Raw genomic sequence first — 144,179 nt, 5'->3', positions numbered from 1 at the left:
TGGCTGACTAAGATGTGTAATAGGTGCACAGCCAGGCATAGCATGAAACTGATTGACTTGCAGAAAACCAAGACTTGAGTTTTGATGCTCTGGGACAGCTGGCATCTCTTGGTCATTATAGCCCTGTAACCTGCTCACTTTCTAAGCTTAATCACTTTGTGTAAGGCCTCAGGACTGCTTCTTATTAGGCTTTGCCTGATTTTGTCTTAGCCTGCCTGGAGCTTTAGGTTTGTTTGCTTAGCTGCAACAAGATTTTTTTTTTCTTAATGACAAGGCGATTATTGCCTAATTTGTTTTGCACTTGCTATATTTTGCATAAGCATGTGGAATTACCATAATATTATATAGGCAATTGTAGCTAGTTATTAGAATGAAACTTTTATGGCTGTACTGTAGTGTAACATGGGGTAAAGCAGGCATTGCATGACAGTAGAGGCCATGAAAGAAGTCACAGGATATGTTGCAGAGGAGTAGAAGCACTAGGTGATAATGAAAGGAACAAAGGATAATATTGAAAGCCTTAGGCTATCAACAACTCAGCCATGCTCAGTTCAGGAACTGTAGATCTGAAAAAAAAAAAACAGTTTCAGTGATAACAAAGAGAAAAGGAACAGGTATTCGACTTAAAGAGAGAGAGGCTTTCTCACTCGTAGCAAATCTAGACATAATATCAAGTTTCACATCAGTGAAGAAAGTTTTAAGTATAAAATTGTGCTAGAAAACATGTAACAGTACTCAAATGTGGGGGCTGGAGGGAGAAGGAAGAAAGCAGTGACAACGTACCTCTCAGCAAAGGAGAGGAAGAAAGCTTTCCAGCAAAGCATTGGGGATGCTAAAAACCTGCAGTAACCCTGGTCCCACATCCTTGCCCCAGAGCTGAATCTTGAGGCTGACATTGTCACACTTGAGAGCCAGAGAGGCAGGGTAAGGGGGAACATAACACCAGAGTATGGTTTTGTATGGCAACATTTGACTGTCTTACTGAGCTCTGCATTGTATTGTTTAGCTAATTTGGACTCCAAAGCTTAGTATCATTGTATCTGCACTGTAATAAGAGTTTATTGTATTTTAGTTAGGCTGTTAAGATTTTAATTAATCTAACATAAAATACTTGGCTTCCCAAGTGTAACATTTCCCTTTTTGCCCATAACAAGGCGTTTAATGTAATAACTTGTCATGTAGGTACTACAAGGATTGAAGGATGACAAGCGTGTTTGCAGAGAACAAAGGACTGTGCTTGTGCACCAAGAGGAATCAGAGAGAAGCAAACAAAGCCAGAATGATCTTCATCCCAATGACTAATGATAGAATATTTGCACTATATTACTTGTATTATTTTAGCAATCTCCTGAGAAACCCAGTGGGAGGTGTTCCTGGTGATGTATGAAAGAAGCCAAAAAAATAACATCTGTCTAAAAGAATTTTCCTGACTTAGGCAAAGCAGGGATATGATGAGAGGAAAATAAATGTTTGGTTGAGATAGTTTGCATAATTCATGCCAATTTCTGCTCTTAGATTAGTTCACAGTTGATTTGCTTCATAGCATTTGCAGGGAGGGGAAGCACTAAAGGTCTGACTCTTTAGTGTTCCCAGTATATTCTTGGTAAGTTTTTTTCCAGCTGGGTAATTTCAGCAACGTGATGGAATTGGGAAATTGAAATGAAGTTGGCATCAACTAGAGCCAGCTACAAATTTAATCAAAGCCAACTGATAGATTAAGTGCAACACTGTAATAAGACAGTAAAATGTGAAGGGCACTCAATCCAGCACAGTCCATGTTGTTTCTGATATCCTTGAGAAATATTCCAGCTCCAGACTATGCATCTTCCTCATCAAAGTGCTATCGTAAACAGCTTCCAGTTGCATCATTTTTTAAGGCAATTTAGGTCACATGCATCTGTCTTTACCTGGTGCTGGCACCTGAAATTATTGAGTAAACAATTATATCAAACCATTTATAGCTATGTACTGTGACGATTCCTAAGGAGCAATCAAAGCCTGTTCTGTTGCATTTAATATAATGCTTCTCAGAGAATCTACTTTTAGGTTTTAAAGGTTTATTGGCTTTCGCTGACACATGTAATAGAAACAAAAGATTGTTACATAATGAGTGAAAGTTTGCTTGTTTACCTTGCAAATATTTGGAAACTAATTTTTCCTTATATTTCCCATATCTGATCTTGAATTTGAGGTCTGTTTTGTCCATAGGGTGAAAACTCAAAACTGAAACAACACCCCCCAAAAAACAAGCAAGAAAAATCCTCAAGCAGGGCAAAGTGAACAACTGAAGACTAATGAGAATGTATTTGCTAGAAAGTGAAAAATGTAAATTTGGGACTTCTACTTGAGTAAACTCTTGGACACTTTCTTGCTGCTTGTAGCTAAATGAAATACATCTTTCTAAAAATCTTAGCATTTAAAAAAAATGTTGTTATAATTAAGATTTTATTTTTTTTTTTCTTCATGGTAACATGAAGGAAGAAAACGTGGTTTGGGGGGGTTTTTTGTTTGCTTTTGGTTGGTTGGTTTTTGTGAGGTTTTTTGTGCATGTAAAAATTTCGGCTTCTTTTGTACAAATTTTAGGGGGGAAAAAAATGTTAAATTATTTCATTTGCTCAGATCTCTATTTTTTTTGTTCACCTCCAGGAAAACACTGTCCGTGTTACTAGTGATAGGAACCACACAGCAGTGAAGCAATGTTCACAGCTTCAGTCTTTCAGTAAAGGTTAGCAATTAAGAGGTGTAACAGCAAGCCATGACCTAGCAGCCAAGGAGGAAGAGAAATGAGGTTGGCAACAGCACTGAAAACTTCTGTGGCTCTTTTACAGCATGCCAGTGTGGAGGGAAGGAATTTGTATCATGTCCTTCGTGAGGATTGCTTCAGACCTTCCTTTGGTGCTGGCCAGGGAGGCTCGTGCTCGGATGCCAGCAGTGCATTCAGCAGGGTATAAAGTGCCCAACTTCTGCTCTTGGACAAGCAACGTGTGCAGCTGGGAGCAACCTGGAGGACATATGGGAGGCTGAGGCAGGAGATGCTGCAGGCAGTGTCCCCGAACCTTTTCTCTGGTATTGTCTTTGGCCAGGAGCCCTTAGCACAGGGGAAGGATGAGATGTGGGAGGAGAGATTGTTGCAGCAGCTCCAGGCACTGTACTGGGCCTGTCTTTTTGGGGAGCCAGTGGGAGCAAGGCTGACAGAGCCTCTTGGCTGCAGTGGCAGCCCCTGAGCTTGGGGCAGGGCAGGGAGACCCCAAGAGCGTCACTTCCATCAAGACAGGTGATGTCAATGTCCCCTGAGGAGGAGGGGGGTTGGCATCCCAGTGGATACTGAGCCTGCAAAAGGGAGCAACTCAGCATCAAATACAAGGTTTGCATTTCTGGGGCATACAAGAATAATGGTGATTAGGACAAAAACCTGGTAAAGACCCTTGTCCTGTGGTAGAGCTCTGCATCATGCAGAGCCCAGCATGCCAGGGTGACCTGAGCTCTACAGACAAAATAGAGACAACTCTTCACGCTCTGTTCTTGGAGCAGGGAGGCTTCTAAGATATAAATTTGCCTCTTTGCCTACAAAACAGGCATTACCTGAACCACAAAGGTATTGATGTGATCTAGCAGCAGGAGCTTGTACTTTCTTGTGCTGCACAGCAAAAATCTTTCTTTAGCATGTGTAGAACAGGATCAGGCAGACCTGTTTCACTGACTGGTAATGACACAGAAAATAGATTTCCTTTTACCTTCTGCTGAGCTCCATGACATGTGGGTTGAAATTTTTTTGTTTTGTTTTCTTTAATTGTTTCTTCCCTAATGAAGAGATGGATTCTCAGGTTGAAGTGGTGAGGTAAGAGTGTGCTGCTCTTCTCCTCAGAAATGAAGTGCTGATCTCAAAGTCAGATGAGATGAATGATTAAAACAAACATAAAATCCAAGAAACAAAAAAACCATGCCTCTGCTCCAAAGTGAGGTCAGTGCATATTCTCATACTGATTTTGAGGTTTATATCTTGAAGCTTTGGGTCATGATAGTCAGACTTGTTAATTTGAATAAGGGGAAGGGGTCTAGCATTATGGAGAAGACTTATGAAAAATATGAAGGAAAATTTAACAGGAATAAATAAAACTGGTATTACTTGGAGGCTGGCCTGACACATATATATTCCTCTTGCAGGCAGTTTCTTGGAGGGAGTCTGTTTTGGAGGGAGGGGATTAGACATAAAGTATTAAGTCTTCAGCCTTGGAAGTATCATCAGTGTGTTTGGAAATGATGACTGATCATGTTCTAAGGATGTTTTGGAAGACATGAAATGAAGTGCCCTCCACTGTGTGGGTGACCTTTGGCTTTGAATTTCAGCAGATGGCAGTTACTGGGCAGATGGGTGACTATGCCAGTTTAATCAGTGTGAAGCTGTGTTGTCTGTTTGAGTTCAGCAGCAGACTCTGCAAGAAACCAGAGGAAGCTGTAACTAAGGGGTGGGTGGGAATAGATTAACAGAAATGCCTTCATCTTTCTTTAGAGAAGTGTCTTTGATATTTTTAAAACTCCTGATCTTTTGCTGAGAAGCTGGATCACGTGAGGTGTGATAACTCATGTGAGGTACCCGTTCTGCTTGTTGTCCATTTTTTGTGATTCATTCCTTCTGGTCAGTGCAATGTGAGTAGTTTGGCTATCCACAGTTCAGTTGCTGCCCCTCCTACTAATACTGTTGTGCTGTTGCTTCACTTAAAAGCTCTGTGGTTGCTTCTGTTTCCTGCCTCATTTTCTGAAGATAAAAATGCCAAATAGGTAATAGCCGTGATTCTTGAAGACCTCTGTGGTTATGTTAAATCAGACATCTTCTTGAAGACATGCGTTTCCTTTCAAAATAGTTTCTGAACACAGTATTCAAATACCAGACCTGCATCTTATAACTCAATTCCAATAGTTTGACAACCAGTGGGAACAAAATTTGGGAAGTCTTCCTCCTTGGAAGTCACCTCTCTCCAACACAAAAAGATAGCATTAATGAATCAGCTTGTGGAAATACTGAGAGTCCTTTCAAAGCATGAGGATAAGAGCTTGTAAATCTACCTCTTTATAGTATGAGATCTGATTTCAGGTAACATAGCTCTGTTGTGTCTTTACTTGCACTAATTGCAGCAAAAGTGCACTACTATTATCTGTAAAGATGTTAGATGTTAGCTCATGTCTCTGCTTACTCTGCAACAAGAGTGCTATATCCAGATTTGAAGACACTTTCATAAAGAGAAGAATGAATCAGAAGGAGCCTTGAGGGAGAAAATGGGAGGATTAGGCCTTGAAAACTTTTTAGCACCCAAAAGCACCTTGAAGAATAGACTGAAAGGGAATATAATAGTAGACTTCAAGTAAATAAAAAGTTATTCCCATATGAAGGAATATTATTTCTTTTGTTCATGTCTTTGGTGGATAAGTGGGAGCATATACTGCAACACAGGAGATTCAGAATGGTCTTGAATAAAGCTTGCTAATGATGATGACAGCAAAACCTCAACAAAAGTAGCATGCGGAGGCACAGTTAAGGAGTCCACAGTAATGCAAGTCAAAAAACAACTCAGGGAAGAGTCTGTCTGGAAGAGCTATAATTAATAGGTGCTGTTAATTATTTCTTGATGCCTTCAGTCCCTTCTTAAAAATTTATATACTTCTGTGCCAAATACAGTATGTTTTTCTGTTAGAGCATTGCTAGTGTACTGTGTGTGTTCAGTTACAGTCATTTCTCAGTAAACTGGTCAACCACAAACACGGATGATCACAACGGTGCTGAAACACCTTTCCTGTGAAGCCAAGCTGGAGTCAGCCTGGAGAAGAGAAGGCTCTGGGGAGACTTAAGAGTGGCTTTCCAGTCCCTGATGGTGGCCTACGGGAAAGTTGGGGAGGGACATTTGTAATGGCATGGAGCGATAGGACAAAGGATAATGGCTTTAAACCAGAAGATTTAGGTTAGACATCAGGAAAAAAAATCTTCACTGTGAGGGTGTCAAGACACTGGCACGGGTTTCTCAGGGAAGCTGTGGATACGTCTGTCTGGCAGTGTTCAAGGCCAGGCTGGATGGAGAGGTGTCCCTGCCCGTGAACAGGGATTGGAACTAGATGAACCTTAAGGCCCTTTCCAAACCAAACCGTTCTGTGATTCCATGAAATTACCCTTCCATGCTATGTTAGTATTAGTGTTATGCAGCTCTAATATATGAAAACCATAATGCATACTGGGAGTTTTAGCAGGCTATAAAAGCCTGTAGGAAGTCCTTGTGCTAACAAGACTGCAGTGTGGATAACAAGCAGGTTAAAGTCATGAAAGTATAATAATTTCTGCAGAAGGCTACATTTTCCTTAAAAATGATGTGACCTGAAAGACATCTTTTGAGTCCAGGAATTGATTTGCTGTTTATAGATGGAATGAACTTCTAGTAAGGATGGAGATGGCAGGTTTCATAGGGTTTATTTCTATTTGGTGATAGACTATAGCTTAAATATTTTAGCAAATTTGAGCTGAGGAATAATCTGTTGAGAGAGATGAGAGAAAGGAGGTTTTGCTTGTATCATGAGAGAAAGAGAATAATGCAACTCAGCCATATGGGCTCAGTGCATACATGTGGTCGGGCTCTGTGGGGGACGTTATTCTCCAACCTGTCAAAGCTTAGCATACAGCAAAAGTTCTGATGTAACTGATATTCTTTTCATAAGCAATCAATTTGCCTGGAGCCTGAGTCTTTAAACCTGGTCAACAGGAAAATTCCCTATTGAGAGTTGACTGGCAGACAAACAGCTCTGGAGTTTTAAGTATTTCTGTTGTCTCTGAAGGATTTGGTTTTCCTTCATAATACCTTAATAAAAAGCTGCGCTTTTAGAATTGCTTTTAATTAGATACGCTTGTTTAGTTTCTTCTTGGCATGCAGATTTCCCAACTCCAGCCAACACTGGCTAACTACAGGAGTTCCCTGCAGTCTGAAGAATTATTTAGATAGATTATTTTGCTGTCTGCATAGCTCTTTGTAGACCAATGCACTCATCAGCTGATTGATTTGGATCTATCAAATGGAGGTATCTAATGTAGTTGGATTTTATTATCCTTTAAAATCCAGTTTGAGGTATTTTGTGATTCTATATTGTATATATAAAAGCAAATAACAGGGATGACACTTAAAAGCTGGGATTCCAGCTCCTCCTCTTACGTGCTTCAGCTTGCAGCTCAAGGAGATGGGGATGAAAATTAAGACAACCTTTAAAAAAGAAGTATTTGCCTAATTTGCAAACACTTGCAGTGCTACCTCAGCAGTGTTTCCAGGAGGGTAAAGAAATTCAGCCTGCACTTGAGAAAGCACTGCAGCTAGAATCAAATGCTCATGGTATCTTCCCTTGGCAGAGCTTCCTCTGTGCTGGCACAAATATCTGATGAACAAATGTCTCTAATCCCAGGGGGGATATTTCCATCCCACCTGGTGCAGATCCACAGCCTCAGTTGTGAAACAAGGGATTAAACTTGCCAAGTAGTGACAAACTTGCCATTGGAGCTTTCTTATTAACTCATTCCACTTGTCCTGCTGTACCTTCAGCAAAGACTAATCTCAAAAACACATTTTTATTAAGTCCTCTATGAAGGAAGAAAAAAATGTGGTTTTGGACACGTCATTGGGGCTCAACTATTTGCCAAAAGATGAGGAGTCCTGCCTGCTGATTCTTTTTATCCTACTTCCTCAACAGTTTAGAGGTTGTATACCATTGTGATGAAAACACTGCTCTAATCTTAGCAGGAGAAATATTATCATAGTTTTGTATTCTCATCAGTATACTGCTGATGAAATATGTATTTGCCTTTCATGGTTGGGCATGCCTGCTGAAGTCTTGGCTGGGAGCCTTTTGTTCTTGCTTTAAATATGGGAAAGGGAACAGAAGTCGGGGAAAAATAAAATAGATTTGATTTCAGTAGGGTTGTGTGGTTTTATTGCTTTGATAAATAACCAAAATGGAAATGAAAACTGACTGTTGTTTTCTAATGTGGTCAGTAAATCTGCAAGAGGCTTTTTCAAGATTTTGAGTAATGAATGCACTGAGAAGCCTTGGTGTCAGTCATTTGTGTGTGATCTTTCCTCTCTCCAATTCTGCAATTAAAAAAAAAAATCTATACATATTAAAAAAATCTAGAATTCAGTGGTGCTTCAGAGGCTTTTCCTTTAGCTTTGAATAGGGTACTAATTGCAAGGATTTGACAGCTCTTAGGCATTCATCACTTGTACTTGCTTATACTTTAGATGTTTAATTTAGTTGCAAAAGAATTATTTTTGAATTTGTTGCTAAAATAATTGATGCTTTTAACTCAGCAAGGTAGTTGTCCTTCAGAATAACATGAGGGAAAAAATGATAGCTCTTGGCTGAAGACTTAGAGATCTTGAGAACATCATGGAGTGAGGAGGTAGTGAGGAAGAGAAATAGCAGAAACAAGACATCATGACAAGCCTCTTGGGGTGTTTGAGTTGGTATTTATGCTATAAGTTTAGGTAATTTGTCTGTACTTCTTGACAGAGGAAGAAGACAAGGTGTCAGCTGCAAAAGAAATAATAGGGAGGATGAGGAAGGGGGAGGCAAAAGAGTGTGAAATGGCAGGCAGTTGGGAATATTTTGGAAGCAGAACAAAACCATATGCTGAGAACGATACCAGTTATGGCTGATGTGACAGCTGAGCAAAAAGTATTTTTCTGTAGGTAGTCTGCCCATTTCAGCTAGGTGAATAAGTTATCTCCACTGAAGTGGTGTTCCAGAAAATTAACAGATTTCCTGAAGCAGTAAGTCTAATAATGGTAGCTCTCTCCCTCTCTGCTGATGGTCTGCACATTATGTGGTGACCTGCTGGAAGGCACAGGGAGCACCAGTGACCTTGCTCTGAGAGGGCAGCAGAAGGGCTGCCCCAATGAGATGGGAGGGCACTGAGGTGGGGGTGCAGTGATGGGGTCCTTCAGTGACCCCAGAGTTATGCCCAATGAGTCTGGTCAAGGGCAGCAGGGTCTAGGGCCAGGCACTGTCATCCACACAGCACTGTTCAGGGCACACCTGGGGGCCTGACCAAGGCAAAATTGTGTGTCTGAGTGTGGAAAGAGCAGGGGACTGGGGGGGAGGGAGGACTGGGTTATGGAGGAAAGACAGGGCGCAGAAATGAAGGCTTTTCAGTGCTCCTGTGGCCTGACAGGACTGACCCTATTTTATGATAGGAAGAGTTTAAAAAGGAGTGAGATTTGTAGCACTAAACGTGACCTGCAGCCACCTAACATGCTGACTTCCTTTTTTTTCCTGAGGCTAGCCCTTCCTTTGCTTTTTCCCTTGATGCTGCCTCAATTTCAAATGTTTTCAAGGAGCCAACTCCAGGCTGGGGTTATGAATAACAAAGCAGAAGGAGAGCATGTGTGCCAAAGACAAATGCTACTATGCCAGACAACTGCAGATGCAGGCGCAGCTGTTACACTGCAGCTGGACATGCACATAATCAAGTCTCAATAGAGACTGTGGCTGTAGGTCAGTGAGTCACTGGGCCACTGAGTTCTTAGGAGTTCTTTGGTCATAGTTATATCTCTGCCGATCCACAGCCTTCTCAGGTTGACTGTCATGGCCACTGAATCATCAGGCACCGTTTCTGGCTTGGGACACCTGTAACATCAATATTGTTTTCTTGTCCTTCTCCCTTATCTTGCACAATGGTTACCAAAGCAAAATTAACACAGGGAGTAGGACCATAAGGGTCCATTACATAGCCGTCTTTCACTGGTTTCTTACAAGTGTGTGTGAGGTGGATCGAGAGCACTCTTGTCAGACTGACACTTGCACGTTTAATCCTTACCCAGAGAAACTTCTTCCTCTCCCTGAGCCTCGCAGAGCCGCCAGCACCAGCTCCCCTTCAGCACCTCGGACAGCGCCGGCAGCTCCGAGGTGACCCCGCAGCGGGGAGGTTCATAGACTCATGGAATCGGCTGGGTTGGAAGGGACCTCAGAGATCATCAAGTCCAACCCTTGATCCACTACCGTTGCAGTTACCAGACCATGGCACTGAGTGCCACATCCAGTCTCTTTTTAAATATCTCCAGGGACGGAGAATCCACTACTTCCCTGGGCAGCCCATTCCAATGCCTGATCACTCTCTCCGTAAAGAAATTCTTTCTAATATCCAACCTAAACCTCCCCCAGCACAACTTAAGACCATGCCCTCTTGTCTTGCTGAGAGTTGCCTGGGAGAAGAGACCGACCCTCCCCCCCCCGGCTACCCCCTCCTTTCAGGGAGTTGTAGAGAGTGATGAGGTCTCCTCTGAGCCTCCTCCAGGCTGAACACCCCCAGCTCCCTCAGCCTCTCCTCACAGGGTCTGTGCTCGAGTCCCTTCACCAGCCTAGTTGCCCTCCTTTGGACCTGCTCCAGGACCTCAATCTGCTTCCTGAACTGAGGGGCCCAGAACTGGACACAGTACTCAAGGTGTGACCTCACCAGCGCTGAGTACAGGGGCAGAATCCCTTCCCTGGACCTGCTGGTCACGCTGTTCCTCATACAGGCCAGGATGCCATTGGCCTTCTTGGCCACCTGGGCACACTGCTGGCTCATGTTCAGCTTCCTGTCAATCCAGACTCCCAGGTCCCTTTCTGTCTGGCTGCTCTCAGCCACTCTGTGCCCAGTCTGTAGTGCTGCATGGGGTTGTTGTGGCCAAAGTGCAGGACCCTTAACTTGGTTTGGCCTTCACCCTGGCACCCGGCACCCTGCCCCTGGCCTCTGCACTGCCCGGACCGATCTGGAAAGCCAGGGGTTTGTCTGCACACAGCTGGTGAACTGCTCAGGGTAATTTCTGCCCCTTCGTTAGAGCTGGGAAAAGTGTCTTTGCTCACTCATGGGTGGAGTGGGAAACATCTTGTCAGGAATCACCTTGTTTCTTTCTTCTTCCTGAGAGCAGGATTTAAAGTCTGTTCCTGGCTTTGAAACAAGGGCTTGCATCTCATTCCTATAAATTAAAACTCTCTTTATTCCCTCAGTGAGAAAAAAAAATATTCAGCTCTTCCTATCCAAACCTGTCATGCTATAAAGAGATTGTAAGTAGCATTAGAAAGCATTGGTGTCTGTAATTGCTTCAACCTGGACCACAAGGGAAGATGAAAGTTATCTATTCATGGTGTTCCATTGTTTCATTTGCTGATAAGAAAATCAGCCCTTGGCACTCATTTTGGCTGTGAAGGAGTAGGATTGATTAATAAATGTGTGCTCCTTTGTAGACAGCTGCGGAATGTTGGAGTACTTCTGCAGCAAATTCTTAGTGGAGAATCCCAGAAACCTTTTTTTCTTACTGAAATGAGTGGAATAAAAATATATTTCTACACTCTATTTCAATACCTGGTCTGCTAAAATGTTTGTATATCTTTTTTTTTTCTTTTTCCATTTACAGCATGGTCATTTGAATATGTGACCTCCAAGATCTATATAGCAGCAGTAGTTTAAAAGGAGCTCTAGTGATCCAAAACAATGGTGAGACATGGCTTTGTGCAGAGGGAGTTAATGGAAATGACTCAGCTCACTGGTTTTTCAATCCAAACTGGCCATTAATGCTTTCATTTGGCTGCTGAGTTTGTGAACAATAGAAAGTCAATGGTTTTGATTCAAAAAGGATGCATTACCTTGACAAAATATGGTAATGCATCAGTCCTTGATGTTCTGGAACACATTAAGTGTTTAGTATGATCTTCTTCCACCTGAACAAACACCACCAATACTCCTTCTATGCAATCTCTCTCTTTGCTTCTACCCCACTGTACTACATGTCAAGCATCCCTTTATGAAAAGAGGTACTTACTGAAACAAAAATCTGATCAGGAATGTAATCTCTTAAAGAATAGGGCTTTATGCTATGGAAGAAAGTTTGCAGCAGATCAGAGCAATGGTCTGTGTAATTACCAAGTCAATCAAGTCCTGAAGCAGAAAGCAAAGGCTTTGATTTCTACTGCTCCCATTCACGAGTTGGGCTGTCACACAATGGGCTGTCATTGCTTAAGTCACTTCACCTCCTCTCCTTAAAACCCCAGAGCTGCCCTTCTGCTGGCAATTCATACGTTTAGAAGTAGACTTGAAGTAAGATCATTAATATATATATACTTTGAAATCACACTTATCAAACCATTATTCAGATAAAGAAGCAAGGTTCTAAAGGAGCAGATTTTTCTCTCCTGACAGGAGACACCTTGTGTGTCTTTGTAGTCTTTGATATCTAATCATTAGGAGAGGTACATTTTGTTTTCTTTTCATTATTTTTTCCCCAGTGAGACGGTCAATCTTATCAGTTGATTTCTCTAGGTTATCGGGGATGTGTTTAGATAGAGAGTACTTTCTGAAGGAAATCTCCATATAAATTATGCTGCTACTGGCTGATCTTTGACAGTCAGATAAACACAGTTTACAGGATCTATCTTGACCTTTAGGGTGATCCCTTACTCCATTTATTAGTATTATTTTTCAGTTCTTGTGAAAGGAAAACATAACCAGTTGGTCAGTAACCCTAAACTAGCTCAAGTCAGCAGAAAGACAGTAATTACTGCTTGACTCCTGTGATCCGTTTTATCCTCAGCTAAGTTATTTAGGAGTGATGTGAAAAGTCCTGTATATTGTCATGTTTTATGGTGGTAAATTTGGGCAATCTCGCAGAGTAGACAAAGACTTCTTAGTGACTACAGTGAAGTAAATTGTTGCACTGGTGACTTGACAGCTTATTATCCCAGACCTGGGAAGGGGTAGTGTTACAAATCTGTTTAATTCACTCTCTGAGAAGAAACTGAGCACTCCAGCTGTCAGTCTAGGACCTTATTAAACAATCTGAGAGAAAGAGTTACCTAATTTTCCTGCTTTTTCAAGGGATGAGGAGGGAGCCAGTGCAGTTCAAATGAGCTTTGGAAGGTGTAGATGCCCATTTTTTGTCTGAGAGTCACTGGACTAAGGACATCCAGTGCTGCCACATGGATATGATTTTGTCTTGCACAAAATCACACAGAGAAAAGTTGAGATTGGAAGGGTCCTCTGAAGACCATTTAGTTCTCTGGGTAAGTACTACTTGCTTCTCTGAGCAACATGCCAGAAATGGGTTTTGACCACCTTCACCCTAAGACAATTTTATTTCCCCTGTTCAACTGTAATCTCTGTATTTCAGTTTGCACTCATTGTCCCTTTGTGACAAATCTTGACAAGCTTCTTACATGTTCTGATGCATCTGCTGTGGCTAATTATTTTTTCTTTTCAGTCCTAATTTTTGTTTTAATATTTTTTTCCCCTACTTGAGCTCCTAATCTTTTATTTGGTTGTTGGGTTTGCTGATTCTACTTACTTTTTTAGAATGCAGTCTTGAATCCATACATTTCCTTTGTTTTGCTGTGGATTTCTTACTCTGTGAGGTAAAGGCCATTGGGTAACATAAATTGCAAACCATAATTTTTTCCATGTACAAGCAGCAGAACTGAAAGGCCTGAGGGCTACAAATGGGTTAGTAACACAGGAAATAGCTGTTATGGTTACACTCATGAAAGCTGCTTCTTTATCACTGTGTAACTTCTTTGCCCATGATTTTAATTGTGGTTTTTTTTTTTTAATTCAGTGTTTATTCCCCTGTGTTCCCTATGGCTTGACCTTATGGTTCCCCATGGTATAGCCCTTTGCATATGACCATTCAGGGTTTTTTCCCTCAGACTAAAGAAAATTTTTATACTTACTAGCACTGTGTGATGCATCTTTACATTTTCTATATGTAACTATATGTATTTTGAGAAGACTAACAGTGCATGGATCACCTTTAAAATTGAGCAAACCCAGAACCAACAAACCAATCAAAAAAAAAATGAAACAAAACAAACAAAACAAAACAAAAAACCAAACAACAACAAACCCACAAAAAACCCAAACAAAAACCTAAAACAAAACAAACAAAAAACCCCCCACAATAAAGCAATTTAAAACCTTAGCTGGAAATTCCTACTTTTGCTCTTGGGAGCTTTTGGAAAATAGTTTTTCTTTCTTGAAATGGATTGAAAAAAATTATTATTTAGATATTTGGATTTCATCAGAATGATTCTGATTCTGCAGTGTGCTAAATATTTCCAGAAAATCAGGAACTCTTTCAGCCCTCATCCTAGAAATTACCTCATATTTAATGAATGTAAAAGTATACATTATTTTAAAAAAAAAAAATTAATAAAGGTAATTATCCTTGCAGAAGCCAGAAGGATTGCTGCCTTGGCTTTCCACAATTTAAAATCCTAATTACAAATTTGATCCACTTCTCCATTTGAATTTTAAAAAACACTAACCGATTAGCTGGGAACTGCATTTGTTTCTTCTAGGAATGTGTCTTCTTGGATAAAAAAAAAAAAAAAAAGCACTAACTTTTATTTTTTATGGCTTAACTAGTATTTCCCCATCTGTGCTTTTCTTTCATACTTTCTTTGTGGGAAAACTGAAGTCACTGTCCCAATGCAGAAGCAATGGGCTTGATATTTATATTAGAACTATAACACATGGACATCTGGTCTCTCTACCCTTTAAAAGATATTGGTTCTAAAGACTAATAATTGACTTTTCCAGCTATTACTGTGAGATGAGGTTGGTGGGAGCCTGGGAAAGGACCCCACTGTCACCCATAGGGTGGGCCCTGCCTGGAAAAAGCCCCAGGGCTGAGGCAGTGTTGGGTTGGTCTCCTGGGTAGTACTGGGGTACTCAGAATCATAGAATCATAGAATTGGCTGTGTTGGAAGGGACCTCGGAGATCATCGAGTCCAACCCTTGAACCACCGTTGCGGTTGCTAGACCATGGCACTGAGTGCCACATCCAGTCTCTTTTTAAATATCTCCAGGGACGGAGAATCCACCACTTCCCTGGGCAGCCCATTCCAATGCCTGATCACTCTCTCCGTAAAGAAATTCTTTCTAATATCTAACCTAAACTTCCCCTGGTACAACTTAAGACCATGCCCTCTTGTCTTGTTGAAAGTCGTCTGGCAAAAGAGACCAACCCCCACTCGGTTACAACCTCCTTTCAGGGAGCTGTAGAGAGTGATGAGGTCTCCGCTGAGCCGCCTCTTCTTTAGGCTGAACAGTCCCAGCTCCCTCAGCCTCTCCTCATAGGGTCTGTGCTCGAGTCCCTTCACCAGCCTGGTTGCCCTCCTTTGGACCTGCTCCAGGACCTCGATATCCTTCCTGAACTGAGGGGCCCAAAACTGGACACTGTACTCGAGGTGTGGCCTCACCAGCGCTGAGTACAGGGGAATCTTCTGTTGAGTTTGTTGCTGATTTACTGAGAGGTCTCAAGGTATTCCCTTCCTCTGCCTGTTTCCTTACACATAAAATAAGAATATTGAGACCAAACTAATTTGTTGTAATATTTTGAGCTTTACCAAAGGACATGTGCTGATGGCAGAGCTGTTAATTGGTAAAACCTGCACATATGAAAGAGAGAGGAAGGACCAAAGCAATTTCAGTAGTACAGGACATGAATGACAGGGATGATGCAGTAGTTCACCCTTAGTATGTGTGCCTCATCGAGGTAATTTTTTTCCTCCTGACTTAGGGTGAAATTTTTGTGGCAGTTTTCCATTCAAAAGCAGTTTTTAAGGAATATGTGGGTTTCTATGTCTGCACTTTGCCTTTTCCTTTGAGGACTTAGTGTCTCTTATCACAAAAATATCAGTACCCTTTGTTAAAGGTCTTCATCGGAGTTAAGCTGGGTTCAGCTCCAAAATACACATATTCACAGAGAGTTGAATTGCAGAACTGCAGATGTGGATGTTCCACTATTTCTTATCTTCTTTCCTTTAAAGAAGTTTGAACTGTGATGATAAAAATGCCTCACAGTTGATGTCAGGATGAGATGGAAATATCTCCTGGCTACCACTGAAACTCTGTTGCCTGCCCTTAGAGCAAATAGAGCAGAGATAAGCCTGTTCTCTTGCAAAAGAGGTGTTGGATAGTTTACATACCTACTCCTCTATCATTAAGAGAGTAGGCAGGCTTAATTACCCAGATGCAGAACAAAAGTGGTGAGGGGACCTTGTGCATAGACCATTTGATAAGGCAAAAAAGCCAGGCTGCACCCAGAAAGGATGCTTAGTTTTTGCTCTGCTGCAGGCTGCAGATTGATTTTGGCTTCTGGAAGTTTCTCTGTGGCATTTCTGCTTAAGTAGGGCATTTTTCAAGGGTAGGTTGGAGGGTAAGGGGTAGCACAGGCACGAGGGGAAGACCATTTTACTCTGAGTTCTTCCCAAAATTATTTTATTTTGTTTTCCAAAGCCATCCTAAAAAACATCCAGGATTGGGATGGCAGGATATTTGCCTAGTAGGGGTTAGCTTGTACTGTATTTCTTTCCTCCTACCTTACAGCACTGTACATTTCCACCACCTCTACAGTACTCCCCACGCTGTCAGTCTTGAATGAGCTGTACATTAATGTACTAAAAGCGTGGAGATGAGGGGAGGCAGAATTATTTCTATGCACAGAGAAGTGGGAAAGTTAAGCTGTTCCTGTACTGTAAAGCTTGCCTGCAATGCTCAGGCAACAATACAAACAACAGTAAGAAAGAAAAGCACTACATGAAAAGTGAGGCAAAGCATTTCACAATGCCTATGATTCAATGATAACCTCGACCTGAAGTGTTTGGAAACTGACTCATGGTTCCATGACTCTTAAATCACTGAACAAAGAAACACTAAGAAAAAGAAAGAAAAAAGAAGTTAGAGATTCAGGCTGTTCTGTGAGAGTTGTTGAAAGCCTTGGTGTGCTGCTTTTCACCTTGGAAAAGCTTCCTCTCCTCCCCCATACACACTTTTGCCAGCTGGTAATAATTGTCTGTGCTGGAGATGTGCCCGTAGCCCATCACCTCACAGACCTTCATCCAGTTGGGAGATTACTGATCCCTAACCGAGTGTCCTAGAAATTAGAACAGACAATGGAACAAAGTACTGGGGTAGCAAAAGAGTCCATTCCCTGCTCGGAGCCTTGGGGGAGGAAGAAATGCTGCTGAATCAGGGTGCTGTAATCACTGCAGGGGACTGAATGACAGCTCCAGCTACTGCTCCCATGTCAAGGGGTGTCCTCAATTCATATCCTCTTTCAGAATGCAGCAAAAGGGCTCCCATGTTTCTCACCAAGTCCTCCAAAATTGACTGGAAAGAGGAGAGAGAGCATCAGACATCAGTCTCTTCCGTGTCCTTTCTATGGTGAATAACACTCATGGCATTCAATTGCACTGTATGGGTTAAAATCATCAACATGAAAACGGCACAGTTTTTTCAGCCCAAATGAAACTACCTTTTTGCCTTCAATTATTTGGAAAACAAACAAACAAACAAAAAAGCCACCAACCAACCAAACCAAACAACAACCAAAACAAACCAACCAACCAAAAAAAACCCCAAAAACAACAACAAAAACCACCCACAAACAAGCCCCACACCCCCTTGGAAAGGCAATATATAATTTTTTGGGAGGGGGGGGGTGGGTTTTGGTTTTTTTTTTTCATTTTTTGAGAATTTTTGACCAGCTACCCATCCTGTGGTTTGGTGGTTTGGTTGTACTCGACAGCCCAGCATTTGTCTACATAATTTAGAGTGGCATGACAAGCTTCTCAATGAGATTTAACAAATGATTCATTGAAAGGTGAGAGTTCTGAGGTCACACTGAAATGAAATCCAGTGACCAAAGTTCCCTTCACTTCATGGCTGCACATGAAGCAGCCTTTCACATGTTGTACTTTGGTGTGGTTTTACCTATTGGAGCACTTCATTAAGGTAAGACTAAGGTCTCCCAAGTCCAGGGTTTCAAATGCTTGCTTTCAGGAGCTAATTCCCCATCCTGTAGTGGGGTCAAATGGCTGTGTTTGATCTACTCAGCTTTCTGCCATTGTTGGCCTTGTGCCAAGTCCTACCTTTGCCTCTGACCTCCAGCAATTCAGTCTCAAGGACTCACTAATGATTTTTGTCATCTCTTCCCCAACTCACACAGAAAAATGTTCTTGAAAGTTTACCTATGTTTGCTCTTCAAGTGTGGCTATTGTGTAGGTGTCTCCTGAGGGATGTAGAGGGCAGGTAAGTGTTTTCAAACCGATTTTACTTCTAGGCAACCTTTTGGAACATTTTGATAGTGTTCCTTCCATACTTTCTTGGTTTACAAATGAGGTGTCTGCTTTGTGGGAAGAATTTCTTACGTATGTTGTTTCTGACATCCAAGTTCAGAAGTCCAGTCTCCATCTCCAGAGCCTCTGCAGATGCCTAAGATGAAGAAAAATCTTTACATTTTCTGCAAGCACAAGATTTTGCAGGCAGATGAGAGACAGAAGCAAAGATGCTTTGTTTAAAAAGGTGTGATAATTTTGAGTTTGTTTTTTTTTCAGTGCTCTCTTGTCTCTTGTCTTCCTTTCCAGTGATCAGAAACAAATGTTTCACGTAATAGGCTGATGACAGATGGCTGAAAGGAGATTAGGCAAATCTACTACAGATTTATAGTCACTAGAGCACTTATTTGAAGTTTTGGCTGCACACCTTTCTACTTTCTTTCAGCAACTGGTGCAGTTAGGTTATTTTAGTGAACCACTTGCTAATTTACTACAGTCCTGTTGTGACTTGCTTGATAGAAAATATTGTTTAGAGGGATATGACCTCTCTGAAGTTGGTGACTGCAGCTGAGGACCTGTTGTCTGTTGCTGTGACACATGAAATACATCCTAGTCCATTAAGATCAAACAAATTGGGCATTTGCTTACGGGGGCAGTGTTTGCAGCCAAAAGTGTTTATACTGATTAACAGCTTTTTTAGAATCTTCTGCTTAAATTGTTAAGTTTTAAATAAGTCACCTCTTGGGAGATCACTGATGACACAACCACTTGTCTCAAAATTCAGCTACTTGAACTTTATTGAGCTTGATGAGCAAACATTTAACTGGTAATTGAGACACTAATTAAAAGCTGTGTCTGGGCTCCTCTTTCAGGATTTAAAGGAAAGCCTAAATTATTTAATGACAATGTGAGGAATTACAGGTCCACTTCTTCATCAAACTTGTATGAAAGAGGGGTTTGTTCAGATGTTTGAACATTTTTTGTTACTGCTTTCTCCTGCTCTGAATATGTCACTTGATCCCCTGGCTTTACAAGGCTATCAGTGGTTTCTTAGTGAATGCTGGGGCACTATATTTGTTCTGGTGGAAAATTAAAATGTGAAACCTTGGTTTTGTCAAGTTGCTTTCTTGTCGTTCTCATCATGCAATGCTGAAGCTATTAATCCATGTCAGCATTTGTAAAATTTGCCTACCTTTGAAAAACATGACCCGGCTCCTGGCAACAATCCAGTTGTTTAATTTTATATTTCTGTTTCCTTCATTTCCTTCATTCCTTCAATAATTCATTTTTTTCGAGCGTTTCCCACCCTGCCTTTTATCACTGTTGATGTACATCCCTACTTAGGTCTTCTGTTAAAGTAGTTTGAGTATTAGACCTTATCAAAATGTCTTAAGATCTTCAGTAAGTCACATATAACTCTATTCTCAAATGACAGTGGATGACTACTCCTCCCAGGTTTGTCATGTATCATTGCTACCCTGCCTAGGAACCAGAGAAGTGAGAATCATGCTTGTCACTTCCATGGGGGACTCAGAGACAGGCAAAAATTTCATCATTGCCAGTGATTTGTGCCCGGTACAGAACAGATTTGTTCAACAGGCCCTGCACAATTCTTACGTGCTTGGTACAGAGCCAGTTTTGCTTCCTCCTTTCCCATCCTTTCAGCACAAACAGTGTGCAGCAGATCAATTTCCTTCACTGGGGGGAGTCAGGAACTGCTACAGGAACAGATGCTAAACAAGCAGATGGGGCAAGAGTTGCTTTGGAGCAATGACAAGTTTGTAACCTTTCAGCTTGAGCCTCAGATTATAGCTTTCCCCTGTGTTCCCTAGCAGAAGGCAAGCCCAGGACCAGGCAAAAGCACAGGCTTAGTGCTTCTCCCAAGAAGTGTTTGGTGGCAGCTGGGCTTCTCCATTGTGGTGTGTTGGCCCTGAAATGCAGTTCATGATGTAGTGGGGTTTCTTCTGTCTTATTTTATAAAGCAACCCTTCTTTCAGCAAGTACCTCAGGCTCTTTAAAGAGTTTAACCATCAGGGCTTTTAAGCCATGCAGTTGAACAGCAGCTCCTGATGTGGAACACATCCAAAGGGGCAAAAGCAATCATCAGGGGTTTTGCTCCTGTTATTCCTTTGTCTGGGAGCAGACAGATGTGTAGTGTTTGTACACATTTTGGAGAAAAAAAGAAAAGCTGATAAAAACCCCCACAAACAAACCCCCAACCTCCCCTCCCTGCCACCATCACCACCACCTCTCCAACAAAAACAAAAGTCTGGTTTTCCACTGAGTTTTATCTAGGTAGTTCATAGTATAATAGAGAACTTCTGAAGTCTAACCTGCCTGACAAAATGTTCAGTCTTATGCATTGTCTTTGATGTGTTTTGGAAACTTCCATTGCCACAACTTGCAAATATATACTCAACATGGTATGGAAGAGTCATGAAAGCAGTAGAAGGATATTAATCTTCAGTAGCCAGTTTAATTTACCCTTTCAACTCAGTAAAATCCCATTTAAATATTCTCAATTGAAAATAGGGTGTTAAAACATATAATAAGGCTACAGAGAGTTTCTTCTTTCAAAATATTTATCCTGAATTCCCTGGATACTTTCCTCAGGGTGCAAAGATCAATTGTGGCAAACTAAAGGGTTTAGGCTGAATGAGCACTTTTTGGATTACATATTTATTATTTCTCATGACTGATAAACAAAAAGATTGTGAGGTCCTGTGCCTTTTACTTAGAAAAGTACTGCAGACCTGGCCATGTGATCATAAAACTAATGTAGTTTTTTTCAACCTGAGCTTCACCGTGAAATATGCTTTAGGTAATATAATTTTCTCTTCTGAAGGTCTAAGTCTGTCAACATGGAATATGACTCAAAAGCTGTCGTCCTATGAATGATTTATTTAGCAGGGAGCCAACGGTACCATATTAGCACATGCCTGAAGATTCTTGGTCCCATTGTGATGAGAAGCCTTGAAAACAGTGGTATGGATGTAATGGGGCTAGAAATAAATGAAACATCACTTATGCTTAGTGTACTTGTTCACACAGATCTCAGAGATTTTCTTTATTAAGTGACTTGCACTTGAGAGGCAGCAGAAGAGTAAAAATAGATTACTTTGGACAGCAGATCTTGGTTTGCTATATTACTCTTCAGCACAAGATTTTTTACCTTGTGTCTCAGAGCCATGTGAATGGGATTGAAAGAAAGCTGATGGCTATTTCTCTGGAGTTAGGGGCTTCCTAATGCTTTTTCATATGTGCTTGTCTGTCCCCTCCATCCTTCATTCATTCAAAAAACCCAAAACTTAACAAACACCCAGTCAGGTACTTGGCCTAAATGCTTTCCTATGTAAGTAGTTAAATAAATAAGAGACTTCTTGTAGGGTTCTGTGTGTTTGGGTAACTTGGAATAAAAATGTTTAGATGATGGGTAGTGCTGGTAGTATCTGTAGTCTGTACCAAAATTAACTATTTTCATGCTGCTAAGTGGAAGGTAAATGCAACATGTGCTGTACTTGGGAAGCGTGATTAAGGTAGCTACCATAGGAAGCTGTTCTGTCAGCTGGGTTACAGGATGAGGATGCTGCATTCTTCTGTGCTGGCCAAAGGCCAGGCTCTTCTGAGGGGATATGAACAGATCACTGATGGAACTCCCTAACATCACACTTTTCACTTGTTTCTGAGAGCTAACTCAGAAACAGTCTTCAAGATGGGAGAGCAGTTTGGAAAATTACTACAATATCTGGCACTGTTACACATCATGCACTGTTGATTAGCAGCTTAAAAAAATAATCTTAATCTGTTTCTTGAGAGAAGGCTGATATCAGCTGATAAAGCTGATCTGTGTCATTTTGAGAAGCCCATTCTCATCCAAAAAAAAAATGTGGAGGAGCAAAGATAGGTTAGCAGTTGGCTGTTTGGAGAAAAAAAGTCACAGTCTGTGAATATGTTTTCTTATATCATGAGCAGTAGGAGGCAAAGGTGAAAACCAGCTGATAGGTTAAATTTTGCAGAGGAAATGATTGTTGTTAGGGGGGAGGATGGAAGCAAGACTGGGGTCCTGAATACCTTTGGAGTGCTGCAAACCTCAGCACCTGAAACCACTCAGCCATGCTCAAGCAACAATCTATTAGCAGATAACTAAAATTCAAGTCCCTCTTTTATAAAGCCTCTTGATTTCAGAAACAAGAATCACTGTCTGAGAGTTTGCTGGGTGTGTATTCTTCCATCATTGCTTCGTTCTTTTTCAGAGATGCTTGGTGAGTAGCTGCCAGCATGCTGGCAGGCTGTATGAGCCAGGCTTTTACTCCTACAAGTGCCACCTGCTCTGTTACAACCCTTGCCTCAAGGAAGTCACTGGCACCTTCCAGCTAGACCACCAGGGTTACCTTCCTGGTGTTGAACCTGGCTGGTCTCCTTGCTGATCTCTTTGGCTAAGCAGCACTTGGCAACCTCAGGGAAGTGAATGCATTGAGCTGGGTAGGAGGCAGACACACTGCTGTGTGTGATCATGTGGTGCAACTTCATAGAATCATAGAGTTGGCTGGGTTGGAAGAGAGCTCAGAGATTATCAAGTCCAACCCTTGATCCACTGTTACGGTTGCTAGACTATGGCACTGAGTGCCACATCCAGTCTCTTTTTAAATATCTCCAGGGATGGAGAATCCACTACTTCCCTGGGCAGCCCATTCCAATGCTTGATCACTCTCTCCGTAAAGAAATTCTTTCTAATATCTAACCTAAACTTCCCCTGGCACAACTTGAGACTATGCTCTCTTGTCTTGTTGAAAGTCGTCTGGGAAAAGAGATTGACCCCCCCCCCCGGCTACACCCTCCTTTCAGGGAGCTGGAGAGAGTGACGAGGTCTCCTCTGAGCCTCCTCTTCTTCAGGCTGAACAGCCCCAGCTCCCTCAGCCTCTCCTCATAGGGTCTGTGCTCGAGTCCCTTCACCAGCCTAGTTGCCCTCCTTTGGACCCGCTCCAGGACCTCGATATCCTTCCTAAACTGAGGGGCCCAGAACTGGACACAGTACTCGAGGTGTGGCCTCACCAGCGCTGAGTACAGGGGCATTCATGGACTTCATACCATGCCTCTGCCTGCAGGGCCCTGGAACATCAAGCAGCTGGAGCAATTGCATCAAGCAGCTGGAGCCATCGCCCCAGAAGGTTTAGAGAGGAAACATTTGGAGTTGCAGGCTGAATTGAGATATCGTGGGAGAGGTGGCACTTGCGTTTCAGCTCTTTTTAAAAAGCATTCTGAGACTTGTGTTGTGCTTGTTGCTGAATTTAAGGCCTCGGGCTGCCAGGTGGTGAAGGTCACTTTGTGACTTCCTCTTTAAGGCAAATTGCTGCTGTTTACTTGAACAAGGGAACAGCATTGCTAGCTAACCTGGCATGTTAATCCTCATTGCTCCTGGGGAACAGGTCTCTGTCGGACTCACCTAGGACCTGTATGCAAATTGTAGAGTTGTGTATCATGTAGATGTCAAGCCCAATCAGAGCTCCCTTGTCAGGAATTGTTAGGGCAGCTGTCTGCCATTTGTGTGACAGGGAGCATCTCTGCCAATAAACTACTCTTGCTCTCCGTGTTGCTGTGTCTGCCGTCTGCAGTGCTCCTGGGAGAGCTGCCAGGGAGAGAGCGAGCAACTCCATGCACAAAGGTGGCTGGGTGACACCTCTTGTAATCTGCGTTCTGCACCACATATTGATTTACTCTGTGGATGTATCTCAGGGGGTGAGCATGAACATCATGTACTAGAGCGTGACATTTTAATCGGAGACAGGTTTAACTACTGAGAGTAGCTGGGGTAATGCCTACTTAAAAAAAAAAAAAAAAGAAACAAAAAAAACCCCTAAAAAAAGCACCCATATGTTGTCTATTTTTTAGGAGCTAAATGTAGTTAAATGCAATACAAATTAGTAACCTGTGAGAAGACTGGAAGCACTTTGAAGTAAAGGTCTATTAAGTGCAAAGTGGTGATACAAGTCAGACACTGATCTAACTTTTTTGCAAACACACGTGCACACACCTTGGCTAAGCAGAGCAGCCTGCTCAGTGCAGCACCATTCCCATCTGGAGCAATACTTCTGCCAGCTATAAAATCACTTGACTCACAGAATAGAAACATGCTGCTGGGCATGGGGTTGGCAAGGAACAAGAGACTGAAAAGGAGAAAGTGGCTGGAATTTTCTCTGTATTTGCAGTGATAAGGAGTTGTGAGAAGGATGGAGTTTTTTCTGGGGTTGGTATGCCAGCTTGTCCCATCAACATCTTGAATAAGGGTTGAAAAATGAGCACCCAGAAACACCAGGGAAGTTTTTTCTCCTTCTCAGCCTGTAACATTGTGCAGCAAAAGAGTCTGTAGCCTTCTCTTGTAAAATCTCAGGGTCCCAGAAGAATTCTGTTAACCTTGAAAGTTGGCGTAGGAGGTGACTTTCTACATGCAAAGTAGAAAGCACTGCTTATTTACAGGCATGAATGACACTGAGTCTGGTCCAGAGGTAGACTTGAAAGGTAGGCTTGCTATTTGTGGGAATTTAACTGAGCAGAAGCTTCTGAAATGACAAAACCGAGAGAATTGCAAAATTATTCCCAAAGCACTGCCTGCCTTCTAATTGCCGCCATCTCCTTCCATGAAAAGAAGTAAGAGAAGCAGCTCACACAAGCACAGGTGCTTGCAGACTTTTCATCTGAGGAAGATGGTTGCCTTTCTTCTCTTGCTTTTGGGTGCTTGAAATGAGGAAAGGAACCTCTTCGAGTTCAGGGAGAGGAAAACTAGTCTGTGTTACCTTGGTATCCGATGATCAAGGTTATCTCCCCCTATGCTGTGCCCTGAGAAGGGCAGCAATTGTTTCCTGAGTGAACAGCATCTTGTTCAGAGCTGGAAATGCCACTTAACTCCCTGTGTGGCCACACAGACCAAGGCTGCCTGCCTGCCTTGGGAGAGCAGGGGATTCAGCTTTTCCCTGCAGAAACAGGGCAGCTTAACCAGTTATTCTCTGCCAATAAAAAGAAGCAAGGAGATGAGTCTCAGAGGATGATTATTCCCTGAGTAGTGGCAAAGCTGACATGTATTTTCTTGTAAAGAACCACAGTGGGCTATAGCTATTAAGTGGCTGTAATTTATGAAATTCATGGCCAGCTTTAGAGTTCAGCTTCCTTTAGTCCATTTGAAAGTCTGTGATTTTGCTCTATTATACTTTAAGTGTAGAAAATAATAGAAGCTAAGAGAAAACCTGTTAGTTCCTTCCATTCAGTTACCATTTTACTATGTGAATTTTAACACTCAAAATGTACTGGCTGCTCGCCAGCATTTCCATCGTGTCAGAGTGCCTGTATTCCTCTCATGTTTTTAATGAGGCACAAAGTATAGAGAACATAAATGACTGGAAAAAGGCTACATTTTTTTTAATGACCAAAATCATATATATTTTTAAGTTGTAGCCTAAGGTTATAGCACAACAAAGCAGGTAAAATCTCTTTCATCTGCAGTTTACTTGGAAATTAGGACCAAATTTCTGTCTCCCCAGGTGGCAGGAAACAGCAGAGAGAGTCTCTGGAGTCTCCAAAAGCAAAGACCCTGTCATATACCATGCAGCTCTATAGAGCTGATATGAATTATTTTTCAAGGATCCAGTGATACCTTTCTTTGTTGGAGTAAAGCAGACAAGGACAGGACAGTCAGAGAGGCAATAAGAAAAAAAAGAAAATTAAAATGAAAGAAAAATTAAAATGAGTGAATACTGTGAAGCTATTAGAAGAGGGTGTTGATACCTGATGTGAGAGAACTTAATTGGGACACACACAATAGTATCACTCACGTCAGTAGACAAAGCATTGCACTGACTTTGCCATCAGAAACGAGGAGCAGCATCTGCTCTTCTAAGTTTTTTATATACATCACATCTTCTGTATGAATTTTTGATGGAACTCTAGGGCAATTTTCTGAGATGAGAATTATTTTTCCCACCTATGAATTGCACTTTTGTGAGGGGCTATAGTGAGGAAAAGATGGGCAAGATGTTGGTGTGTCAGCTCACCAAGCCTGTGCAGCTGACAAATGAAATCCCTGGCAAGGAGAGGTGTAGAGAAAAAAAAATAAAAATAAAAAAACAACCCAAAAGAACAAAGTTCAATGCCTGGTGATTTTAACAGTCTGATGAAATTGCAGCTGTCACTGGGAAAATCCTGTTTCTCTGATACAAATGGACAGAGGACACAGACATGAAAATGCCAGTGAGAGTCAGTCTCTGAATTATGTTGTTAGGTGTTAATAGGCTTTTCTCAGGCCTTCATAAAGGGTTGGGAGGATTTTTAGCAAGCTCACTGTTACTGCTGGCATTACAGGAAGCATTTAGATGCATGTTCAGGATGTGTTACACTAGTGCAGTTTCCATAAGCAGTCTAAGGTATTGTGTCTGTATGCACATAGATATATATGCATGGTAAGACCCTATGAGAACCATGAAATCAGTCAGCAGAAATTAATGGAGAGAAAGTGAATCAAAAGAAAATTCTCATTTTCCAATCTGAAGAGTCATGCTGGAGAAAAACTAAACACATAACTAAAGTTCTAGGGAAACTGTGACAAAAGCCAGGGAAGGTTTCTTGTCCCTTGACCTCACATCCTACATATTTTACCAGAAGGTGCTCATTGGAAACCTTCATTGGCAAACGGTCTGTGCAGTTTCCAAGGTTTCTCTTGCACTTTTCCTGTGCACAGCTGAGTTTTTGTATGATGATGGAGCTGGTGCAGCCCAAAAGCTGTTTGTATTGTCTGGACTCAGGGTGTTGGTGCATTAATTTGTTCTTCAGGTTTAACTTCCATTAAGTCACCTCATGCTGGAGTACTAAAAATATAACAAAATTAAATATGGGGAAAGAGAGAACTGAGAAGAGATCTACTGCTATTTTTCTGCAGAAAAGCTGCAAATGTTGCCCATAGGTTGAGTGGACTGAAAGCTCTGATCACGGAGTTGGTGAACTTCTCTGTTTTGTTGCAGCTCTGATTTGATAGTGTGGAGTTACCATTTGTTTCAGTACTTAAGCAATTGTCTGTGAACTAGAAATAAAAAGAACTATCCAAGATGCTTTTGATACCTTTCACAAAGGCCAGTGTAATGAGCATTGCAGGTAAAGATGTATGCTCTGATATTAAGCAGAGACTTTTTGAGATAGTGTGGTGGATTTAGTTTCTATTTAAGTAGTGCCTTAGACTATCATTTCTTAGATAATTTCATGTCTACCTTTGATCTGAAATGTGTTAATCTAATGAGTGGGTAGAGGAAATGAGTTACTATGGCAACAATGTCTTTCTCTGACTTACTGCCCCAGTTGGCTGCTCTGGTAATCAAAGCACGCTGCAAAATGGAGCGAGGCCACCAGAGAAAAACATGGGTTTCAGTCCTAGAGGGAGCTTTTGAGGTCAACTTTGGAGTATAGAGGATAACAGGAGACCTTTGGGAGTTGTATCATATGTTTAAAGCCAAACAAGAGGAGGAGGAGGGAGCTCTGATCCAATCATGATAAGGAAAACCCCTAACAAAGTGAGAGTCTGTCTGGTGAGAAGGAGACAAAGGCTCTGCTGCTGTGTTTCTTGGGGTGTAATTGATAAATTATTAAGGACAGCTGTTAAAACTTCAAGCTTTTAAATCTGTTCTGGTGATCATTAATGAGGTACTTCACCTATTCTAGATGAACCTGCTCTGGAAGAGGGGTTGGCCTAGATGATCTCCAGGGGTTCCTTTCAATTCCTAGCATTATGTGATTCTGTGATCACTAACAGGCCCTTTATGGTCTGTGTGGCTCCCGTTTTCTGCTGTAGACTCACAGAGGAAGCCATCAGTACCAAAAATATGGATGTGTCCCCCTCTGACCCAGAGAGCAGTGGTATCTGCAGTGGTGGCTGCATCCCCCCTCAGGGGATGCACTCTTTGTGGGGAAGCAGCATCCCATATTGGTATCACATTTCCTCTGTTTGCACCTCCCTAAAAACTCCTTCACAATATGGAATGGGAAAAGCTAAATCTTTTTTCTCATGTAATTAAGGGGAGAATTTTCTCTGAGACCAAATATTTTAACCCTCTCTTCCTTAGGCTGACCTCTGGACTATTGCCTCAGCTAAGCAAAGGGACAAAACCATGGCCATCCTACCTCCCTTCAGTTGAGGTAACCTAACTTCAACACCTATAGGTGAGCAGGAAATATTTCCTCTGGGGAATTTGTTTCTCCAATACCTTTATTCCTCACTTTGTAATCCGTGTAATGTATTTTGCCTACTCTCCTGGGGAAAAAAAAGCTGTACCGTTCACATAGTTAAAACAAATCAGGATCAAAGAAATTAAGTTTACATTTTATTAAAATTAAAAGTAATTCAGGATATTTAGTGAAATACATGTACAGGATCAATATCAACAATGCAAACCTTAATGCTCAACATTAATGAAATACTAACATGTGCCTGTGACTTCCTGAATTTCTTACTGGTTTTGACTACTGCTCTGCTACCACTCTTCTACTCTGTCTCTCCAGTCACAGATTTTTGTACCCTTTTTTTGTTTTTTCTTTTCAAGCTGACTCTTGCTCTCGAAGTCTCTTGGTAGTCCCTTGCTTAGATGTCTAATCCAGCTGATGACCAACCCAAGGAATCTTCATCATGGGTAATTTCCTTCCAGCACTATCAGCTTTTGGGTAGGTGCCCTGTCAGACAGCTGCAGCTCTTGCAGAAGACCTGGGTTTAAGAAGACGTGAGCTCAGAAGACCTGAGCTTCATCTCTGGTGTAGTTTCTGAAGTTTAATATTCTGCTTAATACTCCACTCATTTATTTTCTAATTTTGCCTGTATGCCTCTCTCCTGAAAACCTCAAGGACTCAACTCAGCTGCCCATAAGCACCCAGCTGAGGTGGCCTAAGCTGTTTTTTCACTCATATGTATGCATTGGTGGGAGGTTTCTCTCTGACTGTTGTGCCACAGTCCTATCCCAAAGCTAGGTAGGGTCACACTGTGCCTAAATATTTTGACTCCAGGATATGTAAAAAGCCAAGGCTGCCTTTCTTCCATTTTGAGCTCCACTGATGAAAATAATGGCACTACCTAAAGCACCCTACCTAAAGTTGCAACACCTGCTTTCTCACTCTGCACAGGTGTAACAACAGCATCTCCTTACCTGCCTTTGGCAGCTGTGCCTCTCCACATCTAGCATCTCTTCTCTAGAGACCTTAAAATGATGTAAAGGTGTCAATAATACAAATAATTAATGTCAAGTGGCTGTCAATAATGTCTGAGTCTAAAAACACAACACATGTGAACCTATATTAATTAATTACATCCCACTCTGAAGTTTAAACAGTAAGCAAATTAGCAGGGATCACATGGTGATAATGATCAACACTTATTTTTTCCAGGGAAATGTTGAGAAGCAGAGCAACTTTAGAACAGGTAAGTTTCTTTATTTCCCATCTTCTAGAAATTAACTTTTAAAATATTTGACAGCTAGTGGTATAACACTCTACAGAAAGTAGATGTATATATATAAAAAAAATAATGTATTTGTATTAAATATAAAAAGATGAAATATGTAGAAAAGCAGCAAATGAGAAATCATGTTGTTTCTCAACAAACAGGTTTTTCCTGTGACCTGACCCACATTCTTGTTATTTATACTAGTCTTTGCATCTGGTGTGCTTAGTGCAATTCAGTCCTATTCTCAGAAGCATGTCTGCATCTTCTGAGAGATGTGAAGGGGCAGGGACCTCATCCTGACACATGCAGACCTTGAAGGGGGTTATAGTAAACAAGGTGTGCCAGACCAAATCTCCAACACAACCATGCCAAAAAGAGCATGTATGAAAAATCTCTTTTGTATAGCCAAATCCATCTTTGTGGGGTGAGAGCTGTTGGGTTGGTTTGTTTGTTTGTTTTGATATTTGTAATGTGGATATCTGATGGTGTCAAGTTTGGGGTGTTTTTTCCTGTGTTTAAAAAAAATTACTTGCAAAACAGATGATGGAGGAAAGACCTACAAGAATAAATGCTAGAGCTTCAGAAAGGCCTTGATACGTAACATAATCCCACTAGAATGAGCAAGGAATAAACAAATGGGAGAACACACTAATGTATTTTTACCTTTGGAATAACACAGGCCTATTTAGTCTGGTGTAGAAGTTCTTCAGTATAACTTCTTTCTTTCTTCCTCACACACTCAATCTGACCCAAATCAAGATTTTTGCCATTATTGGTCCTTGTCTCTCATTCCTCCAACTTTCCTACTGGTGGGTCTAGGGTCGGATGAGAGGGCAGTGAAAACATCCTCCTCTCTGAGGGCAGTTTTTCAGAGCTGCAGGTGACAGTGAACTCCAGTGTGGTTACAGGGGGGTGAGTCTGATGTGCTGTGAGGAAGCTGGAAGGGACCTGGCTGGTGAAGATGAGGGCAGGGAGAGCTGGGGCTTGTGCCACCCAGTGACAATCTGACACTGAATCCAGGGATTCATGACCTGAGGCTTGTCCCTTGCCTGAGAGCCAGCATTGTCTTCAAAGAGCAGAAACGGGGCTGGGGAAGAGCTCCCTTTTCACCTCTGGGACCTCTCCAGAGCCCAGCGTGTGAATGCCTCCTAGTGATGTTGGTTGTTAATGGAAAAAAGTAAAGTTTTTTTTGGAAAAAAAAAATCACAGAAAAGAGAACAAAGAGACCCACAGAATAAAAACAGAGCTTTCATCCAACTGAAGCAGCAAGAATTAGATAAAAGCATGTCCCAAGTAGCCAGCAGCCCATTCCTTGAGACATAAGCCTGCAAGACAGATGAAAGTGTTGGGAGTACTTCCCACAACTTATCTTGTAGCCTGGAGCACTAAGTAGAAAATACTGACTAATTGCAGTCACCATATGAACATCTCATTAACATATTGATGCACTATTAGCATCCTAACATACCCCCCCCCCCATAGACTAGAAGGACCCCTACCAACAAAGGCCCCCTATTCTTTGAACATACATTTTCAAGCATTGTCCCTTTAAATGGAAGCAAAAACTAGTTAACCAATCATTTATATGAATAATAAAATATGATTAGAGATAAATTAATTTTACATCTTTCTGAATATAAAAGCAGGTCCTGTGTTTCAGGAAGCTGAGCCTGCTTTGTGGAATACCATCCTGCTCCCTTTACTGTGCAGAACTGGATATAAGAGCAAACATCTCAACTCTTGCATGTGGATCAGCTTATTGCAAGCCAGGTGACAGATTCCACTTTTTGGGACAATATCTGGGGTAACCCTCCAGCCAGCAGCTAAGGAGAGAGGAGTGGGATCCTGCCCTGCCATGAGCATGGAGGGAGCCTGTGAAACACCATGTGGGTCCTGTTGGAAGGAATGGGGCTTTGTCAGGAAAGGGAAATCGCCTCCTCTTTTCCCAGGCATCTTCCCCTTGTTCTTCCCTTGAACTTCCTGGCTTCTACAGAGGAGGAGGGACATGGCAGATTTCCAGGAACTACCTTTTCTTGGCTAGCATCACTGTGGGAAGCTGATAGCAAACCTCTTATCTAGGAGAGGAAAACACAAAGGAAGAGGAAACAAACAAAAAAACCCCAGACCTGTAAAGGTATTAGTGAAGGAGCCTCTTGGGTGCCACTGAACTGAAATTAGCACTGTTGCTGTGAAAATAAGAAAATAAGAAAAATAAGAAAATAAGAAAAGTTCTCTGAAACAAGTTTCTCAATTTTGGTCGTGCTGGATATTCTTCCATCCAAGTAGCACAATATGTAGTAGCACAATAATTTCTCATGGGTTACTCTGTGGAGCCCCCTTGGATGCTGAAAAACCGAGTGGTTGTTCTTCAGTCTCTGGTGGAGTAGCCAGTGTTAACAAAACAGGGCAAGCTGCAGCAGTTCCAGCAATTACTCGTGACTGATTTATCACCTGATTGTAGAAATACAGTTTAAATAGAATTTTTTTCCATCATCCTTGCTTCCTAATTGATTTTTTTTTTGAGTGCTGAATCTTTGACTTTCTCACATAAAACAGATTAGTGTTATTATAACTGTGTGGGTTTTAATCATTCTGCTGCATAATTGCTGTTGCTGCTGTTGTCTTCTGGTTTACACTCTCTCTATTAGCAGCTCTTATTGCCAGAAGCTTTAAATGTCTAATAATATGTCAAGGAGGTAATTTGTTGTGGGATTGTTTTGTTTTGTTTTGTTTGGTGGGGGGGTTTGGTTTGGTTTTGGCTTTGTTTTTTGTTTTTTGGTTTTTTTTTTGTACTTAAAGTCCTTTTCAGCCATATCTTCAAGTACCTGTCTTGGTCAGATGCTTTAATATTCACTTCTTTCAGACTGGTTGCTCTCATGTGATTTTAATTACCCTTCTTCTGGATAGCCCCAGTTACCCATCCATCATACAGGAAATGTAAGCAGGTCTCATGCAGCTGTATCAGGCAGTAGGAAAATAGAGCCTGCAGAAACAGTAAAAAGGCCAATGGCCAAACATGACACATAGACAAGTCTTTGCTAGTACTAGGAAAGTTTCAGCCTGTCTCAACATTCACTGAAAATGCAGGCTGTAGTGGTTTCTGAAACAGAGGGATTAAACCACTGTTTCTTATTTTTAATTTTTTAATTAATATTATTTTGTACAGATTTCCATTTAGAGTCCCCGCAGCAATGCAGCCACACGTCTCCCCAAGCGCCTGTAGGCGTTTCCTTAGCCAGCACGCCAGCTCTGCAGCAGCTTGCCTGTCTCAAATGCCAGATCAAGTCAGTGAGCTTATGGACAGTCTTTTTTCCCTGCAAAAGGCTCTTGGATCTCAGTGCTCATTGGCTTGAGTGTAAGCTGCAGGACTGTGTCTCCACCAGCAGCCCTGCAAGGCTGTTCCCCAGTGGTTGGCATGTCCACCAGCCTTTGGCTGTCACTGATGTACAGGAGTGCTGACTGATGGTGTTTTGCAGTATTGACAGACAGCCATCTCCTCTGGGGCCAGAGACATGAGCCAAATCTCCCTGCCCAGCTCAGATTTAGCCATGAGCCAGGACACCCTGTCTCCCACTGGAACAAGATGCTGGAGGTCCTGCCGCAGCAGCTGCTGCTCACCCAAGGTGGGACAACACTGGGCAAAGCAGATTATCCTGCATCCGTGAGGTGATCAGGGACTGGTGAGCATTAGGAAGGGCTAGAAGAAGGGAGTGGTTCATGACAGATGACTAAAACAGATTGCTAAAACAGTAGGTAAAGGACTAGGGTGGGAAGAAGATGCTCAGTTGTCCTCATCTTTAGGGGAGAGGGCTCATGTAATGGCTTTCTCTGGTTTAGAAATAAGGAAAAATCTTCTCAGTGCTCAAAGTCAGTGAAGCCTGGGAAAGGATCTCCTGGGGACCTGGTGGCATTTCAGCTGCTGGCAGCTACCACAGAGCATGTGAGACATAAGTCTGTCAAAAGTGACACAGATATCATGGGGACCTCCCTTCTGGCAAGGCAGCAGGCCAGGCTGCCTCTTAATTCTCTTCCCTCTCCCCCTTTCTGTGCATGGAATTGCAGGCCAAAGAATGCTAGGATTCGCACATGCAAGTCTCCCAAAATCTGAAAATAAAAGACAGAGTGAAAGTTGGGTTGCAATGTTGATGTACACAGTAAAGAATGGAATCCAAAAGAAGGAAGCACTCATTTATGGCTGAAAAGAATGAAGAGTCAAGAATTACTTGTGGAAAAGATGAGACTTCATTAACTTTTAAATAACTTATATATATATTATCTTTAGTTTATAGTTGTGCATTGGGTAATTTTTTTTTATTATTCTTTTTTTTTTAGCATTCCTTTAGGCATTTTGAGGGTAAGCCTTAAGCCTTTTCATTAGTTGAAACAACAGTCTGTTTTTTGTTTTGTTTTTTTTTTTCAGAACCTTATTTATGCCTTATTTTAGCTTGCCACTGGATAGTGGCAGATATTAATTCTTGAGGGTGTTCTTGTCTATAAGGTAATCAAGGCAAGTTTTTGACAATTAAGTGAAATAGCCTCCTCTTTGGCAAACTCTGATTGCACTAAAATATACTCTGAAGTGCTAATCTCTTAACCTTCTAGAGTTCATTATTTGGACAGATAAAAATTGAGTTTAAAGTGACCTATAAGATTTTCTTGCCAAGACATAATCTAGTTAAATTTTCCTCAAATTAAATTATGTGGACTGCATACCATGTATTGATTAAAAAATCTTCTTAATGGAGTCATATAATAAGACTCTTGACATGATTCTTTTTTTCTTTGATGGAGTTGGTTTTTAATAGAAACCTCAGCATTTTGTTTTGTAGAGCTGTCACCAGCTTGATGGCTTCTCAGTCAGATAGAGTTTGACCTGTGGGACACTTCCACTTTTGAGGAAAACACAGCTGTAAAATTAACTAGTCCTGTGCCACTAATTGTCACAGGAATAAGTTTCTCATATTACATTGATATGAAGGAGATAAAAGCTGTTTTAGATTGTCTACCATTATTCAAGAAGCATCTTTTGTGCTTTTGTAGTAGAAATTTTGGTGAATGCTACTTTCTAATATCTTTTTGCCATGGTTTATAATTCTTAATTTGGTTCTTCAAAGGAGCAGTAAAACACATTGAGGCAAGGAGTCAGGCAAGTTAATATCAAGAGCTGCTCTGTGGTGTCAGACAGGGAGAGAGGTCCCAACTTCATTGCTGCCTTCTCTGGTCCCTTCTAGGGCTTTACTATGCAAAATCTGTCTTGTGGATTTAAAAACTCTACAGCCATAGGGTCCCATGGGCCCTGATGACCCTGAGCTGCTCAGTGACCTCTGCTGGTGAAGCAGGAAGAAGTCTGATGCCCCAGCATCAATTAATTGCCAAAATATTTGGTAACATAGATACAGAGAGGAAGAGGAGGCTGAATGCCTCTGTAGGGACAATATTGCAAGTTTTATTTGTAGGGAAATTTCAGCATGCCCAAGAATGATGAGTCTTTGAACTCTCTCTGACCTCCTGCAGTGGATTTGCTTTTAAAGAAATCAGTTTCAATGGTAATATTGGTTTTCTGATGCTCTGTGGCTGATATACAAAAGCCGTTCATCTGTGCTGATTAAGCAGGAAAGGAATAGGTTGCTTTCTTTCTGTAAAAAAAACCAAACCAAACCAAAAAAACCCCAACTCCATAGATTGGGCTTTTTTTTTAATGTTGATAATCTCATACAAAAAGCTTTTGTAGTAGGCAGATCGTAGTCACTCAATTGAGACAATAACTTGGTTTCAGTAAAAATAAGAATTTCAAAATATGGTTGTCCTTTTTCTTAAGATATTTTGCAGCAAATCTGAACTTGACAGTATTTGTTCAATTCATTGTAATTACAAGAAATGCTTCATCTATTCAGAAGCTTTTGTGATACCTCTAGGGGCTAGTAATCCTTAACACAGGCTGTTTTTCTCTTTATCTCTGATATTTTTGTCATTATTTCCCCTTTTCTTTTTTCTACATGTCTAGGTTGTTTTTTTGTTTTGGTTTGGTTTTTTTGTTTTTTTTTACTGAAGTGTTAATTTTTTTTCATTTGAAAAGGTAATAGCAAGCAACAGTGTTTCAAATCTATTACCTGACTTCTTAGTGTTCAGTTCTTACATAAAACTAAGCTATTTCTTGCTAAAATGATGTTGCAGGTTTACTCCTGAACAAGCATAATCAATCAATAGTTCCTGTTTGATAGAGTAAATAAATTATTTGTAATATGTGATAATCTCTGAGTTTTCCCACCACCTAACAGAAAGCTCATACTGAGGTGGGAGTGTGGAAATAGAGGAATTGACAGGCCCAGACAAATGAACAGTTAAGCTGGTGTACTGTGGTTTGTGGCAAGGCAATAGAATAAGGTAGAATACGTGCCTGGAATATCAAAATCTTACATGCTAGTTTGAAGTGTCCCAGGAGAGCTGCTGGGTGGATACTGCATGGAAAATGAACATTACTCTCATTACAGCAGATTAGGTTGCTTATCAGTGGCCTAAAACTTGGAAATACGGAAAAAAATGAGCCCAGAATTGTTTGAAAATAAGGACATAGGTATATATGTTTCTAAAAGAAAATTCTGTTTATTTTTAAGAAATATATATTGAAGCAGCTTCTGGTCAAAGAAGAGGCCTGACATGGTGCAAGGAACAAAGTCTGGGAGTTGCCAGCAGGTTGATGCCAGGTTGCAGCCTGGTTTAGTGGTGCTGGTCAGTATTATAAGTTGCACAAGTCACCAAGTTGAATGGCACCAGTATCCAGTCACAAGTGGCAAAATGGCAACGAGGAGTGAATGTAGTGAAATGAGGCAACCAGGTGCCACTAATTGCCAGGCAGTGGGCATGAGCTTGTGTTAAGCCCACCTGTACCTGATTAGGGCGGGCCCCCACTGCACATGAGCAGGATTAGGGGGCCAATAAAAGGTGAGGCTTGAAGCACAGGCTTAGCTCAGTCCTGAGCAAGCAGAGAGGTCAGTCGCTCTTGGAGCAACAGCACTGACCCTGGCTAGTCAACTCTGAGAGCCATAGGCTTAGAGCATTGCTCGTGAGTCTCTGCTGGAACACCTGGTTGGACCAAGCGCTGTTCCCTAAGAGAGGTTCGTCTTGCTACAAGTGAATATACTCATGGTATCCCTTGCTTCTGTTTTACAGCTCTACGGTAAAGTGTTTGTTTCTATTGGTAATTTTTTCCTCTATTGGTAATTATTTAAGTAATTCCCTCCCTCAGAAAAAAGAAAACATGAAGTCTGTAGTACACTGCACCTCTGTTTTGGACAGAAGAGTCAGCAAATGTTTAAGCAGAAGTTGAAGCATTGCTAAAGGAAGGGACCCCAAAGAGGATTTCATTTCAATTTAGGGGTAAGTTAACATGTTTGCTATGGGATTACTTTTTTTTTGCTTCTGGATATATTTCTTCCCTTAATGCCAGTTAAGTGCAAACAGGATGATAGAAAAGAAACTGGATTGTCAGTTGTAAAGAGGATTATTGACTAAGTACCAGCTGTAGAATCTACACTGCTGAGGCATGAGCCAGAAAGCACATCTTGATTGTACAATTTTATTTCTATTTTCATAGAAGCAGCAGTTAAAAAAATCATTATCACTTGCGTCTGTGCTGATCATGTTTGATTTGGAAGTCACTTGGATGCAATAAACAGGAAACCCCAGGGTGCCATTTTACTAAGACAGTTTTCAGAGAGGAACCACAGTGTCTGCTGCAAAGCACTCTTGATTTACACGGATTTTGGCAAAATGTATCAGCTTGTGCTTCTTAGCATCAACAAATAATACTTGACTTGCAAACGAGCTCCCTGGCAAGTACCGTGCCGTGGGAGGCTTGAAGAATTGACTGAATAAAAAAGACTTTTATTTTACCAATCTGTGAACTGGTGCTATCCCTGGCATGGTCATCTGCAGCCGCTCTCTAATCCTTGCATTTGGTTTGTGGATATCAAAGCTATTCAGCCTCTTAGCTTTTACCAAATTCAAAGCAGTGAAAATTAAACATTTATTTTTTCAATCTCCACAAAAATGCCTTAAAGGGCTCTCAAGCTCATTTGTGCTCTCATGTTTGAAATTCATCTTTTCTACCATGTGACAGTGGTATCTTTCCCCTCACTACATAGGCCTTTCAAAATGTTCCCCTTTTAAAGAAAAAAAAAAAAAAAAAGAAGTGTACTTTGTATTTTTCCTGTGAAGCCTTCTTGTTCATAATGGGCTTACATATAAGGAACATAAACCCATCTGGAAATAAAATCATGTGCTAGGTTCACTAAAAAAAAGTAATTGCATTATAATCAAACTGTCATTTTATGAGATAGTGGGAGATGAAATACACCATAAGTTGACAAAAGAGGAGGACAGCTTGATCTTTTTAATATTACCTGTGGCACAAAGCAGTAAAGAAACTCTGAAATACATTTAGTGTAATCAGGAAAGCTCTTGGTACTGGAGAGGGGAGTCATGGCACTCAGACCAGAGAGACAGAGATGCTTTCTTCTGCCATATGCGTCCCAGAGCACACATAGGCTACTTCTGTCATTAAACTGACAGCCCAAGGGTGTTTGGACACAGGGCAGAAAAAACTGAGGCATGATTAGCAAATATACTGAATTCACACATGTTTTGCCTGGAACTCCAGTCTCTGCAGTTCTGGCAGTTCTTGAGTTACTGTCCTTGTTTGCTTCAGCCAAAGCATTTGTGCCCCACCAGGATCTCAGCCTGTATTTAGCAGAGGCTGACTCGTGTCTCAGGTTAAATGTACAAATGAAACGGGGAAAATCTGATTGTGTGAAGGGTTGTCTTTTTTCATGCTTTGGTGTTCTTGTGGCTCCTTCAATCTGCATTGCCCCATTGTGAATGGAAATGGTCTGGTCTGAGGGGACAAAGGACCCTGATCCTGTGTAGCCATTGAGTAGATGGCAGCACTCAGGTGGGAGTCATTGTCTTAAGTCCTTCAGGCCCTTGTCATGTGGGCTGTTGTGAAGTAAAGTCCCTTTTCCCTCCTGATGTGGTTTCTTTGAGATTTCAGTCTGTTTCCTGCTTTCCTTTCTCAGTCAGCAATGGATCCTTTCCATGGGTGGTTCTGAGAGTGGTCCTTGCTCAGAGGCTTGAGAGCAGGCTGGTGGCAAGTGTTGGCCATGAAATGGGGGGAGAGGGAGAGAAGCTGCTGCTATGATTTTGGATGCCAGTCTTGCCTGTCCAGCAGGAGCCAGGGAGAAGACAAAGAGGGTGGCTGCAAGTATATTTTTACAAACAGACTGAAGCTGGTGGAAGACTGGCACCCAGGAGAGCTCTTCTTGCTGCCAGTAATGCATCTAATGAAGAGAAATTTGTTTTCATATAAGGCCTTTCTTCTAGTAACTAAAAAAAGCTTCAGGAATATGAATGGGTTGAACTGTGTGGTTTTGTAGTCTGATTTTGTTTCTATTCCAGAGGCCGAAATGGTGAGATACTGGGAGGTCTGTGCTGTGGAAGTGAGGCAGCTGATATCTTTATTCACTATCTTGCTTTTCTCTTTTCATGCTATGAATGCAGAGACAGAGCAGCACAGCATGCTGAGATGGCCATGCATGGTGTTATTTTCCATGCACAGTGGATAAGATCCACTTTGTGTATTCATGCCACATATCTACCTGGCAGGGTACTGTGAGCCTCAGGAAAACAGAAGCTGGAGGAGCCCACTGGAGATTTCCCACTACTATAGCTTGCTTTTCCAAACTGAAATCTCTAACTTGTTTAAGTAAAATTAGTTTTATTTTTCTAAGAAAAGTAGAAACATTTAAATTCTGAGAACACAAACATGAAATGGAGATTTATCAAAAAGAAGTAATAATAAATCCTCCTCTAAATGTATGTCCAATTGCGTAGTTCCTGTTTTGCTAGAAATATCTTTTGTCAGAAACAGCTTTTCCCAGTAGCTTCAGCTAAAAGTAATGCTTTTAAAGCTATTTTTTAAACTTTTGTTGCCAAATCTCAGCAGAAGCAACCTCACTCATTGGCTGCCAACAGTGGACTACTGATGAGCTGAAAGTAGTGTACTGGAGGGCTCATGGGCTTAAATTTAGCATCCTCTTCATTTCATGTTATGCTTCTGTTGCTGGCCATAGGCCTAGTTACAACGCCATAGTTTTCCTCTCATTAAATTAATAAACACTCCTATAGCCACATTTATCATACAAGATGTGCAGCATGTCTGGAAGGATGAAAAAAACAAAAAAAACCCACCCTCAACTCAAACCAAAAATAATAATAAAAAAGCTAATCTCAACAGAAGATTGAAGTAAGGTTTTCCTGGTTTTGATTGTGCAGATACTTTTCATGAGGCCAGTGTGGTCTGTTGATCACAACAAGGCTATTTGAAACAGAAAATGTACCAATCCCAGTGTCTTGGGTAGTGTCACTTTCCATGTTGCTGTTCTGCTGCAGGGGAGAGGGGACCAATGCTGGTTCATCTCCATAAGCATCTCTCTGCACACAGCGAGAGTGTCAAAGTCCTGAAGTTGCAGCAGAGCCCTGGGGGGAATTTGCTCTCCTTGGTGCATCTGAATCCTTAAGAAAGGCAGAGGGTTAGCATATGCCACTTGTGTTCACTGTCTTTCTAGCTCTTTTTAGCTGTCCTCAAATTGACCTCAAGTTGCAAAAGATTCTGTGAAAAAAGCTTCTAAATAAATCAGATGGTGCTCTCTCTTTAAAAAAAAATAAAATAAAAAATCTGTGTAAACAGCTGGGTCTTGAGTTAAGTTGTAAGGGTTTAGTTTTGGTGTAGCTAAGCTTCAGGGCTTCCACAGGGAATGCTGAATTGAAGAAGGGGTAGAATAACCTTCTTTTAGAAAGCAAACAAAACTCCTGAATCTGGTATTGCTTAATCCTAGAGCAGAAAGATCTAAGGCTTTTAATTATGCTCCTAACTGAAGTACATACACAGAAAATAGTTTTCAAAAAGGTTAGTAAGCAGCTTTGGACAGGGTGTCAAAGAACTGTCCATACAATATACTCTGGCTTTTGAGTTAGCCTAAACTAACCATCATTAGAGTCCCATGAAGAACTAGATCTTTCTGCTATTGAATTCTCTTTGTCCTGTGTAGATCATAACAAAGCAATTTAGTTCAGATAGAAGAGACACCATAAGGCTAAATACTATGTTTTGCCTGCCTGCAGCAGCTACTGCCTGGTGACCTAAACCCTCTGCATCATAAAGAGAAAAATACAAGTTTTACCTTAGAAGTGATGGGTTTGGCTTTTTTTGGTAAGAAGTCATGGAGGTGTGTAAAGCCAAAACTGACACAACTGGTACCAGAGAAATCTAGGGCTGCATCAAAGTTATGAACAATTGTAGCTGATGTAGCTGATTCATCTTAGCCTGAAAATTAGGGTGTCAACATGACCCGAGTAGGTTTATACCACTGCATGTATCCAGGGTGTCTACATGCAAACTATGAATTCTAGCCTGAGTTAATGAACTTGGTTTTAGATCCTGATTAGGATTTTTATTAAGTTGGGGTTTTTTTTGTTTTGGATTTTTTCCCCTGTTCTCCAGCTAGTGTTGCTTCCTTCAGCTACTGAACTGAGGGGAAAACAGACATTTTTGAGCTGATCTGTTAAGATCTGTTCAGGACCTGATGACTTTTCCTGATCCTGGAAGGAAGAAAGATATTACAGGCTTGGATTGATTTTCTGCAGGGGCACAAAGGAACAACTTGAAACCAATAATGGCTGGATTTGCCCAGAATGTACTAACAGAGCAGCATTATTTTCTAGTTACTGGAAGCATTTGCTCTGTACTTTTGTTGATAGTGCTATAGGTCTGTCAGTGGTCACCAGAGGTCTATACTTTTCACAGTAACCAAGCTTGCATGCAGTAGGTTTTTTTTTTGAAAGCTGAAACTTGCATCCCCATTTCTGAAATGGATGAGAGCCTGTCACTGTGGATCATGTTGCACTCCCTTTCTCTCTCCACCCCAATGCCAAGATGCATCATATGGGCAGCATGGTTCTGAAGCTGGTTTACTGCCCATTCTCCTTACAAGAACCCATATGAAGAGTGGTGAGGCTTAACATTCATGGAGCTTTTTTCTTGTTTTTTTCTTCTTCAAGCATGCTGAGACTGAGAAACATTAATATCACACCTCTTATTAGTCTATCCTAGTGGCTGATGCAAACCCTTCTAAAAGCATGTCAAAACAACTTGCTTAAGTGTGACAATATGCTAAAAAGTAATGATGCTGGAAAATAGGACAAGCTCGTATGAGGATTTGTGGGAAAAGAGCTTTGACTATTTGTAATTGCAAAATTCTAAACAGAAAATCAGTTCAGAGGTGTGTGATAAGACTTGATTATGGAGGAAAAAAAAAAGATGTAGGTTTTAGGAGTCAATCTCAGGTGTATTTAAAAATATCCATCTATGCTGTGTCTTTGCCTTCAAGAAGGAATTTTTCCATGGGATCCCTGCTCTTCAAGCAAAGGAAGCAAGACTTGTTGACCTTGATGAAATAAATCAGTGGACTTAATACAATATTGGAATGAAATATGTTCTAAAATCTGGCCTGTGTGGGCCTGACACAGTTGGTAGCTTTCTCATGTAGAAATGAGAAGCCTCTGATCTGTTTCCTTATTTTTCTGCAGTAATTATCCTTACATTCATAAAAACATATCATTTCACTTTTAACTCTATAGATTAAAGCCTGGTCTTCTAAGAATCAGGATTTTTGCTGTCTCACTGTAAAATGCTCATAGATTTATAAGAAGCAATGTGAGCTGTTTGTGTTCCTGGCTTGACTTAAAATGGGTGCATAATGCAAGACAAGCACATTGGGAAGGGATCTCCCATTCTCACTTAATATATTTGCAAAAGGAAAACTGCTCCGTTAGATGACTTAATTGTACCTATAGCTGAAAAACAGAAGCTTAAAAAATCCAACTTCTTATTTTGCAAGGCTCCAAACTTTCTGGGTTCTGTTGGCCAGCACTGCCATTGAGTTCTCTGTAATGTAAATCCCCTTACATGGCACTTAGGGTTTGGCACTTAAAAGTAAGGGGAGACCTGAGCACAACAACATTTATTCTGATTACTTATTTTGTTAGGATTAAATCTATTTGTCTAGTGGAATCGTTGCACTGCATTGCAGGCACATCAATTTCAGACCCAAAATCCCTAGGAGAAAGTGGCACTCCCCTAGAGTTTAGCACGTGTCTTAAACTCTATTCTGTTCTTAACCTGTCCTTAGTAAGTCCTTAGTGTTATTCCAATGCAAAATTAAGATCTTTGTCCTCACAGCCATAACCAAAGCTGACCTAGATGTGGGCATTTGCCTTTAGTTATCTGTATCAACACAAAGGCGAGAAATATGTTCCAAAGTCTGAGACACACATGATTGCTATGTGTGTTTGGTGTTGGGGTTTTTTTTTTTATTTCTTCTTCTGTCTTTCAGATTTCCCCTCACCACTGCAGTCTTTCCAAACTGGCTGCTTACTTCAGTGCATGATGCCTGATTGTAACAAGGCTGATTTGCTCTTGATACCCCAACAGATAATTTCTAGCACAACCACTCTGAAAGAGGAAAGGTGATAAATAGAAAGTTAGAGAAACTTCAGGCATCACAAATAAACCAGAATTTACTCAGAGACACAGTGTCTAAGAAGCTTTTTACATACAGAACATAAATCTAGTGAAACTGCAGTCACTAAGACACATGGATGTCAAGGCTCAGGAAGAGTGACTTTCTAGATCATTAATAGCATAAGTAAATTACACAGAGATATGAAACTGCAAATAGAGTCATAGCTCTGCCCTTAAAAAGGTTTTCCACATTAGCACCGTAACCTTGAAATTAACCTTTCCTCCTTTATCATTCTCATATCTATTTCAAGTGAAGTTGCTATGATACCCATCAAAATATCTTTCATGACAATGTTCTTTGGCAGCCATGCTGTGAGGGTGCTGATGAAAGAAGTGTGGTCATTCTATATGGAGCTGGTGCACCAGATGAGTGCTGCTCTGATCATGTCCAAACAAAAAGCATTTGGCTTGATTGTACAGAAGATGCCAACAGACCTGTTTGAAAAAATGCAGAATTCTGGAATATAGATTCCTTTTTACTCACAGTCTGGCTAATTAAAAAGCTAATTGAAAATCAGCTCAGAATGAGCTGTCTCCCTGAGGACATGATTGTTGCTCAGGCTTGAAGTGATGCTTTTGAAGCATCAAAATATGTAGGCAGTGGTCATAGACTGAGGCTGAGAGCAGACACCACCCATATTAAGCTTCTTCAGGATGCACTTGAGAATGAAAGCCTGAACTGATTCAGCCTTTATTTGTCCTACAGGTAAGTGGGGAAACTAGAGCAGTTTATGGGCTTTCCATCACTATGACAGATCTGAGAGTCACTGGCATGGAAATGAAATTTCAGGTTACAATAATGGGGAATATATCAGGAGGACATGATAAGCACCTAGTAAAATGCATGAGCTTTTTAATTGCTTTCTATAAGAAAGATGCTGACTTAGGTGAGCCATGGTGTCCTTAAGGCTCTGCACCAATGAAGGTTCAGGTAGCAGCCAGAGAATAGGTTCAATGATAAGAGTTGCCAAGTATTTTTATGGAAAACAGTGACAGAAGACAACCAATAACAGAAGCAGAGTGTCACTGCTGTTTCACACATTCCCAAACACATAACTGTAGTGAAAATGAACCAAAGCCATTCCAGCCCCCTTCCTGAAAACCTTCCAAAACTAGCAGCCCAAAGTCCCTTGGTATTCCTTGTTGGCAACATTGCTCTTCATCCTCATCTGCCCCCACATTCAGGTAAGAGTCTGTTTCAGAGCAGAAAAAAGGTTGAGGGAAGGGTGGGGTTGACCAAAACCTCCATTTTTGTTAAAATGTATTGCCTATGCAAAAAGCACATGTATTTTCACCCTCTTGCCTCTCAGTAAAGTCTCATGCATCACTTTATTTGTACCAGCCCAGCTACCAACATTTTTCAGACCAGTGTGTCCACAACACCATGACTCCTCTTGCCCCTTCCCAGCCTGGCCTCAGTGACTTGGTGATGCTGCAGTGCTGACACCTCTCCCTGCCTTTGCTTCAGACTCTGGGCACCCCTGTACCTGACCTCACTGCTGGCAGGAGGCTGGACTGGTGACCATAGAATGGCTTAGGTTGTAAGGGACTTTACAGATTATCTATTCCAACCTCCCTGATATGGGCAGGGACCCCTCTCAACTAGATTAGGTTGCTCAAAGCTTCAATCAACCTGGTCTTGAACACTTCCAGGGAAGGGACATCCACAGCTTCTTTGGGCAATCTATTCCAGAGTCTCGCTACCCTCATACTGAAAATCTTCTTCCTAAGATCTAGCCTAAACCCACTCTCTTCCAGTTTGAAATCTTTTCCCTTTGCCCTATTGCTGGACAGTCTTGCTAAAAGTCCCTGTCCAGCCTTCCTGTAGATTCCCTTCAGGTACTGGAAGGCAGCTTTAAGGTCCACCTTAAGGTCTTCTCTTCCCCAGGCTGATCAATTCCAATTCCACCAGCCTGTCCTCATAGCAGAGGTGCTACAGCCCTTGGATCATCTTAGTGGTCCTCCTCTGGACTCATTTCAACAGATCTATGACCTTCTGATGGTGGGAACACCAGAACTGGATGCAGTATTTGAGGTGGGGCCTCACAAGAGTAAAGAGGGAAAGTCATCTCTCTTGAGATCCACCCTCCCAGCCCCAGCTTCAGCCTGAATGATCCTGTGGCTCTGTGTCAGATGCAACAAGCACAATGTTGGCTTGAAGCCAGGCTGGCTTTGAAATTCACATTCCTGCTTGGCATACCTTAAGCACGCTGATTTTCTGGGATATTACTGACCAGAACAACAAACTCTGTCAGGCTCAGTAAGTAAGCTTGAAGGGATCCTGTCCTGAAGTAAAGCAGAGGGGAAAGAGGAACTCAGCTATGTATGTAGGGAGTTGAAGGATGGAGCCATTTCCCCAGGTTTACAAAGCCTGAGGGAGCTGACAACAGGGTAGGGGTATTCGGAGTCTCTTTTCATAGCTACATAGAAAAGCAGATTTTTTATTTTTTATTTTTTTTCATGAGCACCAGTTGCCTTGGCAGGACCAACTCTTTTCTAAAGCATGGAAAAGAAGAATGTGACTTGCAGCTGAACTTGTTAATAACTGAGCTTGTTATTTGTTAGTTACTTTATTTAACATTTTTAGAGGTACTCTTGTAACGTCTATGGAGAGGGCAGATGCTCAAGAGCAATTTGACTTACGCAAATTAGAAATGGGAAAATGGGCTTAGGTAATGGGGATGTCATAAATATCTATCTGAGTTATGAAGTAATGTGTTATGAGAAAGGTCAAGAGCAGACACGGTGATTGCTCATGACCTTATATTAATCATGAATCCCTTCTCTAATCCCTTTGCATTGGTCCCGTTGTACCTTTGAAAAATACACTGATAAGCAGATTGCTGGAAATTGAGTCTAAGAGAGGATGAGTTAAATTAACTCTGCCAGAGGTGGATAAGTCAGGTGGTAACTCTTCCCTGTTTCAGTGTTACAGTATCAGATATGGTGTATATTCACATATGTTTCTCCAAAGAGAAATGAGACCAATGAGCGATTGTTGCATCAGGTAATCAAATAATTGCTTTTTATACTGCTGTAGGTTAGCGTTGATGGCAAATTGCCAGGAGGCAACTCATTTGGGGAAAGAATTGGTGTGTGCATGAAAGCCACCACAGCAAAGCTGAGATCTTACCCAAGAGAAGGGTAAAAATAAAGGGGGAGAGGGAGCTATGCAAGCAGCCCAGCAATAACTCCAAGCTGTCTCAATGTTGTAACATTCTTTACTGGATTTTTGAGTTAGCTTTCCTGGGTTAGCTGATCTGAGACCATGCTCCGCCTCTCTCAGGAAAGGCAGCAGTGATGGTGATGTTCCCTCCTTGCTTATGGGCTGTGTGTATGTTTGCTGTCATGGACCTGGGAGAGGTGATGGCTGGAGGGGCCCACTCATTGATGGAATAACTCTTGTTTGAGGTGTTCCTGTAAGAAAGGATTTCAGATGGGGGAGGTGAAGGGCAGAGGTTCTGGCTGCAATTCACAAAAAGGAAGGTGGGTCATTATAAAGCATCTGCATGTGTGCTTACACACACCTGTGTCTCGGGAAGGCATCTGGTGTGTAAGTGCATTAAATTTGGATGCCTGTAATGCCTATCGTAGATATCCAGTGCTGGGTGGTTATCAGACAAGTGCCTAAGGATAACTGTGCATTTCTTATGTTTGTGCCACAGACACAGGGTGCAGAAGGAAAAATACAACGCTGAGATAAAAATACTATTACACATATTTAGGAATAGAGAAGGTATATGGAGACTAATAGGCAATTGTGCTGTATTTTTTTGCTGCAGTGTGCTAATTAGTAGAATCTTTGTAAGCCTCTGGAAATCCTTAGATGTAACAATATCTGTTCATTTCTGCTAAATTTCTGTCCACTGGATTTTCCCAATTATTTAACAGCAGGGAGTACTCAGAGAACATCAAGTAAGTCCAAGAAGTAAAAACAGCATGTGTATGGGCACACATTCAAATAGTTCTGTGTTTGAGAAATCATTTTTCAGACAAAATTATTGAACTAATTAACCATAATTGCTGATTACATTTGTTGCTTTTACGTTTTACAGTTTATCTTGCACAGTAAGTTATCTCTAATGTCTCACCAATGGGTGTAGCATTGGCAGTTATTAGCTTTGTCTCCCTGGGGAAAAAAATCCCTTGATGAACCTTGTAATTTATTTTAGGGTTAAGAAAGGTAACAATAGTCAGCTCTACAGAGATCATCTTGTTCCATACCGGTTATTAGACAATTAGGAAAATGTGGACTATCTTTGAAAGGAGCTATTCTGTGGGCTTCTGGAGAAGCAGCTAATTATGAAGATCTGGTGCCTAACATCTAGCAGTGGATTCAGTGTCAAAGTGATTGATTTTAGGCTATGGAGATATTATTTACAATTTTATAATCATAGGAAAGGATGAGATTCCAGGAAAATTTCTATTTGTGATTTTTGTCATTACTTTATACTGGTGGCTTGTTGCTGAGTATGATTTATTATACATCAATGATGGTGATATGGAGGATATGAAACAGAGTACCCTTCTGTGAAGTTCTGGTTCAACAAATCTGTCACTTCACATCTCAGTTCTGTTTTGTTATAAAACTGTGCTGTTGCTTTCATGATCAGTTTGACTAATAGAATACTTTGTTTAGCATAAGACTTGGAGCATATGCATGATTTTCATCTGCACCAGTGGAGAAGCAATCCAGATGAATGTAGTATGTACAATCCTATTGCACTTAGTTGCTGTAGACACGGACACAATGTTTAAAAAAAACTCAAATACAAAACCAAAGTTGAAATCCTCCAATCATATTAGAATCTTCGTGTAAGAGTAATGGTTGTGGGGGGGTACTTAAACTACATATGAAACACCTAACTCTTCAAGAGACGGTCACAGTTTCTGTTTCTGCAGGAAATATTTCTGTGACTCCACCTATGCAAGAACTTGATTGATTCTGCAGTAGGAACTGCCCTGGGAATCCTTGGGACATCCAGATCCCTACCTAGGATGCTCATTGTTCTACCTACATCAGGGATCTACCTGAGGAAATCTAGAATTTTCCAAAATTCTCTCCTGAATAGCTGCTGAGAAAGTTATTCACACGTTTTGCTGTGACAGTAACTCAGAGTTTGGTCAACACTGTGCCTCACATCCATCTTTTGTCATATTAATCCACTGATTCTTCTGTGCAGAGACTAATCAGGCATCTGCTAAAATCCTGGAACCCTAGGAATTAAGGACAAAAATGCATTGGATGTACAAGCAGGCACAGACTTGATTTAACTGCTCTTATAATTATAGAACAAACTTGAGTTTCTTCCTCCTATCGCACAAATAAATGAAATGCAATAACTCTTGCCACACAATACATATAGCAGTAATTTACAAGGTGTATTTCCATTATTGCTTGTGCCCCAGGAAATGGTAGATGCTTGCCTCTGAGCTTACACATCAGGAACTCCTTCATTTCTGTCATCGCTTGCTAAAATAAGTCATTTGCATCACCAGACTGAAGCTTGGTGTATCTACATGCAAAATATTGTTGCCTGCTCAAATCACTGCTCTCCTACACTCTATAATCTGAACAAACAGCTCCTTCTTAATCTGTGGGTTTGATTTCAATATGAATTAGATAAAAGCAGCAACATTTTGCAGAATATTGATTTACAAACTTAACAGGAGCTATTCCACCATTCATTTATTCTTACTTATGACACTTAGACTTCTGGAACATTATCAGTTGTTTACAGTGGTTAGGTTGGTGAATGAAAACAAAATTATAGAGCTTTTCTGGTAAAGAAAATATTGGAATAAATTATTGGAACTGTCTTGACAGTTAAAGTATCTAGCTCAAGATGCTTCCTAAAATGTTAGCAATCCTTCAGTATTTTTGATCTGCAGCTTCATGTGTCAGAGGAGTAAAAAGCCAAGCTAATGTTAAGCAGCCTTTGGCAAACATAAATGAATGTGTAGAAGCCACACAATTCAAATTGACATTTTCTACAAACAAAGGCAACTCTACACTGTTCAATAATTGAAAAATCCCTGTGGCATGAACATACATAATGATGGGCAGAGAAAATACTTCATCTTCCTTGCAGTGCTTGTTGTGGGTTTCATGACTGGAGCTTGCTGAATTATTCATTGGAAACTGTTCTTATTGTGGATGGGTCTCCTTTTTGTAGTCAGAAGTAAAGAGATGCTGTTGTACAGATAGAAGAAGAAGCTGTGACACGATACTTGCTGGGTCAAATCCAGTGCCCAGATATATCTCACTGGAATGAGAAACTCAAAATGTCCCTTTGTAGAATAACAACTGTAGCTATTTGTACTTAGTCAGTAGCTTGTCATGCAATTAGGTGCCATAAAACTTTCTTTTCATTCTATGTGCTTCTCAGCTTGCTATATAAGCTTGTTGCTCCCTAAACCCACACAGTATCTGGTCACACATCTCTGTTCATAGATCTTCAGGCACATTTCATGGTTTAAGTGCCCAAAAAAGACTGATTGCAAACTGTGAAGCTTCACTATCACAGTGTTTTCCCAGCTAGTCTCCTACCCAGTTCAAGGCTTTCTTTTGTATCTCTCTCTCTGCAAGGTGTCTTTTTAAAATCAGGACACATTATTGAAGGGATTTTTGGTTTTTTTTTAGCACATGCTAGAGAGTCTTGAGAACTGTGTGCTGAACTACATCAACCTGCAATGTACCTGAATTTCTAGAAGAGTTTTTATATTATTCTCACGCAGAGTCAATGAATGGTGTGAGGTTTTTTAATTCTCTGGAGGTGGGGAGGAAGAATTCTCCATTTCTTCCAATATCTCTTCAGAATTTGGTAAGCGTTAAGCAACAAAGTTTGGTAGTTAAGAAGGGGGAGACAAAATAAGCACTAAAAATGTACATGCTGTAAATTTGAACTATAAAAAGACATAGTTTCTGGGAGTGGAGAAGAGCAAGTGATACAAAAAAACATCGAAAACTCTAGGTATCTCTTTTTAAGCTCTAAAAATTTCAATATATTTCTTATAGGTTGCATATTCCCCACTGGTTGTCCTATAATATTCTAGGCTCAGTTTTACAGTGCACTGAGTATATTATGCCATATTATTTTCCTTGAGCCCCAAAATCACAGATAGCTGCTCATGTACACATTTGTCAATGAAGCTGACATGTACAATATGTATGGACTCAAATGCGAATGTCAAATAAAGGATAGGGGAGAGACTTCAGCACCTGAGAAGTACAAGAGAAAAGCTTTTCTATTTTTTTATGTCATTAAATGTTAGCAAAAGATTAATGAGAAGTTTCAGATGAATGTTTGAATGGTTCAAGAAATTTAAGGGTGACCAAGACAGTTGAGAAATGCAGATTTTAGTTTAATCTGACAAAGGAAAATATTTGTACAACAGAATGTTACTTTTCAATATCTGAAAAAGGAAATACCCCTTCAAGCCCCAGCTCTTTCTAATTTTGAAAACCAATGTGAAGCAAGTTTTTTTTTCCTTTTTTCCACCATTTGTGAGTGAAATGCGTGAAGAGGGGAACGATTGTATTCCGGATTTCATTAGCTAGTGAAGAAATGAACTGGCCCAGCCTGAGTTCCAATACCTCATAGACTAAACCAAAGTGGAGCAGAACTGCAGTCACAGTGAAACAAACCTATAGCTTTTCAGTTCTGCTGGTGACACCTTGCCACAGGTATGACCCTGAAAAACAGACCTCTGGCAGTTTTGGTTTCCTCATGTCTTTGTCCCTGCAACGCTCTCTGTCAAAAGCACCTTGACCAAAAAGTTGTGTTGTGGTTTCTTGCCAGGTCTGCTTTCAGAGCAGCTGATCCTTGAGGTTTTCTTGTCTCAGGACTTTCTGCTCAGGACATTGAGGTCTCAGAGTCCTAGAGGCTTTCCCTGTTATTAGAGCATAGCTGCTGGCAGAGTGAAGGTCCTGAGGTGAGCTTCCTCAAGTCAAACATCAAAGCAAACCAAACCCCCAAACCAATAGGAAACCCCCACAAGAGGGATCTGGTACCTGAAAACAGGGATGTAGTACCCTGTTGTGCCAATCAGTTCCCTGGGAACCTCCTAAATCTTTTGTTCAATAGCAAGGAATCAAAGGTAAATAAGCAAGTAACATACTCCGTGTACACTTGTCAAGTTGCTTCATAGGAGGAACATAAATCCAATAGCCAGATACATTTAAAAGAGCAAAAATAGTAAAGCCCAATCAGAATAGCACAGTGTGCCAATACCAGTGACTTTAATATACATCAGGAATGGCTTCTGAACACCATAAATTAGTCCTTTAGATTGATAGAAGGAGGGGAGGTTTAGTCTGAAGATGTCAAGAGATACCAGGCTGCAATAACTCATAAAGGTACCTGCCTCATGTTCACATTCCCAGAGAGAAATATCAAGACAACTGAGTCATTATCTAGGCTTTCTTGTTGAAGAGGGAATCTTAAATAAATTATTTTTATTTTCTTTGTCCCCAAGAAGCAATAAGAGAGATTCCTTTAGCTGTGCCAGCTGGCTGCTGTAAAGGCACCTGTATATGTTCAGTGCTTCAGTCAATGCTTTTAGAAGTGATTTTAGTTGCCATGGAGAGGCAATTCTCCTCTCCTCTCCCCACCACCTCTCTTCTCCCCCCCAAGAAACATAGATAAGCAGTGAACAACAGGACTTTCTTCACCATACTCTTGCAGTACTCTTGCAGTACTCTTGCACAATTTCCAGGCACCAAAGGTATTCATTCCCATTTTTGTCATTAATCAAGATGCACAATAAGTTGGCAGCTGTGGTTGCAGATCCGAAGGTGAAGACACAGTGCAGGAGATCAAGTCTAAATGCTGGCCTGAGACATCTCCAGAAGAGCTCCATCTGAAGCCATGGATCAAAATACAATAAATTCATTGGCTTGTTCACCATGGAATGAAACCTATCAAAAAAGTCCTATTGTAAATCCAGGTTCTAGTGCAGTAAAATGCCAGATTTTTTGAAAACAGGATTTGAAATGTACTCAATACAATCCAAGGGTAAATTAAAGCAATAACCTTTCAGTGGCTTAGATTTGGCCAATGTGCAATAAGTTTTTTGAAGACAAGTACATACCTTATAGAAAGGGACTCATTATTGAATTCTAATTGTACAGGAAATTCTATTGATCCTTGCAAGCACTCCCAGAGAGGTGGCATGAACTGCAGGAGGCCTTTGAAACTATATTTACTCTGACCAGTCTTCAGAAGTGGTTAATTCAGGATTAGGATAAAGGTAGCTTATTGCTTTTCTCATGTTTTCTTGTAGGGTAAATGAAAATTTCTTTACTTCAGAGCTGTCAGTCTAATGATTCTCACCAGAATTAATTCCGCGTTTATGGAAAATATGCCTTCAACTGTACCATGAGGAAAATGGGAAAATAAAGAGGAAAACAGGATTGTAAAATGATTCCTTCCAGGAAATAATTATAATGTCTCTAAAAGAGAGAAAGAAAGGAAAAAAAAAATATTCATGCCATTTTTCTTGATGGTAGCATTAAGATACCTGATTAAAGTTGTGCAAGAGACAGTTACAATTATTTTGAGTGACACTTCAGTATTTTTTAAAACAAATATGATAAAAAAAATAAAAATCCTTACAGGAGATGTCTCAAAAAGTGACATTTTGATTGTTTTCCATTGATTAGGGGAAAATTTAACTTCAGGAAAGTGGTTGAGCTGTATCTGTGATGCTGCAGGAGAACACAGGGTATTTGAAACATGTTTGGATCAGCTGTTGCAGTTATTCACTACTCATACTTTTTACATATAGACGAGTGTTACTTCAAGTCTTAAAATTGGGACTTTTTGCCACAGTGTATTTTTTAACAAGTTGATCTTTATGAGGAGGTATCAGTCTAAGCCATTGAAGCAGAAGGTGACGGGAACACACAGGTTTTACATAGCTCTCTGGGTTTCATACATACAAAGCATGTATGGAAGGAGAAAACAAAGAAAACACCTTTCTTTTTCCAGCACTATTGCAAATAAAATGATTGTTTATCAATAAATACATAATGCACTTTACAAGTGCATTATAAACAGTGGGAGCTGAATGAATTTCAATTATGCAGACCAAGGATATGGTGCCATCCATTACATAAATCAAACCTAGGCATAGGCCTGTAAGCTTTTGTTGCTTCACTGATTTTTATTGCCATACAAAATGGAAAACCATATAGAAAAAGGCAAATTAAGTATCTATTGGGGTGAAAATGCAATTGGAAATGAACATCCTCCTGGAAGCACATTCTCTAGCCAAGTGCCTTGTGAGATTTTATCTTCCATGCACAATGTGATGATGTTCCTGTGCATATATGGTTAAATTAATTTCCCCTTATCAGCACAAAAATGTAGCTGGCCAAAATAGATTAGAACTGCATAATATCTTGGATCCCATTTTATTTAGGTGGAGGAGAGAAAAATATCTCATTTCAGACTGGAATGGTATTGAGCAGAATAAATGAGTTCAAACAAAGAGATTGTTCATCCTGCATTTCTTTTTTATTTATTTTGTTGCATCAATGAAATTATCTGTAAATTCATGACAAGTTGATGATTTTTCTCAGTTGCAGAACAGTGAAAAGAAAAGAAAGTGTTCTCTCTGTAGTCAAACAGAAACTTTGGATCCCCCTGGAGTCCAATCTCACTCTCTGAAGGATTATCCAGTTTCCTGGGGTTCAGTCAGTCATTTTGTGCAGTTTGAGGGTAGAGTGGGATGAGGTGCTTTGTGTCCTGCAGGATTATCCTGTAAATTAACTCATTTACTAAGCAACTGCCAAGGGCTTGTCTCTGTTAATAAAACCCAGCTTGCTCTACAGAGGATGAGTAATTTACTTCAAACCAGCCTGGTCAAGTTGTACTGTCAGCCTGCAATTTGCCTTTTTTAGCAGGAGTTTCAGTTCACCTGTAATGCTTCTGATCAATTGGGCTCAGGCTCACTAGCCGTGGAGTGCCAGACTGGTTCCTTTGCTAAACACAGGCAGGGGTCCTGAGCATGCTATCCCCTCTACAGTCCCACTGAAACTCATGAAATGGCAGATCATTTATTTGTGAGTAAGAAAAAAAATAGAAGTATTTTTGTTTGTTATTTTTAACATTCTGTTCCTTCTCTAATCATGTAAGCGTTCCCTGAAGTTGGTCAGTTTTTACTTTTTTTTTTTTCTTCATCCACAATGGTATGGAGAATTATTCAGCCTTCAGCCATCTTTTATGAATACTTTTGAAGAAGACATCTAGCATGTGTCTTAACTTCATGTTTCAATGATGAAAATCCCTTCAAACAAGGCAGGCAAATACCCGCAGTAGATGGAGATTTATTTTGATGGCTACTTCTTGTTTTGGCCATGTAGATATTTTTCAATCCAAAATTCAGTTGAACTGGTGATTATTTAACATTAAGGTGAGATTTAATTGTTTATTATTATTGAACTGGTTATTTTTATGCTAGATATTTCACTATACTTCTTCAATATACCAGATTTAATTCATATCTGCATCTACTTGATCATAAGGAGACAGTATTTTGTTTGCTGTATTAAGTATTTTGGCCAGTGCACTCTTCTAATGGGCAGGACTCTCTCCTCTCTGTACCCTGCATGGTGGAAACTCTTCAGTCACAGGCTGCATTGCTTGAGTCCCTCAGAGGCTGATGGCACTGCTCTGCTGTGCCTGAGCTTCCCATGGACCTGAATGTAAATCTCAGTTGTTCGGGAGTTTCAGAGCAAGTCTCTGTTCACAGCACATCATTAGGATGGAAAATAGCATCTTCAAACTGTATTTAATAAGACAGTCTTGAATAACCCAATGAATAACTGCTATTCATTGCTCAGTAGTTCATGGAGTACTCTGTGTGAATGGAGCATCCTGAAGAAATACACATCCCACTATGTGCATAATGGAAAAGAGATCCATTATCTCTAAATGTTGCAGTACTGTCTCCATGCAAGACCTTTAAAACTCTGGTAAGGTGTCTTCACTGTCATTAAAGGGCTGATCTTGTTGATATTCAGGGAGACTGACATTAAATGGCTTAATAAGGGGAAATAATTCCTTCAGATTGTGGGATTTGGTTTAAAACATAGAGGTAATAAACACTTCTCTTGAAAAACAGACTAGGCTGTGTTTATCAGAGAAGAATTTGGCTTAGCAAAATATAAAAACTAAGAATAAGGAAAGTGAGGTTTGTTCACTGTAATTCTGTTTTCAGAAGTTTTGTACTAATTGGACTAGATGATTCTGGATGTCCCTTCCAACCTGGTATTCTATTCTGTAACTAAAACTGTTCTGTTCCTTCCAACCTGGTATTCTATACTATGACTAAAACTGTTCATAGCTTCTTACACTCCGTACTAGAAGTCTCATGTGCCCAACAGTGTGCCTGGCTCTGGGGTTTTTTACAGTTGTATCAGCCAGTTTTCTGAAAACAATTCTCTTTCCTTGCAGATCTCATGTACTTCTATTTCCTACATTCCTTTCAAAGGAACAGTTGGACCTTCTTAATTAGGCACATACTATTTGAGCAACCAGATGAAATAGGAAATATTGAAATAAAAAACAAATAAAAATGACTCACTAGGTATCTATCACCTGATTTTACCAGTAATAACAATGTCTTTGGGTAAATTTAGTAAACTAAATCTGGTTGGGAGAACTTTCAAAATAAATTATTCAGTTTAAGTTCTTTGTGATGTAAATCAGATATTTTAAACAGTCAAGATGCATACAGTAGCATCAGTTCCAACGCATAATCCCTATATTTGTGGGAGGTGAAATAAGCAAGAAGACTCTTTGAGACATCAAATATGTAATATATAAAAGTAGAGTTAATTTAAAAATTTAATTCATGGAAAAAAGAAATGGAAAAAATCCCCCGTCTTTCCCTTTCAGCTCCTGGGCCACCCTCAGGTGGAAAGTGGAAGTGGCATCTATTGGGGTAAAAAATTCCTTAGGCTGTCTGCGTTGGAGGAAATGAAAAACCATTAAGGGGATAATAGAATAAAAGTGCAATGAGATGTTCAGAGAATCCATCAATAAAAGGATGGCAAGCAATTGCTAAAGACAGCCCTTTCTAAATGCAGCTTTATTGCCAGAAGATGGAAAATTGAGAGAGAATTTGCAAACAATTGAATTTATGGTAATGGCATCTAAGCGTACTGTGCCACCAAAGCACAGCACAAAGCAAATATGAAAGACAAAATACAAGAACGTCCCATGGAAACCCTTATGTTTTGCCTATTATCTCTTGCTACTGGAAACTGTAATATTCTGATATTAAAATAAAATCCACTGCAAAGTGCATTTAGCAAGCAGCGACTGGCTGATATTCTGCTCTGTGTCTGCTTTAAGGTAAGTTGTTGGACTAGAAGTGATTCAAGATGAACAATGAGGAACTTGCTCCTGTGTATCCAGGACAGCTTGGTTTCTTAGCTTCGGTGGTATCTGGATAATCTGAGGCTCTTAGCCTGGCATTTTATGGGTAAACGACCTCAGGATAACTTGAGTCAAGTTGAATTTTGAACTTGTTTGTAAGTGCGCTCTCACTGGGTTTATTGAACCAGCAGAGGTGACTGCTGAGAGGCAGGAAGAAAATAATTAGCTGATGGGCTCAGAAATGGTTCCTCCCAACAATCAGATAAACTGGAAAGAGGAAAAATACTTCCCTCACAGGTCACAGGCATCTCTTCTGAACAAACAAGGGCTAATAGGGCTAAAGCCCTGTGGCTGAAAAGCCGCAGGCACCAGGAAACAGCAGGCTTAGAGCCTGGGCAGGCTTGAGGGAGGGATGGGGAAGGCTTTTCTCTAAGGCTTGTTTTGATTTTTGTGCGCAAAGAAATCGCTGGCACATTTTCAAAGAGGTTACTTACACGTGGGCTGTTTGTGGGGTGGGGTTTTTTTTGTTTGTTTGTTTTTTAACTCCATGTCCCCACCTTGCGGATACTGCAGCCTGCTTCAGCAGCTGTGCCTGCCCAGGGATGGCAGGGGCTTGGCGCCTCCCTGCTCCTGCCCCGTTCCTTCTGCTCTCCCGACCCCACTGCGCAGTGTAGCTGGGCCAGGGAACACCACAGCCTAAAAAGCACCCTGGGATTTTTTTCTTATCGTTTTGGTTTTCGATGTGTAGTCAGTCCCTGCTACTGCCAAGCAGTGTCAGTGAGAGGGTTCTGAGGGGATTTTGTAGGGTGCGAGAGGGTGCTTGGTGCTAACCTTTTTTTTCTCCTTTGAACAGTCAAGATGCATATAGTAGCATCGGTTTCAATGCATAATCCCTGTATTTGTGGGAGGTGAAATAAGCAAGAAGACTCTTTGAGGCACCAAATATGTAACTTATAAAAGTAGAGTTAATTTAAAAATTTAATTCATGGAAAAAAGAAATGGAAACTTACTGACTCCACATGCATGGCAAGGGGTGAGGAGCAGCTCTTGGCTGCTTCCTTTCGTTTCACCACAGGCAAGTGGCTTATGATGGCACCAGGCTGCAGGTGTTCTGCTGTGCTGCCAGCCCCTATCTGTTCTTGCTTTATTGTGCCTTTGGTTTTCAGGTGGATGTCAAGTAGATTGATGCTTTTCCCTTGGTGACATGGCACCAGGCATGATGTGCTTGGGCACCTCTGTGGATCAGGCAGCAGGCACTGAAGGGGTTTCCTGACTCCCTTGCTACCACTTTTCTAGTGGGGAGTAGGGAGATTATTCTCTGTGAAGCACTGAGAGGATGAGGGGTGTTGCTAGGCTTATCTTCTGCAGATTTTGATTTCAAAACAGTGCTTGGAAGTTGAAAAAATGGTAATAAAACAACACAGGTCAGTACATGTCATTCAGGAGAATCTACTTCCCTGAGATGGGCAGAGACAGAGCTGAGCAAAAGTTCAGCTAAGCTGATTTTTCTGCAAGTCTTCTACAAAGACAGAACCTTCAGACAAGCATCCCATAATAAAAGGCCCAAGCTAAGAGGAACAGAAGAGAAAAACTATCTTTGTGGAGTACCAATAATAATAATAATTAAAAATCCAGTTTTTATTAATTATTTCCTGGCCTCAACAGCAAACACCGAGGATGGAAGATGGAAAGTTTTTGAAACTGTAAGAAGTTGGTATAAGGGAACAAGCAGTGAGATACCCACTGCTTTATAAAGGAGTAAGGGACAAGGAGAGCCTAAAGAAATCAATTGGAGGAATGAAAGTAAGCTGAGGCAACCCTTCTCAGCCTGCCCATGCAGAGAGCAGATCTTAAGGAATGGCACTAGTATGAACAAAAATGTGAGCACAGCCAGATAATGGCCCTGCTGAGGTGGTGGAATGAGCCACTGGCAGGCAAAATATCTTTTAGCCAAGCCTCTGCTTTAAAGACAAAGCCTTGAATGGTAATGGCTTGGGCTGTGGCACAGTTTCTTGTCTCTTTCCCTAAAAATGCTTACAAAAAATCTAATTAGTATGTATTACAGTGTTGCTGTTATTAATGACTCCACCTTTCCTGAAGTTAAATATTTCTGATTTACGGGAGTTTTTATTTTACACTGCTTCACCTAAAACATAACAATTACTGTGTCTCTGGAAAGCCCATAAATGATGGAGACACAGCAATGTGAGTTCTGTTGAAAGATTTAAGCCTATCATTCCAAGAAGTGTAGTTGTCTTGGCAGCAAACAAGGTTTTAAGTACCTTTGAGACATTTGCCTTTAATTGTGGAGGAATTGCATCACCAGCTGCAATAAAGTTTAACTCTGAAATGCTTGTCTAACTCATTAGCACCAATTTGAGGAGCTGATTACAAAGAAGAGGGTCTGTAGTATTGCTGTCTTGACTGGGGGCAAGCAGAACCATGTGGGTTCAGCTGAGCCTGGCCTCAGGAAGCCTATGGGGTCTCCAAAGAGTTTCTATTTTTGAGTAACTAGAGGTCTGCAGAATGGTAACATGATGTTTTAGGCAGCTACTCTCTGTACCTTAGGTAAGAGGGATAAAAGTTCAAGGGTGGTCACAAACTTCATAAAGCTGGGGGCAAACTGTAGGGATCTTGAGGGCTGAAGGCTAGCCAACTCCCTTAATAGGACACAATGGTTGGAGTCATGTTGTTTCCCCCATCTTTGTCTTAAGCATCCAGGAGTTTGATGTGTCTGATGCTGGTGTCCAAGGAGCAGCCCTGTAAGTATGAAAATGCATGAGGAGCAAGGGGGAGGTAGTTTGGTATCTGTACTCTTATTTTCAGTGCTACTAGATAAAAGGTATATACCTAGAAATTATTTTATGAAAACCAGGTGGCTTTGCTTACACTTTTTAGAAAGCTACAGTAGAAATTAAAACCTTCATGGCTCAACCACCTCTTCTCTAATCAGGAATGCTTCAAAACTTGTTTGTCAGAAGGCTGTGCTGGACTTTCCGAGCACTGATGAAACCATGGCTGCTGCTTTCTTTCCAGGAGCTTCCTCTCCCACCAGTCACTACCAGCACAGTGGCAATTTGATAAGCACTGCCAAGGCTGGCCACTTTAAATCACCAGCTAGTGATAACGAATGCTCATCAGGCTGCCCTTGCCCCTCCTGCCTCCTCCTATTTCCCAGCCAGGAATTCTAATTTACTCAGCTGCCTTTAAGCACAGATCCAATTGAGTATTGTATTTGTCACGCCCAACTTTCTTTGTTTAAGCAGAATGGATGAAAAGTAGCACACACAACACTGCACCTGGTGGGGTCCTGCACGGTAGAAATTCCTTCTGAAGGCTGGAGTTGGGATCACCTTTTGTATAAATTAAATAAGATACTTACAGAGGGAACCACATTTCCTTGTCAATCACTGCCCTCTGCCAAGTGCTCAGCTTTCGTTCCAGATCTGTTCACCATCAGTCCTCTCTTCAATTTATTTTGTATAAATTTTGATGCTGTAATTGGATTTCTCCAAGTCTGGACAGCCTTGTCTTAAAGAACCCCAACTGTCTTATCCAGGTTCCGGTTACTCCTCTGACAGACTGCAGGCATCCTGCTTGTTTATTAGGAAGCTTCTTATCTCAGTTTTACTCTTAAGAAACTCAATCATTTCAGTTGCACAGCTCCAGTAATTAGGCTTCCTGCTTTTCTGGTCTGGCTGGTGCTACCTTAGCCTATATAAAGAGACCAGAAGAAAGAGGTGTAAGAACCACTGGTAGCAGTCAGTAGTATAAAGTAACTGCCCTGGGAGTGCATACACATAGAACACTGAATCCTGTAAAGCTGGGGTTTTGAGCAGATCAAAAAGATGAGTGAGACAGATCCCTTTTTCATAAAAGTTGCTTATTGCCTTTTTCCATCATCAACCCATGTCAATTTCATATTCACTGGGAAGATGAGCTTGACTTAGGGCTGCAGATATATATCTGTATCTTCATCCAACAAAATTCAAGAGACACCTAATGGGCTGCTGAAGTACAAAAAAAATCTGATTTTTTCACCTGGAGTTAGAAAAAGATTGAAGATTTCTAAATACCACTTATCCCCTGGAGAAGGGAGCCTGATTGGAATGCATTTTAAGATGCTGCAAATTAGAAATGTTTTAATCATGTATTCCCACTGGTGAGCACAAAGTACAGCAACAAATATTTATCCAGATGGATGAACACAAGAATCAGTTTTGGCCATAAGCTTAAGCCAAGTATTTCACTAGTGGGTCTAGCTGACATCTTGTCTTCCTCGCTGAGAGCATCAGGGTGTCTCCAGCTGCTTGCAACACCTCCCTCTCTTCAGTGTGTTGCTCCCAGTCACTTGTCAGGCTGTGCCAAGTACATTGGCCACCAGAGCTGGTCCATCTGCTAGACTTTCACAGGGGAAAAAATTGGGGCTTTTTTTCTGTAGGTCAGCAGTACTGCCAGGATCTTGTACAATGTGGTGCACAACAGGGGCTACAGGAGCCTGACAAAAGGTTAAATCAGACACATGCCTGGCAGCATTTTAATCACTCGATAAGATGGTGCAGGGCAGTGCCTGTCAGTGCTGCTGCTCCTTTAGTTGCCCTTAAATGTTGTTCAGGTGGGAAGGAGTTTTAATAAATTACTGCCAAGCAGGGAGTGTGGATATAGTGCTGTGTCATAGTACAGGACACTTTAAAACTAATTTCACTCTTTGTGGTTCACAGTTCAGCTTCTTTCCTTTGAACTCCTACAGGGGAATTCAATCTACGCTCAGTGTTAAGCATTGGGTTTTTCCCCTTTGGCAGAACCTTGAATGCTTTCATTTTTCAAACAGAAAAATCTGAGGCTGATCCCCTAACTCATGTGAGGAAGCTGCCTCATAGGCATGACACGGATCAGCAGGGGAAAATGGCCTTTATGTGCAAGGTCTGAGACCCAAAAAGCGTGGCTTGTACACTTAGCTTCCATTGTCTAGACAAGTAACTGGCTTCTGTAGTAAGGTGAAGTCTAGCCAATATCATTTAAAGACTAAGTGCTGGAAAAGTCTGCAAGAAAGCAGGCAAAGCTCAGTTGTTTAAAATGCAATGGGCTATTATGGAAGGGCTTTCTGAGAATGATAATTGTATTGGCAGCAAAACTGCATCAGGGCGAAGTTGTCAGCAATTTCAGTGCAAGCTTTTTCAGTCCCAGAAAACAGGCCACTTAAGATTGACTGAGACTTCCGTACTTATGAATCAAGCTTTATAGGCTCAAAATCTTTCTTTCAACTAATTGTTCATGCAAAGAGTATGGAGCACAGGTGCCAGTTGAGCTTTCTTGTTTTAGAGACGCAGGAGATTTTTGTGAAAGTCGTTGGTAGAAGTGCCCTACCCAGCCTTTCTCCATGGTGAGAGCACCAAGCTGGGAGTGCAAACCAGCATCAGCTCCATAACTCAGAGCCCTCTCCATTACAGGCACTTCCCTAATACACCTCTGGAAGGCCTTGCAGAGCACAGGGTCTCAAAGGCCTGAAATCCAAGGGGGCTGCGAAAAGCCCTGGTGCTACTGTCCAAAGGGAATGACTGTGGGATTGGCTTATGATGGTTCGAGACCTTAGAGGTCTTTTCCAGCCCTGCTGATCCTGTGTTTGCAGGTGGCAGCAGGACCTGTGCCTGCCACACCCCTGCAGTCAGGGCAGCAGCCCTGCTTCTTAGCCTTTCTCTGGATTTATGGCTTTGCACATGAAATTAATAAGATTTGACATTAAAAATATGCACATTGACCATCTGTGTTAATAATTGACTTAACAAGGATCTAACTGCCTCTAGCCCATCCCAGAGAAGTTAATTTAGGGGATTGTGTTTCTAATCTGCCTTGAGAGTCCTAATCTTCTGTTCTGGTGCTTCCAAGCCATGGGCTGATTGACTGATTTTGGTCTCCTGGAGCAAAATCACCTCCTGAGACAGACTTTGGCAGTTTCCCAAGGAGAAAGTATATGGCATGGAGAACTAGGAAAAAAGTATAAACCAGCAAGTGCTGAACTCTTAGGTATGGTCCTGGTCCTTTGAAAAAGCTGTTGTTTGTAGGGAACTAGTGTCTTTTTTTATAGAGAATGAATGGCAAAGCTTTTCCTGAGAAATGGTGTGAGGGTTTTAAGTAACAAAATAAACAAAATAACAAACAAAATCCCTACCTTTTGAGAGGTGATGGGAGAGGTCTTACAGAGGTAACTCTCTCTTGCATGTGGGGGACCTCCTTGCCAGAGGAACCACTGACCTCTTGAGCTACTGCATGAAAAAGAAGGTCAGGGGTTAGCAGAACACAGTTCTGGTGACAGAAGGAAAAGTCACCCATAGAAAAAGACTGCTGGAAACTGCTGCTACAACTGAAAAAAAGGAAAATTGCAGGAAAAAAATCTGGAAAGCTTGTCTAATCTAATTCTGAAATAATTTTTTTGTTTTGTACCAAAGCAAGATTAACTGCACTTGAACTATTTTTTTGTTAATATTTTTAATAGATAACAATTCTAAGCATAAGATGGCTGATATACTTTTTCCATTTAATGTTTTGTCCATTTTGAAAAGGCAGATTCCTTCCTTGAAAAAATCCTTGTTATTTCCTGTGGGCAACTAGTGTATGATGTAGGTGTCAGTTCCATAAAAATGGGTGCATGCATTTTCTGTTCAGGAAAAGTGGGCAGTCATCCCAAGGAGTCAAAGAAATACATTTATTGCACCCAGTGTTTTCAGACACAGGCAGCATCCACATTAGTATAATAAAAGATTTTTTTCAGGGTGAATGGGTCACAGGCAAAGTCTGCCATTTGGGTTTTTAAATGTTTCTACTTTCAAACCTCTGAACTAAATATAAATTTTCCTTGAACTTACAGTTATTATCCACCTTGCCCTCTTCAGCTTCCTGGGAACCAGAGCTAGTGCAAAACAGGAAGCCTGCCAGGGAAGTCCAATATTTGAGGGTGATATGAGATTACAGCCCAAATCTAATAAGAATAGATTAGTTTTATTTCCTGTTTAGCCATGAGCATTGCTGGTAGAACAAGATATTAAATCAGACTTCTAAAATTGTACCTGTACTCTGAACAGCTGGTCAGCTGTACTGATCCCCAGCCCTGGTACTTTGTCTTGCATCCTGAAAGTCCATGACTACAACTTTCCAGAAGCACTGCAAGCCAAATGCATCTCTGGTGTATTCAGGTGAACCACTGAAATTATTTTGATCCAGCCTTCTGCAAGTACATCTGTGGCACTTCTAAACTTGGTTTTTTTTCATGCAGCTCTGCCATGGGCTTTTTTTCCTTCTTGACAAGCTCTGTGCTGTGTGGTAGCATCTATAGGAGAGATACACCATGTGAGTCAATATAATTTTAAAGGGAGAAAAGATGACTGACACTGGCTGTGGCTGCCTTAGTTTGCATGATGTTTGCTGCTTTGGATGTTGTGCAGCTGAGCAGGGTGTAAGGGAAGGATGTGTGCTCTGAAGAGTCTGATTCACAACAAGCCACCTTGGTTCAGCTCTATAATGAGAGCTTTTTCCTGATTTGCAATTAAAATGTTAAATAACATCAGAAGTATTCGATTTATTCTCAGTCACAGTGCAATTCTCCAGCTCATTGACTGTCCTGGTTTTGAGACAGGATAGAACTGATTTATTGTCTTGTAATTTTACTTTCAGTTAAGTGTCTTCTAAGTAGCTGTACTCGCTGAACTTAAAGGCCTGTTTCTCATTGTCATGATCCCAGCCAAACTGGTAGTAGCAATGCCTCCATTTACTCACCCTCCACTCTCACTGTGGGATACAGCAGAGAAAATCCACGTAAAGGCTTTGTAGTTGAGTCAAAGAAAGGGAGATTTTTCACTCTCCAGTTATGGCATGGGCAAAACCAGTCAGACAACTTGGGGAGAAGAAAAAAAAATAATTCATTTAATATGTCAGAACAGAAGAAAGAAAAAATATTAGCAGATCTTAAAACACCTTCCCCCCACCCCTCTCTTCTTCCTGGGCCCAAATTACTTCACTCCTGCCTCCCCCTCAGTGGCAGATGAGGATGAGGAGTGAGGGTTTAGGGTCAGTTTTAAACACATTGGTCAGGTAGAAACACGCTGTTTCTGCCGCTCCTTCCTCCTCAGGGGGAGGGCTCCTCACATTCTTCCCCCACTCCAATGCAGGGTCCTTCTCTTGGGAGAGTCCTTCAGGAACCCCTCTGACATGAGCCCCTCCAACCAGATGCAGTCCCTCAGAAACAGGCTGCTCCATCACGGTCTGCTTCAGGAGCAGCCACCTCCTCAGCACAGGGTCCTCCATGGCTGCAGACCAATGTCTGCCCCACCGTGGTCCTTCAGGGACTGCCCCACTGTGCTCCTCCATGGGCTGCAGGGGCACAGCTGCCATCTCACCATGGGTTGTGGGGAATTCTCTGCTCGGCGACCTTCTCCCCATCCTTCATCACCAGCCTTGATATACCTGCTCTGGCATTGCTCTCACCTCTTCCTTTCCTCTGCTCTGTAGGTCCTTTTGGCAGTTTTGTTGTTCCCTTCTGGAATATGTCATTCACAGAGGCACATCCACCTTCCCACATCTGCTCAGCCTTGGCCAGAGGCAGGGCCTGAATTGGAGCCAGAAGAGCTTCCAGCAGCTTCTCACAGGAGACACCCGTCACCCTTACACAATCAAAACCCTGCTGCACTAACCCCAAACACTGACTTTTAAGAGAAGCCTTGCAAGATGCTTCTTTTTTTTTAATCCAATTACAATAACAGACTAAAATTATTTACTGAATCATTGATTTTCCGAGGGATGTAAGCTGGCTTCAACCTTTTGGGAATCAAGACTTGGGGAACACAAGTGGCTTCCCTTTTATACACAGTGGCATTCCCTTTGGGACACACAGCATAGAAGCACCGAGGTGCCACCCATCAACTTGGGCAGTGCTCTGTTAGGGCCCTTAAACTCACTGAACCGCAGCATATTCATTTTGAAAATGGAGACAATCATGCAAAATAGAAGTTAACTGCTCTGGTAGAGGTGTCAAATGATTTCATTTCCATTGGCAGTACTGCAAAGCTTAATCAGCTGTGGAGAAGTTAAAGCATACCCTCATTCTCTATGGAGAAGTTAAAGCTGAGAATGGTGCTCAGCTGAGTGGCTGATAGGTCAGGAGCAGGAAGATCACACACGAGTGACTGGGGTGGAAATATTGACTAAGAAAAGAGGTCAGACTGGGAGGATGTGACTACCAGCCTGCTCTTGGTTCCAAATCAAAACTCCAGGCCACATGACACTTGAGAATGATTTTCATTACATGATCACCCCTTCCCTATGCTTTGGACAATAAAAATGTGCTCAGATACTCTGGTAAATTCCTAGTACTTGGGCTACTATGTTTCACTGAAACAAGGAGAAGCAGTGCAGGCTCATCCTAGTATTTTTTCAGGAGGTGACAGACACAACAAGAGATGGAACATCTGTTTTACATGGGTGATGACACTGGCAAACTAACCAAAAGCTGGAAAATTTTCTCTATTTCATTTAAGTGGTGGTTGAATTTATAGGAACTCATATTGAATGCTGAGAAAAGTGTTGAAAACTATCTTAATTTCCTATCCTTTTCTTCATCTACTTGGCCATGAGTGCCCTGGAAGGAGATGAGTGTGCAGCATACATTGCAGCTCTGACAAATCCTCACAGGCTCCTTAGGGCAGGTTCACATTATGCCTTAGAGCATGGGATGAACCAAAGGGATTCTCATCTGAAGTAACTAAATATTACTCTGCTAGTAGCCTGGAAAAATATAATTAAGCAGAAATATCCAAGAAGTTTCATATTCTCCATTTTACCCTCTATCTACTCCTGTGCTGTATTCCTCCCATCTAACTGCAGGATGCTAACTAACTCTATTGAGATACCCAGACTTAGGAATGCACTTGCCCTACACAAACACAGGCTCCACAGGCATAGAGTTTCTTCTCTGCAGAGACAGGCTTATGTGAAAAGCAGCCTCTTCTTTGCTTGTCTCATTTGTGCTTCACCACCTTTTCAAAAGAGTCATGGAACTGGGATGCAGTGGACAATTTAATAGAGGATGGATGTGATGGGAGAGATAGTTCACTTCCCTCTGGTTGCTTCTGACAGGCTGATAGCATGAGAGTTATTTATAGGACTATAAAGATACTTAGTGCAAACAAATGGATTAATGTCTGATGCTTCCAAAGTATTCTGTTAAAAAAAAAAATCCAAGTTAAGGTTCTCAGTATCAGTGTAACTCGGCCTTTTATTGCTGTAAATTACATGATTTTTATTTTTATGAAAAGGCAGCTCCTGCCCTCAAGTTGTCGCTGCTCTTGTATCTAAAGTAAACTTTCACACTTTTAATATTTTCTATGTGATGCATTTCTTCAGTGGTGAATTCCCACACTTTGCTGTATTGAGCTCTGGCCCAGTGACTGTGTAAGCAAGATGGTATTTGCATAAAATTGTACAGAGGAATTTAAAATAACTGGAGAACAAAATCCATTAGAGATGGTCTGCCCAGTAAAATGAGCTGTACAACACATCTAGTTTTACAGGATTTTGGATGCGAACCTAAGGTTTTAATTTCTGTGGTCCGTTGCTTGTCTTGATGACTCCTTTTTTCATGCAGACCCCAAGATAAACTTCCACATGCTGTATTTATGAAAAACCCTTTCTCAAGCACAATCCTGTTCTCTTTTTCTGGTGTGATTCATGAAAGCTGCTCCAAGCCTTGACTCTAAAGCTGCTGCCAAAGTGGCCAGAGAATGACATGACTTTTCTGGGAAGCTTGATTGGAAATCTCAACCTTGCAGTCTAAAACAAGCAGATGTTTCCCAGCACTGGCAGTGCACTACCCTTTCCTAACAAATGCCTTTTTAAAGCTATGGGTGCCATTACTTTTCAATACACAGTAATTAACCTAGTTAGAACCATTTTCTTATAAAAATATGAGAATAAGATATAGAAGTAAAAAGCCCTAGCTAATATTGTGTAACACAGGGGAAAAACATGGTTTGTGCCATAGCTGCAAAAGAGAGCAAGCAAAAAAACCATTTCATTTTGAAAATAATGATTCTGTGAAGTCTTGTATTTATTTACTTATTTGAAATGTCTGGCTAGCTTTCATACAGCCTTTTTTTCATTAGTTGGATCAATATATTTTATATGTTTTGTTAGTTGGTTGCACTTTTTATACTGTTTTTTCAGTAACTTGAATAGTGCATATTGCAACGTCCAACAGTTTACAGTGAAGGACAATCATTAATCATAAATGTCATCAAATTGGAGAACAGGACCAGAGACACTTTTGGCTGGAATGGTGGAGAAGGTGAGGTATCTGATTCTCTTAAATTTATCCTGAAATATATTTCCTCTTTCTCTGGAAAATATAGATTTAGTGTAGTTAGGTATTCTAATTACAAAAACTACTGACAGCTTTTGCAGTTTCTTTCTTATATCACAAAATGAGAGATGTGCACCCAGAGGATCTTTGTGATCCTTCCCTTTTCCAAAAGGCACCCAGCTGCCTTATCCAAAAGGCTTTGCAAACATAGAGTTGTCACAAAAATTTTTCCCACAGAGAGCAATAAGAGAGGATTTAAGTCTTGTAGCTCTTGCCTATTCATATGTTTTGACTCGTAGTCTTGGGCAAGGCCATTCAAAAGCAAGGACCCTACCAACAAAGTGAGGAAAGCAATATTTACCAGTGGGATGAGCAAAAGGTCTAATTAAAGAGTTGTCATCCAGTTGGATTTGGCTCCCAAACTGGAGGGGAGAGGCTGGAGAGCTGCCCAGCAGAGAAGGAGCTGGGGGGGCTGTTTGGGAGACAGCTGAACACGAGGCAAGAGCGTGCCCAGGTTGCCAAGTAGGAAACAGCATCCTGGCCTGTATCAGGAGCAGTGTGACTAGCAAGGGCCAGAGAGGTGAGCTTACCCTTGTACTCAGCCTTGGTGAGGCCACACCTCAAGTACTGTGTGCAGTTTTGGGCACCACAGTATAGGAAGGACATTGAGGTGCTGGAGAGGGTGCAGAGAAGGGCAACGAAGCTGATTAGGGGTCTGGAGAACAGGTCTTATGAGCAGAGGCTGAAGGAGCTGGTGCTATTCAGTCTGGAGAAATGGAGATTGAAGGGAGACATTATTGCTCTCTACAACTACCTGAAAGGAGTATGTAGTGAAGAAGGTGGTGACCTTTTCTCCCTAATGACTAGTGACATGACAGGAGGTAATACATTCAAGTTGCACCAGGGGAGGCTCAGATCTATTAATTATTAGGGAAAATTTCTTCACCAAACGAGTGGTGAAATATTGGAACAGGTTGCCAAGGGAGGTGGTGGAGTCATCATCCCTGGAGGTATTCCAAAAATGGGTAGATGTGGAACTTCAGGAGATGATTTACTAGTTAAGGTGGTGCAGGACTGTTGGTTGTACTCAATGGTCCCAAAGGTCTTTTCCAACCATGATGATTCTATGATTTCTATGAAATATCTGCAGGACATTAACAGCAAATTAAATGTTTGTAGAAAGAGCTGTCTTGAATTCCATTGGTGCCAGCACTGGGAATGTCAGCAGAGCTGGGTAAGGTGATGAAGCAGCCCCTATGCCAGGGCAGGACAGGCTGGAACAGGGAGGTGGCTGGGGCTGAGCATACTTCCATCTGTCAGTGATGGAGAAGGAAAGAAAAGTCTCTTCAGAACTTTAGACATCTTTCAGCTGGAAAAATTGCTGTTGGGAGAGATATGTGTACAGCTTGCCATACTGCTTAAACACCTGGCTGAAACTAAGGCTGCACCATGTACAGACACCCATGTGTAGCTTCGAGAGAGGAGGAGGAGAAGGCAGCAGAATGAGACACGCCTTCCCCTTCCCTCCCCACACAGAACAGTGATGCCAGCAGGCAAGAGGCATGAGAGCTGAGGATGGGGAGATGAAGGAAGCAGGGAGCCCATGAAAAAGGCCCGTGGGGATCCCACTGCCACCTGAGTGCCCTGTCCTTTGCCATGCTGTCCCCCCTAGCCTGTGCCACCCACTCATCTACCCCTTCATTGGGTGCTGTGGCCAAAGTTGCCTGCCAGCTACAGAGTCATTAGTACATTTTTCAAAGAAATTCAAAACACAGCGAGAAAGTGACAGTTTCTGTGCCAAGCAAACCTGAAAGGTTAGTTTACTCTTTAATGAAATTCCTGCTTCAAAGTTGCCTTCTCTTTTTCACTGGGGAGCAGTGCTTTCTTTAAGCAATGTTTAGGGGACACCAGTCTGCAAGGGTAATCATTCTCGCCTCTGGCAGGAAGAGCTCACACACCAGCATTTCTGAAAAGGCTCTATTTCTGAATAATTGAATTTGTCTCTGGAGTTCAAAATTCCTTTTTCTGTGGGGCTGACTGCAGCTATGATTCATCCTTAGGTGCAGCTCAGTGTAATTGAGGTAGAAGAATTGGATTGCCGTGGAGGGGTTTGTGAGCATGGCGCATAATAGGGGCGATTGCCATGGAAAGAGACACTTGTAGTGCTCAAAATGCCTCCTTCTGTGTTGAAATGATCTGCAGAAAATAATTAGAGGATCTTCCACTGCTTGTCCCGCCCAAGGGGAAAAATTAAAGTCCCAGGAGGCAGTGGAGGCATCCTTCAGCAGCAAACACAGCCCCATGCTGCAATGCACAGCCAGGGTCCCTTCCCAGGGAGCACTCAGAGCCTGACCATTCCCTCCAGTCCTGCCACTGCCTGGGGCACGGGGCCCACAGGTACCAGCCAGGCCAACAGCCCTGGCAACATCTGTCTCTTGCCTGAGCAGAGATTCTTTTCCTTTAAAGCCTCCCAGTGTTTTCTGGGTCCCCCTGGAAAGACTTGTGCGGTGTGGTGGAAAGACCGGCGCATCCCAGCTCCAGAGAAAAAACATTCCTGTAGCTGCCCCACCCAGGAGAAGTCCACTACAGGTATGTCCTTCCTCCAGCTACCAATGAGGCCCCTTGGCATGTGTAGAACCTCCTCTCTTCCCTCCCATCAATAACTTGGTGTGTAACATTCCTCCCAAGCTGCCTGCAAGTAACCTCTCAGGAAAGGGGTGGTAAGGGAGGAACCAAACATAAGGATTTGCACTGCTGTGAGCAGGAACTCAAGGCCTGTCCCAGGGAAGAGACAGCTCCCTGCCAGTCGGCTGAGATAAGCAGCATATCTCAGAAGTATTTTTTTGATGCTGTATGCAGAGGCAGACCTTGGTTGTTCATGCAGCAGGGTGAATGACTGTGTTGGACTTTGGGCTAAAGATAGGAATTGAGGAAAAACACAGCTCTGAAGTGAAAAAAAAGCCCATCAAACTGGGAGGTTTCTTTCTTTTCAGTCTTTCATCACAAAGTTCAGCAATAATGCTGGGCAGCTACATTCAGCCAACATGATGCTACATGACAGCAATATATTTGTAGGATGTTAGGGGAGAAGCAGATTTCAAGAGGAAGATAGAGTGATCTAGTAATTCAACCAGGATGTTCAGGGATTTCTGTAGCTATTGAATGTACCACATGGCACTTGGGCTGTCTTGTTGAATTGTGATATGTTTCAGATCAACAAAAAGGCTCATTTGAGATTTTCTTTTTTCCCCATGTTACAGAAAATACATTCTCTCGTGGAACAAAGCTTGCATGAACTGATCAGCAGAAGAAGCTAAGGCAACTGTACTCATGAATGAAATTCTAGATTTAAAGCCTGATTTTCTTGGACTTTAATCTCTGCAGACAATCTCTGGGTTCTCTGTGGTCTCTGCTCTGAACTGGAAACCAAAATATATACGTTTTTAATAGCTTTTTTTTTTTTTTTTTTCACTCTCCTCTGTGTCTGGGAGCCAATTACAATGACTTGAATGTGCTGCTCATCCTCAGCTTCAGGACTTCTTGATCCTCTGAGAGAGGTCTTTCTTTGCCAGGCTTCTAAATGACAAGTAGATTTATTCACAAAGAGTATTCCCTTATTCCCTTAGCAGTAACCCAGGCATCCTGTGCATTTAGCATAACTGCTTTTAGTGCATTTCCTCAGGTAAAGGAGCAATTCAAACAAACTGAAAAGAACAGTTCAGCAGCACTTATCCTCCAAGACACGTCTGGAGTTCTGACCACAGCCTGGCCCGCAGTATCAGCTCTTCCAGTTGGAGACCTCAGCTTGCTTAAATGTGCTACCAAAAGACTACGTGTGCACAAATTAGAGAAGTGTTATAGATGTGGTTTGCATTTGGTAATGCATAAAATAGGCAAATGACTGGTGTGCTCTTTCTTTTATACTTTGAAATCTCTGCCATGCACGCTGGATCTATGGGGAGCTCCACAGTCAGCAGAAGGAAATGGAAACCAGTTGGGAAGTGGCAGGTGGTGGCTGGCAGTCTGCAGGACTTGTCTGGGCAGCAGAGATATAAAAGAAAAATGCTATAAAAGAAAAAGACTAACAAAGGCTCTCAGGCCCCATAGAAAGTCTTTGGGAAAGAAATGTCATGACCAGGATCACCCAAGGATGGTGGAAAGAGTTGTCCATTTAAGGGACTGGGTCATCCAAGCCACTTGCTTTCTCCTCCCTGATGTATCAGCTGTAATTGGCACTCCCTGGAGCCAAAGGGGGGGTTGTCATTGGGCCCCCAGGTAAGGATCCATCAGGGCAACCAGACCCCCCATCAGCTGCCCTTTGAAAAACTCATCCCATCCTGGGAAGAGCCAGCAGATAATGTATGTCTGTGTTGTGTACATGAGGTGTCCTGTCCTGCTCTTTTACTTTTTGGGAAAGAAATGTGGTAAGCAAGAAGTCAGATCTGTTTCTTTTCAAAAAGCTGCCAGTAGCAGGTCCAATTTGCATAAGACTTGTCTGCAATAAGATGCTTTGCTGACAGGTGTATGCCCAGTTTATGGAAATGCAGCATGCTTGGAGGACAATTCAGAAGGATTTTAAGGTGACCTGCAATAAGGACAGGCCATGGGACTGGCAGGGCTCATGTGCCAACACCAAAGCTACCAGCTAAACAGGTCGAGGTAGGGGGGTTAACCAGACAAGTGATAATACAAGTGAAATAAGTCTCCTCTGTCTTGGTTTGAGAGGATCAGGATAAAATTTTTCTATAGCCATACTAAACTGAGACATTCTAGGGACCCCCCCCAGCATCTGCCAGCCCATGGATGAGGCAGCTACAATTGGGGAAGGAGAGGAGCAGCTGTCCCTGTGGAGAGGATGGATTGGGCAACCCACATGGACTAATCACAGTATTCCTTCCCATGGTGCTTAGTATAAAATGGCTCCCAAGAGAGCTTCTGGCCTTTTTGGTTGGTGGATTGGCTGAGCTGTTTGTCTTCTCTCCCTGTGCTGCTGGTGTGCTCACATCCTGGTTTTTTTCACTGGAGAAGAATATTGTTCACCAAGATAGTTTACCTTCTCCTGCATCCCTGGCTCAGGTGCTCAAAGGCTTTGGTGGACTGGCACTGTGACCCTGGACTCAGGCAACCCCATCTCCTGCTGAGTCCAGTTTATGAATTTTCTGGTTGGGGAGTAATTACCAATTGAGGAGCATGGGTTAGATATTTGTGTATATTGATACTTCATGAAACCTATTCTAGTTTGGTTTGGGGCTTTTTGTTTGCTTTCTGTTTGTTTTTTTGGTTTTTTTGTTTGGTTTTTGCTTGGGTTTTGTTAGTGTTTTTTTTTTTACGTTTTGCTAGTGGGTTTTTTTTGCTAGTGTTTTTTTGCTAGCTATTTGTTTCCAGCCTCTAATTCTGTCTCTTATTCCTTTTCTTTCTTCCCCTGGGAGCGTAGTGAGGGGAAAACAGAGAATCTGTTGCCTGTTTATTGGCTAAAACTGTCGCACCTTCTCAGGAAAAAGTAATCAATGTGAGCCTGGAAAACTCAGTTCACTCTGTTTTAATTTAATCAAATTAATTTTGTGATTTTTCTGTTTCCTAAAAGATAATAAGTGTAGAGACTCTGGAAGTAGTATATTTGAGCTGTTTTTGAATAAATGTGAAGGAAATGAAACAGGGAGGAAAAAAAAAGTCATCTTTTTTTGTACACTTTGAACCACATGTTCAAATTTAGACACCTGGCAAGTTTTCCAGAGAGTTGAACCCAAGGAACTTGCTACTCTGAGCATGGCTAAAAGGATGAAGGAAAAACAGAAGAATATTCTTCAACACAGGCTCACATTAGAGGTAGTTTTTTCAACATAAAGGTTTCACAAGATGTACTAATTGTACCTCTCTGGCAGGAAACTGAGGCTTTCACATTTAATGAAGCATTTCTTTGAAGTCACGCTGAAATGATGAGCGTGACCGTGTTGTGCTCTGCCTGCCTGCACAGGGCAGACCAGTCTGACTTCCTCTTCTGAGACACTGCTGGGAGCAGGCCAAGAGAGCTACATCTTCACCAAAGTCTCATCAAGGGAAGATGGAAGAAAGGTGGCTCTTCTCCTTCTTCTGTCTGGTCTCAGTGCCCATCATTGCAGGTAAGCACATCAGTGGGACACCTTGGCTCAGCTTATGACAGAGGGTGGCTGGGGCAGGGTGGGCTGAGTGTGTCTCACCAGGGTGAGCTGCAGCTGCTGGTAACAAGCTTCTGTTTCCTGTTAACTTTCTAATAACCTTAGTTACAATGTACAGCTGGTAAGGAATAAATGGCTTGTGCTGACTAGCAGATTAGTTTATTCAAAATGCCTAACCTGCTTTCACCAGAATAATCACTGAGATGAGCTCACCTGTGTTGAGGATGATGTGCTTGTCTCCAATGAGCAAAGAAGAAAACTGCTTTCAAAGAGCAAATAAAAAAGACCTCTCTCTCTTTCTGTCTCTCTCTCTCACACACACACACACACACATGTGTACACATAGCTGTGTATGCAGACAGAGGAGGAGGTGAAACACCTAAAGGCAAGGACAAATTGTACAGCTGCGGTACATTCTTCCTTTCCTCTTCCCCACCCAGCCCTTTGTGCTGTGTTAAGGGCTTGAGAAACAAGTTTGTCATTGTGAGTAAAATTTGAGAAAACTTGAGTAAAGAGAATTACATCGCATCAGAGGGAGTTCCAACCAAAAACAATCTGAGGAAAAACAAGAAAGAAGTTAAGAATACTTTTGCATTAAAGGGTTTCAGTTAAAATAATCTAAAGTGTTGGACTACTAACAAGACCCACAAAAAGTTGTTTGTACATATGTAGCTTTTTCTTCTTAATGTAAAATATTCAGGTAATTCTTGGTTGGCATTCTTTTCATGGTCCTTTAACCTAATACAGCATCAGTATAAATATAAGAGGTAACTTTTATTTATAGTTACCCTTGCCTGCTAGTCTGATTGCAAGATTGCTAATCACTTTTAACCTTTACTGATGCAAAATTTGCAATGAAACCAGTAAGCTCCTCGGACCAACAGAAGGAATTTTCAGTATTTTTTTTCTCACGGCACATGTCACTCAGGCTTATTTTTGTTTACCCTCTTACATTATCCCATAATTAGGAAGTCAATTAAAAGATGAACAGGATACGTACAGAGGTAAAACCCAGAGATTTATGTTGGCCAAGGCCATTCAATAGCTTTGCTCTTCATGCACCTAATCCCTACATGTTCATGTCACACTTCAGTGGTCAAGTACCAGACCTCAGCCAGCTCTGCAGCAAAGTGGGACCCTGCCTTCCTTCTTTCTTGTCAAGCCAGGGTTGCAGGCATGCTGGATCCCTTTCTTACCCCTACCTGAGCTGGCAAAGCATGGGACATGCCAGCACCATCGAGGCTGCCTGGACCCAGGCACCCCAGAGCCCTGTAACACATGGCAAATAAAGTGAAAAAACAAAAGAATTTGTCCCCCCTTTTTTTTTTTTTTTTTTTTTTTTTTGTAGCAAGGTGCACTTGCTACCCTGGAAAGTCAGCAGTACGGCTGGTAGGACTGCAGAGCAAGTTCCCAAATTTGCATCTATATTTTGATATGTAGAAAGGCTAAAATCCAGTGGAGATGAGGGGTGATGACCTTAAGAATATCTGCACAAACTCATTTTTTCTGGAGTCCTGCATGTCCTTTTGAAAAGGGCCTTTTTGTGTACGGCTCTGTGGGTGTGATTGATTACTTCTGTTGCTACAACTCCTTCATCCATAAATTCTTTATCTCCCTGAGTTTGCAATTGCCCTGTGTACAGGAGGCTTGGGGACTGCAAGCCTCTTGTTCCTATGAGGGAGAAAAGGAGATAAATCAATTTTGCTACACCAGCAGCAAACCCGAACAGTACAGGCTCCCATTGAAAGCCCCTTCATTTCACTGATCCATTACTCCTTTATATAGCACACTAAGGACTGCCAACATGCTTTATGAAATTAATTGTAGAAGAAGCCATACATACCAGGGCATCTAGCTGTGACACTGAAATGGACACTATTTTAGGCCACACAGGAGCTGTTTAATAATGTGGAGGTAAAAGAGCAGCTTTCTCTCTTGAAACAGAAAAGGCAATGGCAACGGGCAGGGGGAGCAGTGCAGGGCAAAATCAGCTAGCAGGAATAACCTATTTGTTCTTGCAAAAATAATTGATGAATAACTGGGCCCACCTTCTGCTTTATTTATATCACTTGAAAGATTTCCATTTTCACAGGAGCCCTCAGAGCTCCCATTTCTTTACCATGAGCATGATGGGAACTCCCTGCCCTCTTTCAGACAAATGCCCTTTTGCTCTCCCACTACTATCTTCACAGTCTGTACTGGTGGAGCTCTGCTGTAAAGCTTCTCACTGGAAAGCCTGTTCTTAGAGTTGTGGAGTCTTCATAGCTGCTGATGCACCAAACCATGTCAAAGATGGCTTGGGAGAAATCTTTGTTTAAACATTACTTGCACTGAAAATCATCCTGTTTGTTTTTAAGGCCAGCTTAAAGACATCGTTGCACAAAAAGAAGTGGTCCATGCTTTGCCAGGTGCTGACGTGACCCTGGTGTGCAGCTTCCTAAAGCCACCCGCCACCTACGTAACGCAGACGCAGTGGTCCAAGACTAAAAACAACCAGGTTACCAGAATAGCTGTTTATCACCCTGATTTTGGCATCCATTACTTCACCTTTCCTGAGGCTTCTTACAACTTTTCAGTGTCCTTCAGCACAAGGGAGTGCTGCAGCTGGGATGTTACAGAGGCTTTGTGTTCCCCTGGTCCAAACATCACATCTGAATGCAGTCAGTGGACTCTCCATTTGAAAAATGTTACTGTCTCTCTTAGTGGGCAGTACAAGTGCAGTTTTGCTACTTTCCCATATGGGACAAAGACTGCAAAAATTCAGCTTGTTGTCAAGGAAGAAGGTAAGTGATTATGAGTGAGAATTGCTTTTGAATTATGAATTGCTTTTTTGTATTTGTGGGGGGGTGGGGTGAGGGGGTGTGTGGGGGAGTGGAATAACAGGAGAGATGAAAGCTTCTTGGTCAGTGATGGTGACGTGCTCCATACTCACAATGGTGCCACTAAATGCCACAGGTTCCTATCTACCAAGCACTCTAGTTCTTCTTATCTAGCTTGTGATTAGGAAACTTTGTTTGGATGAATACAGAGTTACATAGGAAGGCAAAAAATTGGTGTGATGGGCAATTTCCATATTTTTGTTTTGGAGAAGCATGCTGCAGAGAAGACTGGATGAGCTATTCAGGATATGCTGGGGCCAAGGATGCTCTATCTTGAGAGGATCACTCTGGGCACTCTCCAGGCATGCAGTACTAAGCACCAGAAAAGGAAAACATCTTTGTCTGATTGAAGCTGAGGGCTGGCATCTGCAGGGTGTGCTGGGTGTTAGCTTGGTGGCACTATGCGTGTTCCCACTGTCAAAAACAAACTGGAGTAAAGCAGGGGATTGTTAAAGACAATCACGGGAACAGATACTTGGCTGCTTCTGTCAGCCAAAAGGAAGCTGAAAAGCAGCATGACTGCTTTTGGTAGGTAAGCCTCAGGGGAGATTGCAGACTCCAGGGAGGATGTTTAAATTATTCTGGCAAAGGAACAAATGGGTTTAAATAGGATGTGAATGGATTTGACTGCAAATTAAACAACTGTGGCAACCATTAGTGCAGCAGCTCTTAAGAACAGCTGTTTAATGCCAACAGTGAGGGAAAAAGTCCAAACTGCTGTGAAGATGGAACTGGGCAGGGATAGAGGGCAAGCTTGTTGCTGTGCACATGGAGGACTGGATTTGATGACTTCAGGAACCTCTTCCTGAAACAGGTTTCTGTTAACAAGCCAGGAAGGATTAAAGTAAATGCAACAAACCTGGCACAGCTTCAATTCAGAGCTGCAAATCCAATCCCCTTGCTCTGCTTATGCCTGGGACTGCAGATACTACATATGACCAAGGGTTAGGAGCAGGGTGGGTGCAGGTGATGTTAGGGGTAGCAGAGGGCAGCACCTCACTGGCCCTTTGGCTTGCATTATGAAAACAGGCTAATGGCAAGAGGGATGTTGGTTCCTATGCTGGATCACATTGGTTCTGGAGCAGGACAAAGTCCCATGCAAACCTCACACATACACAGGGATGCTTAAGCAAAGCCACTGCCTAGCTCCCTGGTGGCCTCTGCATGGTGGTGGCTCCAAGCCCTTTGGTGCTGTTATCCCAGAGGCACACCTCAGGGGCAACTCAGCACCACTTTCCTGCCGTGATGACCTTACAAAGGCAAAATCAGAGCCAGCATTTCAACACAACCCATAGAGAATGGATGTGTTTGAGCAGCACATGCTGGATTACTCTGTCAGGAATGGAACTGCCACTTTTTCTACTGCATAGGAATGTGTTACAGTAGGCTTCCCCTCAGGAATTTTCTTGCATTTCACAGAGCAGAGGGGCTGGATCAGGTGGAGAACAGTGAGATACACACAGTTCTGGTAACCATGTGAAACCCTTCAAGCTTTTCTTCTTCGAGGAATTTTTCTTTGTATCTTCTTTAATACAGTAATGGTGCTAATCAGGCATTGTTTCTTTTCTCTTGCCAGTGCCCTTAGTTGATACTGGCATGTTCAATGCCATAATTACTGCCTACATGGTAAACTTGGGCAGCTCTTGCTCATAGCAGCATCACTGTGGCTCTTTTCAGCAACTGCATGAAGCATCAAGCTCTCCTACTGATAACTGCTTGCTTGAGAGAGCCAAAGTACTTCACTTTGCAACCTGTGTCTTGCAGAGCTATATTTTAAGGTAACCAGACCTTTTGCAATGAACCACTTACACTTGAAAGAAAACAAAAGACCTTAATCCAGCCTATGAGTGAGATGTAGAATGGTGCTAGTCATTAATGAAGCACAGTTCCCAGTTGCATCAAAGCCAAGCAAATCCAGATGGATTCAACTTGTAGATACTGCAAAAAAAAAAGCAAGCAGAGCAGAAGCCCTACATAGGACTGGAAGACATGGAGGACTTTAGCTAACAGGCTGTTAAATGGAGGTGGGAATCAAAGACAGGTGAAAAGTAAGCTGCTGGGTTGCATGACTGTGAGAACAGGCAGAGGCTATTTGCAGACTGCTGGGCTGACTGCTCATCTTCATACTTTTCATACACTGGATGACACTTTAGCATGGCAGCTTGTGCCAGCAAAGTCTCCTGGACAGTTATCATCCTGGGGAAGCTATAGATCTGCTTCTTTTCCTCTTTCTTTATCCTTTCTGCACTCTCCAGCCCCTTCAGGGCTTGTGCATGCTGTGATAGCTGGCTCCTCAGCTGCTTTGCTTTGATGGAGGGTGGAGATGAGCTGCTTCTGCTGCTGGGTCTCCTGAGCATCACTTTGGGCAGTGCCTTTTTTTGGGCAGTGCCACAGGCTGCCTGTTGGCACTGGCACTCTGTGCTTGGGTGCCAGACATGAAGGAAGTTATAGTCACCAGAAGGTCTCCACTGCCAAATAACAGGCTGAGGTTGCTAGATATTCTTCCTCCCCTAAAGATTTAAAAAAAAAAAAAAAAAAAAAAAAAAAAGAAGAAATAAACCATATATCTATTTTATCTCAGCATAAAAGCCAGAGCTAGCCAGGGGGGCAAAATTCAAGAGTTTCCCTACAGTGTGGGTTCGTGCAAGAGTTTCCCTACAGTGTGGTTTTGTGCCTGCCTCCAGGCAAGAGGGAAGGGAAGCTCTATCACCCACTGCCCAATGGAGGGACAGAGATATCAGCATTCACCAGGGCACTTGTAGCACCTCCTGGCCATCACCACTGCCCTTTCTTTTTAAATGCACACATGCATGCAGACCCCATGCTTGTACCATAGCTGGGCTCTGCTCAGAGCATCACTCTGCCCTCCCACAGGTGGACTGGAGCCCTGGGCTGGGAATGGGTAGGACAGAAGATGCTGAAATGCTTTCTTAACTGGATCACAAAGGAAAGAGAGACAAGCTCTCTGCTTCTGGTAGTGTGCAGTTTGGAGAATAACAAAAGGAGCACTTACACTGGAAAATGGCATTAATGTTAACCTGCCTGACATGCTGAATGTCTTGCTTAGTGAAAAGGAGGTCTGCGGATATCTTCAGAAAAAAAAGGAAGTACAGGAGCACAAAATTGATGTGAAGGTTTATTGCTGCAGGGAAAAAAAAATTAAGAGAAAAATTGAAGCTTCCAATTATTCTCAGCTCCAAATGGACACATCTTGATCCTGCAGTTAGGCAAAGTTTTTTATGGATTGCCAAAAAAATCAGGTAAAACTCTGAATCAAAGTCATAAAACCGCATCTAGAATCAGATGCAGGGCTTTCATTTTACAAATGTGTCTGTGGGTAATGGTCGAAAATTACAGTTCCCTTCTAATCAAAAAAGTGTCTGTTCCTTGAACAGAAAAGTAGTTATCATTGTTTTTTAAAGCACGATGAACACCATGTTTCTGATTTTTCTTCTTGGGCTTTTTTTGTTGTTGTTGCAATCACAAAAGAAGAGCAGCACTATGTGAAGGAAGTGCAGTTAAACCAGACTTTAGAAATTCCATGCCTTGAGGACACCACCTCAGAAAATTTGCCCAATTATCCTTTGAAATGGCTAGTGGTAAGTATTTTTCATCTCAGGTATAAATTTCAGAGGGAACTACAGGGTATTCTTGCAGATTGAAATAGAAATGTCAGATTTTACTGTGAAGAATCTGCTAAACAAAAGGTATTGGTTTCATTGGACTGTGTTAATAAAGGGAAAAAGTGCAAGCATAATTTTGCAACATAGACACCACAAACAGCAGCTGTTAAAGAAACAAAGAGGGAAAATTCCATTGTAATTGCTTTTAATTTTTCAGAATTTGTCGAGCAGGTCAGTGGAAAGTGGTCAGGAATTTAGCAAATGTAACAGAATTGAAATATTGCTTGCAGGAGGTTTCTTAGAACTGAAGCTTAAGTATCTCTGAAAATTACATGGTTACTGAATAGCTTAGTGAGATACCAGGCTACTTTGAAACAGAAAAAAGAATGTGTGGTGTGGGCTGTCATATTTTTTTTGTTAATCTCTGTGTCATAGATACAGTCTGAAGACATGCAAACCTAATTATCTAGCTAACCACATATAATTTATTTTTAAGCAATTTGCTGTGAGATAGAAAGTTCATTGTAGTTTTGTGTTGCATATTGCTTTCTGGAGAAATGTTTCTGTGCATGTTTTAATGTAATCTTTTAGCAATTATTTTAGTATGTAGAGATAGGTATTAGCCACCAGTGCCAGTTAATTTCCATCTAATGCCACTGAGGAACATTAGATGTTGAGAGTATTCTTTAAGGTGATTTTAAAATATTTTAGGATTAGTGGTCTTTTGTCCCAGCTTATTATCTATTTAGATCTCCCATTTGCACTTAACATTTTTGTATGGAGCATCCTTGACCCTACTGCTTTTTAGTGTTGCTAGTTCACTCTACAGCTACCAGAGGAAGGGATAAAGAACACCTGAAGATCAGCACAATGACATTATGGGTCACCATGCATTGTTCAGAGAACATTACAGATATGTACCAGAGCACAGGATGTGCCAGCTGTACCTACATTTAAGGGTGACACAGGCACTCAGAAGAGATGACTTTTAGCTGTTATTATCATGGTATTGCTTTTTTAAATCTACCAGAGTGAGGATTTTCTTGGAATTTTAGTCCTATTTAATATGCATGGGATGTTCAGCATAAGTTAAGACTGCTGCAGTGAGAAAGCAGCTCTGTTGTCCTTTGTGTAGGCTAAAGACACCAGGACTCACAAGACCTAACTTTTTACTCCATAGTTTATTTGTAAGAGGATCACCTCTACTCATTCTGAAGTTCTGGGAGATAATGTATTTGGAAAAAAAAATAGATGTTGCAAATACCCACTCACTACTATGCAATGCTAGAGGTGTAAAGGAAGATTTTCATGGTGGGAATAGAGCTGGTTTACACAAATGTTTTTGAGGAGGGGTGTCTGATCTTAACACATTGTATGGGTTGCTCTTTACACAGGAAGAAAATGGCAGGAAAGAGGAACTTGTGACCAAGGAGCTCTCTTCTCCTCCAGTGTATAGGAACAGCAGCATCCTTTACGGGCAAACATTCCGCCTGGGTTTGAAAAATGCTCTAAAGGTTTTTCCCACCAAAATCACAGACGATGGCAGGGTGTTTTTCTGCCATGTGGTGTACCACCCAGAGAGAGTCTGGAGGAGCAGAACTACAGTGCGTGTTTTTGGTAAGGGGCTTATGCCAAATGCTTGTCTACTTCCACTTGGAAAGATAACATGCTCATCTGGTTCTGAAGGCAATAGCTTTTGGAATACACTGGGGGCTTTTATACATCCATGTTTGCACTCTATTTTTTTTCTTTTTTTTTTTTTTTTTTTTTGGCTGTAATGGGTTAAAATGCTAGTAAATAACCACATAGGTTTTAGGAAGAATTTGAGGCCATTCCTTCAATTTCTGGCACAAAAAGCCAGTAGATCTATTGTGCATGTATCAACACCACTGGCATGCACACTGCCACTATCTTGCCCTGATGTGTTAGCCCATGTTGGCACTTTGGTCATCAAGATCTCCATGGCCCAGTTACGGAATGACCATGCTGCCTGTGGTTAGGCAATCACAGCCAAAATCTAGTAAGCAGTTAAAACCATTTGGAACTACCAGTGCTGCAAAATCTCATCCTCGAAGGCATGTGATGTTTAACTGCTGCCAAAGGCTCTGGTTTTGAAAATTATGTCCTGCCTGGGGGTTTCAAGCCAGTCAGCAATGGCAGAGCTTGTGTATCACAAACAGACCCTAGTGCAGCCTTCTAGTATATAAAGGGGACTTGAAAGAATGATGGGAACAGAGTATGGCCTATAGCAATATGTTAAGTAATGATTTTAAACTGAAAGAGGGCAGATTTAGATGAGAGATTAGGAAGAAATTCTTTACTGTGAGAGTGGCTAGACACAGGAACAAGTTGCCCAGGGAAGTTGTGGGTGCTTTACCCCTGGCAGTGTTCAAGGCCAGGTTGGATGGGGCCTTGAACAATGTGGTCTAATAGAAGATGTCCCTCCCATGCAGGAACTAGATCTAGTTGGAACTAGAAGATCTCTAAGGTTCCTTCCAACCCAAACCATTCTAGGATTCTTTGAAATGTGTGGGCTGGCATTTCATGCTAGAAGCCTTCCCCATCCTTGGTTGCTTGCTCTGGTCCCTTTCTAGGGGCTTAAGAATGAGTCTAAAATCACTGAGGTACAAACAAGTAAGAAAAATCCTGCCCTCCGAAAAATTGGCTGTACTTTCTGCTTCTAGTAAAGTGGATCTGAAAAACGTATTTCTGATGCTCCTAAACTGAGTGGGTCTTAAACAGTGGGTCTGTTAACAGTCCCCTGACTCCCAGCTTGAGGACAGCATGGACATATGAAGCTGATGCTCTGATTGCAAAGAAAGACTCAATGGAGAGCAGGAAAGAAATTTTTTTTAAAAAAAAGCAAAACCTGCCTACGGGAGCTGTTGGTCACTGATACAAGAGAAATAAAAATAGAAGTTAACCTGACTTTTCCTCTTGTGTTTGAATGACTCATACATGAGTGTTACTTTTAAAGATCAACTATTTGTCAAATAGCTCCAGTGTCACCTGAATAATAGTTCAAGTATACTAACATGCTTGAACTCTTCCTCCTCTCCATCCCTGATGGTGTTCTTGCCTTGGTCTGTGTACCTGTTAGCCTAAGAAGTTGCTTTGTCTGGCTTATTCTCCAAATTTCTGTGTCACGTGTCTGTGCATGAACACACAATGGGGGAGGGAGGCAAACAAGAGCCAGAAATCATGGCCCTTGGTGGTCAGACTCCTGTGATGCTCCCAGTGAGTGCTTGGATGGCTTTATGAGGAAATTACTAGGTGGATAGATGATGGAAGAGCGGTAGATGTGGTTTATCTTGATTTCAGTAAAGCATTTGACACCGTCTCTCACAGCATCCTTGTAGATAAGTTGACCAAGTATGGGTTTGGTGATCAGGTAGTGAGGTGGATCAGGAACTGGTTGAAAGGAAGGAGTCAGAGAGTTGTAGTCAATGGGGCAGAATCTGGTTGGAGGTGTGTGACTAGTGGAGTCCCTCAGGGGTCGGTACTGGGACCGGTGTTGTTCAATATCTTCATCAACGACTTGGATGAGGGTATAGAGTGTACCCTCAGCAAGTTTGCTGATGACACTAAGCTGGGAGGAGTGGCTGACACACCGGAAGGCCGTGCTGCCATTCAGAGAGACTTAGACAGGCTGGAGAGTTGGGCAGAGAGAAACATGATGAAGTTCAACAAGGGGAAGTGTAGAGTTTTGCATTTGGGGAAGAACAACATAATGTCCCAGTATAGGTTGGGGGCTGACCTGCTGGAGAGCAGTGTAGGTGAAAGAGACCTGGGGGTCCTGGTAGACAAGAGGATGACCATGAGCCAGCAATGTGCCCTTGTGGCCAAGAAGGCCAATGGCATCCTGGGGTGCATTAGAAAGGGTGTGGTTAGTAGGTCAAGAGAGGTTCTCCTCCCCCTCTATTCTGCATTGGTGAGGCCACACCTGGAGTATTGTGTCCAGTTCTGGGCCCCTCAGTTCAAGAAGGACAGGGAAGTGCTTGAAAGAGTCCAGCACAGAGCTACTAAGATGATTAAGGGAGTGGAACATCTCCCTTATGAGGAAAGGCTGAGGGAGCTGGGTCTCTTTAGTTTGGAGAAAAGGAGACTGAGGGGTGACCTCATCAATGTTTTCAAATATGTAAGGAGTGAGTGTCAGGGAGATGGAGTTAGGCTTTTCTCAGTGATGACCAGTGATAGGACAAGGGGTAATGGGTGTAAATTGGAGCATAGGAGGTTCAAGTTGAATATTCGAAAAAATTTTTTTACTGTAAGGGTGACAGAGCCCTGGAACAGGCTGCCCAGGGGGGTCGTGGAGTCTCCTTCACTGGAGACATTCAAAACCCGCTTGGACACGTTCCTGCACGATGTACTCTAGGTGGCCCTGCTCTGGCAGGGGGGGTTGGACTAGATGATCTTTCGAGGTCCCTTCTAACCCCTAGGATTCTATGATTCTATGATTTAGACTGGGATGCTGTGCTGTCAGTTGCTCTTACAGGTGTCCTGAGGGCAGGGTTAGGACAAGGGGGCTCTCTGGGAGCTGTTTTGTGGGTGCTGAGCAAGGTCTTGCAGACCTTAAGCCAGCAGGGTCCAGATCTTTGAGGAAGTGTATTTTTGTGCTCTTTGTCCTTTCACATTTTTTTTTCAGGTAAAAATGACTATTTTTCATGCTATGTCACTCTTTTCTGTTTCCATTTGCTGAAGACTCACTGTTTATAATTGTATCATGTTGGTTCTTCTCCATTTAGCTTTTTTGTGCTGCAGCAGGAGAGGAGATTGAGAGCCAATGGCTCAGAGCCACCCCTGCACCAGCCTACACTCTCATGCTCTGGCAGGGCTAGAGCTGGAAGTGAGCAGGCAGAGACAGTGGCCAGAACAATCCAGGAATCTCCAGTTGATGTTTGGAGACAGTCACTTCAGATGACAGCACCTCTCTTGTTCCTTGTGCCACTTTACCAGGGAATGAAGTAATGAATAGTTATGTCCCAGCGGGCAGAGCCAGTCTCAAATGGGCAGTGCAGGCTCTCAAGTGTGATGATAAAACCATACAATATCAACATCTGTCATCCTGGCCATTAGAAATTAAATAGCTAGAGAACCAAGGCTAAAGGAAGCCAGGGAAGATTTTCCCATCTCAGTAAGCCAGCTGTCACCCAAACAGCCTCCCTGTCACCCAAAGACTCCTGCACTTGAACCCCATGGGTTGGGTGGCATGAAAGAAGGGCAGAGATGGCAGGCAGCTAGTTCACCACAGTGCTGTAATGGGCAAGAGGAGGAGGAGAGAAAGGTACTGCTGCCTGGGGAAAACTCCTTGTGCAGGACCCCTCTGACAAAAGCTTCAGGGCCAAACAGAGAGGAGAAAGCCCAGGTCTGATGGGCTTCCCCACAGATGCCTGAAGTGACCTGAGTGTGATGGAGAGTCAGGCAGGAGAGGATGGGCAATGCATGAAAAATTCTCCCCATGAAATTGAGAGTTTCAATAGGTTCAGTGAAAACAAGCATTCATCTAAAAGAGTGCTTTTTAAGGGCATATTTTTGGACTGAAATACTTTAAAATATTTCTTTCCTAGAACAGAATTATTTTAGATACAAGTTTCTGAGAAAATGTATGGCATTTTAACATCTAACTTTGCCAAATACTGATTTCTCCTTTTTGTGATAGTAGAAGCTCAGCAGCAGAAAGTATTATACTAAATATTGAATTTCTGCTAGACCCAAAACACTGGTAAATATCCCAGCAAGAAAAATGAATGTCAAACTGTTAACAGGGGCTGAGTTGCTAAATGGAAAAGATCTATTAGATTGTTCAGAGCTGTGCTTGAGAGCTGCCTGCCAGAACAGTTACCCAGCAAAAACATATCTTCTGAGACAGCAGAAGAGAGTATCTGATGCTGATGTGGAAATGCTACCCATGCTCATTTAAAAAAAAAAAAAAAAAAAAAAAAGCAAAAAAAAACCAGACAGGAAGAATGAGCATTAGGTGTTACTTGTTTTCCCAGACAACTTTTAACTGAGATTAGAAGATCCAGTTTACCACGTTTTCTTACATCTAAAAAAATATAGTTGTTTTCCTCCAGCCCATGTTGTTTTCCTCCAGCCCCTCATGTCTACAGTTTAGGCAAAGCAGAAGCAAGAATGAAATCTTTAGACATTCATTTTCTGATAGGAAGAATCCAAAACAAAACCAAACTAACCAAAAAACAACAACAAAACCACCAAATTAAAAAACTTAGTAGAAAAAAAGAAGGAAATTCCATCCCAAAAGTACCCTAAGTTCAGAAAGGTGTAAGGACATGATAATTAAATATAGGTCATTCCCAGGCATAATCTGTCTGCACTAGGCAGAAAAATGGAAATTAAAATAAGATGAGAGTGTCCTTGTTGGTTTCACTATATAAAACAGGGAAAGCAGTTGGCATGAGAGGGGAACGTAATGAACTGTGATGACCTTCTATCAATTAACGAAAAGGTTAAAAAAAATTATCTTAATGCTCGGGTAAGGTTTAGGTTGGAAAGAGAGAAAATTACAGTTCTCCTGAGTAATCCAGGGGCTACACATGTTTCCAGCCCAGTTTTAAGTCTCAGAAGCACAATTTACCCAAGGCTTTTGAGATTTGCTAAACATTAGCACAGTTTCAACAGTCCTTGCTTAACAAGTCAGTTAATATTGACACAAACCAGTAATCTCAGTGGCTAACTTAGAAATGCCAACTTAGAGAGGCTTAAGATACCGGATAGCTTTTACCCATACAGTTGGAAGCACCTAGAAACAAAATGCTGCAAAACCAAAAGTAAACACTTTTTTTTTTTTTTTCATTTCTTGTGGATGTGGTCATCAGAGGTCTGCTGAGTCTGTGGTGTGACAGCCTCACACGTCTGCCCAGGTGAAAGCATGTCAGCAGCTGGTACCCAAAATCATAGAATCATAGAATTATAGAATTGGCTGGCTTGGAAGGGACCTCTGAGATCATGAAATCCAACCCTTGATCCACTACAGATGTGGTTACCAGACCATAGCACTGAGTGCCACATCCAGTCTCTTCTTAAATAGCTCCAGGGACAGAGAATCCACCTCCTCCCTGGGTAGCCCATTCCAATGCCTGACCACCCTCTCCGTAAAGAAATTCTTTCTAATATCCAACCTAAACCTCCCCTGGCAGAGCTTAAGTCCATGCCCCCTTGTCTTGCTGAGAGTTGCCTGGGAGAAGAGACCCACACCCCCTTAGCTACCCCCTCCTTTCAGGGAGTTGTAGAGAGCGATGAGGTCTCCCCTGAGCCTCCTCTTCTCCAGGCTGAACACCCCCTGCTCCCTCAGCCCTTCCTCACAGGACTTGTGCTGGAGTCCCTTCACCAGCCTAGTTGCCCTCCTTTGGACCTGCTAAATCAACCAGTGTTTTTGGGGGTGGCTTCAAGCCTTTGCAGATTACTTTGGTTGGCAAACACCCAGAGGAACCAACAACAGGGGAGTGTTTTACTTCAGCAGGCCCAGCACGGGTGGCTTTGCTGCTGGAGCCATGGCTGCAGGGCAGTTTCAGCTCATTTCTCCAGTAAAGCCACTGAAGGGAAGTCTAGATAGTGGATCTTGTGGTAGCAGCTTCTCTTATGTGTTTGTTAACCACTTCCTTGACCTCAGATTGGAGCTGTACAAGCTTTTATCTCACTAGGTGTGTGGGTGGATATAGGATTTAATTTCTACTCTTTTCACAGAACCAGGGCTATTAAGTCTTATTAGAAGCCGTTACTGTGACCTTTGGTATCTATTTCACTAATACATTTCTGTTTGCTTTCCAGCCTACCCTGAGATCTCTATTAGCCTGCAGGAGGGCTCAGCTGGCACTTCTCAGAAGGTGAGCAATTTTGGGGCAAATAGTAATAATGGCTGTGACCACTACCTTGCCACTGGGCAGGGTCAGAGAAGCTGGGCAGAGTCAGGACCTCCAAACTGACAGAGTGATGAGCAGATCAATGAGTAAATGGTAGCCATTCGTGCCCTTTCTTCTGAGTAATTCCCATCCTGGCAACAGTGGGCTGGTTCAATGAGCACAAATTGGAGGGCTTCTTCGTGGTGTAGGCAGTTTGGTTTTGTGTCAGCCCTAGGGAAGGCTTAAGGACAGGATGGAGAGGCTGTGAGGAGCTGATGATGTTGCAGGAGGCTGCCATGCTCCCTTTCCTTCCCCATCTGCCAGGGACTATATGACAGCCTTGAGCTGAACTCTCCACGCTGCTTAAAATCCTTTTTGCAGGAAAGCCACCTCCTACCAAGGATGCTGCTCCAAGGGGCCAGGCAGCAGCATACCCTGCCTGCCATTCAGCTTCCCTGAGGACAGGAACAAGCAGGTGCTGTAGTAGTAGTGTGCAGAACACTGATGTGGACTGGTGTATCAATGGAAAGGTGATGATAGTGTCATCCTGCAAGTTGAGGCTGGAGCAATCACATGCTCATACAGTAACTGGAGATATGTCTGAGGGTCTGTACTTAGAGCAAAGCAGTTACATGTGTGTTTTGGGGCTTCTGTTTTCTCATATGCTTGGTAATGGCAAAACCTAAAGCTCTGCTGTACTACACTGGAAATGAAACATTTGTAGCCCAAATGACTGAGACTTTGCTAGCTGTTGCACTTTGCTTCCTCTTGCATCCATCCATCCACCCAGATTGAAGTTTTTGATCTGTAAGCATCCCAAATTAAGAAAGTTTTCCTTGGAAACAGCACCTGTGGGCAGGCAGAACCTTGTATTAACCATACCCACTTGCTTCAGACAAACCATGAATCAGTTGTTTCTGCAACACCAGTATAATTTTCCTGATGACCTATTTCCATGGGTGGTGTTGGACATCATAGACTTCTATCTGCACTGTCCCACTGAGCAGAGAAAGGGGCATTGCTGTCATGGGACTGGGCGATAGAAATTCTTCCAAGAGCCTCTGTCCATTCTTCACCTCCAAGCAAACACGGACAATCCATTCTCATTCTCTTTTCTGCAATTTCTTGAAAGACTTACATCACTCTTAGATGCCAGATTTGTATTTCTTTATAGGAAGCATTTATAAAAATATTAGGAACTAAAAGTGCCTGGAAAATGAGGGAATAATGCAGAGAAAATAGGGGAAAGCAATTACACTATGAGTTCAGATGTTATTTACCAAGAGCAGGAAAGAGACTCAGCTTGGTAGTTTTGGTCTTCATACAGAATGATTGACTTCTGGTGGCTGCAATGCATCTAACTTCCTTTCAGCTAAACGTGTGAACCAGAGCTAGAGGGCTTTGTAATGCATGAGTGACAATAGCTTTTTTCTTTTTTTTCTTTTCCTTTGTTTCAACAGACAAGGCAATTTCTCTTAGTGCCATAAGTGGCTAAGTAAATGCAATTGGGAACATCCAGGCAGCATGAGGATGAGACCTCCTACCTTACTGGTGACTAAGCCTTCATACAACCTTGAGTTTCAGGTCCTTCACATTTACTGCTTGATGAGAAATTAAATTGAGCACATACAGATTTATATTTTTTAGCAACTAGCATACAGTCAGGACTACTGCATTAAAGCATGCAATTCCTTGTGACTTTGGGAAAACTTTTATGCATACTTAATATATAATTGTGGTAGAAAGATTTATTTTTTTTAAATGAGATTTGTCTCTTCATCTACCTAATGAAGGAAGGAATTACAAGGCAATTAGAAGGTATCTCATTCTCCACGCACACCTTGTGCCCATTCCTGGTTCCAGTGTTTCTCCATGTGGGTGTTTGTCCCTGAGGCACTGGGCTGGGCGTCAGCCTACGTGTCTCCAGCCACGGCATAGGACTGGAGAGCACTGGAGCCATATCAAGCCTCCACCCAGCCCTTGGCAATGAGGCTGTCCCCAGGCTCCCATTCAACTGTGTCAGCAACCAGAAAAAGGGGGAGAAAAGAAACACAATAACAAGGAAGCGAGCGCTTCCTTCCTGAGCGGGATGGTGTGTAAATAAGCTCTGTCCACATGGGATTTTGGAAGTTGGCAGCCGACTGAGAAGTGATGGAGGCTAATGACTGGATTTTACTTCCCCACAGCCTAATGTGAGCTGCGTTGTGAGGAAGGCATTTCCCAAGCCAAGCCTCGTGTGGTATGTGGACAGAGCAAGACTGATGGAACAACAGCCTGGAGGTAACACAGTCTGTCCAGAGGGCAATGGTTCAGCTGTGGAAGGGGCTCCAAGAAAAGCGATGGTTGCTCATCCACTCCTGCCATGAGGAGCCTGTAGCTGACCATCTGGGTGGAGGGGAGGGTATCACACATCCTCAAAATGGTCAGCTGGTGAACAGCCAGTGGTGGGAAAGATGGCTTTGCATAACCTTACTTTCTTGCCAGATCTTTGATAGTATCTTGGCAAAGAAACATACCACCATATGAGTTTACTTTTCAGTACCAATATCTTGCACAGCTCTGATTTATAGTTTGGAGTCTAATGAGAGGGTTTTGCAGCTTTTTTTTTTTTCTTTTCCTAAGAAATTTCTCTTGAACAAGACGACTTGCAAGACAGTGAAGGTTTCTATCAGCTGACATCAACACTGATGTTGCAAAGGACCCAGCAGACACATAAGACGTTCTCCTGTACATGTCTGTTTCCCTTCCTTGGGAATGAAACACGGAATATTTCATCAAAAGAAATATTTGTTTCCTTTCGTAAGTTTTTCACTGAAATCAATATCTGAAATGTAAAACATTAAGAACACTGAACACATGTATTCTCTGTTACTTAAAATACTGAAGAAATGCTGAGATTATGGAAGCTTTATTGTGCAAGTTCATCACACAGCTTGAACCTTCTGGCAGGTTTTTTAGCTCAGGCCTTTGCTCAAGCCTCTAAATGAACTCCTGCACAAACATAGGATGCTTGCTGTTTGTTTAGGCAGTATCTTGCTGCACTTCCCATACCCAAAAATACACTAGCTTAGCCACATGGCACCAGTGAGCTATTATAATCATGTGCTTCTCACCGAGCACTCCTGGCAGAAAGTCTGCATGCAGTGCAGCTCTCTGGAAAACCAAACCCTATGAGTCAGGGCTATGTTGTACATCCTTAGTGAAGCCTTCAAAAGGCACCCAAAACAGGTGGCAATGAAGAAACTACCTCACAACCTGCATGATAAGAATTAGCTACATGATCAGGAAAGTGTGGAGAAAGACACTCTTAAGGATTTGATGAAAGCAGGAGATATGGCTGTGCAGAGGTTTATGGCATTTTTGAGGATGCAGGATGGCCGATGAGAAGGGCAGACTGATTTCCTTTAGCACCCTCTTGTGCATGCCTCCTCTTCAGGTGCAAATGCACAGTTGCACATTTTTTTTTTTATTATTATCTATTCTCCTTGCTGAACAGATAATGCAACTGAACTGCTGGGCCCTTAGCATCCTCCATGGGTACATCATGTACCATGATGACTACTTGAAGCTCAGCTGTGTTCACTTGTGGTTGTGGATGTGCTTATTGGTATTTCTTTCCACACAGAAAGACTAAATCAAAAGCCAGAACTTGCTCCTCTGGAAATACAGCTTTGAAGGGAAAGGAAATAAATGGTCATTTTCTTCCTCCAAAATTACTCCTGTCACCCAATTTGTAGTTTTGTAGAAACATATTTAAATTGGAGAGCCGTCAATTAAAGCAATCTATGTTCTTAACTACAGGCTATGCTAATGCTAAGGTATATCCACTCTGCATAAAAATGTTAATATATTTAGATTTGACAGAAAGGAAAGAATTAAATTAATTCCAGCTATGTTCTATGAAGGTGCCATATTAATGCACAGTATGACACAACCCCCAAACTAAGTTTCCAGCCTGTATAACAAAAGCCTAACTACTTTTAAGAACTGCTTTCATCTTTCTTTTTTTTTTTTTTTTTTCACAGACAATAAGTCTAATGAAATGTCATCTAAAGAAGCTTTTACCACTATGGCTTCAGAGGGTAGGCTATGTTAGAGAATGAAATAACCTGAGTCGTATGTGCCTATAAATTCCTAAAGCTGTTTCTGGATGGGTAGTAGGGTGCCCCTTTCTGCAGCTATGACTTCAGAGAAAATACAACAAGCAATTATTTTGGTGGTATAATATATCTTAATTAAGCCAAATCATAATTAAACTCCAGCCTTGAGGGGCTCTTAATGTTATTTCTAATGCTTCAGATGGCATTTGAATATAGCTCTTTCAACACTGCACTGATAATTAAAAATAACAGCCCTATTAATGGTTCTACCTTCTGCTTAAGCACACAGCCAAGATCCTCAACACTATTGACTAATTAAAGAAACTATGAGATGTTTCTAAAGTTGTGTAAATTTGATAAATCAGCACCCTGCCCCTCCAAGTTTACCTTATTATCAGCTTATTGGAAAGAGATAAATTATTCCCTCCACACCTCAGCCAAAGCCCTTTGGAGACGCCTCTCCCCAGGCTGTTCCCTCTGCTTCGTAGCAGGAGGCACCTGCATTCCAGCAGTGAGTGGGTTATGTGAGTCTGTCAGATAAACACTGCAGACAAATAGTGTGGGAAGAAGTGTGGTTCTATGTAAACTTGCTTCTGTGAGTGCAGGTTGTGGCAGGCCCTGGAGGTTCAGCCAATACCCTGCTGGGCTCCAGGAAGCAATCACTGATCCTGGGATGCCCGAGAAAAGAGACTTTGTTCTCTGCTGGCTTCTGCAAGATAGTTTGTCAAAGCAGCTCCTGTGTCAGGTCACTACCCTGCTTTGCCTTGCATGCTCTGCAGGAATGTGCTGGGAGCTGGGCAAATCTTGAGGTGTCCCACCACCCTGGCTCCTGGATCTGCTGCACTTTGGTGAGAAGTCAGTCAGTCAGCTGCTACAAAACCCCCTTAGCACAGGTGAGGCTAAGATGAAATACAAAAGAACAGAACTCAAAACAGTCAAAGGAGGTACAAATGCCTACAAAGAAAAGCAGTTCAATAGTTGGTAGTTACCTGTGTACATTAAGATCCTCTCTGCAGAGGGTTGCTTCCTGCCCAGTGCCCTCCCAACATATGTGACCGAACAGACACACCTTCTGGCTGCCTTCCCAGATATGTTTTCCTTGCATATATCACCTCCTTCATGGAGCCCTTTAAGGAGATTTAATCACTCCTTCAAACCTACTCAGAAGCACTTTGTCTCACCCTCTTGGCCAAAAAAAAAAAAAAAGAGATCTATTACTCAGGATGCAAATGTTGCTTGGGCAGGATAGTGTCTCTGCTGTGCTTAGCTGGCTGGTTAAGAGTCCTTTAATTACAGGGAATAACTCCCTCTCCTCTTCTTTGAAGATTTGGTGAACATTTTTGGTTGCAAAGTGTCCCCAAGATTTCCTGTTAGGGTTGCTGTGTCTCAGATGCCTCATGGATGGAGCTATGCAGGTGCCATCAACTATGTTACATATATTATTTCAACATGCATGATAAAAAGGTGCATCTGTTGATATAGGATAAAACCATGCAATTGACTTCTGCTTTTTGAGTTGAGATGCCAGGGGCTCCAAACCTTTTTTTCCCCTAGGGATTTCACATCACTGTTACCTCAGCTGCTTCCTGTTTGTCACTGAACCACTTGGCTGAGTCATGCATTGACATACTATTTGCAAATTAAGTGTGATGCTCTCTCTCACTCTTGAACTTTTGAATCATTCACTTTTCTAAAGCAGAATAAACCCTTTTCTCCTCCTGAATAAAGGTATTTTCTTTGATTTGTTACAGACCTTGGAAATTCAGCACTTCCATCAGCTGTCATGACTACCACAGGTAAGGGGGTGAAAAAGTGCCTTCTTTATTATTCAGTCAATATGTGTGGGATCTTTGTTAGACCATTGCTGTGTACACAGAACCAGAGGCTCACCTGGGAAAGGTCAGTGTACCCTGGTGCTGACTGTTCCTGTGTGCTGCTGGACAGGAATTTGTGAGCTGTGAAGCAGAGCTACCCTAGAAGAGATCTGATGCAAATCCTGCTAGAACTGTCGTGTTAGGACAACATGTAAAATGTTGTGCTGAATATCATGTATTATTCTTATACCTGTTTATACAATGGAATAAAACCTCCAATACAACTATCATTAAATTTGCCCCATTATGAGAGAGGTGCATGTAATAGGAAAGTTGAAATCACTTCTTTTCCTTGACCCAGTACCTCTCCATTATTCCCATTCATTCATTAAGATAAATAACACTGCTTTACGAGAGCATGCATATAGATAACTATATAAAACTAACTTCATTAATTGAGATGAAATCCCAGAAAAGCAGGTGACCTTCTGGGCTTATACAACTGCTGTGCATTGACAGGAACATTTCTGGCAAGGCCCTGGCTTGGCAGGGCAGCACCACCATAAAGTGCACCTCACAGCAGTTAAACTGAACCCAGTGCATAAAAACATAAATGAATAACACAGAGAGAAACTTCAGATGGAGGGGTCAGCATTAATCACGCCAGCTGCCTCAGAGTGCCTCTTGAATTTGTAGGGTGTATTTTGAGCATTTAAACTTAACTCTAACAGCGGGAGTCCTTCTGTAGAGTCTGCATTTACCCAACAGCTACTGCAAGCTCTTTGATCTAGACTGATTTATGATTTATTAATATTGTTTTTAAAAGGCCACATTGACTGAATGTGATGCCATGTAATCTGTTTGTCTTTAGAGTACCAGTCAACATCTTTGTCCTCTCTGGATTTCACAAGTCAAGCAAGCTTGCCTTTTCCTTCCCTGACACAAGGTAATCAATTAAGCCAGAATGTTTTCTCTGTTGTTTCAAGAATGTAGGAGAAAGATACATAAACACAATATCTCATTTTTTGTAATAAATAGTTCAATGTCCACTGAAACCCTTGTGCTAGTGCATTATGCACAAGGGAGTCCATGGTTCAAAAATATATGCGAAAAATCTGTCCTGATTTTTTTCTTTTTTAATGTTCCATTCTGATATATATGTGTTCATTTCAGCAAGTGAACAGAGTACTTATTTTTTGTATCTCTTTAATGTGACTCTATTTCTGTATGATATTTAATGAGAGATAGAAGAAGTGCAAAGCAAATAATGGAGCACAGGAGTACAGCTACAAAGGATAAAGAAAATATTTACAGCAGGTGACTCAGCTCAGTGATTTCTCCTCTGAGCTGGTGACACCAAGGCCAGAGGAGAGCAGGGTAGCTCACTTGGGAGGGTTTAACCTCTCTTCCCAGAGGAGAGGTAGGTGCATAGTGGCTGGCACACACTCAACAGTGTGGCAGAAGACTGAATCCAAGAGCAGGTGAAGCTGTGGACCACCTGCCTTCTACTCCCAAAATAAAGACTTGATGCCTGCCAGTCCCAACAGAGTGTGTTATCTTGCAGCATAGCCTCCCTGTGAACACTTTCTTCTTCAAAGTCTCTTTCCACTTTTGAAGCCCTGCTGTTGGTCCCTGTAGGACTGGCTGGTTTTTAGCAGCAGTTGGAAGGCTCTGGGGCTTCCTTCACCAGCAACAAGGTGACAGCTCAGTCCCATGCAGCCTGAATAAACACTGTGTGCATGGCACAACCTTCCATTTCGATCCCAAAGCAGCACCTGTGAAATGGCAACACAGGCAGTATGTGGAAGAGGAAATGTGGCAAGTTGCTGTCAAGTCTTCCCCCCCATAGCATCACCAAAGTTTTGACTCAGGAAAGATCCACAAATGAGGCAGCAGCTGGCAAGAGTGTATTTGGTATTTGTAGCAACCTTGTTCTTCCAAACACAAATAAATACCTGATTGCAATAGATTAACTTTCATGAGCCTGTGGGGTACTGAACATCCTCCTTAACCTGTGCAATTCAAACACACTGCCTTCACCTGAAGCAACACACATAATGCTACAGCAGTATGTACCCAGAGATGAGCAAGTAGTGTGGTGAACAATGTGTGGGGTAATGCTGAAGGGAGACCCTGAACACAAGGCTCCATCCTGCCCCAGCAGAGTGCTGTTTGGAAGCTCTGTCAGTCAATGTAAAGTCCTGGGGCATAAAGAAGCTAGAGTGAGATATGCCAAGGCAGGAACACAGACTGCAGCAGCACTGAAATTAAAGTTTCCTGCTTGCCACACAGCCTTGCCCATCCCCACTTGTCCAGCCTGGCTGACAGTGGGGCAGCAAAGCACATGTCCAAGTGGACTGAAAACACTTACATCTCAACAAACAATTCCACCAGAAAGTCTACAAATACAGTGTGAACAGAGAGGATAACACATCCTTGGTGGCTGAGGTGGTATGAAGTCAAAGTCATCGTGTCAGCCAGAGCTGAGCTATTTCTCTTCTGTAAATAGCCAGGAAACAACTGCCTTTTAACCCAATGCTTCTGACATGTGGCACTTGTGGTGTGCTGACCATGGGTTAGTGCTTCTCTCTGGCTCATTGCTGGTTCCTACACTGGTGCCACCATCATCTTCTTGAACAGATCCTTTGGGCTGCAGCTGAGTCAGGATGCAGAGTCCAAGCCTGCATCCCCTGTAAAAAAAGGGTTTGATTCAGCTCTTGTTATTTTGTAAGGTTTTAATGAAAATCTAAGCTAAGAATTTATATGGAGGAAGAACGCAGAGATATAGGCAGGAGAAGGAGGAGAGCAGAAAAATCTGTTAAATGTGCAGCTTGGCTTTTGCTTAGTTTCCATGATAGCTCCACATCTGAGCCCAGAGATACTCATGATTTGAGTGCTGGGTTACAGCTGCATTTCAACTTCTCAGGTTTGTTCAGATGGCTTTATGATACTTTTCCAAAATGAGAAGGATGTTAGGAAATATGGACTCTTTTTAGTAAATGTGAAATAGTCCTCTTGGGAAAATAGAAGTCTACTTGCTAACCACCATCTGTCTGTGCTTGATTATTGGATAAATAGCTAGTTGAGTTCTAAAATATTTATCACTTAAATAGAACGAGTAAAGGGAAATGTTAAATAAGTTGGGATCTGGCACCAGTCATCGCAGGTGCAACTCCTGAACACTAACCTCTTAAATTCTGATCTATGTACATTTGTTCAACCCTCTACTGTCCTGTTTGTTCATTGCTCTAATGGCTTCTGGTCAAAGAAAGACAGTGCCCTTGGAGCTACTGAGTTACAGCTGAAAAAAAAAAACAACAACACTGCTTAAATGCCTCATATGTTTTCTCAAAGGTTATTCATCCATCTCACCAAACTCCTCTTGAGTTTCTAGGCTGCGATAGACAGAGAGCTGCGTAGTGCTTGTCTAGGGGATGCCAGCATCTCAAGCAGTAGGCTACAACTCTTTGACCTCATTAGTCAGGAAACAGGGAAGAAAAAGGGAAACATGAAAAAACAAGTGATGTTGTCCTCTACAGTAATTTTTACAAGCCTGTGTGTTTTTCATCAGGAGCACTGATTTCTGCTGCAGAGACAAAAAGCTACACCCGCACCAAAGCATTCAATGAGAGTTTGACAACAGCTTGTGAGTATATGATCCTTCTCCTTTGCTTAGTAGAACTGTAACTTGGAGTTAATTAAGCTAATTAAGCTAATTACAGGTGCTGCAAAGTGCAAACGAGGCACCAACTACTGAGTGGTGTAATCTGTACCAGTTTTTCAATATATTATAGAAGCAATTCTACTGTTGAGTTGCACTGAGTTAGTAGATAAAGACTTGAGTCTTCCAAGTCATCAAGGTTTTGTAGCAACAAAAGAGGAACAAAAAAATGTTTGAGCATCATGGGTTTCTTAGACATATTTAATTCAATAATATTAAAATTGAGAGAGTTGCTAGGCAAATGTAGTGAGCACTGAGGGTAGTTTGTAGATGTGATAAATTACTGAAAAAGTTAAATAGAAGCACAGAGTAGCAATGAAATAATGAGATAACATGAGGCAATAAAGGTTGGCTAATAGAACATTGAAATGTGGCCTCTTTAAAGATCAATAAATCAATTTAAAAAAACCTAGGTAGACATTTCTTCACAAATCTTTCCCTTTAGAAAATCTCTGTTCATCAGCAGAGAGCTAGAAGTGTCTTTCCTTTTTAACATATTGGTTTGTCTCTGTTCCTCTCAGAACAGGCAGGACCAGTCAATTTTTGCATTTGTATGGCAGTCATCTTTTGGCTCAAGCACAAATGTAGCAGCCACTTTCCATTTTCTGAATATATTTTTGGCAGCAATCCAGCGCTTATTTACCCAGGTATATCCAGCAACCACACATTTAGACCAAAACCTTCTGACAGCTTCTGATGCTTCCCAATCTTGCTCTTGCACAGCTTGCTGGTTGCAATTTTTGCTAGAAGTGTGCTGAATTACACTACTCATCAGCTTCCCCACAGCTGTGCCTGCCTGACCACCAGCTGAGGCATGGCTTTAAAGGGTCCTCAGTCCAGCAGCTGTCATTGAGGGTAATTTCAGAGTGCAGGGGCACTGGTGTGCCCACTGAAGCATACCAACCTATGTCCTTCTGCCCTCCAAGGGCCATCAGGATCATGCAACAAAGATTACCATTATCAATTCAATCTTTGGAGGCTGTAACACAAGCCATTATGTAAATAATATTAAGTTGTGCTCGGCAGCGTGCTGTAAAGGGCACAGTGCAATGGGATCTCTAAGTATATATTTTTTTCTACATGTAGCTATGTAAAATGCTAGGTCTAATCCTCATAAAATTAAGCACCCAATATGCAAGGAGAAAAAAAAAAAACTGAATAATGTCCAGTGAACTCAGACAATTTTTAGTGATTTGGACTGATTTTGGTAGGGCTTTTTAATAGGTTTATACATAAATATTATATTTATATCTGTGTATACTTGAGTGCTGTATTTCAGTCCAAACCAGCATCTCGTAAGAAAGATTTTTTCTGATTCTGGCTGATTACTCATTTACATCATTTAAACAGTGAAAATTTTTTTCTGGGATTTATAAACCAGCAATTATACTACAGAGTTTCAGGTTTCTCTTTTGTTTTGTTTGTTGTTTGAATCAGAGAAAAGCAAAGTGTATAACGTAGCCATATTTGTGCCTAATGAAGCAGTCGTATACAGGCATGTGAGATAATTGAAGGATATAATTTCTTTTTGTACAGATTTGAATTATTCCACTACCAAATCCCTGCAAAGCCTCAGGAATGCCACGCGCTCCTCAGAGAATACAACCCTGGCTCATCGTAAGTGCCATGGCAGCTCTGGAAATGCTGTTCCATTGTCTAGTTGCATGTTTTAGCTATTGTTTTGGAAGACATGAATACGGAGACAGCTAGAAAAAACAGGAATCTATCCTTAGGCAGCACTGATCTTAAACATAGGTAGCTTAGCTGCATTAAGCAAGGCAAAATATGTGTCTACAAACAGATGAAAGATGATTTTTGTGGTTCAGACACAGTACTTGACAGAGGAGACTGAGGTTTCACTCAGCTGGGGTAGAGACAGACTCTTTGTGTTGCTGCTAAGCCACTTAATATCTTGAGCTTTTGCATTACCATCAAAGAGGTAAAAAGCATATCCTTCTTCCAGAGCACTGTGTACCTCGATGCTGGCTTGCTGGAACATCTTAATGGGTGTTTTCTAATAGTCGTTCTTTCTTCTAATGTTCTTTAATTTGATAAAAGCACATTTTTTATTTAACACTGTGTTGTAGGCCAAAAATGCAGGCAAATTGCCAAGTGAATTTTGACATTGATTCTGGAATTTGATTTCCAGTCTTCAGCAGGGTGAATAATGGTGGCTTCAAAACACAAACATCATTAAGAAAACCAAATAACTTACTAAAAATGTTCTGTGCCTATATCTTCTTAGGAAACACATCCTTCACCACCACAGATGAGCCAACTTCAGTTACCAGAGGGAAAGGTTTCTTTACTACCATCAGCCTACTCAAAAGTACTGGTGAGACATTATCCTACAAATCCTCTTCTTTCAGTGTGCCACTGCAGTAAGCAAGAAAAGCAGAGGAGCACAAAACCTGGAGCATCTTGTACATTTGACCAGGGGAGTTCAAGATAGGGAAGAGATGAAAAGAGGAGTCACAGCTGCTGTGTCCCCACACTGTGGGTTGTCACAGGCTTTTTGGCATTCCTGCCTTCTCCCTCCGTCTGTAAGCAACGTTCCAGTGCATGCTTTCTTCCAGATGCAAAATTTGTCTGCTCACATTCCTGTGCCCCAGTGGCTACTCATGGCTCATGCAGCATGGTGGGCTTGGTGCCTGGCCTCTGCACTGATTGCTGCTCTGGCTAAGACCCAGGCTGGGTGATGTACCAGTGACACCAGCACAACAGGAGGTGACACGGAGGCAGTAATGCCCAGTGACTCTTGTGCTCCAGCCCTCTCTGAAACCCAGCCCACTGCTGCACCCTCCATGGTGGCTCAGGAGGACCATGATCCTCCTCTCCATCCTTTCAAGGGATGCTGCCCAACCAATGCAAGCCCACCCCAAAAGGCAGCTGCACCCTTGGCCAGACATTTTGGCAGGGCTTGGCGTCAGCACCGTGAAAATAATTTAGTGGGAAGGAGGACATGGGTGGGCAGCAGTGCCAGGGTGCGTTGTGACATGCTGCTGCTTCTCAGAGAAGTTCACAGGGGAACAGGGCAAAGCAGTGGGTATGGATGAAAGGCTTGCCAGGCTGTGCCTGAATAATCTCATCCTGTGAACTGATGGGTGGTTGAAATCAGCCTGCCAACCCTGGCAGAGCTGAAGTGGGTTAATTCTACAAATCAAGGCTGCAGTGTTCAGAGTTTGGAGTCCTCAGCCTGGGAACCTGGCAGTCCAGTGTTAATCTGGGTCTTCCTTGTCACCAGTACTGTGCCTGCAGGAGAGCAGTGGGCCAGAGGCAGCAAGCCCAGATTCCCATTCTCCTGAATCCACTCATCCAAGTTCTGTCTCATGTGTCCCTTTCAGGTAGCACAAAGGACATTAAAGGAAGTCGCTTCCCCTGGCCAACAGTGGTAGCTGTCCTGCTCCTCATCTGCAGTTTTCTAATAGCTCTAGGCATCAGGAAATGGTGTCAGTACCAGAAAGAGATGTAAGTACTAGGGAAGGGAACCTCAGGAGTGGGAGGGGTGACACAGAGGACAGCACAAACTTCACCCAGCTGTTTGGATTGATGGGTTTTCATTTGAGGGAACCCATAGTGCACGAGGCCTTTAAGCCCACAGATTGCTAATGCTGTTTTTTTCATACAGCAGTGTGAAAAGTGAAGTGTTCTTAGTCCTTTCATCTGTTGCGTGGGCTATCTATAAAATAAACTTTTAAGAAAGAGCTGTGATGCAGCTTTAGGGGGTGAAGGAAGAACAAGTCAATTTTTTTTTTCCCCTGAGCCCCTCAGTTCTATTAGCCTCCCTGCCAGCTGCTTTTAGTCTCTCATTTTGAATGGTTACTTGAGGACATGTTTTAATGAAATTGTACTTCCAGGCCAACTTTATTTGAGTTGTGAATAATATACGGGAAAGTAGGCTACCTGAAACTTAATGCCAGTCAAAGAAGCATTGAGTTTGTAATCATTACCCAAGTTTAATTCCCTACTAAAACCTTTGGAGATCTACTGATGAAAGCAGTATCTAAGAGGAAATTATTTTTAAACTTACTAACTTTACTAATGTTTGAAAAATCATGGTCATAATGAATCATTTGTGGTTCTAGAAAATCCTTTTGAAACGTGAATGCGAATCTTGTATTTCAAAGGTAAAAATAGGACTTTTTCCCCCCTTATTTAGGATGAAACTTTATCTTGGCCTAGAAATTGTCCAGAAAAAAAAAAAAAAAAAAAAGCTATGAGTCTTTAAATACGCCTTCAGAGAGCACAAGACCTCTGCAAGGGTTTTGAATTGTTCACCAGAACCATAATCTGTTCTTTTAAAGCATGAGTAAAGTAAAATTGTGAGGTGGGAACTGGGGAAGCCAAATGAATACCAGGAGGTGCTCTGGGGTTACAGAACAGAATCAGGGAAGTCACAGTATGTAAGAGCAAGTGTCAGATGCTCTTACAATGACTTAGCGTCCATTTACCTCCCCCTGAACATTTTACAAGTCTTTCAGGGGACTTATGTGTGACACCACCTTTTTCTCCTCTGTTTCAGTATGAACAGACCTCCACCTTTCAAGCCACCACCACCTCCGACGAAGTATACCTCCATGGTGGAGTCTGATGGGACTCCTACCTCCTGTCATGAACTGGAAAACCTCTAACATCACCTAAAACCCTTGAGCAGTGCACACAAGACTGACAAATTTAAAAGGCTCTGTCTTTAAAACAGTGATTACAGGAGTTTGGTGTTAATGACCCCTATTAAAATCTGGGATGCATAAATGACATTAATATCAGAAGATGAAGACTCCTGAGGACATTTACTTCATCCTGTCTATCTCTACATATGCATTACATTAACACCATGTGAGTGTCACTGTGAGATTACATGTGCTTAATTTGAATTTGGTGATCAGCTGGGAGTTTGCTGTCTTGTTAATGGAAACTGATTAACTCATCACTCCCCCAACCTGCCTGAAGAGTGTTGAAGCTTTTTATTTCTCGGAGTGTATAGACATGACAGCTCTGCCATATGGACACAATGATTACATGGGAAACATTGACTTACCAAAAGCTTTTGACACCTACATGACCAGTTTTTACAATTATTAGGTTTTATTACACAAATATTGACTAATATGATCCAACCTGCTGTTTCCTATCATTATGAAACAAAAAAACACCAAACAACCAGTACCTTACATGGAAAGATAATAGCCTGCATCTGTTGTCACAAGGCTGCAGCACAGGATTGGCAGGAGGTGTTGGTGAAGTGAAAAGGCAGAGAGCAGTCCTGGTGGAAGTGTTCACAAAGAAGACTTAGTTGCTGTTGGTGAAATCACAAGACAAAGTAAACTTCAGGCTTATGTACAAGCCACCTGTGGACCAGAGACTTATGGACTGAAGTTGATAAGGACCTTAAAGATGATGGAAAACATTATCCCTCTTTTGGAAGGGCTGTGCCTTTGAAACAATAATTACTCTTGAGTTTGCTTTTCTGAAATTGTATTTAGGGTATGTGTGAATGAAAGAAAGAATGTAATAATTTTATATCCTCCTTTGGCCTCAATAAGCTTCTGTCATTTGCGGGCTTCACGTTTTTCAGAACTGCAGGGGTAGTTTCCCAGGTGGCTTAATCCTGTGGAAAGGATGGCCTATTTTTACCCATCTCCTGCCTGGGCTGAGTATTTCCTTGCTTTGACACCAAAGATTAAATGACCATGTGGAGGGCAGGATCAGCTCAACCCACTGCACCATTCTCAGCCAGGTCAGCAGCTCTGTGATCACTGATGCAAGGCACAAGAGCTGCAGCAGGAGGACTGCTTTTGACACAGTGTGGTCTTTCATTACCTTTAGCCAGCCATGAAACTATACCTCCAAGAGTGTTTGAAAATCTATTGTTACCACAATGGTATTTCTTTAATTAAGGAAAATCAACCAAAATTCAGTCATGTCAACCTTAAAATTGGCATGCTGATTTAGAAATGAGCTTTGCTTTATTTACTGCCCAACACTGGTTGATGAGTGCCAGGGTTCAAAGCACTGTATTCCCCAGGACTTTAGAGGAATAAGTGACTTCCTGGAAAGAATGCTCTGACAGAACTCTTTAAAGTATTTTGTTGATTATTTACCTCATAGCACAAGCAATTCAAAGTCCATCACTCAGGGAATATCTATGCTGAACAGAAGACACATTCCTTCCTACAAAATTCTACAGACTTTGAGTGCACAGAAGCTTCAATATTAATTTGAGTGTTCCTTGTCTGTATGGACTTGCAGAAACAAAGCAGTTCAAATTTTTTGACATACTACCAGGTCACTCACAAAGAAGAGTGCTATTTGTTCTTTAAAAAAAAAAAAAAATTAAAAAAAAAATTAGGGAAAAAAATTAAAAATGGAGAGATGTTCTAAGGTATGTGGAGAGACGACTTGCTCAGGGAAGTTGTGGATGCCCCCTCCCTGCAAGCTGTCACGACCACTTTGGATGGGGCTTTGAGCACATCACCCTGGTCTGGTGGGAGGTGTCCCTTCACATGTATTGGGGTTGGAACTAGATTATTTTTATGATCCCTTCCTATCCAAATCACTCTTTGATTCTGTGACTTTATTCCTTGTCACAAGATGAGGATGACTGTGGCATACCTACTGAACAGGGCTTAACTTATCGTCTCTTACACTTTAACCCCCAAGGCTGCCTCAGGTTAGAGACGCTCCCTCAGAGACTGAGTTTTTGCAGAGCACCTCGGCAAGAGCTCAGACCCGGCACTATTTCCACTTCTCCCTGATAACAGACCCAGACTGCGGGGCAAACCGCAGGACCTCTGTCCCCCTCCCGAACCCATCCATCCCCGGAGAACTCTGCTCCTGCTTCCATAAACCTGCAGCTAAACACCTCCAGGCGACTCCCGCCTGGATGAGGACATTACCGCCGGGCACCGCAACCCCGCTCCCGCCGCCGACCAGCAAGTGGCGACGCAGCACTACAACCTCAGAAACCGGCGCCCCTTCCTTTTCCCTTCCCTTTTCCCGTTCCCGGGCACAGCCCGCCCCCTTCCCCCGCTCTGACTCCTCAGGTCGGGTCCCCGTCGGGACGTATCCGACCTGAGTAAGGACGCATCCAACCGGGAGGTGCTGGGGCGTGATGGAGCCTTCCTCCCGCCTCCCGTGGGAGACGGGAGCTGAGAGAGGGGCTCCTGGGGGGATGGGGCCTTGAGGAACCTGAGATAGTGCGAGGTTTCCCTGTCGGTATCCGTGTCCCTGTCCCTGCCCGGGGTTGGGGACTAGGTGGTCTTTAAGGGCCCTTCCAACCCGAAGTGTTCTGATTCTATGGTGTTCTATATTGCTGCTTGACTTCAGCTGTGCCTCACCAGGAGGTTACATAGTTATACATGGTTACTCAAGAGTTAGGATTAGGTTGAAAATGGACTGCAGCTTTAATTTAAAGGAAAACAAACAAACAGACAAAAACCCCCACAAACAAAACAAACAAACAAACAAAACCCAACCAAACAAAAGCAACAAAACCAAACAAACGAAAAAACACACACCCCCTCCAAAACAAACAAACAAAAATCAAAACAATAACAACAACAAAAAAACCCCACAAAACAAAACAACAAACCTCTCAGACAATTTTATTATCTTTGACATCAGCTGCCCCAGTATGTAGGCTGAAATCATTCATCTTGGGCTTGCCAGCTGTGGAATAATCTGGCTCAGAACCAGTTACCAGCTGCTCGAAGACGGCTATGGGAGGATCACATAAAGCTTTTCTCTAAGAGTGAAGTGTTTAAATCTTGCTGCGGCGGTATAGAAAATATTTCTTAAAAGATCTTTGAATGCTACATTACTAGATGCAATTCCATGACACTACGAAACCGGCAAAGCAGACCCAGGTCAGTATCTGAGGTTACATGTAACACAAAAACGCAACATTGTGAAACTAGCTGGGTCAGCTTTATATGGTCTTTAATGTAATGCATTACACATGTGCATTACACAGCTGTAAAAGCAACAAACTGGAAAGCTAAGGAGCAAGGTGGTTTTCCATGCAAGTGGGTTTCATCTCTTCCTGGGCAGACAGCAAATGCTGTGGGGTGGGTAAAAGCAAAAAAAATGGGTAAAAATGGGTAAAAGCAAATCCATTTTTGGTTTTAGTGTTTATTTCCAGTTACTAACGTGTCTCAGGGAGTGAGTGGCAGGGCTCAGGGGACTTTGGTGGAGCAAGTGACTTTTCCCATCTCTCCACAGCTTGTATTCCTGCTGTTTACATGTGGGTGGTGCTGGGCACTGCTAACTGGGGGGCAGGGAGGAAGGTTGCTAGTCCCAACCCTGTGGGGTGGTGGGGCTACGTGGGTGTCCTAAACCTCTGCTTGGTTTCCACCTCTTTGGCAGAGGAGGTGACATCTTAGAGTTTAGAGGATGCCCTGCTCTTATAATGCCTGACAGGCATCCTGCTGAGCCTTAATCCTCCTGGATTACCTCTTTCCTCACTGAGAATCACTAGTCCTTTTTAAACGGTATTGCAGTGGCTCTTCTTACAAGGCACCTCTTGCTCCTGAAAACTCATTAAGCTCGGCTTTTTTATTTAAGAAGCACCCCTATAATTTACAGGCTGTGCTCCAGTCACTGCAGTGCAGGCAGTAGCACGGCCATGCCTGGGAACAGGCTGCCTGACCACCCCAGCTCTGGCTCCTTAATTAGATGTTGCTGATCATAAACTTTGCTACCAGGGATTTTCTGGGGAAACAGCCCATCTTAATAGGGACTCACAGAGTTTTCTCTTTTAATGAGATAGGGGTTTTGTTGCAGCTATGTTGAAAGCTTTGTGAAGTGCTCCAGCTTAATTTTAATATATGTGTTTGTTTTAAAAAGCTCTGTACAGAAATTATCCTGCTAACCAGAAGAGCGTATTAGTTACCTTATGAAGTCTTCCCTGGATTTAAAGCCATCACTTACCGTAGCAGGCAAACAGAAGAAAGATCGGTGTACACTTGAACTCCAGACAAAACAGTATGTGAAGGAGGAATTTTGTTTTATTTATTGTTTATGGTAGTAGGTAATTCTTCCTGACTCCGCAATTAGCTTTCATCAATAAGCCAATGGAAAGCTTCTAAAAAGCTCTACAGGGGGATAATAATTACTTAATCTTGCCTAAGGAGATTTTAATGGAAACCATATGAAATCATGTTATATTTGAAATGCTTCTTTAAGCACAAGACAAAGCTCAGGGAAGTCCCCAGCAAAGATTATTTGATTTCAGGGAACATCAGATTATGTCTTTAAAATTCCTCTTCCCCCTGTTTTCTAGCATACAGTGTTTCACCTCTTTCTTTTCAAAGTCTGCTGTACCAGGTTGCCCCAGCAAGATTTTTAACCAGTGGGGGAAGAAAAAAAAAAAAAGAAAAGTATCTGTTTGCCCTTTGGTTCCGTTCCAAACAGGAGGACTTTCAAATTGACTCTGGCATCCCACACAGCGTGAAACACCCTCGTGTGGTGTAAATGAAGCATTGAATAGCTCGCTATTGTCCGAGAGAACTCACATATGCCAGAGCTGGGCTTAAAGAAATGAGCCAACAAAGACACGAGAGAGAAGCTGCTCATACATTGATATGAGCAGACACCGAGGTTGTGAGCAGTGGACAGAAAAAGGGGGTGGAAGCCAATATTACCGAGGGTGTATTATATGACAGACATTTCAGTATTTGCAATGGACTTAGGAAATGCAGAAACTGCTGTGATAGTCATGGTGTTTTCCTGATTTGATGTAAAATGGGAAACGAACACCACTATTTGGTCTGCTGGAGAAGTGGCGATTTATAATGTAGTGAATTCTGCAGAGCTTTGTGATTGAGTGTGTCTGATGTTTTTAAGTGTTAAGTAATCCCATTACAGACGGTAAAAATGGTAATGAACATCTTGGAAGAGTCTGAGTATACTTACATGAAATGCTGAGCAATTAGCTTCTCTCTGTGAGAGTGAATCCTGCAGTTTTCTTCTCATCAGTAGCAAAGTGACCTTTAAAATACGCACTGACACAGAAGCCATTTCAATAACTTATTTGATCTATTGTATGCTGATAAATTGCATTTAAGGACTTGGAATTTGCATGTCACAGTAGATTTTGGACTGAAATGGAAGATTTTGAAAACATTAACTGAAAGCTTTTGAACAGTAGCAATGCCTCCTGTTGAATAATGGGATGGGTGTTATTAGGGTATTCAACCTGATAAAGAGAAGGAAGCTAAGCTCCTTGTAGTTCTTGGTTTTATCAGCTTGCTTTCAGTTGCTTCACTTTGGGAAGTTTTTTGTTCTGGCTTTACATGGCAGCCTGAGAGCCATGTGTTAAAATTGAAATAAAACACATTTGTGTTTGGAATTGGCTAACACTGAAAACCATATGCCTGTTAGTGCTTACATAGCAACAGCCTAATCTGCACAGCTAATCTTTTTACTGTGTATTTGAAAACAGGAGGGTTCAGGGGGTGGGAATGGGATTCAAACTGCTAGGTTTTCTGAGATGCCCTTGACATTGGCATGTACTCCGCACCAAGGCACGAGGGCAGAACTGAGCTCTTTCAGTAAATCCACATAAGGCATAAATATGGCTATACGATCAGGGGCAAAAAATGGATAGTAAATTTTTAGCCAGGCCATCTTCAGTGCTGAATGGGATTCATATGTGAATGCTCTGGCAATTCAAAAATACAAAATGGTCTAGTGACCTTAATATGGAATTTTGTAGAATTGCTCAGGCTGGAGAAGACCTTCAAGATCATTGAGTCCAACCTCGTCTTAACCTTATTACACTATTTCTGATGACCCAATTTTAAAAATTGTCAATAGTATGATTTTTTTTTTTCTGACTGCTTAGGTATTCATTTTTGCAGCTACTCACACACATCCTTGAAGTGAAGCATTTAAATGTTCTCTAGTGATAAGACCCTTGATAATTTGTAGGTTTAATCTGCGGAAAATAAAATTTTATTATTAGTGCACATTTGTTCCCTCTGGCCATCACAATTAATGTTCATCATTGCCAAGTTTGGTACTGATTACTGAAGAAAATTACAGCGTTTTGTGGAGATGGGAAGAGGCTGAGGTTTTACAGAAGGGAACAAGCAATTTAATGCTTTTCTTTTCTAGAAAAAAACACGTAGGATTTTTGGACTGTAAGAAAGTGATGGTGAGTATCTGCACATTGTGTCTGATGCTCACAGCTGAAGTCTCACAGTGCAGTGCTGGATGGGAGCACCTCCTCCTCCCCTCATCACTCTGCTTTTAAGCTGCTGGTGTCCCACACAGTGACCTTTGCAGGTTAGAGCTCTACAAGCCATCTTGACCACAGGAGCCAGGGTGTACTCGTGCTGCATGTCACAGCCTGGGGATGTTAGCTGTAACATAGTGAGAAAGTTGCTGCAGTCTTGCAAGACTTGCAAGAACCCCATGTCTTGCAAGAACCCCATGCTGTCATGTGCTCCAGTACTATTAAAAATAGAGGGGAAAGGGTCAGAAACTTTGGAAAGACTGTTGAGGGAGCATATTTGAGACTATCTCCCCTCCATCTTTAGCTATCCTCTTTTTTTTTTAGCTGATCTGATGGCAGAGGGCTGCTGAGACCTGCTGTAATGGTAGAGGTGGTTAGACTACTTTTCCTAATGCCAGACCACACTTTACCTGTTCCCCTTCAGATTCCATTGTCTGTCATACATACTTCATCTTCTTGATGTCATTTGAAGGATGGGAAAAGCAGGATGGGAGCTGTCAAGGACACCAAGAGTACTGTGTCAGCGGTCAGCATTTTGGCTTGAGACTACAGCTTCAGTGTTTACAGTGCCACTGATCACTGTGAAGTGCTGCCCCAAAGACACAAAGGTGTCCCTGAGAACTTATAGGCCTCAGTGACATTACTACCTTTGTACTGCAAAGCTTTCCTATCCTGTAAAGCTACACTCTGAAACAGCCATAGCTGCCAACCATTTAAAGTTTGCTGGGTGGCCCCAAGATGCCATGGTGGGAATGTGAAAGACTGAAGTAAGGTGAAGTAGTCCTCTAAAGGAGGTAAAATTGTAGTGACTGAACACCTTACATAACAATCCATCTTTCACTTGCAGATAAAAATTCAATTTCAAGAGAAAATGTTTGTGATCCCATATGTAAGGCTTTGAAAAGTATGGCCTCTTCTTTCCTTCATTAGAGGCAAGTGTACTGGGTGACCTTAACTTGAAAGGGGAGCAAGGCTGCTGGACATTTGGATACAAGCCAAACCTACTACTGTCCATGATCCTCTTTGGACACGAGGAGATAAGGAGTCCTAGGTAAGGAGTGCTTTGCAAAAACCTGCTATAGAAATTGTACTATTTTAAAGATTATTCATTATCAAAGCTCTAAAAGCAAAGTGTCTGTTTGCTTTGATGAAAAGGAAAATGTGTATTTAGGGAAGGAGATAAATTCTGGTAAATTATTGGTAAGAATACATGATGAACATATATGTATTAACAGATATATTTTTATGTATACTTTAAATACATAGCTCAATTATAGATCTTACTGTATAATAAGGAAAGTATTATGTGAATAATGTGCAAACTTCAGTACACCAAATAAAAAATACCTGCTCTTTAAGGAATCTTCCAAGCAAAATCATTTTATGATTCTAAGATGAAAAGAATATTTCCTTGCAGACAAAACAGAGAACATTTGAAATATATAGCCTTGATATTTAATATTCAGCCTTTAATAATCATACAGTAAAAAATTTTCATTCAGAGAGATGTTTGATGTTTTTTTCACTAGCTTGCAGGGGACTAGACCTCCATCTTGTGTGTGTACCTGATCGTCTGTCTGTCCTGTGTGAAGACTGTGAAAATAATATATGTGTACATATTTGTAAGAAGCAGTTAAGAGAACTTGCTTACAAAATATTAAGTTTCAAGTGTAAGTAGTAAAGTTAGGGAGAAAAATTATATCTTGGAGGACTCATTTTTTGTATCACAGCAAATCCAGAAAGTGTTTTGGACAAACTGCTAAATGACAGCCAAGTAGGGTGTAAGGCAGAGCATGAGACTATCAGGGAAAGGGAATTGTTGAAAGAGCAGGTGGAAGGGATTGAGGCTGCCCTATATTGCTCCCTGAATCTTCTGCTGCAGTCTTGACTCTTCAAGTGCAATGCATCAGTTACTCCAACAAATACCCTTACTACCAGTCATAAAACTGTGGTGCCAGCCCTCTGTACTGGGGCTCAATAGCTTGCCTGGTGCTATAGGAGAGCAAATACCAGAGTCCAAGCTCACGGCCTGTTACGGTCTGAGGTAACATTAAAATTTATTTTTGTTTTGGATACGAGAAACGAAGTCCAACCATAGAAAATGGTTGAGTGCAAGCAGATTTTATTTGACAATTGACACAGGCAAACAATGTAGAACCAGACAAAAGAGGTAGAGAGGAAAAGATATAAGAGAGAGAAAAAGTGGTAAGAAATGGTAAGAAAGAAAGAGAGTGAAGAGAGGAGAAATAAAGGGTAAGAAGGTGGGAAGAATGAGAGAGAGAGTCACCACCAGAGGTCCAGCTGTCCAGCGAGGTTCTTCAGGATGGTGCTGATCCTGGACAGGGTCTGGTGCAGTAATGATGGTGGGTCAAAAGACGACGACACAGTCAGAGCATGGACAGCAATATATATATACCCCTGAGTCCTTTTGTTCCCAAGGGGCAGCTGTCAGTCAGCCAGGGTCTTTAGAACGCAGGCTGCCTGGAGGGGAGCAGAAGGGTGCAGTCCTCTACCCAGTCATCAATTCTTACCTTCTTACAGAAGCCATTCCTCCTCTCTTCCAGCCACTTAACCAGGTACATCATGCCTCCAGGGGCGTCCCAGCATTGCAGGTTGGCCCTCAGGAAAGGGGCTTCTTCCTGATGCCATCCTTGCTCTGCTCCAGCCCCTTAGCCAGGTACTTCACAAGTACAATCAAGGTGGCTTAGTTATGCCTGGAGGGATGTCCCACCATTGAAGGCTGGTGCTCAGAGAAGAGGAATAGCCTCCACCCAATAGCTGTTATCACATCCCGAGGTGTCACCCCTGCTCAGCTCTGGCCAGACAGGTCCTCCATCCTAGCCAGGGCTATTCATTTTAAAATTGCTCTTTTGAGACAGTTACAAATCAGTGAGGTCAGACTCACACACAGCCACTCCCTGCTGTCCATGAGGTATCCGTGTGACTGGAATGGTTGGGGATATCCCCAGCAGGCATCACCGCACAGCACAGCTTTTGTGGAAAGATCAGGTCAAGGGTTACAAAGACTCCAAAATGAGTGGGACTGTGTCACTGATGGGGGAGCATCTGACCCGGGTCACTTCAGCTCCTTGGAAAGCATCTAGTCTTGAGCAAAGCACAGGGAATCCCAAGATAAGAAAGCTGTACGTTTGTGCTTCGGGGCTTTCTGGTTGCTGATTCAGAAGTGTGTGCAGGATTTTGGAATAAAGTCAATAAGAGTGTTTTCATGGTAAACTTGGGTAGTTAGCGTAGACATTAGGAGAAATTCTTCACTATGAGGGTTGTGAGGCACAGGTTGCTCAGGGAAGCTTTGGCTACCCCCTGATGTCAGTGTTCAAGGCCGGGCTGGATGGGGCTTGGAGCAACCTGGTGTAGTGGGAGGTGTCCCTGCCCCTTGCAGAGGGTTTGGAACTGGGTGATCTTTAAGGTTCCTTCTGACCCAAACCACTCAGTGAATTATAACACTAAAATACACACCTGCTTCTGAATAACGAGCATCCTAATCGCCATCTAAATGTTTTAAACATCAGCTTAGAGGCGCATGTGCACTTAGGAGTGGTGAACGAACCATTATTAACCAATCGGCTGTATTTTAATATTAGAAACACTGGGCAGTCGCAAAGCTGGTCCGGCCCGGTCCATCACGTCTCAGGCCCGGCCCGTATCCCCCCCGCCCCCTCTCCCTGAGGGACCGCGCTGTGGCCGGGGCGGGGCAAGGGGCGGGGCTAGGAGCGGGGCAGCCAATGGCTGTCCGCGGGGCCGCCGTGACGTCACGGCTCCCCTCCGCTCCGCACCTGTTACATAAGGAGGGGGCGGGCGGCCCCGGCGAGTCCTCACTCGCCTTGCCGGTCCTATCGGGTCGCCAACCACAGGCCCCGCCGCTCCGGCCCAGCCCGGCCCTGCCCGGCCTGGCTTCCCAGGCCGGGGATGAGGTCGCCGGGCGGGCGGGAGGGCGGCCGGCGGCGGCAGCAGGAGCAGCAGCAGCAGCAGCAGCAGCAGCAGCGGTGGGCGGCCGCCGGAGCCATGGCGGAGAGCAAGGCGGACTGGATGGGCTCGCTGCCGGCGGCGCTGCTCTCCTACCCGCTTTCCAACCTGGCCATCCCGGGTAGGGCGGCAGGGACGGGATGGGATGGGAGGAAAGAAATACGATGTTTGGGTGCTGGGGCTGTGGGGCCTTAACGCTGAGGAGGAGTTGCGTCGCGGTGGTGGTAGCGTCGCGTTCCCCTTAAGCAAACTGGTTCCAGGTGTTGGGTCCAGGACTTGCTGTGCCCGGTGCTGTGGCGGCAGGCTTGGTCCTGAGGTGTTTGCCCGTCCTTGGGAGCCGGAGGCTGGGTATTTGCTTGAAGTGTAGCAACCATGTGGAGAGTCTGTCTTGAGGCGTCAAGGCCTGGCTGAGTCAGAGCACCTGTTTGTAAGTAAGGGCCAACCAGTCCTGCCCATCGCAGGAGAGGAAGGAGGGTTTAATCTCTTGTAAATACAGCTGTGAATCTCTAGCTCGTGGACCTGCTTGTTTTCATTGGCTTTAAAAAAAAAAATTCAAGTAAATGTTACCACTGGAGGTCCTCTTTAAGGTTTCTCACACTGTTTAAGCAAGGCTGAAAGCAGGTAGGGGAAAAGGTTTGTTCATGTTTAACAGCTGGAGGTTCGACAAATTGAAATGGCTTTTATAACAGAACTTATGGCTTGTCAGAGTCCAAGAGTACAGCATGGTTATGAAACATCCCAATGAGTGATGTTACACTGGAGTCACTAAAATACGGTAAAAACTTCTAAAACGTTCTCGTTTTCCAGCAGAACTTAAAATTGCTAGCTGCAAGCTCCTGTACAGAGATAAGTTAAAAAACTGGTAAGGGTGAATATCATCCCTTCTGGTTCATAGATGGATAAACTGACAAATGGGGAAGATAACATAACCCTAAGGTTACCTAGGAATATGCTGAATTTCCACCTCTAAGTGCCAAAAAATAATCTAGTGTTGCTTGCTGTTGTCAGGGAAAAGTTCAGGGTAACTGCTGTATTGTTAGGCTGGTCATTAGTTAGGCTTGGTTTTCATGGTAGTGCCTTTGCTTGTCAGAGCCCTTTGGGTGTGTGTTGTATAAAGAGCACTCAGAGATGCTTCCTTAGAAACGGTGACTGTCTTGTTTGTGTCAGCAGAAATACGGTGTTTGAATGGTATTTGAAGCATGTAGAGAAGGCACTACAAACTTCCTGTGCAGTAGTGGAGCCCTCATTGCCTGCTGTATTTCTTGAATCAGAAGAGTTGAAATGCTGTTTCTAATGAAAAGCACTGCTTCCTTCCTGGCCTCCTCCCCCCAGTAGCAATCAACTTTTTGTTGCCATAGGAGTTTAAGGGTTGTGAAACTTTGCAGAAGATTTTTATGCTGATTTGTGTTCGGTGCAATGCAGCTGTCCATCACTTAAAATATTGGCTGTGTCATGTTTGTAGCAGGGGAGCCAAGAAAGTGGATTTTTGTTTCACAGTGCCACACTGCTTTTAATATGAGTAATGTATTTTTGGAAAAAGCTTGCAATGTATGTTTGTAGTCAAAGTTGTTGTATTTTCTCACCTCTTTCTCGCATATACCTTATGCAGCTTGTGGGTAGAGAAGACATTTTGGCTAAGGATTTTTAAATTTTTTTTTTTTTACTTTAATCTGAGGATTTTCTTGTTGGAATGGACTTCTAGGGCCTTCTGGGACACAAGGTAATGTTGCTAGCAGTGTTTCAAGGAAAGGATTGTACAGAACAGTTCAGTTGTTGAACATCAGTGGAGGCCAGTGCTGCTTTCAAGAGAGATGAAACGTAGGCTTCAGGTCAAGTGAGAAGCAGTTTTATCTGTGTATAATACTTGGGTGTGCATATGGCAGGTGAGGCCTGCCTTTGCCCATTTCTGGTTGCATTTGTTTTTACCACTGGATTGATAGATTCAGTTTTTTATTTTTCCCTTCTCCCTGCCCCCCCCCCCAATCACTTTTTGCATAGGAGTAGAGGTGTAACTCTAGTTTAAATTAAAACTTACTCAACACTCCAAAGATGTTGTTTGCTTTAGTTTTTTTTTTCACCTTATTGCACTTTGGCACAATGCAGCATTCAAAGGTTAAAAGAGACACATCCAGCTTCCCATGTTACTTGGCTTTGGGCAGAGGTAGGGCAAGTACTGGAACTGGAAGAGCTTCCAGTAGCTTCTTGCTAGTGCCACCCCTGTTTTACCCTGTTTTACCCCACCAGTTCCAAAACACCACTGGACTAACCCAAGACATTAGATTTAGTTCATCATGCAGTATTGTATGGCATAGGGTCATGATTTCAAGGGTTGGACTCGATGATCTCTGAGGTCCCTTCCAACTCAGCCAATTCTATGATAACCCTCTTGTATGAAGGTAAAGGTGGTCGGTATAGAGTTCTGCTTATCTGTTGCAAGCATTTTTCTTTTAGAGCTCCTTGTTTTTACTGACTTTAAAAAGGACACCCAGAAGTCACAGCTACCTTTTTTAATGTACACTGTTCTGTGATTCCCTGAGCTGTTAAGTGTGGTGTGAAGCATACTACCTGAGGGCAGAGAAAGTCATTATTTGCTCAGTCTTTAGAACTAACTGGTAAGAAAGAATGTTTAAGGTGGGTATTTCATGAGGCATACCATGTTTTGAAGGAAACTCTAGAGGGTTTTCTCTTAATTATACTTCAGACTAATTAGCTTTGTGGGCTTGAAAATGAACTTTTGAACATGGATAGTGAATGTGACCCTTGACAGGGTAATGTATAGCATATTCCCATATGTGTTTAATCTCAAGCTGGTTTACTTTAAATGATTTTTTTGAAATTGTAAAACTGATATTTACCACTTTGGTCACCTATTAATCAGCATCTCTTGGCTTTTGTTTTTTCCCTCTTGATAATGGAATGACAAAAAGCTGTAGTGCTGTCACTGTTCAGCTTTCACAGAATGATTTTGTTGGAGAAACCTAACCTGTTTCTTGCTTATACTTGCATGCTGATAATTCATAGCACCATGGCAGGTCAAATTTGTACTGTTTCTTTTGACTACTTGCCTTTAAGTAATTTCTGCAGTATCATCATTAACTAGGTGTCAGACTTTGAGAAGTTTGGTCTGCTTCTGAAGGTACAGCACCATTTTTCAGTTTCATTGGGCTTTTACATGAATACTTGTGTTAGGACAACTGAAACGCTTCTTCTGTCTCAAGATCTGCTTTCTGAGATTGATAAGCTTGTACCTTGTTGTCTTGAGCCAGAAAAGCAATCTAACACATGTTAACTGACAACTATTGGTGTTTGCTTACAGGGTGTTTTATTAGTCAAGCCTCCAAGGTGCTGCTGGATAAATGTGGTGAACAGAAGAGAGGGCAGTTCTGCTTTCCTCTGGGTCTTGATAATAATGAATTTATTGAATTCTCTCTGGATTATTCTGTCTTTGAATAATTAGGAGCTATGATACAGTACAAAGGCATACTCTCTGGCTTGGTCACCCACTTTGATCAGGGTAGTTAGCTGTGAGTTTTTCCTCCGTGGTGATTTTCTTGTCTTCCAGAGGAAATGTATGATTCCTTAGGTATCTTCTGGGGTATGGGAAGGTAAGCAAGCTCCTTGCAGGAACACCCATAGTAGCTATGGGTGCCATTTCGTAATACGAGAAGCTTCCTCTGTCCCTTGCCTGCCTGCCTCCATTCCTCCATCTCTTATCACCTAAACAAAAGAGCAGAACTTCCCTTTGATTTTGGTTTGGCCCTACAAGTGTACTAACCTCATGCTGGGTGGTGAAGCATGCAGCTCTCCTGAGGAAGGGATGGTGTAACACAGTGCTGCAGATGTAGGCAGGAAAGAAGAGGCAAAATGGCTGTGTTTTGAAAACATGGGGGATTATATTCTCTTGCATGTAGCTTTAGTGATCCTGCTGTTAAGGGAAGAACTAAGCTTAGCTGGGAACCACCCTGAAGGAGGCAGTGGCGGAAATAAAGGTAAATCTCTCATGGGGAGAGGAAATTTTCCTAAGAGGATTTGGTCTGTACTAGATGTTGCCCTCTCTAATGAGAATGTATTAAGAATGCCTAAAGAATTCTTCTAGGAGTCTATTAAAATGTAAATCCTTACCTCAATAATTTTAGATATTTGATTATCAATAGGATGCTTGTTATTCCTGCCTCTTCTCCTTTGGCTGGGCAAGTTAATATCAGTCATTTGATTTGCTTTTCTTTAGTAGAGATGTTCTAAGATGCTAATCTTTTGATTAGAAAATCTGGATTGTAAGTGACCTGATTCCTGAGGACTTTGGGGCTTTGAGAGACACTTTTCTTTATCCAGATTTTCCCCTCAGTTCTGGCACACACAGGACATTTGGTTTAGAAAAATGTTGGTGGGGCAGTCTTATTAGTTCTTGCATCCTGTGTTTTTGGAACTTGATTACTGTGCTTCTGGATGTCTTGGCTATGTAATGCTTGCTCTGCTGTCATGTGCAGTGTGTTGTAATGTATGGGGAATGTACTGCTCATTCTCATGAGACTCTCATCTCATAAGCAAAGCTTGCTCTAAGAAGTCTGGCATCAGGACAGCTAGGGTGATTATTTGCCCTTAAATGACCCTTTAGTGCTTTTAGGGGGTTGGTACAGTCTGTTGACCTTGCTTCTTAAAAATGCTTAACATAATACATTTTTACATCCCATTAATATTCCATTAATGTGAAGAACAAGCCAAATTATTCAGATGTAGTTACACTTACTGGCAGTGGACTTTTCTGCCCTTCTGCTTTCATTTATTGTTTCTTGGTTAGCCAGATTTTTGCAAAAAGTGTTTTTAACTGTTTGTGACTACTCCACTGCCTTGCAGCCAGGGAGTCTAGCAATATGCTAGTAGAAATGCTTCTATCTGGAAAAACGGGAGGTTTTGTTTTGTTTTCAGATAATTGGCAGTGCACAAGTATGATCTGTGTTGGAAGATGTCTCTGCACTTCACATGCCATGTAGTCACAGCTTTAACATCCCTTGAGGGTAAACTTACAAGCTTGCCAAGGGATGCTGTGGTTGGCTCATTCCTATCCCTGTGCTGCAACTGTATACCCAGAAAGTACTGATGTGGAAACAGAAGGTGATAAAATGATATAGCTAGTAACTGTTGAAATTTGAGGCTTAATAACATTCTGTTTATGAGTGTCCTTGTTTGAGCTGCACCGTGGGTTAATTTGACCATCTGTGGCTAAGTACCATGACAAACAGACAAAATGGAGAGTTAGACTTTTCTGTAGATGTGATGATTAAGAGCTGCTTTCAAACAATTAGCACAAAGGCTTCAACAAGAAGTCATCCTGCACAGTGAACTAAAATCTAACATATAAATTGAATTGAGAAGTGATCTGATTAATACAATTAACTTCAAATTTGTGTAAGGGGAATCAAGAGATATTTTAAGATGCAACTGAAATTGCATCTTAACTGAAAATTTAATTTTCACAGTTGAGCATACTGCAATACAATTAAGAGGACTATCCTTCATTTTATCGATCTGGCATCTGGAAGATACCTCTTCAGTACTGTTCTAACATTAGCATAGAATTTGGTAGTTAAATATCTTGGCATTTGATGGCACATGACTGCTTTCCTTGAAGCTTCCAGTCTTTGCCAGATGAAAGAAATCAAACGAAAATAGAGCAGCTATTGTCTGTTACTCTCTGAGAGCTGCCAGCTGATTAGCAGTCCTCTATATTTTTGCCTTTGAATGTACAGACTCTTTTTAATGCATGCTGCTTCATGCTGGGTATCATCAGCCTGCTGGAAGCGGTTGGCAAATTGTAATTTCTTATTTTATTTCCAATGTATAGCTTGGTTCTGGGAAGGGCTGAATGCCAGATTGATGCCATGTCACTGGAGTAGCTCAGTCAAGTTTGTAATCTGAATGCTCCGTTCTCCTGTACAGTAACTCCAAGTGTGCTGCGTGTGCAAGAACATGCCCTTCAGACAGTTCATACTGGGGTTCTGACCTCTCTTCATCTAAAGGACATCAAAGTTTCTTGGCTTTTCTTTGCCTTTTGACTGTAGGGTGGAGGTTATAATAGATTGGAGGTTCATTATTAGCCTTGTTCACAATCAAAGGGTTTAAGGGATAGATTTGTTTAATCATCATAGGATGTTATTTTTGTTTAAGATGTTACCTGAAATATTTTGCTGGTGAGATTTGAGCTTTTTTTTTTTTCTCCTAAGAAGAGGTGTCAGGGGCATTTGGGTGGTGGGAAACAGACCACAAAGAATTTCTTACACACAGAAAAGACTTCTTTGGATGTTACTCTGCAAATTGTGTGATGCTTGTTGGGGGACCTGTGAGCCCCATTACTGTTTCTGTGCATTGTTATAGGATCTGTGTATCTTCACAAATCTTTGTGTTAGACATGAATTGAGAATGTGATTAGCAACTCTAGCACTGAGCTGCTAACAAAATGGGCTGGTTTGCTTCCTGCTTCTGGTAGAGAGTCTGGATTTTGCCTCTTACATTGAACAGTTTTGTCAGTTAAAATTATGCTTTTTCAAGAAGAAATCATGTTGTGCTCTATGTATCAGCAAACAGCCATGGTCTTGCCATAGCAACAGAATGGATGGACCTTTCATGGGGTTTTAAGAGTAGAGCAAAGGAGAGCAGGCATTATTTTTACCTCGTGATGTGATCAGCTTAGCATGTAGCTTAACATCACTGCTAAGCTATATTAAAGCCAGTGGCTGAGCTGGTAATACAACACAGTGGTCTTAAATTTAAGAAGCCTACTGGATGACATGGATCCTCACCTAGTTCTTACTCCTGAAGCTGTTGTTTCAGTTTGCTTGTTTTACTAAAGGGAAAAAGTTGTGGGCCTGGGTTTGGCTTAGATATTCCTCCCAGCTGGTTGCTGACCTTCTGTAAATGACCAGTGGAAATCTAGCTGAATTTACACTGTGCATTTGCAACCTCAGTATTGATGATGCTGCTGCCATGTCCTTCCTAGGATGTGGTCTTTCCCAACCATGAAGAGGAGAGCTTGATTTTTTTTAGATGCTTCAGTTCATATTCTACTTGGTTATATCTAGGTATACATGTTGTCCTCATTGTAAATAAGAAGGAAAATTTCCTAGGCTTTTAAGCAGAGCCATGGTGCAGGAGTTAAGAATATTTTCTAACTATAGAAGCATGTCACATATAGTTTGGTTTCTCAGATAGCAGCTGCCCTGTTAAGAAGTACAGTTCCTAAAGTATGTGTTGAAAAAGTTTCAATGTGCTTGTGGCATGTGTTCTTGCTGGTTGCTTTTTAGAGCTATAAATAGAATTTGGTTTGTGATAGCATAAGAAGAAATCTGATTTTTTTGATCGTTAAATGTGCCTTGTATATGGCAATCTGCAGAGGAAAGGCTTTTGTCACTGTAAAGTATATGATCAGACTTAGGAAAAAAACCCTGTTTCTTGGCTTAGATAATTCTGAATTTATTTTTTATGCTCAATAAAATTGTTATTCCTTCATAGGTCAAATTTATCAGTGGTGCTGAGAGACTGTAAGGGTGCAGGTGATTTGTGTTAGGCAGCTCTGTAGAGGCTGCTCAACTGTTTTAGTTCAAATGTTTCTTATGGCCACCTTCTAGCATGCTGATTTTCTGCAGTCACCTAAATACAGGAAGAAATTAATATTGAGAAATTGAAGCCCAGCAGCACCCACAGAAAGAAAACCAAAAACCTCTCTGTGCAAAGTGACTTACCGAGGGGGAGAAGACAAGTCCCTTATGTCTGAAGTCTACTTCCCAATTATTGTATAAGCTTGAAAGGCTTATTCCGCTATACGGGGAGGTTTTAAAACTTAAGTTGCAGTGTACAGTATGAGCCAGGCTTGATATGAGATATGACTGCTTCTGAGATGTCTTCTTTAGATCTTTGATCCTGCATTTTGTTTGGGTTTACACATTTGGAGGCAGGAGAAAATCTAGGTGTTACTCCCGAACTGACAGCTCCTTTTTGATGTAGTTTATTGTGACAGGAACTACATGGGTTCCTAAGCTGACATCTTTGAAAAATAGGCTTTTATTATTTGTCACTAGTTTTGAGAAGACTAAAAGGAAAGCCATGCAAGAGGCACACTTTTATAAAGACTTAAAGAGTTGATCAGAATTATCAGACTGGTATCTTATTTATTATAGTTTATTATCTATTTATTATAGTTTGGATTGGAAGACATGATGTAGTTCCAACCACACTACCATGGGGGTTGCCTCTCACTAGATGAGGTTGCTCAAAGACCAACACAATCTGGCCTTGAACACTTTCAGGGAGTGGGCAGCCTGTGCCAGTGTCTAACCATTATCACAGTGAAGAATTTCTTTCTTATATCTAATGTAAATCTACCTTCTTTCCATGTGAAAACATTGCCCTTTTTCTTATCACTACAAAAAAATCCCTCCTGATCTTTCCTATAGGCCCCTTTCAGGTACTGGAAGGCCCCAGTATAGTCTCCCTGGAGCCTTCTTTCCTCCAGGCTGAACAACCCCAACTCTCCCATCTTGTCTTCATAGCAGAGGTACCCCAGCTCTCTGACTATTCATGGCCCTTCTCTGGACTCACCTCAACAGCTCCATGTCCTTCTGGTGTTGGGGACTCCAGAACTTGACACAGCACTATCAAAGGATTCTCACGAGAGCAGAGGATAAGCCATTCCCTTCACCTGCTGGCTGCACTTCTTTTGCTGCAGCCCAGGCTGAAGCTGGCTTTCTGGGCTGCAGGCATACATTGCCAGCTCACATTGGGCTTCTCATCAACCAACACTCCCAAGTCCTTCTCCCCAGAGCTGTTCTCAATGTTCTCCATCCAGTCTGTATTTGTGCTTGGGGTTGCCCCAACCCAGGTTGCATTAGTCCTTGTTTAATGAGGTTTGCATGGGCCTAACTCTTAAGCCTGTTGAGGTTCCTCTTGATGGTTTCCCTTTCCTCCAGTGTGTCTGCTGCACCACACATCTTGGTGTCCTTGGCAAAAGTTAGTTTTAGTCTTAATTTGTAAAATATGAAAGCAAATTTTCACGGTTACTTTTAGGTACTTTTGAACTAGTTGAAATCCACGGAGTCTGTATTAAGGTTGTTGTGGGCTGATGTTTGGTTTGTGCACAGTATGTTGTTCCATCTGGATTAAAAAACTGACAAGATAATCCTGTCGAGATCATAATCTCGTTTATAGCTTTGCCCTTGCATCATAGGAAATGCTTCAAGTGAGCACTGGTACGCAAATAAAAGGTTTGGGTAAAGAAGGCTGCGGATGCCTGAAATGTTGTCTTAAAATTAAAAATGACAGATGAGATTTTTGGTTGCAGACTGAGGTAGAGGAGGAAATTCTAGAAAAGTACAGTCCCAGAAGCAGGGGCAAGAACCCTGGGGTGTGCAGGAGGTGGAAAATGCAGGTGCTGAATGATGCAGATAAGGGTATCCTGGACAGCTGGAAAAGGAGCTACTTTTGGTGACTGGGGATGAAGATGCTTTCCCTGTACTTCACCAGAGTGGGTCTGCAGGCAGCAGGTGGGGTTTTCCTCAGTGGGGAATCTTATCTACTCTCCTGAAGAAAAGAGGGAAGCCAGGCCTATTGGAGCTGTAGTATTTCTCCTGGCTGAGACTTGATAGGCAAGTCATGTCTGGAGCAGTTGCAGCTTCATGGTCAGAATGTTGGTGTATGGTCTAAAAGGTTAGATGTCCTTGGTAAACCTCAGTTTGTAGTAGGTCAGCTTCTGCCCATCTTTGCTTGATGCTGCTGTGGTACAGTGTAAGCTGAGATACACTGCCTTCCTACTCTTGTTCTGTTTTTGACTTGGCTAAGCTGGGAATATTATGTTAACTCTGAAGCTGTTACTTTGAAGGAATTTTCTGGTTTCTTAGTTTTGTTTCTATTTACTACTGACTTTTCAGTTAGAGGTGTTTTGGTTTTTTGTAGTAGGCACAGTTTTTGTAATGGAGATGCAGTATCTTGAATGTATGTTTTATAGGAGCTTTATTGGACATGCATTATTTTTGCAGGAACTGGCAATTTTGATTTGCCATCATTTTTTTGCAGCTTTTTTATTCACCATACCCTTAGTCACTCAAAGGCACTGCCACATAAGACACATTCATGAACTTGCTTAGCACGAGCTTGGTATCTAACCACACAGTGACTGGTGGTACTCAATTGTTCCACCTTTAAGTTCAGCCACTTATTATCCACCATTCAAATTAATAACTTATTTGGCATTTTGAGGCTGAAGTGAGATGTGCTGATAAGGCAGGTGTGTGTACAGATCCCTCTGTCCATCACATGAATACAGGTCTTTTTTCCATGAAGTATGGTTTATTTGGACATGATTGGATCTACCAGGTAGAATGAAACTAAAGTCTTGTCTTCTTTCAGAGCAGCTGGAGTATTCTCTCAAATCAGTAATGTTAACAGTCTCTGGGAAATCTTTGAAGGCAGACTGATAGTTTGTAATTAAAGGAATGTTAGAAGGAAGATTCCCTTTACTACCAATGTGCATTGAAATTGGGATTGCTCAGAAAAAAAGACACTTCAGAGTGGGAGCTTTAAAGTTTAGCTCTTGTAGAACTAGGGAAAACTAAACTGTAAAGGATAGTCTGAAAGACTAATTCTTCTTCTCTAAGCCTGCCATCCATGTAAGACTTTGAGTTTACAGGGCACATGAGCATAAGTGGTTTCGGGGAGTCAGTTTTCTAAAATTAAATATTCTTGGCTTTTGTTTCTAGGGTCGCATGATTCTTTCAGCTACTGGGTTGATGAGAAATCTCCTGTGGGGCCAGACCAAGCTACAGCTATCAAACGCTTGGCCAGAATTTCTTTGGTTAAAAAGATCATGAAGAAATGGTCAGTGACTCAAAACCTGACTTTCAAAGAGCAATTGGAAGGTGGGATCCGCTACTTTGATCTTCGGGTATCTTCCAGACCTGGAGAAATGGGACAAGAGATTTACTTCATACATGGCTTGTTTGGCATCAAAGTCTCGGATGGACTGAAGGAGATTAATAGCTTTCTTGAGCAGCACCCCAAGGAAGTGGTCTTCTTGGATTTCAATCACTTCTATGCCATGGATGACAGTCATCACTTCTTCTTGATCAACAAGATACGCTCAGCATTTGGATCCAAACTTTGTTCTGTTGAATGTGTAGAACATGTGACATTGCAGTACATGTGGGAGAAGAAACATCAGGTAGGAGAGGATGTGTAATGTTTTTCAAACCCAGAAGGCTAAGATTTAAATAAAAAAGCTGGGTGTGGTTCCCAGTCAGAGGTATTATACCAGGGATGTTGCTGATGGTCAATTTAAAGCACGCTGGAGCTTCCTTTATGTGCTATGCATATTTCTCTCCAATGATGTATAGCCCCTTCATCCATGGTGTGGTTAGAGTGTGTCCTGCTCCCAGGCATGTTTGTTAATTAAATGATGGTATCCTTGGAGCCTTGTGCTCCTTACACATGGTCTTCTCTTCTGGAAGAGCATGTTGTGCTGACTTATACTGGTGGCGTTTTGATAAACTGTCATCTTTTTGGCCAGTGGGAAGCATACGTAAGCTTTGGCATGAATAATGAATGGTACGGAATTTCTTGACTCCTTTGCAGCCATCCATCTGCAGTGGCAAGATTAAATGCATCTCTGTGGTAACTGCTCCCATGCATACACATAAATGGAGAACTCGGTTTGAGCAGTGGCATGTAGCTCCTGAACTGTAAAATATGAGGCTTTGAGAGAATCATCTGAACTGATGCTGTCAGTGCTAGGGTCTGAAATGAATAATTTGTAAGTTTGGGTGTTAATAAAAAGTGTTTCATCTTTGTGCTTTCCCCTTTTCCACCTTACAAGGCATAACATACTGACTTATCATTTAGAGAAGGTTTTGCTGACAGCAAGACTGACTTTGGCATCCTATGCAGTAAGTGTGAGTGGAATGCTGTTATGCCAGTCAACCCAGTAAGCTTTAGCTACTAAAGAGGAGTTACCCAGAAGATGGCAATACTGCTACAATCATTATCTTCAGGTACAGTTGTAATATCCTCTGACAGGGCTCTGAAATACTTTTAAGCTGAAGTCTTTAAGTGACATCTCAGTATGCTCCTGGCAACTTTTTCATTTTAAACTGATGACCCTTAAAGCCTGAAGCAATCCTGTCCTTGTTACAAACCAAAATGATCTCAGTCTCATGTGCTGGCAGTAGAGTAACAGACTTACAGACACACATGACTCAGGAACAAATTCTTTTCCTTGGGCCTCTTTTCTCTTCTATGCAGTGCTGTATAAGCATAAACTATTGCACCTTCCTGTTGAAATACAAACCTGAATTTCTGGTTTTTATCTCCTTTTCCTTCGTTCTGCTAGGTTCTCATATTCTACCACTACCCGTTGCATCAGGAATACCCCTTCCTGTGGCCAGGGAATAAAATGCCAGCACCATGGGCTAATACAACCAATGTACACAAACTACTGCAGTTCCTGGAGACCACTCTCGAGGAGCGAAGTCGATATGGGACTTTTCATGTTTCTCAAGCAATTCTCACACCTCGAGTCAAAACTATTGCACGGCATCTAATTCGTGGTCTGAAGAACACACTTGTTCACAGGTAAGGACTTGCTTTGGTTTCTCAGTTCTTAACTATGTTAAGAACTTACATGTTGAAGGAGGCACTGAATAAGAAAGTAAAAATGAAACAATGTTTGCTTAGAAGACTTCATGAAAGCATGCAGCTTTGCTTTCTTACTATTGCTTTTGAGAGCTTTGCAGTCATGCAAAATAAAGAATTACTGAAAGCAATAAAGTAACAGGGTATATGCATTACTATAAGTGTTTTCTGGTAGCTGGAGCTCTTTTTGAATGTGATGTAATTCCATAAAACAAGGGCTGGATCTGCTGTGTCAAACCAATACTTGTTCCAAAGTGGCTAAACTTGAATATAGGGCAGAAAAGCTTGTACCACAGAGGAAAATGGCCTGTTTGTATGCTCAGTTTTGTTTCTCTGTATGAATCTGCCTGTTATTTCAGTAATGGCCCATGATATATAACCTGGGGCAGTATTATCTTTTTTTTTAACCAAAAATTAGATGAACAATTTGACATTTTTATACTACCTGGGGTTGTACAAATAATTTGCCCAAGATGATAAGAAGAGGGTTTTACTTTGAGTAGTGCAGAGTGCCAGTGATCTTTTTAATAGTGTTAACAGCATGACTAGAATGTGTTCCATATGATTTTATTTCATGGCACTATTACCTTGTAGCCTGTTTTCTCAAAACTGGAGGCACTCTAACTATCCCAGTGGGATATGATCTCCTTGCTCACCGTTTAATATTGTTTGTTTTGATGTCTCTAAGTTTATCTTCCATTAAGTTTTAAATTATGGCTGTATAGGTGGTCACAACTAGTTTAATTTGATCAGCAACTGATCTTAATATTAAGCAGCAAAATAAACACACATCTTCAGCCATTTGATATTCCCTTTGGGAGATTCATTGGTCACTTCAGGAGTTACAATATTTTATTATTTTGAAACCGAAGTCAAAATAACTTATCTTAAAAATCCTTTCTGAAAGTGGCGAGCATGCTTTTTCAATCACAAAAGTTGATGGAAGTAATGAAATTCCAGGTGAAATATAAATCATGAAGCTTTCAGTGTCCTTCCTTTTTACAGACAATAATCTAGCAAAAGACAAATCCAAATGATGTTAGCCACAATCTGTTCAGGTCTCCATTATGGCTTGCACTGTGCCTGTGCAGTCAGCATCAGACACTAGATGGTGCTCAGGTGCTTTAAGCCTGGTGTGAGCTGTCACAAGCAGCACAAAAGTAAATACATGTGCTTGGCGAGGGTACCTAACAGAAGGCACGGATGTAACTTATGTTTGTGTACCGTAGGGTAAATATACTTTTTTTTTCTCGTGAATAAAGGAAAGTGTGCTGAATTTCTGTTTTTAAAAATTATCCTAGTTTAAAGGATCATCTGATTTTGTGGAGGGGGTGAGCAGTTTTGTTTCATGTAACTCTTGGCACAGATCTGGGCTGTAGACTGCTCTTAGGCTAGAAGCCTGGCTTTGCTCCATCCCTTTCCCTTGGCCCCATCATTACCACTTTTTTGAAAGTAAAAAGTGAACAATTAGATGCTGCTGTTCATTAAAGTACGAATGCTTGTTTGTTACAGATGCTGGCTGTATGTGTAAATCTGTCCTTACAGTTATGTGTTGATGTTTGTCTTCTCATATAGAAATTTTGCCCCCCAGTATGACTGGGTATGCCCCCCAGTATGCCCCCCAGTGTTACTGAGCTCTTGCTAAAGGAGCAATGTGTAACATTGACACTAAGCTGCCTAAACTCTGGTGTGTCCCTTGACAGGGACAGTAATTAAGTCTTCAGTCAAGTTCTTGCTTCTCTTTGTTCTGGACAGGTTTTATTTTTCTGGAACAAGAGATCTGGGGAGTTTTTAGGGCTTTTGTTTGTATTTTCTTCCCATCCTGTTAGCTCACTTACTTTCCTACCATCTTGTATAATTTTGTCTGTGTATTATGCAACTAATTTAAATAATTCTAATATATTTAGTCATTTATGTCTAAAGTGCACTGAAAATCCTGATGATTGCATGCTAGAGTCCAAAAAACCCCAAACTACAGGCTCCTGACTTGCACTCTGTCCCAGAAATTACTTGAAATTTCTCCCTATGGTAGGATTTCTGACTCGGTTTACCTCAGCTTGTGACATCTCACCTTGTGACATCTCACCATCTCACAGTGGTGTATGGTGGGTTGTTCAACTCCTATAGAGCTGAGAGCTTGATTCTGGGTTTGGTATCCTTGACCTTGGTTTCTATGAGTGGGTCCAGAGACTGAAAGGAGTGTTGTAGAAAAGCAGTATGCTCTCCTCAACAACTCTTTTCTCTGCTTTAGGTGAGGCAGGGAAACATCTTGGGCAGATATAGCTTTGCTTTGTGAAATTGGAGTCAGCTGTGAAATTAAGCTTTTAGTTCAGCATGTACTTGGGTAAAGAAAAACAAACAGCAGCACAGAGGAGATTGTAGTGCAAGATTAAATCCTGAAACACAGTCTGCTCTGTAAATGTAGAGTTCACAAATGTTGTTGTGCACATGGTAGTTTGTATTAATGACTGACTAGTGTTTCTTTCTGATAGCTGATAACCACATGTTATGTTCAAGGCCCTTCTTATTAATCACTTGTATTTTGGTTGGCAGTCAGGATCTGATCAAAAATGTTAGACTAACATAATCTGTAAACAGCATATTGTATTTGAAACAAGTAGACCATGTATAGAGAAGACTCTCTTTTAACATGTTAAATTTTCTTTATTTCAATTTCTTTAGGAACCTGCCCATGATTTTGAATTGGGTGAAAGCACAGAAGCCGGGTGTCATGGGTGTTAACATAATTACATCAGACTTTGTGGAGCTGGTTGACTTTGCTGCTACAGTTATTGCATTAAACGACCTCCTTTTAGAAGAGGATGAAGCTGCAACTAAATCCTGATTGCTGTGTCCGACTCAGGCTCCTCAGTGAGCATCCTCAAACTCGGCTATGTGTTTATTTATTTATTTATGTGAAATCTATTGTAACCTTTGTTTATTTAACAGAAAGCTAGAAGAGATGTGGTTAAACATTACATACAGACGGGTCCCTTCTCCCAGTGGTGTGGTGGAACAGAATAGTGCTGTCTGAATGGTGCTGAGTGTCTGTGGCTCCGTGTTTGACTAAGTTATGCACACATCTGCTGCAGCCTGGCGTGGTCTCTGCCTGCCAGCAAGGGGCTGACCTCCGCAGCAGATGGACCCCATTATGGTACAAGTCTCCCTGGAGACCAGACTCACCGGGCCCTTCTGCCTGCATCCCGCTGGTTCCTCAACTCCAGGGCTCAAACCATGGATTGCTGCTGATCCTGGAGCCTCAGTATGGCCAGGCTGTCTGGAACAGTATTGTACTTGGGCTACCTCGGGCTTAGCTGGAGGCTGCTGCTGTCTTCATGAAGCTGTTTATGACACTACCTCTTAACTTGAAGAAACAATATTGCTGTTGTGCAGGGGAAGCTGTTACACTGTATTGAGTATCTCAACTCTCCTGGTCTGAGAGGGAAGGGTTTGTTGTGCTGTCTCCACTCTTCTTCTGCACCTCTTCAGTATGTTTGCAACAATGTTTAAGCTTGTTTCTTTTGGCATTAATCTGGAGAATATTTCAGTCTTCAAATTGTGAGGAGTGTAACTCAAAAATCTGAATTCCTGTTGTAAGGTGCTTGAGAAACCACAGTGGAGCCTTCTCTTTTGCTAGCTGGTTACTTGTTTTTTTTCCACCCCTTGAGTTTTCTTTGGGGAAGGTTTCTCACCCAGACAGCCTTTCTCTGAAAGGAGCTGGGCTAATCAGAAATTTGCGTGGTGTTTGAAGAGCTCAAGGTGACAAGGACTGCTCAAAACCCAAGTATTGAATCTCTGATTTGTAATGGGACAGTGAATTCTGAAATAGAATCCAAAAGTTGGGTTTACAGTAAAGAGGTACAGCTACAAGGGAAAAATTTCCTCAGCTTGCCCCTGCTAGTGACAAAGTAAGCAAGAGTTATGCAAGCACAGGCAGCTGTCAGTGCTGCTTTCTGTAGTCATTTTTGTGTTTTTGAACTTATTTTTGTGTTGGTTCACAACAAAATGTGACCATATGTGCTTGAGCCAGTATAGTCACATGTTGGTACTTATCAGCACTTAATTGACTAGCTGGTAGCATTCCTACAGTCTGATTTATCTTTACTTAAAAACAACACAAAAATAATACAAGAGTGACTGATTAGCAGATATTTCTCTGCTTGATCGTCTTGACAAAGCAACTATTGGTACACTAATCAGTCATGAATTTGTATTAATCTAAGCTATTTATCATAGAATGTATCGTTATAGATATTCAAAAGAAAAGTGAAGCTCCATATTTATTTTGTTATTGTATCCTGTGTTTGCCATTATTTGACAGCCCACGAAAATCTAAAACTACTTTGGTTTCTTGTCACAAATTCAGAACTCCAAGTTTATCTACAGGTTTGCAAACCTTCCTTGTGAAGCTTGACTGAGTTTTGAGCAGACCATAATCTGATTTATGTTTGTGGCATGGTTTTCATTAGAATTCTTTGAATTTTTTTTAACTGAATCCTTTTTCTGAAGTGAGTTGGTGTCTGTGTCTCAAGCTATCTTTCTCCTTTTCTCTTGTGTTTTTGTGATGGGGACAAGTAATGAAAATCACTTTCTGGGAATGAAAGCTCAAGTAGCTAGAAACTTCCTTTGAAAACTCCAGCAGAAGTTTATTATTTGTTGGGTTTTTTGTTGATGAAACTGTTGGAACCTGTTTTGAACAGCACTTTTTTGTTTGAAGTTATTTAAAATACTTGGATTTTCATTAGATTAATTCTGTGTTAGCCTGTTTTTCTCACAGCCTAAACTGAAACTCCAATGGTAGTGTTAAGTCTGTGGGTTTGATTTCAGAGGTCTTTTAGCTGCAAATGGTTTTAGAGCTCAAAACTTGGAAAAACTTGAATGCTGATGAGGCAAAAATATGTCTGAAAGGTCTCCTGCAGAACTGAAGGGCAAGGCAAGAAGTTGAAATTAGTATGATGTTTGCATTCAACCCTTAATATATTTTGTACTGTATATGTCTACCTCAAAGATGTATTTGGCTTAACCAATATTTGTTGTGTGTGCAGAGTAATGACTTGATAGTTCTCCTGTTAGTATTTATTTGAACAGAGATGTGATGGTTGTAACTCAGGGCTTTGGTTAGATATTTTTAAATATAAAGTTTTTGTAACATCTGCTATTAGCCTCTTGAAATAGGACAAAGGCATGCCAGGTGTTAAGAGTCAGCAGAGTGAAAAACTGGATTAATGATGAAGGGAAAAGAAAACATTTGTCAGTTTGGCCTGTCTGAAGTGTTTTATTTCAGAGCTGTGCTTGGTGCTGTGCCTCTGTGCGAGGAATCTGACAGCCTCAGTGGTGAGTTAGGCAATTGATAGATAGAACTGTCTGCAACAGGGTATCTTCTGGGGGTACTTTGACAATGTTAATGCTAATGTTTAGAGTTGCTTTTAGGGTAACTCTAAACCATCCTAAGCAATATGAACTCCCTTTCTCCTATTGCACATCATAGACCATAACAAAGCTGCCCTTGTAATAGGCTTACCTCTGACACAGCACCGCAGCATATCCAGATTCCTTCACACTTCACAAAACAGCTCATCTAGACTTGGACTTTGGGCTGCAGACTCTTTTCTGTCATTATGAAAAAAGTGAGCTGGGCAGGAAAAGGAGGATCAAGGATGTAGAGCAGTAGTTTGCATCCAGTGCTCACACTGAAGGTGTGGCAGTGTTTAGCCAGGTTTCAGGCAGCCAAGTGGAGCAGGTCTGGCAGGTGAGTGACAGGGGCTGCATCTCCTACTAAGTCAGCTGAGTGTCCAGCATCTCTGTGGGCTGCAGCTGGGTGGAGTATGGAGCAACTGACAGCCTGCAAGGTTACGGATGGATGAGTTTGAGGAAAATAGAGGTTGGCATGAATGCAGGAGAAGGCTGGGGGTTCCTTGCTTTTGAGTAAGAAGCAAGACTAAAAAACTGTATTCAACAGATGCAGGTCTTGCTTCCCCCAGGCAGTAGGGTTCACTTGGAAAGAGTTTGTGTCAGATTCCCCTAGCACAGTTGTTCTGGGGACTTGACCATTCTGTAGGTGCTAGGAGAGGAAAAGCCAGGAAGCTAGTAGCTGCTTGTGGCAAAATACTTAACTTTATTGCATATTTGTTAATAATTACTTGTATGGTTCATTACTACAGATTCAGGTTATTTGTATGTTGTGTTATGACAGTTGTTCTGATGTGCGGTCACTGAATGCCAAGCACTCTGGTATGCCTGTTCTCCTGGCACTAATTGCTGCCATGTGCAATTCAAGAGCATGCTTGAGGGACAGGCCTGTATGAGGAACAGCAGCAACATCAGTTGTAGGAAAAACTGTGGGAAACATCAGTTTTTAGTATCTGGCTGTGTGCTTGTAGGTAAAAACAGAGGGGATTTATTGTTTGATTTTGCAGACTGTCATTCGCTCAGCTTCTTATTTGGGAATTGCTATCCTAAATATATTATAGTTGGTGGAGCTGGGAATTGTATTGTTCTTTTTTGAGAACCAAGCACAGATTCCTGCTGTACAGTGTTATCTTAGCAACTGAAGGGATACCATCTTGAAATGAAGAGCATCCCACTAGAGACAGTGGTGGCAAGGCAAGTTTTGGGGGTTCTTTGGGCAGTGAGAGGTGTCAGATTGGTGCTAACTTCAGAGCAGAAGTGCTTATTGCAAGAAGACCCTTGTTCTGCTAAAGAGATTCTGGTAAAGAAATTAGTAACAGGAAAAAGAGTATCTTTGCTCCTGAAAAATGCTGTTTTTCTCTCTGTTGGTGCTGAGTTAACGTGTTGGAATTTAGAAAGCACCTGTGTTGTAAAGCTGAAGTGCTTCTGAGCAGGGATTTTGACTCAAACAGAAGTAGGGCATCTGCCAAGATGTTTTTATTGTTCTTATCTGTCTAAGCCTTTTTGGAAATATTTTCTTTGCATACCTGGCTCTGATGTTGGAGTTCATTGTTATGTTATCTAGCAAACCAGGGGTTAGGATGTCTATAGATAGAGGACCTGACCATTTGATTTTTAAATAGGGCCAAACAAGGAATTCTGACAAAACATATGTGACTGAGGCTTAAGTTGAATATAAAATATTTTACATGGTCTATATGCAGTTCTAGTAAAATGTTCATCTAGACCTTAGTATGTTGGTACCCATCCCTAATAAGTAAATTCTTCAGTGAGAGGACACAACTTTAGACAAATCTTCACTGGTTGTTTAAGCACAGAGAAATTGTCTAAAATGACCCAAAACTTCACTGGAGAATCAAGTATAGTCCTTTCAGCAGTGGGGATTGTTTTGCTTCTCTGTGTCTGACTAATTCTTTTTTCAGCTTTGTTTTTTGACTCCATAAACGGGTAAAAGAGCCAGAGAATATGCTGAGGAGGAAATAAATTTTATGCTAAGGATGTGTATGTTGAGCTAACTGTGATAATGTCATAGTGATTTAGTTGGTCATACCCTTCAATTATAATCTTGTTAGCTGTTTGGATTAGGTGGTTATATTATTCTTTTTTTATATTAAAAAAAATCGGTCCCACTGACTCAAAGTCTGTCTTGTTGAAATGTGTATACATTTGTAAGCATAGTTACTTGTTCTATCTCCTTATCAAGTAGACAGGCTTTATCTTTTTAAATGTAGAGACTGGAAAGGAATGCCAGCTTTAAACCTGTTGAATCTAATTATTTTATATTTCTGAGTATTTATGTATTCATTGAAACGTTACTTTTCTTACCCTTAGACCTGTGGTCACTTCTGTATCTCACTTCAATCGAACTGTAGCATATTCTTAAAGTATTGATCCTAATTAAAAATAATTTATATGGTTCCTTATTTTTGCTCATTATCAAATGTATTTTGTAGTTGGATTTTTTGTTATATGGTTGAAGGGGGTAGAGTGCCATGTGAAGGGGAGTTACCTATTCTCCATTTATATTTGTGCAGTTTCTCTCCTTTTGGCAGTTTGTGCTTTACCCATCCGTCCAATTCAGTTGTATGAAACCAGGATGCCTCAATTGAACTGCGGATTAACTTGGGGTTAACATCTGGTTTTTTTTCTGCTTTACTCTGCATTTATGTCTTTGGGGGGTTTAATCCTGAAAATAAAAGTACAACTTGAATTAATCATCTTAACTCTTTGTCTTCTGTACTGCTGATTGTTTTGGTAGATGATGATTACATTGTGAATCAGTTAACATCAATTGATTGCAATTACTTCTCTGATGCAGGATGGTGTCATTGAAGGTGTTGTTATTGAGCTGTCACATCTTGCTGCACTTTTGTCCCCTAAGTAGTCAGACCTGGACAACATGCTTATATTTAGGCTACACTGAGAATGTGGAAGTAGTGCAAAAGTGCCTAGAAAACTCTACGTGCCCACTTGGTTGCACCTCTGCCTGGGCACACCCAGAGAAAAGCGTGCTCATGCATGAATTCAGCTGTATCTTGAAAGGCAAGTACAGTTTTTTCTGCAGCCTCTACTGCTGCAGTACAAGTGATGAAGCTCCATGGTAACACTCAATCAGAAAGCAAAATCTGAATGATTCCTGGAGCCTGGGCTAATGTCAGCTGCTTGTAACCCTGTGAGATCAGCAAGGCCCTTCTTTTGGGTTACTTTCAGCTTGCCTGCCTTGAGAATGTAGGAAGTACCAGGGGGAAGAGAAGGGACTGTATGACCCCAGTTCACTCATGTTGCCAGACACCTGACTGGTAGCTGATGCATTCTGCTCATGAGTTGTTTGGGTTTCTTTTAATTCCTGGAGATAGAGATGGGAGCTGAGAACCTAATCACTGCTGTCCCTACTTGTAGTGCCAGACCTTGGTGAGTATTCACAAACAGAGTAACTTAGGAGTGACTCACATAAATAGCCAGCTATTGGTGTCAGCAGCCTGTCTGAAATCTGCTGTAGGCAGGAAGTGTACCATTGTTATTTACAGAATAAATACAAATGCAGCATAAGTCTAATGTGAACAGCATAAGATAGAAATACATAAGAACATTGATGGTTAAATAGCTTGCAATAGCTGTGTAACACTTTTTTAATTTCAAATTCCAGATACTGTTTCCCCAGATCAGGAATTGTATACCCTAGAGGGGACTTGAGGCACAAGAGTGAGTGTGATTTTGTGATGTTGCTTCACTATGGGATTCTATAACATAGGTTGTTGGGGTTTTTTCAGTCTGGGTGCCTTTCAGCAATGCTCCACAAGGGCACACATGCATATACATGTACATGTGTGCACAAAGAAATACTTGCTATGAAGTGTATAATGAGACTGCCAAAACTAGGTGCGTGTTCTGTCACAAACTTATGCACGCCCTTTATACAGAGTTTCACTGTTGCCACAAACCTGTGATTAGCTGTTCAAACAAAGATTCCTGAATTGCATGTGGCGTAGTATTTGCCTCTTGAGACACTGCTAAACCTACGTGAAGATTTGTAGCAGTAGGGAATCAACTCTTCCATGCTGTCTGAAGGAAAGCCAGCTTGAAACTTGCATGTGCTGCCAGCTGCTCTCTGGTGTAGCCAGGAGGTGAGCAAGATGCTGGCAAGCTCTGGAGCTGAGCAATGGTAATGTCACCAATTCTTCTGATCTGGTAGGTGACATACCAGTCACTTGCACTGGACTAGAAAAGTATCTGACCAAAAAGTGTCTCTCTAATTAAAATGTGAGGTGAGTTTGCCAAGTTTGCAGGTGAGCAAATGCTGGAAAAAGAAACCGAGTGATCTTTGAGCTACAACAGGTTAGTGAGTCCAGCTGCTCTTCTAAGGGATTGTAGAATTTGTTTCCTTATGCTTTGTTCAGCTTATAGCAATGCTACCACCTGAGGCTGAGATGAAATGAAATTTTCTGGAGAAGACAGTGAGAGTGACCAGGATCATTAGCAGGAAACATGCTTTTAATAATCTGCTGGAACAATCCCACTTGAAATCAACTTTCCCTCAGCTTAGAGATTTGCATTAAATTAAAAGCAAAGGCTGATTACAGTAGAAAAAGGCAGCTTGTTTTTATATCTTGCATATCTCTTTTCAGTAGACATAAATATACCTTGGGGGAAGAACTTTAGGATGGTGCAGAGTCTGCTTGAGGGAGAAGCTACCATCAGACATGGCTGTGTAGGTTTATACCTGCTGGTTCAGCAAAAATTCAGCCTCAGTGAGTAGGTACCATTCCTTTCAGCAACCAGTGAGAACATGCACCTGTGGTGAAATTGTTTACCTGGCCAAATTCATGAATTAAAAGTTTTTAGTATAACCACCTATGGGGTAAAATTGCATATGGCTGTGAATTAGGTAGTACGTGAGAGGAGAAAGCCTCTTGTCTGCTTTGTGACTTTTTTTGTTTGGTATGGGTAGTTTAAAAATAAAGCAACCTTGTTTGCTGTGAGATACCATTGCTGAGCTTGGCTTCTACTTTAGAAACAGAATGGGTGCAGGGCTGATTTTTGTGCTGCAGTGTCTGTAGGGAGCAGTTTTTTGTGTTTCTTGAGCAGGAAGAAAGGAAGTGACTGGCAGTATAAGGCACTAGTGCATGAAGGCACCTAGCCAGTGGTTGCATAAGTGGAAACTGTATGACAGAATGTCACCACAGACTATCCCTTTAGAACTGAGCAGACACCTTAGCTTCTGGATAAACCTTTGGAAGAGTTCTGGTGACTCAGAAGATGCTGAACAAGGAATGAGTTGCTTTTCATGCAAAGACTTGCAGTGTTCACTGAAACAGCCTAAAAGCTTGACTGGTGTGTTCAAAGCCCAGATGATGTATCATGCTTGGGTTTGAAAGGGTAATTTCTGTGTTTGAGGGTTTTTAGATGCCTTTGGTGTTTCATCTCTGTTACACTCATGAGGAGGTTTTGCTGCTGTTAGTGGCAGATACTGTTTGGCTTGCTCAGCAGAAGGACAGGCAAACAGCAGGCCCAACCATGTTCTCCTAGCCCCTCACTTTGTGCTGCAAAGAGCACCTTGGCACTTTGGATGGTTTTGTAACTCAAAGACCCAGTTTGTCTTGGGCTGAAAATCTGGGAATGCAAAGTATTCCCAAGAAGATAGTGAGAGCAGAGTTGTTTTCTATCGTGTTGCTTCTTGCAAATATGCTTTAAGAAAAGGGAAATAAAACACTGCCCGGAGGGGATGTTCTTGCATCAAAGTTCTTATCTGGCAGCCTGGCTGGAGAAAAACATACACTGTTTGCTTGGTGAGCTCTGTGTAAATGAGAATTAAAGATGGTAAATTTTTTTTTTCTTGAACTTTGCTGAGTGTTGCTTTTCTGTTGGCTTGTGGCAACTGAGCAAAGGGTTGGCTTTCATTGTTTCTGAGTTTTCTTCCAGATTCAAATTGCAAAACCTGAAATCACGAGTGCAAGGAAGAAACAGAAAAGCATCCTCTGAGGCCAGAGCAGTGGAAAGTGAGGAGGAAAGGTATGCAGTAGAGAGATGGTGCTGCAACTTGCCCTTTGGAATGGAAAATAAACCTCTTCAGGGGCTTTTTTTTTTTTTTCTGAGACAGAACAAATTATTACACGACATTCACTCTTTGAATTTCCTCCAGTACAAAGTTCATCTGATATGCTAAGTGCAGTTCCACGTTTACAAAAGTGCTGAGTTTGACTTGACTGCATCCTTTGACAGATTACACTGGCATCAATCAAAATACAATGTGCCAGGCATTTCTCCTGAGAAAAATAACAATTGCTAGCATTTCAGCCTAAATATCTCAAATGCCAACAGTTTGGGTTTTTTTCTGTAACTCTGCATTTCTAAGAGGAGTCGGCATTTGAACGCTGAAGCATTAGGAGCAACCAGCTCATACTGTATGATAGTGGTTATTGCTGGAAAAGATGCTTTGGTCATTGCCAAAATAAAAAAGTGTATTACAATGATAATACTCTTCTGGCCATCTGTAAATCTGTCTTGAAAACTGCCCTTAGTAACAGGGTTGAGCAGTGACAGAAGCTGTCTCACCATATTGCCTTTGCATGCTGCAAACATGTTTATAGAGTGATGAACAGGTGTTTCTCAAGGCTGATCTTTTTCCCCCCATATGCTGGATATGCTACCTTGCAGCCATGCCAACATGCTAACAATAACACTTAAAACCAAACATATCTTTACAGGCTTTAAGATTCAGAATTAATCCAAAAGTCAGTGTAGGTTTGCTGAAGTCATATGTCCACAAGGCAAGAGGAAGGCTGCTGCAAGGGTATTTTATACTAGCAACAGCTAATGCAATTTGGAGGATCTTAGCCACCTGTAAACTGTAATAATTTGTTTTCACAGTGCTACATCTGTAAAGACATTTGGCAGTACCATCTTCATGCCGCCTGGATTTTGTGCACTAGAGGAATTGTGTTCTCAGATGGCTATTTAACTGTCATTTTCTGGAAACAATGAAAGCTAGACTACTAAAAGGCTTTGTTTATGGCAATAAACTAGTTAATCACAATCTTTGCCTTTCATATTGTCCTGGTTTGGGCCAGGATAAAGGTGATTTTCTGTCTTGTACTTTTTGCTTTTAGCTAAGTCTCTTGTAAGTAGTTGCGTTTGCTGAAATTAACAGCAAGCTTCTCAGACAGTGTGTGCTTCTAGGACTGATAACATTTGATGTTTATAGTTACTGCTAGAGACTGGAGTGCAGAGCCAAGGACACTGCTCAGCTCTGAGGAAAACATTTTACTGTCCAAGAGGATAAAGAGGTCCCACCTGAGCCCTCCTTTGGGGAGGAACAGACAAGATAGATGCCAGAATTGACCAAACAGAGTATTCCATATATGTCACACTCAGTATAAATTTGAGGCATCACAAGGGCCGAGCCAGATTTCCAGACTTCGGGATTTCCTGATTTCCCTGCTTCCCTTCCTTCACCTGGCATCCTAGAAGGATCCTGTCCGTTCCTCTGCCTGTGGTCCTGATCCATGCCAGCCCATATCTGTGTGTTCCTGCCTCCGGTTCCCGACTACTGCCGACTCCAGGAGTCCAGCCTGGACTTTCCCAGGGCTGCCCTACAGCCTCGGTGGTGACGTGAGAGTTATTGGGGGAGAAGGGGAGAGGAATGTGGTTTCCATTTTCCTGTATATTTGTATATATTTAGTAATTTTTCCTATTTATCATTACTGTTTCATTAAAGTTGTGTAGTTTAGTTTCCAACCCATAAGTCTCTCTCCCTTATTCTCTCTCCTTTCTTTATCAAGGAGGAGAGAGACATTAATAGAGAGCATCTGTTATTCGGTTTAATTTCCGGGCCAGTGTTAAACCGTGACACATACTTAGAGCCAAGAACAAGGACTTTTAAGTAGCTTAACTTCCCTTCTGCATTTGGTTGCTTCCTTCTGTCTTGGGGCTAGGTTTGTTCCCTTTCCAGGACAAAGGATAATGTGGACACTGTTAATAACATACACCCAGGAACAGACTTCTCAAGGTCATGATTATAGTGAAATTCTGCTTACTCAAAAATTAAAGAATTGGCCAGCAAATTTGTTCTCTGCTGTGTTACTATATTGCAAGTCTTAGAGCAGAGGAGACTGTAGTAGCTGTTACAGCAATGCTTTTAGCATAGAATGAGGCATATGAGCTGAAAATCAACCCTCCAGAGGCCACTGGAGATCCCAACACATGCTTGTGCTGCTGTAGATGGCCAACAAGCAGCCAACTTGAAATCCTTGTTTTTTCTGCCCTACTGGTGATGAGTGGCTGGTGAGGGTGCTTTAGAAAAGATGAAAACCCTTTTCACTGTCCTTATGGTCACTGGAATGTCATGTCTAATAGACAGGTATGCACTCTTGCCCTGCCCTGCCTCCTGAGAGGTATTGGGAGATCCAGAGACTAACCAGTGTCTCTACCACATACTTTCTTGTTGTTAGAGATGTGTTGTTCCTCTGTCTGTTCCAGGGATCTTGTTTTCCTTGGGTCTGTGTGATTTAATGGTCCTCACCTGCATTTTGAACCCACAGAACTGATAGGTGGGACTTCCTTTGTGGGTTTCAAGCCTTACCAAAATTAAGAAGAGTTCTGAAAGTCATGACATGGATTAACTTGTTTGTTTAGAAGAAAAATTTGGCTACCTTCTAATATGCTGAAAATTACAGGGGTGATCATTATACTTTCCTGGATGACAGAGCTGTTACTCTACATTCATTAAAGCTTCAGAGGTGCTACTGCTGTGGTACCAATGACAGCAAATATGTAGACAGACGTGAGCCCTAGGCTAAGCAAACTGAAACTGAACTCGTGTACAGACTCTGAGTCTGCTGTGAAGTGCAGGGGTGTATGTCCTACCTAGCTCTTCCTGCAGATGGAGTGTGAGACACCTCCCTAGGAAAGGAATATGGACCCCCAGGGTCAAAGTTACACTCAACCATACACTCTGAGCTCCTGTCTCTAGCATTTCAGGGCACCACACCTTAATCTTCTTTTTAGGACTTCTGTATGTGGTGGGACAGAAGAAGAGAGGCAGGTTGGTAGCTTCTCATGTCAGGAATCTCAAACCCATGGTCAGACTTCTCTTTTGTCTCTGTCTTGCTGGATTCCTGTTGGTCAGGACACATATTTGCTCTGCCCAGTGAGTCTCATCATTAATACTGGTGCTGTTGTTTTCCTAAGTCAGAGGTAGCTGGTACTTGTAGCTGTATTCCCCAAGAGAGTTTAATTATGTGTGACTTTCTGGCTCCAGGTTGAGACAGTGATCAGACTATTTCCTTCTGGAGATGATTGGTCTAGGACTAGCATTAAAAGCTGCCTTTTTAGTTTCAAAAACCACTTAACAGTCCTACTGAATTGTTCTCATTGGCAAGATCCCACAGAATGGGATGGAGTCCAGTTCCAGAGAGATGGTGGAGCCAGTCTTTTACTTTGTTGTTCTTAAATAACAACCACAGAAGATCACCTGACACTCATCAAACTTTCCCTCCTGATCTGATGGGAGCAAGATATATTAGTGCTGAGTCTGAGGGAAATGTGGGTTCTTGCTTCCCATGCTTTTTTCTTCTGTGTGTGTCAAAAAAAAGGGAAAAGGAGAATTCAGGAAATGCAAGGAATTCTCTGTCACTTTTCTCCCTGTGTGTTTTTAAGTGCCTGAGAAGCTGACACCTTAGCAGGCTTTCCAAACTTCTGTTCAAAATATAATTACTACATATCTGGAGAGGAGGCATCCTCCCCCAGGGGTATTTTGAACTTCTGTTATCATCCTGCTGGATGAGTGGATTTGCTGCTGTTTGTAAAACTCCATTTGCCATCTTGTTTGTTAGCTGTTCTGTTTCAACACACCTTTAGCTGACCTGTGCTCTAGAGCACTGTTAAACATTGCAGGCATGCTAAAGGAAGAATATCAATCTGCTTTTTCACTTGGAGTGCAGCACTTAAACTTACTGGTGTGGCAGAGGGAGCAGTAGGTGTACTGTGGGTGGTGCTAAACTGGTTTGGAGAGAACTGGGAATAGCAAGCAGAGTGAAACTATGAAGTTGGTGCTATGGAGGGATGGATAAGTTGTCATCTACCTGTTGGCAGACTTTTTATATGGCTATTAGAGCTTTACAGTTATTATTGGTTATAGAAAGAGCACATGGTAAGGGTTTGAGTTTGAGTCCCAGTGTTGCCTTTGCTTTGCTCAAGGAGAAGGTCACCAGAGATGGTTAATAAAGCTTTAGCTGCTGAGCTCACCAAACATTCTTCCAGTTCAATGGCCTATGCAGAATGATGTGTTTAGTCAATGTTTAATTCCTAAGCAACAAATGCTGATTGTCATACTAGAAGGCACTTGTGGTGTTGACTGAAGCAACGGAGGCCAAGGATTAAAAGGGTCATGTAGGGAGATCTCTTCTGCAGCCTCAAAGCTTTCTTCTCTAGGTCAGGTCCCTTCACAGCAAGAGGAAACAAGTTCATGCTAGCTTAAGGCCAAAAAAAATGCTTTCCAATGAGAAAGCAGACCAACCCTTGATTAAAAAAATAACAAATGGGCTGCAGGGGCAGTAACCAAAAGGAAATGTGTACTGTGAGATGGTTGAGGGAAGGCAGGGGAAAGCAGGAATCAAGAGGCATTTGCCCTTGCCCTGCTGACAGGAGAGGGGCATGTAGCTGCTGCTTTGGTGGTCAGGAGAGGCAAGCTGTGGCTGACAGCAGGAGTGGGAAGGTGCAGTAGCAGCTGTCAAGATGGTTGAGAACTACCTGGAGAGCTTTAGTCTGGAGAGGAGATGCAGAGAGAATGCCAAACAGTGCCCACACAGAGCAGAAGACACCTGAACGAGATGATGGGTGGAAAAGTCAGGAAGTTTTCTTGTTGAATGAGTTAGAAATGAGAAGAGCCCTCTCTTCTCTCAGCTGAGAGCCTCTAACCCTGCCTCACCCTTCTCCAAGATCTGCATGGCTCCAGATGGATATCCTAAATGCCCCTTTTTACCTTAAAAAGCCATAGCTCATGTCCACAGAAAGCACTGTGCATATGCAAAGCTTTCTGCAGAAGGTAACATTACCACCACATGTGCTAGAGTGGCTATCCTGTATTGGATGACTGAGTACTGAAGAGGGACTCCTGTGGCTGGCCCTGTGGGTGCTGAATAGTCACCAGGGCTGTTTCTGCCCAAGTCTGACCATTTTTTGTCTGAAGCTGCTTTTTTAAGGGCTCTGTTAGCTCAGGCTTTATGTGGGGGTGGGGCACTCTTATCTCTTATAAAACTCAAAGCATTTGAAGTTCACAGTTGTTTTTTTTTTTTTTTATAAAGCTTGGCCCAGGTCAGTGGGACTGGCTTGAAAGGACTCATGTGCCAAGATGATCTACAGGGGTTCCCTTCAGCATAGGTTCTAGAAGGATCAGTGGGATTTGTCTGTTGTTATCCAGGTTTTATACATTATTAGCCATTATCTCGTTTTCTAATTTTGCTGGGTAAGGTACGCCAGAAGTCTGTGATACAGACAGACAGGACAAGTGCTTTTCAAACCACTTAGCCATCTAGGTTGTGACACCATATTTGGAATGGCTTTGTCTTAAAGGCAGACCTATAACTAATTTTTTTGTTTTTTGTAGGCTGTTACTGAGCTTGGACATATGTAATACAGACCAAAGTTGTGCTTCAGTTTTAGAAGATTAAGACAAGACTGAGTAGTTCACCTCTGATTTACCAAAACATCTCTTGCTTAAGTAAGGTAAGTAAGGCTGCAAGCTAATGGCAGGGCTTATTTGTGTCCAGGACTGGCAGCTCCTTCCATCTTAGATTTTTACTTCATCACTGATTTACTGGGCACCAGGGATAAATTTTCATCTGTGCAGTTTTCAGCTGCAAGATGGGTTCCGACTAGATTATGGATCTGAGAGTATTCAGTCATGTCAGTGATTTACTTTGCTGATGAGCTGATGATGTTCATGTGAATGTGCAGGGCAGCTGTGTGAAAGTCATTATTTGAGGTGTTATATTTTTTAAAATTTCATGTTGTTTACCCTGCAAATGAAGAATGAATGCTATATAGAAGTGGCATGTCCTATGAAGCAGTATTACTTTGCTCAGAGTATCAGCAGGAGCGAGTTGTTCCAGCAGCCAGGGTACACATTCCAAAGCAATTAGAACAGCTTCATGAGTAAATACTGCTCAGCAGTTGATAAAATGCCTTTCAGATGTCTTTGTAAAACAGCTCCAGGTGAACAGCAAAAAAATACTTCCTTTAATCTTTGTGACCAAATGTGAAAAAACTTATTTTAACAACTTAATTTTTAAATGGCTATGGATTAATAGTAGTGAATTTGTTTCATTAGGAAAGGCTGCAGCTGAGTCACAGGGAAAAGAAAAGGTGATGATCATAAATTCTCTGCCCATGCCTCTTTCCCCAAGGTCCCTGCTCTCTCAGAGCATAACTACACATGCAGCTCATTTGATGCTTGGCTCAACTGAGAGGATGAAAACTTCTTGGGAGAAGGAACAAGTGGGGAGGTAGAAACCATGAAAAGAGGATTTCCTATGCCTTTAACTGGCATGTATGCAACTGGAAGTCAGATAGGAAGCTCTAAAGCATGCCAGTTTCCTGCTCAGAAGGAGCATGGCTGCAAGATGCAGTGCTGCTTCCCACAGTTCTTGGACCAGCAAACCCCTTTGGCCCTCAGCTTTTCCCAAGGTTATCTCTTGTCATGGTGCTTTGAACTCACAACCCCACCACTAAGGTTGGGTCTTTCCAGAGGCCCACTAGCTCTTTGTATTCCCCTGCTGTGAGA

At 41.9% G+C, this 144,179-nt stretch overlaps 2 protein-coding genes across 3 annotated transcripts; both read left to right on the top strand.

Moving 5' to 3' along the window:
* The first annotated feature begins 74,010 nt into the window (after positions 1–74,010).
* On the top strand, positions 74,011–103,256 carry CD96 (CD96 molecule). Of its 2 annotated transcripts, XM_008496828.2 has the most exons (14): positions 74,011–74,068; positions 76,462–76,887; positions 80,473–80,582; positions 82,001–82,223; positions 88,395–88,450; positions 90,652–90,745; positions 91,088–91,264; positions 94,317–94,361; positions 95,251–95,325; positions 97,951–98,025; positions 99,637–99,717; positions 100,346–100,435; positions 101,445–101,568; positions 102,623–103,256. In XM_008496828.2, the coding sequence occupies exons 1-14, from the start codon at positions 74,011–74,013 to the stop codon at positions 102,729–102,731; spliced, it is 1,743 nt and encodes a 580-aa protein (XP_008495050.2). In that variant the 3' UTR covers positions 102,732–103,256. The 2 variants fall into 2 exon arrangements, with proteins under 2 accessions (XP_008495050.2, XP_030318177.1); XM_030462317.1 differs by lacking the exon at positions 101,445–101,568 and having other exon boundaries at positions 102,623–102,702.
* Positions 103,257–113,127: 9,871 nt separating this feature from the next.
* Positions 113,128–134,124, top strand: PLCXD2 (phosphatidylinositol specific phospholipase C X domain containing 2). The gene is made up of 4 exons (XM_030455892.1): positions 113,128–113,441; positions 124,066–124,526; positions 125,691–125,932; positions 128,675–134,124. Exons 1-4 carry the CDS (start codon positions 113,264–113,266, stop codon positions 128,835–128,837), a joined length of 1,044 nt encoding a protein of 347 aa, XP_030311752.1. The 5' UTR covers positions 113,128–113,263; the 3' UTR covers positions 128,838–134,124.
* The last annotated feature ends 10,055 nt before the right edge of the window (positions 134,125–144,179 follow it).

This window comes from Calypte anna, chromosome 1, assembly GCF_003957555.1.
Source record: "Calypte anna isolate BGI_N300 chromosome 1, bCalAnn1_v1.p, whole genome shotgun sequence".
In the NCBI taxonomy this organism is placed as follows: domain Eukaryota; kingdom Metazoa; phylum Chordata; class Aves; order Apodiformes; family Trochilidae; genus Calypte; species Calypte anna.
Note: the sequence above shows the minus strand (reverse complement) of the source record. Positions and strands in the feature narration are given on the sequence as shown.

What these genes read in the sequence shown, in the direction of transcription:
- CD96 (XM_008496828.2), top strand. Translation starts at nt 74,011, where the DNA reads ATGGAAGAAAGGTGGCTCTTCTCCTTCTTCTGTCTGGTCTCAGTGCCC. An exon ending in GCTTGTTGTCAAGGAAGAAG is followed by an intron (nt 76,888 to 80,472) that starts GTAAGTGATTAT and finishes CAATCACAAAAG; the next exon opens with AAGAGCAGCACTATGTGAAG. An exon ending in TGTCAGTACCAGAAAGAGAT is followed by an intron (nt 101,569 to 102,622) that starts GTAAGTACTAGG and finishes CCTCTGTTTCAG; the next exon opens with TATGAACAGACCTCCACCTT.
- PLCXD2 (XM_030455892.1), top strand. Translation starts at nt 113,264, where the DNA reads ATGAGGTCGCCGGGCGGGCGGGAGGGCGGCCGGCGGCGGCAGCAGGAG. An exon ending in TGTGGGAGAAGAAACATCAG is followed by an intron (nt 124,527 to 125,690) that starts GTAGGAGAGGAT and finishes TCGTTCTGCTAG; the next exon opens with GTTCTCATATTCTACCACTA. An exon ending in AAGAACACACTTGTTCACAG is followed by an intron (nt 125,933 to 128,674) that starts GTAAGGACTTGC and finishes CAATTTCTTTAG; the next exon opens with GAACCTGCCCATGATTTTGA.